The sequence below is a fragment of the Marmota monax genome, unplaced genomic scaffold (assembly GCF_021218885.2).
Source record: "Marmota monax isolate L192 unplaced genomic scaffold, Marmota_monax_Labrador192_F-V1.1 WCK01_AAM20220418_F8-fsc00016, whole genome shotgun sequence".
NCBI classification, from domain to species: domain Eukaryota; kingdom Metazoa; phylum Chordata; class Mammalia; order Rodentia; family Sciuridae; genus Marmota; species Marmota monax.
The window spans coordinates 482,316-626,494 of NW_026695209.1; the positions used below are offsets into that span (position 1 = coordinate 482,316).

Consider the following 144,179-nt stretch of genomic DNA (forward strand, 5'->3'; position numbering starts at 1 on the left):
TAGATAGAAAATCTCAAGGTTTCTACAAAACAAAAAAACACAAAAAAAACCAAAGGACTTCTAGTAATAAGTAGGCTTAGCAAGATCACCAGGGCCTCACATGTGCTAGGCGAGTGCTTTACCACTGAGCCCCAGCCCCAGCCCATGATGCATTTTAAATAAGGAGAGCAAAGTGTCAGTTACCCTGATTAGATCAGTACACACTGTAAGCATCCATTGAAATATTGCACAATACTCCATTAATACATACGATTGAAACATTAATAAAAAATTTTAAAAATAATTGATTAAAAATATACTGGGATTTATTTTTTGATTTTACATATTTTGAAAAAACAGATTCAGGAAAATATGCATCTCACTCAAAATAAAAAATGAGCTTATGGAACGAAGCCTACTATTCTAGCATATGGTCCAAGATGCCTAAGGCAGGTGCTACTTAGTGAGCAGTGATTACTTTCTCAAATAATACCTTGTTAAAAATCATTTTGAATAGTCCTTTGTAACTAGAATGGACAGGAAAATAAGTGATTGGATGTCCTCCCCTACATCTGGCAGCTCCAATCTGCTGTACTTTTTTTTTTTTTCCTAGAGAGATAATAACTGTGAATCATACCAGCTCCTGCTTTGAAAGCAGTCCACAGACACTGGGAGCAGATGGGCTTTTTGGCAGCAATACACCTCTTTCCTGTCTGCCACAGGTGAGCAACAGTCCACCTTCTTAAATAAGCCATAATGGCTAATTCAGGGAAAAGCAGATCACAAACTTCATAATCAACTTGGGAACACACGCCCTACATATTTAAAGGAAGCTGGCAGTCCTTGGGCTCTACTTAAAGGAGTGTTCACAAATCAGAAAATGGTAGCCAATCCAAGCATCATAAACCATGCCAGTTTTCATCCTTGCTTATTATCAGAGAACCTTTCTTTCAGTTATGCAAAGATGACAAATGAGACTTGTCAGATTTTCAAGAATGTTGGTAGCAGAAAACAGTATGGTACAACAAAGGGAAGAATTAGAGACATGAGAAAACACTGAATCAAAGAGATAATAGGCCAGGTGTGTATGAAACTATAATCCACATGTAAGGAACCATGGATCTCCTAACATTGAACCTCACTGACAGATCCACAATTATAGCTATAGCCAATATGATGTGTGCACACCATGGGCTGGGGACAAGGTAGAAGGAAAGCAGGAGTCTTCCTCCTGGGACCTTATAAAGGCTAGTGGAAATGTTGAGTGGTTCAGACACTGTTTCTCAGTTTCCTATATAGTTAAACCTATACTTACCAACAATTCCACTCTAAGCATTTACTCAAGAGAAGTGAGTACTTCTGTGTGAATGAAAATGTTCATAGAAAAAAATTACTCATACTCATCCAAATCTGGAAGAACCCACATGGTAGATGAATAAACAAAATTTGGTACATTCATACAATGGAATACCACTCAGCAGTAAAAGGAATGAATTATCAATACATGGTAAAAACATGGATGATCCTCAAAAATATGCTAAGTGGGCTGGGGATGTGGCTCAAGCGGTAACGCGCTCGCCTGGCATGCGCGGGGCACTGGGTTGGATCCTCAGCACCACATAAAAATAAAAAAGATGTTGTATCCACCGAAAACTAAAAAATAAATATTTTAAAAATTCTCTCTCTCTCTTTTTCTCTCTCTCTCTTAAAAAAATATGCTAAGTAAAAGAAGTCAGATACAAATGATTACATATAATATTGACTCAACTTATATGAACTTTCCAGTAAGAACAAAATTATAGAGGCAGAAAGCCGACCAGTGGTTGCCCAGGGCTAGGAATGGGGGTGGCAATTAATGTAAATGGGGAGCAGGGAATTTTTTGTTGTTTGAGAAAAGTGAAGAGGTTGTGAATTTTTAACTGATATATAATAATTGTATCTATGGAGTTCAGTGTGATAATTCAACACATATACTCAATGTCTAATGATCAAATTGGGGTCACTAACATTTACCTATCCTTAAACATTTACCATTTCATCATGTTGGGAAGCTTCAAACTTCCTTCTTTTAGTAAGAAAATGTCTTAAGTATCCCAATTTTAACAAAATGTTACTAATCCTACCAAGAACTAGGAAGACCTCCACCAGAATGGAAAAGGCAATCAGTAGATGGGAAAACGGGTGACCAAGTCTGAAAGAATGACTTAAAATTTCCCCTATTGCTTTATTTATTTTTTTAGGATAAATTTAATAGAATAGTGGTTTTGAGAATTTAGAAATTACAAAATCACTTTGTATATAAACTTCATGAATATCAAGTTTTCTTTTCTTTTCTTTTCTTTTTTTTTGTCACTCAGCCAAGACAGAGTAGTACTGATATAAGAAAAGACATATTCAACACTTCCTTATTTATGCAAGAGAAATTTAAACATAAGTCCACAAAATACGTGCAGATAAATGTTCATAACAGCTGTATTTATAATGGCCAAAAATGAGAAAGCATGAAGTTTTCATGAATAGGTGGGTTAAAAAAAATTGTGGTAAATCCATACAACAGGACACTACTTCACAATGAAAGGGAACACACTAGTGATACATGCAATGCCATGAATGGATCTAAGAAACATTTTGCTGAGCAAAAGAAGGTGGATATAAAGGAAAACACTCGATGTGACCCTCTTTATGTGAAAGTCCAGGAAAAAGAATCTAAATGATAGGAGGATGTCAGTAGTTGCCTGGAGCCTGCAAGACAGGGAGCTGGTTATACAGAGACTGGAAGACACATTCCAGTGGGAGGGAAATGCTCTACTACTTGACTGCTGGGATGGTCGTGTTGCCTATTCTGTGACTAGGCCCAGGCTACCTGGTTTGTGTCTTAGCTCTGTGACTTTCTTCATTCAGCAGGTAGTTAACCTGTAGGTGCCTGGGGTATCTGTAAAATGCACATCAGAACACCTATTCCATAAAGCAAATGCCATTGTTTAAACATGAGTTGGTAAATATGAAGATGTTATATTGCCTAAGATATAGACATTTCCATGTCATAGACATCATGGTTGTTGACCAAAGATTAAGTTATATATGTGATGTAGGTCGTTGATGAGGTCTTTAAAAAACTGGCTTGCATAAGAATGAAAGAATTAAACTATGGCATTTGCCGGAGGACTATCATGCTAAATGAAATAAGCCAGTCCTCCTCAAAACAGAAAAGGCTGAATGTTCTCACTGAAATGCAGAAGCTAACATACAGTAAGGGGGGTGGGCATAGAAGTTCACTGGATAAGACAAAGGGGAATAAAGGGAAGGGATGGGACTAGGAAAGACAGTAGAATGAATCAGAACATAACTCTCCTATGTTCATATATGTATACACAACCAGTGAAACTCTGCATCATGTATAACCACAAGAATGGGATTCTTATTAGAATAAGTTATACTCCATGTAAGTAAATATGTCAAAATATACTCTGCTGTCATGTATATCTAAAAAGAACAAATAAAATTAAAAACTGGCTTGCACAGAAATGCAATCTATGATGCTTTCACCTGGCAGAATATTATGCAGTCAGTAATTGCACTAATGAACATAGTATAATTTGTGGTATAATAGTTTGCATGAAAAAAATCAGTTAAATATCTCAATAAATACAGAAATGAGTTCACATAAAATATGGCATCCATTCCTGATACAAAGCAAAATAGATCAATTCTTATATTTAAATATATCAAAAGCTAGCACAAAGTTTAATGGAAAACTTTTGATTTCCACTCAAATTTTATAAACAGCAATGATAGTATTGATACTGTGTCATTTATTGTTCTAGAAATAAAATCCATTGCAACCAAATAAGAAAAAATAGGGGGCTGGGGATGTGGCTCAAGTGGTAGCGCGCTCGCCTGGCATGCTCGTGCGGCCCATGTTTGATCCTCAGCACCACATACAAACAAAGATGTTGTATCCGCAGAAAACTAAAAAATAAATATTAAATTCTCTCTCTCTCTCTCTCTCTTTAAAAAATAAATAAATAAATATCTGTTACTAGACTGTTTCTATAAAGAATACAAAATAACCACATTTAAAAAAAAAGAAAAAATAGGTAAGGAATATACATGTTAGAAGGGAAGATACATAAGTGGATAATTTGGGGACCACAAGTTTATATAAAAATATTAAATAAAGTAGCCAATTAGAAAAAATAATTCATAAAAATAAATAGCTCTCCTTTATACAAAGCATAATAAAACAAAAAGCAATTAAACAAACTCACAATAGCTTTAAAAAATTAGAAATAATTTTAGTGAATATCCAAGTCAAATTAGAAAATATTATAACTTTACTGAGGAGATATGAAAGGAGAATTGAATAAATGCCCTGATATATAAAACTTAGAAACTCTAAAACTATCAGTTCAACCTTCAAATATACAATTTAAAAAGCTACAGGACTTGAGGAGATATGTGACAATATTATATTAAATTCACCAGGAAGGTTAAATGTACCAGAATATCCAGACAAAAAATCTTGAGAACATACAGTCAGAAGGTCTAATTTTGCTAAATATTAAAACATATTATAAAACTACACAGGAACTAGCCAGGTGCAGTGGCTCATGCCTGTAATCCCAGTGGCTTGGAAGACTGAGGCAGGAGGATCAAGAGTTCAAAGCCAGCCTGCCTCAGCAAAAGTGAGGCACTAAGCAACTCAGAAAGACCCTGTCTCTAAATAAAATAGAGCTGGGGATGTGGCTCAGTGGTTAAACAACCCTGGGTTCAATTCCCAGTACCCAAAACAAAACTAAAACATTTTGGGACAAGACTATGAAATATTTTGTTGTCTGTTGCTGCATAACAAATTTTCCCAAAATATATTGGCTTGAAACAATATATACTATTTTCCCCAAACACACATCTATGTCCTGAACTCATATATTGTCTCAGGACACATTGGCTTAAAACACACAGTTTCTCTGAGGAATTGGATGTGACTTAGCTGGGTTCTCTGACTCAGGGTGTCTCACAAGGTGCAATCAAGGCATCTACTGGGCTACAATCTGCTCAAGGCTCAACTAGGGAAGGACCTTCTTAGGAGCTCATCCTATAGGTTGTCAGAAGGTTTCGATTTCTTGCAGGCTGTTGGACTGATGGCCTCGGTCATTCCCAAGCTGCTGGCTAGCAATCTCCTTCATTCCTCACCACATGGGCCTCTCCCTGGGGCAACTCACAAGTGGCAGATGGCTCCATTAGCACAGGCAAGAGGATGAGAGAGAAAGAGGGTACTAGTAAGAAGGAGGTCATAGTTTTTGTAATATAAGTGACATCCCATCACTTTGCATATTCTATGGATTAGAAGTATGTCATTAGGTTCAGCCCACACGCATGGGGAGGAGTTAACACAGAGGCTTAAATTCAGGAGGCAAGGATCAACAGAGCCATTTTACATATCTGCCGTCCACAGCTGGAGAGTACAGAAATGGACACCAATTCCTTGAAGAATTTCAAACACAATAATATAGCATTCCATATTAATGATGAAATGTTGTATTAATTTTCATGTCATTGACAAACTAAATCATCTCTAAATCATAGCTCCAAATAATATGCTAGTCATCTGAAAAAACATTTGGATACCTACCTTTCTCATACAGAAATAAAATTCCTAATAGGTCAAAACTGTACATCTAGTAGAGGTAGACTTTGGATTTTTTTTAACAATTATTATCTTGCAGTGTGAAAGACTTTTCTTAACCTGATACACCATGAAAAAAGATATGATATTATTTGCCCATACAAAACTTTTAAACACTCATAGAGAATAAAAAATCTGGAAAAAAAAGTTGCTATACATACTACAAAGCACCTGTTTCCTTAATGAAAAAATAGGACTTATAAATAAGTAAGTGAAATTAAAACAGTAGAAAAATAGAAGAATATGTAAATATCAAGAAATATATGAAAAAACACTGAGCTGAACTCATAATTAAAGAAAAAAAAAGTCAAAAAGAAAAATGTGATACCATTTCTACCTATCAAAATGCAGGCCGGACACGGTAGTGCATGCCTGTAATTCCAGGCTCAGGAGGTGGAGGCAGGAGGATCTTAGGTTCAAAGCCAGCCTAGGCAAAAGTGAGGCACTAAGCAACTCAGTCAGACCCCTTTATCTAAATAAAATGCAAAATAGGGATGGGGATGTGGCTCAGTGGTCAAGTGCCCCTGGTTCAATCCCCACACAGACACAAAACAAAAAAAAAATGCAAACATTTTAAAGTTTTATAATCTACAGTTGGCAAAAGCGCAGGGAGAGTGTAAATTGATGTTATCTTTTTGGATAGTCATTTAGAGGACTCTTTTTAAGTTAAAAAAGTTTATAACTTTTAACCCTACAATTCCATTGCTAGTGACTTAACCTACAAAATTCACAGAAGCACACAAACCACACACACACACACACACACACACGCAAATATCATTTTGGTTGTGATCCAGTATTTGTCTTGCACAGGACAGATGCCATGACAAGGTTGCAGGGAATTTGGGGGAGGAGCTGATCAGGGTAGGCAGAAATGAATTACAGTACAAGTTCAGAACATTGAACTCAGCATCCTGGTATGGTGCTCTGTCAGGAGGAAGATGTTATCAGATAGGGTCTAACCAGAAAATTTACGGCACATTCCAATTGGGTGGGTCACCTGAGCAGAGCTTGATAAAGTAGTCTAATTACAAAGGTTGAGCAAGGTATAGAAACTTGAGATAATGCAGTAATCTAGAGCTAAAAAGCCAAGAAGGGAGGCAGGTCTGAGAAGAGGCAGACCTAAATTAGGGAGAGAAAGAGAGAGAGATAAAGAGAGAGAGAGAGAGAGAGAGAGAGAGAGAGCGCACTTGAGGGAGGAAGCCAGCAGAGTTGAGCAGGGAGGAAGAGACATGGGCAATTAACACATTGGCCTCTCCTTACTCTCTTCCAGTTTCCTGCATCTCCTACCATTGGCTGAACCCAACCCAAGCCTAGTGAGACCTACATTAAGGTGGTTCACTGGTGAAGTGGAGACTAGATCCACAGACCAAAGCATAGATCCTGCCTAAATGAGTGTCATTTCTCACCTAAACTAACGCACCACAACATTGGCAGCTACCTTGGTGTCTGCATTTTTTACTTGCACGAAAACAGAAATCGTGTAAATGCTCATTATTAGGGGACCACATACCAAGTTAATGTGTATGATACAACAGAATGCTAATGAGCTATTAAAGCCACTGAGGAAATTTTTATATGCATGGATGTGAAAAAGAAACCACTAAGACATTAAGTTAAATAAAGAAAATATAAATTATTATCTCCAAGTATTGTGCACACACAATAGGTAGATAACATAGCGTGTAGAAAATGTTACTTTATAAAAAAATATACTTTTATATGCTGAGAATTTCTGGAAGGATATTGGAGACTTGTAAAAATGGTTATCTCTAGGGAGTTAATAGAAGTGGGGGGGGGGTTGTCAGGAAAAGCAGAGCAAAGGAGACTTCATATTTTAATATTATTCTTATAATAATAAACAAAAACAAAAGTTATTTGGCAAAAATGACTTTTAATGTTGCTTACCAAAGATGTAATACAACTATGAAAAATATATAGGATACATTAGGGTATGACAACATTACATGTGTGATATAATTTTATGTTTTTAAAACGTGTACAAAAGACAATTTTTAAAAAAGACATATCAGACATTACCAGTGGTTGTATATAAGTCGTATTATTGGCATGTCTTAACTCTTTTGCATGTTTTAAATGTTTTTAATAAGAATGCAGCACTTTTATAATGGAAAAAAAGAAAGTTTTCTAAGGCATGAATTCAAACTTTGAAAGAAGTGAGCATCATTTTCAAAGGAATTCTTATGCAGCACCCTAACCATAAAGAAGACATTCAAATATTTCCTGAGTGAATTTTGAATATATAAAGTTAAAATTATCTGAAAACACCCAATAAAGTAAGATGTGAAAATATCTTTAACCTCATGATATAAAAACTAAAGAAGATGGATATTGTTATTAGTCATCACTGAATTTTTTAAAGTACATATAACAATTTAGTGCTTTTTAAAAACAAGTTCTGATTTCTTAGTTTTATTCTTCACTAGACAAAGAACCAAATTGGAGGAAAACTTTGAAAGCTGGAAATGTTGACTTTAAACATGAAAATAAAACTATGAGTCCTCACTTAAGCTGAACAAGGAGTCTAGTCCTAAAAATCTATGCATACATACGGCCTATCACAGAGGAGAGAGTCACAGAAGTTACACAACCTCCAGAGCTGGGAGGGAACCCAGGTTTCTAGAATGTGGAACAGGAGAAGGACAAAGGAGTGTTTGTCTTTTCTAAATGCAATGCTGACTCCCACCCACATGGCTCTCTGTGGAGAATGAAAGCTGTGTTGTAATAAATTCTGTTTCTCATTTGTGACTAAAGGAAGCAGCAAAATGCTTGCTGAACAATATAGCTTTTAAAGGAAGGTTAGCCAACTTTCTTCTTGGAAGAAGAAATGAAATCTTCCCAAAAAAGCACTTTGGGAATCATGATGGAAATGGGGAAATGATCTCTTCTTCTTGTGAATAAAGATTCAGTGTTACAATATCTAACAGTGCAGAAACTGAAAGTAGGAAATGTTTAATGGGGTGCTCAATGTCTGCTCATCAAAGAGATTCATTAAATAGAATATTCACTATCTGAATAGAATATTTAATAAAATAGAATATTTGGTAAATATTCTATTTATTTATTAATATTTATTTAATAACTATTCTATTTCTCTAAATATTCTAAATAGCATATTTAATATTTGAATATTATCTGAATATTCAGACTAGAAGTTTTTGTGACGAAGCCAGGCTTGGTGGTATATACCTATAATCCCAGTAACTGGGATGGTGGACCACGTAGGAAGATTATAAATTCTAGGCCAGTTGTAGCAGTTTAGTGAGACCCAGTCAAAAAATAAAAAGGGCTTGGGATATAGCTCAGTGGTAGAGTGTCCCAGGTTCAATCCCCAGTAATAAAAAAAAAATCAGGCTACCAAAAGATAAAAATTCTATTAGGAAAAATATGGCAATGTGTGTTCTATTTCTGCTGACTAATTTCTATATATGAACAAGAATCATTATATAAAGGAGATGGAAAGGTGCTGCATAAAATAACATAACATTGGGAAATTTTCATTTTTAGTTATTTCAAGAAATATAGAGTTACAAGGAATTGAGATATAGGGCATAGACCAGTTTCGCCATTTGGGAAATGGGAAACTCTACATTCTTATCAGAGGTCAAATCAAAGTGTATTACCAATGTGTCCTCACCTTCTTCATCCTAAGGTTTTTGCAGCATGAGGAATCTTCATGTGGACATCCTTAAGACAAAAGAAGAAACATTTCCCAATGTTCACCTTGTACAACCAAGTTTCAGTATGAATTTTAAACGTCAAATGTGAATGTGATGATAATTTCTTGTATTATTTCTTAACAGGAAATATTCCTCAGAAGTATATTCAGTTTTTTTTTTCTGTAGAAGCATAGTCTTAAGAGTGGACAACCTCAAATTAATTTTTCTACATAAATTTTTCAAAGCTGCCAGGTGAAGGAATTTTTCCTGTAAGAGAACCTGGGATTTTTCTGGAGGCAGCAAATGGCTTGCCATCTAAAACCCGGGTTCTGACTTGACTCATGCTTAGAAGCTTTAAGCAAGGCATAACTGCAGATGCTTCAACTGTATACTAACAACAGGTGCCAAAGGACCACCACATCTTGGGGTTCCCCCTGGGATCATTTTGGAAGCACATGTAGCAAATCCAAGTTCAAGAGAAGATTTAAAACTCTCTCCTCTCAATGTCATTTTAGCTCACTCAAGATAATATTCTTTAATAAATCATTGTTTATTTCTCTCATAATCAAGCATTCTAATGAACAGATCCCCTTTAGCTCCAAAGTAGCTTGTACATGGGTAGTTCTTAATATGTATCCTTGAGTGCATTCTGAAGTATAATCTGTTCATTCCTCTCCTTGATTTTTATTTTTTTAGCTATGAAAAAAAAAATCAAATGACAATGTAAGGTCTATTTTTCTTTCTTAAATTATTTCTTAAGCATACAAATATGAAATCATGAATCTTAGACATATTCATGGAACATTCCTCAAAATCACTTACATGTCACATCATTATATCATTATAGCATATTACAGATAATAATAGTAATATGCCTATCATTCATAAGGCTTAAGAAAATTATTATCTATAAGACTGGTCAAATCCTGAGTTGAAAATAAAGCATGTAGAAATATATTATTTTTGTACTTGGTGCTATCATTTGATTGATGTTATAGTGGGAAAAGAGTATAATATTCATAAGCCAGTTCTATGTAAACGTAACTTTAGGCCATTGATTTTAACCTTGGCTTTCTGCTCTACAAAATAGCCATCATTCTCACTTATTTATATACCTCTTAGTTTCATGTGTGGATAGTGGGAAAAATACACACAACTCCCACTTGACAACTTGAATACAGAGGTAATGGTTCCCAGAGCTTGGTTCAATTGTTCTAGGTAGCTTGCTGGCTCAGAGAGATAATTGGGAAAAGCATGGCACTGCTGAAATTTGTCCTGTTGTTATGGTGGTTGGGTGGTTGTGGTTTTGGTGGTTGAGTTTGCAGAGAGTGGGAAGGGAGCTAGAAGTTCACTAAAATTTATCTGACCAAGATCTACTGTAAAGTGAAAGTGCGTAACTTTGAGGAGTTGCAAAAAGAAGAAATTTGCAATCACTACATAGTTGGACATGTTCTATGCATATAATAGTGGATCTTTCATTTGTCTCAGATACATGTTTACAGAAACATACACCTGAAGTGAGTTCACCCTCTTTAGCTTTTAGGATTAATGCCCCTGTGGAGCAGGTCTGAGCTGTTTTTAGGGGCATGGCATAGACAAGCTGTTGAGAAACGTGGCCTAGAGTGCATAGGATTCCCGGCATAGGTAATTAGAGCTGATGGTCCTGTTTCCAGAACAACCCAAAATTACAGAGGAGGCTCCTGTGGGGTCTGGGCTTGCCCTGCTCTGTCATCATTGCTTCCTGTCTCCCTGGTAAAGGGCCTGAGAATTGGCTTGCCAAGATGAGCACGTGGACAACCAACTTACTTTCATATTTGGCAGATTGGAAACAGAAACTTAGTTGCCTGAATCTTAATCTAGTATTTCCCAACCACACTTGAGGAGAGTAAATAAACTATTGCTATTTTAATCATTTGACTATGAAAATAATATTTTCGGCTTTCCAGCTGGATAGACTAAGCATCAAAACAGCACCCTTGGCCATATGCTCTGGTCCATGCACAGTCTGTGAGCACAGATTTATTTTAGGGGCTCCAAATTTGGCTTCTTCTGATCTACAAGACACCTACACAAAGCCTCCTGAGAAACAATGTGTTAAAATACTTTTTAAAAAGTCTAAGCCCACCTTTTTAATCTTTAATGCACCACCTCTAAAAAAATTGCTTAATATTTTTCTACAGTGAAATATTTTCTACAGTGGTAGTGAGTTTTGGAAACCATCTTCTTGGAACTGCTTCTTCTTTTTTTTTTGAGTAATTAAAATATTTAAAAATAAATACATGCCATAAAATCCTACATAAAAAGTACTGATATACTGCCTTTTTCTCTCCACAACTAAGTTCAGAAGAATGCATATGGGGTAGAACCACATGCAGTCAGCACAGGAAGGAACTTCAGAAGCCATCCATCCCCAACTCTTGTTTTACACAGGAGGATGCCAACGGAAATATGTTGGAACCCAGATAGATCTGCTCCTTTCCATGAAACCATACCTCCATTGCTTAAATCCAGGCAAGTCAGTGGTGTTCTAAAAGAACTTCTGCATTCATTCCATCCCACCTTTTTATTACTAGCCTCCCATCTTAGCCTGTTTTACAACATAGAAAGAATAGAGGGAAAGTAAAATTCCTTATTGCCTTGAGTATCGAGATAAAATACAGAGACATAGGTAACACTCATTTTTCAATAGTATTTCAGTTGTATTGTGAAACAACATAACTCCACCTCCAGGTTGGTGATTATGCCAATTATTTTAAATCTAGAGAAAATCTACTTCATATTACTTAAAAATTTAACTTATACATGGTTTTGGAGCTTTTCCTATTTTCTGACTTTGAAGATGCCTAATACAACAGGGACTGGAAGACACAGGAAGAAAGTATTTGTCAAGAAATGCAGTTGATTGTAGGATAACCTGGAAGAGACCAGGGCCCAAGACTTTTGAAAGATGCTTACTATAGAAATCCACACCTGATAATTCTGAACTATTTAACCTTAAAAACCATGAAGTTCATTTTTCAGAACAGGTTTGAAGATCCATATGTATGCTCCCTAAGAGCAGAGGTACATGTTGGAATAGTTAGTTGGTACTCCCAGTTTTCAGAAATGCGTCCAGCATATGAAAGAATTCAATGAATATTCTTAAGTGAATGCTGCCATACCCAGAAAGAAGATTAATTTGATTTGCTAGCTAAATAACGAGGAACTCATCTGAACATGACTGGTTGGACAGATTCCCTGTGCCTCTGGCTCAAGGATGGTTACATAAGAAGACTCTGACCATGTAAATTATCTGGTAATTATATCAAAAATGTCAGCTTAACAGACACCTCCGTGAGTTATCTTGGGAATCCCATCACCTTTTGTGTGATTAAGGAAATGCAGCACATTTTTGACAGAAATCCACAATTTATGATTTCCTGACATAATTACAACACTTAAAATGCATTTACCTTGCTTTGAGATAGATCTTGCCATGCATACTTTTTGAAAGAGGACAGAAGAGGGACAAACACATACATCATAATTACAAAAGTATGTTACCATAGTTCTTTTTAAAGAAACACACCCTCATTTCTAAGTATCTCATTGTCAATTTATATTTATATTGTAAGACCTTAATTCTAAGAGACTACTCCTTTCATTGTCGGGATGGAAGCAAAGGGAACTAAGTGATTCATAGAGAAAGTGAGAAAGTGGAAAATATTGGGAAATACGACAAGCCAAACCAGCCAAACTTTGGGTTTCCATGGAACCAATAACCACTACTGTGCAATTAGAAGTGGAAAATACACCTGCCTTACATACTTTTTGGAAAAGCCTATGTTGGAGAGGGGAGGGAGGTGAGGAAGATGCTAGAAAAAAATTAAAGAGAGCTGTATTCATTTTGAAACAAAGGAGTATATAGATGGTGGAAGAGCTACTGCCAGAGGCACAGGCAGAAACTCAGCAACTTGACTGTAAAAGGCCTACCCAACAAGGGCTGAATGGCTACTCATTGACTCTTAAGAGAAGGGAATATTATGCTGAATCTCTTTGCTGCTTAACCAGAATTATTTCATGTCAACTAGATGCTTCTCAAAGCCTGGGCTATGGAATCCAATAGTCGTTTCTCTCACTACAGCTTCATCACTAAGCAGCTGTGGGATGTTGGACCAGTAGTAACTCTCTCCAAGCCTCAGTTCCACATCCAACATGGAGAGAATAGTCCCTGTTCCCAGGTATGTAGAAACCTTTGCACAGGACTTGACATACAGGACAATGTCAATAAGTGGGAGCTGTTATTTTTCATCTCTTGAATGGGAGGTATGAATTGCTTTTCGTTTCTTTTTATGTTTTCTCTTGGTAGTTTAGTCAAGTTAGTTTTCAGATAGTGGGTTCTAAACAAGAGTGCTAATATGGAGTAAGCAAATATGATATTCTCATTCAATGGACTTGGGAGACAGCAGCAAGTGCTGGGAGTCAGCTCAGTTGCTGCAGGAAATGGGGTAACTCTGCAGAAAAGGGAGAAATGCTAAGGAAAAAAGCTTGCAACCCTGGGGCAGTCATTCCTCTCTCTATTGCCTTGTCTGTTTTAGATGCTCTTTTCTTTTCTGGAAGGAGACTATGTATTTTGTTCATTCATTAGACTAGTTATCCATTTCATCCTCTACAAATGTGAGGCCTCGTGCACAATGTGTGGGGAGAGGACGGAAAATAGCTTGGATCACAAACTTTTTCAAATCCTAAGTTCCATAGAGGGACAAAGAAACTGACAGATGCAATACTGATGGTGGAGGGAAGAGTCCAAGGACATGGAGGTTCGCATGCAATTTCATTTCCAGTAAAAGATGATACTGGTTTGGGTGCCAATAAGCATGCTGATAGGGACAGTAAAATATTTCTAATGACATTATGTATTCTAATACTAGCTTATTGTCTTATAAATGGACCAATAAAAGGACATAATTATAGAAGGATTTATTTTACTTCTTTAAGAGGTTTTGCAGACATTGAAAGTAATTTGATTGCTGAAAAGAGAAGCAGCGTTCCTGATTACTCTGCACTAAAATCAGATTTTCTTTCTATTTTTAAGTTATAAAAATTTGTTGTTTTTACAAGTCAGAAACATGTATCCTCTTTTAGACTTTAAAGAAAGCATAAAAGTCAAAAACAAAACAAAACAGTTTCACCCTCTAAGCTATTGTGTTCCATGAAAGAACTCACTGATAAAACAGTAAGATAGTCCAAAAATAATTCACCTACTAAAAAGTGAGCAAAAATGTTAACCATAGAATCCCTCTAAAATCAGGGACATCTATGCATCTGTTCCTAGATCTAGCTCTTCTTTGTCATCCCATACTTCTTGAACTTCTCTTGAGGCTAAAAAGCCCAGGTCTCTGGCTATCACCTTTCCTGCATCTTCTGGCTTGACTCCAAACCACAATGATTTTGCATCTGCAAGAGCACTATTTCAGAGCCAGCCTAAAGAAGAACAAAGTATGCATTTACAAATGCCAAATCCATCGAATGCATTCAAAAGATGAAGCCAAAAAAAAAAAAAAAGAAAGAAACTTACAGAAAAAAAGATCTGGTCTAAGAGGAATAAGCAAATTTCAAGGGAGTTAGGTCTGAGCCAGGCTTCATCTCATAAAAGAAACCTTGGCACAGATTCCCAAGCATAAGAACCAAAGAGCTATTCTTCCCTGTCTTCTTTTTATGACAGCACTCAAGGTTAGGAAATGCAGATTTATAGATCAGAGGCTTCTGTCCAGAGCCTCGCCTCTCTCATGAAGTTACATGTCTAACATGTCATCCTGACATGATGGATGGTACGGATGTTGCCCACATTGACTCTCTTCCCTGTAAGGTGATTATACATCCCAGTCCATTTCAACACCATGTAGTCTCTCTCTATAGATGGAGTAAACATCTCTGCCACATTGTCAGGCTTGGCCATAGGACATATCTGGGTAATGAAATGTGAGCAGAGAAGACAGAGCACCAGTCCCAAGCAAATACTTTGAAGCATCACATTTTTCAGTGAATTTTCCCTGTTTTACTTCCTGCTGCAAAAATACCATACCACAATTATATGCTGCAAATTTGCTAGTTCCTGGAAAGAGAAGACATTTAGAGTAAACTTGGAGCAACCAATGTGCAACAATCATTGTGTAATACAAGTTGGAAATGTAGAGCTGGGGATGTAGTTCAGTGGCAGAACATTTTTTTTACCTAACGTGCATGAGGCCCAGGTTCCATCTCCAGCATGGTAAAAGAGGAATGAAGGAACAAAAGGGAAAGAGGAGTGATTTGTTGGTGTGAGCCCTTGAGCTTTGGGGACTGTGTGTTACTGCAGCAACTAATACATCTAATATACCAAAGCAGTAACACAACTGCCTTGAAATAAGCAAATTTATTCTCCATGCTAGGAATCCACAGAATAAATGTACATACTCAGGGCTACAAGAGCCACTAAACAGAAAATGCTTCCTTTAGTTCCTAGTTGTGCAAATGCTTTTTGACCCCACCTCTTCCTTTTAATTTATTTATTTATGAGATCTCTGACAACTTTACTGCTAAGCCAGTGGCCTTAGGGTATAATTATAAATACTCTAAAACTCAGAGTTAGCATTTTTTTTGAATCAATTAAATGCACTTAAAATATCCAAAGAAGCCAAGAACAACCAAAGTCCTAACCACCTGGACAGGCCCACAGCAACTCAACTGGGCCTGACAAACTGTCCTGCTAGAAATCATGAGAATCAGAGAATGAGTTGAGGGGCAGGAAAGCAGAGCTGAGCAGAGGTGTTTGTTTCTAAAATGCTGCCATTTAATCCAAAAAGGATAAATAGAACTGGGAAGCTGACTTCAAGCAAAGTTATAGAACAGCATGCCTCCTTGACAAGCTTATGAGCCCAGGCCTCATAAGTTCAGCTAGCAATACACAGAGTATACACACATTCAGACATGATTTCTACTGTCTCTGGAGTGAGTTATTCTTCAGAATGCTAACAGGTAGACCATATTGAGGGGATAACTCATCCTCCAGGTCTTACAGAGTCTGGGAAAGGATGAGCAGAAGGAACTCACTGGCAAGAAAACCTAGTGATACCAAAAGCAAGGATTTTCCAATGAGGATGTCGGATCACCAAGCAGCCACAAGCTGGAAAGGACATTGGAGGTCCTGGCAAAACAGATCCCTACTTATACAGATGAAAACAGCCCAGAGAGGCAAAAGACCCCAAGGCCACACCGGCAGCAAGAATATGGCAGAAGGCCAGGTATGGTGGTGTACACCTGTAATCCCAGCAGCTCAGGAGGCTGAGGTAGGAAGATCACAAATTCAAAGCCAGCCTCAGCAATAGTGAGGCACTAAACAACTTAATGAGACTCTGTCTCTAAATAAAATACAAAATAGGGCTGGGGATGTGGCTTAGTGGTCAAGTACTGCTGAGTTCAATCACAGGTAACAAAAAAAAAAAGAGGAATATGGCAGAAGCAGGGCTGGGGGCTAAATTTTATGACTGCTGATGAGAGTTCTTTCTTGTCTCTATAATGGCCTATTCTGAAGCTTCTAGAAGTCAGCTAGGCCATTCAGATCAACAGATACAGAAGATGTTAATACAACAGGAAGGGCTTATGAATCTGAACAGAAGTTGTTAATACAACAGAAAGGGCTTATGAATCTGAAACTCTGTTGACACTGACAATCGATCAGCCCAAGAAACTGACTTTTCCTCTCAAAGACTCCAGATCTAGTAAGGGCATGAGATGCTGTTGTATAGATATTACCTGCATGTGGGGGAAAAAAATCCACCATGGCATTGTTCAACCATGTGATATATAAATCATTGAAACTTCCTATTTGAGAATGCTACAGGTCAACCACCAGTGGGAGGACCCTTCCTAATGAGATCTTCTTAAAGCATAAGTAAAATGCATTATACCCTACAAGGGGCTGGAGATAGGGAGGCAGGGAAGTGGAGCGGAAGGCCCAGAGAGGAAGGAAGATGAGGGAAGTGCTTAACAAAACACATACTGACAAATAATGAAAACAAAGAACTTGACTGGGGTGGGTGCAGCTAAATTAAGTTTTCATATGAGAAAGAGAGCAAAAGGCTCATTGAAAATGTTTGTAAGTAGGCTGAAAGTTGTATTAAAACACTGGATTGACATACAGATCTTCAGAAATATATAGAAAATGCAACCGTCTGTAGATCTCCTTTACCACTACCAGTGGGCTTGCTTTCATTTCCTCCAAATCAGATTCTAATTTATCCATTCATCAAGATGTGATACATGAGCTCATAAGCAGATATCTTCAACTACCATTAAAGCAACTAAACTTCATTGTACAAATATTATCAGACCTCAGTGGACGATGTGTTTTCCTTCATGACTTAGTTGCAGCTGGGCTTCATACAATGAACTTCTCAGGAGGACTGGGCTCTTGAGCACTTATTGGAGAAGCACTTTTGTGGCCTGCCTCTATTTTCGTGCCTATTATTGCTACTTGGGGAAGGCTATGGCCAGTTTCTCTTTGCACAAACCACAAAATAATCATGACCTAGAATAGTCTTCGGGGCTTCCTGACTGTGACAACATTTGAACAACTTTGTGAGCATCTGGACGCTCCTAAAAATGATTCAATCACCTGGCTACCTCAAAAGACCAGAACAAATTTGAATATTGAGTAGAAAATATGATTCTTGTAGCTTCCTCTGCAGCTCAAGATAAAGCAGACACAAGAGGGCACTTGAGTTCATATCCATTTTAGAAGCAAGGTCTCATAACTCCCTCCATCTTCCACCCTCCACCTGGGAGCCCCATTCCAGACGATGAACCTGATCCTTTAATATATTAAAAACCACTTTTACAAAAGGAAAAAATATTAAATTGATTGATTTAAAACTTCACATATCCTACATTATGTGTCAGGCAACACTGGTTTTCAGGTTAGTTTTAGAATGGAAATTTAGTTTTTTGCCAAAGTAGTGACTTTATAGCCAACTCTTGATAATAGACATGATAGAGGTTACAGAGAGAAAGCATGGCTCACACACAACCCACAACCCACAACCCAAGGGCTTTTGCTAGACTGTAGTTCCAAATTGGGTGATCGGAGCCAGTGGCAGAGAAACTCAATTGGCCAGTTTGAGATTCATTTCCTTCTACTCAAGAAGTAATGATGAAACACCACAAAAATGCTGCTTTAAACACTGCCTGAATTCCCCAGGTTCTTTCAGATTACCTCATGGGAAAATAACGAAGTAGACAAATGTAAAACTTTACTAGTTTGGGGTTTTGATTTGTTTTACCAATTAAGACCTCAGAGAGGTATATGATATGAGCTGAACTGTGTCCCCACAGCTTCACCCAGATGATTATGTTGAAATCCCAGAACCTTGGAATGTTACTTTAAAAAAAAAATAATAAAGTCTTTTAAGTGGCAATTAAGGTGAAACGAGGCCATTAGGGTAGGCCCTAATCCAACCTGACTGATGGCCTTATAAGAAGATTAGGACACAGATGCCCACAGAGGGAAGATGTCCATCTATAAGCCAAGGAAAGAGGCTGCAGAAGAATTAACCCTGCTGACACCTGGATTTTGGAGTTCAGTCTCCAGAAGTGTGAGAAAATAAATTTCTGTAGTTTAATCCACCTGGTTTGCTGCAGCCCTTGCAAACTAATGTGGCACGCTAACTTTTTCAGAATTTAAGTACATACCACAGTGCAGACATTAGTAAATTAAAAATCCACTGCTGGGAAGTCACTTAAAAACCAAGTAAAATCTGTCCCTTACAAAAATTACTGCTTTGTTAATGTCCACATTTCATTGGAGTCATGTCCAAATAACTGAAATATAGTATGACCAGCCTGGAGGTTTGGGCCATCAGACTTACAGCATGTGATGCAATTCTGTGGACATGAACATTTACAGTTTGTTGCTACCATCTCCATTTTTACAAATATGGGGGACTAAAAATGCTATACAACTTGTTTAAGATGTGCAAATGGAAAAGGGAAAGGCAAGGATGCGAATTTAGGCAGCTGAAGTGAGAAATTGTACTCCTAAGAATTGTAGGACACTCCCCCTCCCAGCAGGGAGAAGGGACTCTGACATGTTCTGAGCCTTCATGGCTGAGGGAATGGTTGTACCACTGGCACAAAGTTCTGTTTTATGGGGGGGGAATGACAAGTTGGATGTTGGACCTGTTAACTCCAATGAAGAGCTCTACAAAGAGCTGGAGTGGTAGGATGGGCTATTGGCAGGAAGCGGCTCCTCTACACAAGACAAGATCTTTCAGAAGAAACTGTAGGGAAGACTTCATTTGGATGGGGCAACATTAAGATGAGAATGAGAGAAAAGGAGCATGAAGAAGCCAGAGGGGCAGAGTCTAACCAGAAAACACAGTGTTCAGGAAATCAAAGAAAAATAATATTAGGGGCACAACATGCAGAACAGCAAATGGCTGATGTGTACTGTTTGTGAATTGAAATAAGTATTAACTTTGAAGTATGTGAGGACAGACAATTGGTTGAATGCAAACTTACTCTATTTTTCATTATTGAGATATGCTAGACACTATATAATAAGAAACTAACATTAAAAAATCGTTTAAGCTGGGCACAATGATGCACACCTGTAATCCCAGTGACTTTGGAGGCTGAGACAGAAGGACTACAAGTTCAAGGATAGTCTCAATAGTTTAGTGAGACCCTGTTAAAAAAAAATCGAAAGGGTCAGGGAAGTAGTGATAAATTGCCCCTGGATTAAATTCTCAGTATCCCCCCAACAAAATAAAAAGTAAAAAACTTTCAACCTTCAGTATTCACTTCAATTTGGAAAAAAAAAAAGCGAAATACATAGGAAAAAATAGTGTGGTCTTTGCAAATAATCACAACAATCTGAATACAAAAGCATGCTCTAAAAGTGTTTCTAACATTCAGAAAACAATATATTTAAGGGCTCAAAAAGAAAACAGAGAGATAGCTACATTTTGACAAAATAATGGGTATTAAAAATGCATATATCTAGTAATCTCTACCTTGTGACAAGTTGAAGAAAATAAAATAGTGATCTATTAAGAAACAGGTAGAAACTGTTGCTTGGCTTAATTGGTGAAAAGAAAAGGTCTTTTAGTGAAGTGTCATGGTTTGTGGAAAAGTACACACATCCCATATTTTGGTCATCATTTTAAAAAAATTAGAGAAACTCTTCTACTTAATATAGAACCTCTGTGATGGAAAAGCCATCCAAGTTAAATTAATCACCACACACCCATACAGACAGGAATTCCCCTGCATTGTGCCCGACAGATGGCCATGCAATTGCCCACATCATTGTCTCTATTAATTATAGAATGCTCATCTTAATAATGAGTTTACAACCATCTCCCCCCTAACATCCATAGCCATCTTCTCTTGAGACAGGACAAAAGCTGTCTGAGCCAAAATAATAGCCCATTTCTCATTAATCTTTGCACACACCTAATTCTTCCACTGAACTAGCATATATTCTGACCTTCCTGTTGAGCCATCTTTATGTGCAGAAACACAACCACAGAAACAACAGCAGAAACTATCTGTAAAGGAAACACAGGGCTCAGAGAGCGTGGCCTGTAGCACCAAATTATGTGCAAAAGGTCACGAGAAGCAGAATCCTTATCCCCTTAGAAGACTCTCATGTGCCTGTGCACTTTCCTAGGAATAATGGAATAATTTAGAATGTGTCAAAGTATATGTGTGTGTGTGTGTGTGTGTGTATATATATACACACTACATAAGTATATTAGAGGTTGCTATAAATGAAAGGTAAGTTTTCATGAACTTTGGCTTAAGATAATTATTTTTGAATGCTAAAAACATTTATTGGCCAAATTCTTTATTATTATGATGAACTCACATAAGTGACAAATTGTATCTTCTCCAGTAAACAGTGCACAAAACATGTTTAATGGCGACACATAGCATAGCTGAAGTAAGCAATTGGCATTTGCCTGAGCCAGTTTTTGTGCCATTTTAGTTCTTTGCCGCTAAACAGATCGCTAAACAGAGAATGGAGCAAGACCCAGAAAGTTTTTTGATTTTATAGGCATTATCATTTATTTTTCAGCCTTCAATTTTACTGAGAGGATGTGACAATGCTCTGTATGAGGACATTTTTTATTTTTTTTAAGATCTGACATTGTAAACAGTTTTGAGACTGGTCCTTACTGGCTGTCAACTGTTGTTACCTTAACTTCTTTCATGTAGATTTTGACCCAATGAAGGAAGCTGGGAGTCCCAGGTTGAATAAGTATACTCTCTGTCGGCTATATGTACAGGATGCTTTGTGAGTACACAGGGAACTAAGTTGACAAAGGTCCAGAAGCCACCAGAAGAGTTTACTCTTTCTTTTCTTTTTCTTTCTTTTTTTTTAAATATTTTTAGTTGTAGATGGACATAATAATTTTATTTATTTATTTATTTATTTATTTATTTATTTATTTATGTGGTGCTGAGGAGCAAACGCAGTGCCTCACACATGCTAGGCAAGCAATCTACCACTGAGCCACAACCCCATCCCCAAGTTTACTCTTAAATTGAGTCTTTCAAGCAAGCCTGGCCAGGAAAGGACAGGTGACAAGGATAGTACTTCAAGCCCAAAAAGAAATTCGTGCAAAGACACAGACGTGTATAAAGGCTTGGTGAAAAAAAATAACCACAGTGAGTCAGCATGTATGGAGTTCAAGGACAGGAGAACAGCAAGATGTTAATATGGACAAAGAAAATCCAACAGTATATGAACAGAATAATGGACCATGACCAAGAAATGCAAGTTTGGGTCAATCAATGTAATTCACCATATTGGCAACCCGAAGGGGAAAACCACATGACCATGTCAATTGCTGTAGAAGTCATTTGACCAATTTCAACATCATTCTTGATTAAAAAAAAAATCTCTTTTCAAAACTTCTTGCTTTTAAAAAATAGAAGCAAACTTTCTAAACATAATAAAGAACATTCCCCAACATACTTAAGATAACTTCATATTTCATTGTAAAAGACTGATTCCCACCTCAAATAAGGAATAGACCAAGAATGTCCACTCTTATCACTTCTAGTCAACAGGATATCCACCTCCTAAAATCATCACATTGAGGGTTAGAATTTCAACATATTAAATGTAGGGAGTGACACAAACATGAAATTCAAACAATATTATATCCCTATTCAAAAATTTTTCAGATATCCAAGTGAGTGTGTGTATGCATGTACACACACATACAGTGCTTGAGGACAGGATATTTCTGTTTAAGGTAAAGAGCAAAGCTATCTTATTACACCATTCTTCTAATATCTAACAAAATGTTGAATGTCTATTTATTTATTTATTTATTTATTTATTTTTGGTACCTGTGATTGAACTCAGGGACACTTAACCACTGAGACACATCCCCAGTCTTTTTTTTTTTTTTAAATTTAGATAGGGTCTTGCTAAATTGCTCAGGGCCTTGATAAGCTACTTCGGGCCTTGCTAAGTTGCTGAGGCCACTTGCCATCCTCCTGCCTTGGCCTCTGGAGTCGCTGGAGTTACAGGTGTGTATGCCTGGCATGTTAACTATTTTTGAAACTTCAAAATAAAATTACCAGAAGATTACAGTGAAAGTAAGAGACACAATCCAGGGTCAGTAATGTTAACAGAAAGAAATAAAGGACATTAAAGTTTGTGTACCACCGCAGAAGCTCTTAATCTCACTCCTGATCCCAAGTGTTATTGGTTCACCAGTAAAAGCTCAAGAATTCCCACTAATGCACTCTCTAACATACGTGTGAAAAGAAGTAAGGAGTGTATTTTATTTTCTTTTCCCTCTTCTGACAGGGAAGGGTGAAAATAAGTAATCATTAAAAGTAGGAGGTCCAGGGCTGGGAATACAGCTCAGTTGAAAGAGTGCTTGTCTTGCATGCATAAGGCCCTGGATTCAATCCCCAGCACCACAAAAAAAAAAAAAAATGTAGGAGATCCAAACAACGTGGCTGATTCTGTGCGAGAGAAAAAGTCCCTGAGATGTTATGAACTGAAGGTGTGTGCAAACCCAGAGTCTAGAAAGGAAATACACTCCAACAAGAGAGACAGAGAATCCACGTACCTTACAATCAAGAGAACCTTGAAAGTGAAAGCAGATCCCAGACACGTACTTACACACACGTGTGGATAAACACACTCACCCATGCCCATAGACTACTGGACACTGAACTAACACAAAACACTACCAACCACCTCTTGGCCGTGGTGGATAGAGTACTGAACTGCAGCCAGGCTGGATGGGCAGACAGCAAGTCTGGGAGTGGTCTACATGCCGGTGAGGATGACCAGTCAGGTTTTGCTTAAGTTACCTTCACTTGTTTCTCAATCAAATCAGGAAACAGGGCAAAAAAGACCAAGCTTTCAGGGGATGGAGGTGGATCCCAGTGCCCCTCTCTGCACCTCAGAGAGAATCACCCAACGTTCAGTGCTATCAGTGCTTACAGAAAATGAATAATCTGCTGGTTGGAGGAGCAAAGAGCCATGCCCAACAATGAGAGTAAAGATAGGAGAAACTATAAACAAATAGAAGAAAATACTATAATATAAAAATAAAGAATCTAAACTGGAGGGGAAAAAATCAAACATGAAACAAAGGATAACTTTCAGCAAAGCCTTGAGTAGTACGTAACCATTTGAATTTGACAAAATAAGAGCAAAAAATCAGTATGAAGAACAAAGATTAGAATAAAGAAAAGGGAAAACCCGTTCTTAAAACACAAAACGAGAACAAAAATGATGTCATGAAAAATAAGCAAACTAAAAACAAGTTAAAAAGAAACATGATAATAAGAAAAAAAAATGAATTTACTTACAGTTAGAAAAAGATTTTGATAATGACAGTAGTACGAATGGACACAAGATGCTTAAAGAATCATGGAGAAACTAGTAAGAACAAAGGACAAAAACAGGCAACCCAAAAGTACATAATTGGTGTAATGTAAGGGGGAAAAGCCTCAATAAGTAGAACAAGAAAAAATATTACAAAGATGCAGCTTCTTACAAAAATAATATCCCTCAAGTACGATTTCAAGGAGCACAATGAATGAGCATGAAAATTAGGTATAGAGCTCTTCACATTGTTATGCTCTTGTTAAGTTATTAAATTTCAAGAACAAAGACATTATTCAGGCATCAGAGAACAAATCACCTAAATGGATTAAAAAAAACTTCTGCATATCAACATGTGATGCTCAAATATAATGAGAACTGTCTACAGTGTGTTATCCAATATGGTAGCATTGCTATATGTGTGTCATCCAATATCATAATACTGGCTATATGTGTGCTTTCCAATATGGTAGCACTGACTGTACATATGCTATTCAATAAGATGACGTTGGCTATATGTATGCTATCTAATATGATAACACTGACAACAATAATCTACAAAGTTTTCAAGGAAGACTCTCATAGCTCTCCAAGATGTGTTAAAGTAAATGTATATTCAACTTGAATATAAGGAAATTCAGCCTTATAAAGCTTTGTCAAAGAAACTACTTGATGAAATCTAGAAAAGAAGAAAAATAAAGGACTTGCCATTGAAGGAACTAAGGTAAAAAGGGATAGTAGTTAGTTAAATACACTGGTGCCAAAAAATTGGGAATTTATAGAATGAAAGTGCTATAAATAGTAATGATATTAAGGGAGGGTCAGCAAACTTTTTCTGCAAAGGTCCATATAATAAATATCTTAAGCTTGTGGGCCATATGGGCTTGTCAAGGCTATTTAATTTCACAGTCATAACTCAAAAGCAAGAATAGATCATACAAAAACAAAAGAGCCCGGCCGTGTACACTAAAATGTATTTACAAACCCAGTGCCACACTGCTATTTTCAAAACTGCTCAGTTTCACTATTATAATTCAAAATCAGGATGGCAATACATAAGCAAATGGACATAGGAAAGTCACAATAAAACTTTATTCACAAAACATTGGCCTGCGGATTCTGGTTTGTTAAACTTATAACAGGGGAGGAGAAAGAAATATGGTGTGATAAAATCCCCATCTTCGTAGGGTTTATATACAAAAAGTACTCTCTAGAAATTGAAATATATGGATTTTTAAAACACAAAAATCAACTTTAACATTTAATATATTTTCCTCTAAAGAAGGCATTTTACCAAAAAAAAAATACATACATATATATATATATATATATATATATATATATATATATATATATCTTTGGGGACTAAGAAACTTTAGTATGACATTCAGTTATTTCTTTAGTTGTACATGAGCATGTTTTCTATAAGTTAAATTTTAAAAATTGAAATTTTACTTCAAAGAAATAAGCAATAGATTCTTTTCTATGCCCTTATATTGATAGTATTCCTTGTGCTGTTTTTTTAAGTTTATGTTCAAATGCCCCAAAATATATATGATTGCCTTTTTTTTCAAATAGTGATTTGAAAAAATAACCCACTGAGACTTCACTTGGAATGGAAAAATGGGAATAAAATAAGCAACTGTGTTACAATTATAATCTGCCATATTCAGCTCAATCTTACAAATTTGACCCTCCATCCATGCCCTCTCTGGCCTCTGAGTTCCCAGCTGCTTTTCTCTATCACATTAGTTATTTTTTAAAATAACCTGTTGCTGTTTTTGTTTTTCCAGCTTAGCCACTTTGGTCAACTCAGGTCAACTATCCTGATACTGTGTGGTCCCCTCTCATATCATCTGACCCTAAAAATAAACCCCTCCAAAGTCAAAGAAGGAGCTTTTCTTTCTGAGTCACTTTGACAGGTATCTGACTCTTAAACTAAAGAATTACAACTGTTGGGATTTCAGGCATAAAGAATGCTGGGGTGAGAAAATCCTTTCGTTGGGTCCCTGTGTTTACTGCCATTTCTGCTTCAGTTTTTCTTCTATAAAATTAGAAAAAGATCTAGTCTTTGGGGGTGGAGTGCTGTCCACAGAACACAACTAAAATCAAAAGGGACTTCCCAGGTCCCTAAGAAAAGCAACAAGTGGAGCTTTATAAGAAAGTGCCAGTAACTCATAAACAGCTCAGATATCGTTTCCTAGGAAGATTAAGTTCTAAAAACAATAAACCTGTTGCCTGACTTGAATTGTGTATCAGATACTGTCTTTTGGTATAACTACATTTTTAATATTTAAAATTTTGTACTACAATTTCATGCATGGCTTGGAAACTGTAAGCAAGGTTGTCAAACATTAATTAAATGCCAACCATCTAAATTTTAATACTTAAAGCTTATATGATATATTTGAACATTGATCTAAATATACAAGTTGAAAAAAAATTTTTTTCACTCAAATAATTCACATTGTCCCTTGCAAGTAATCTCACCTCAATAACCATCCATTTTCGGAAATTCACTATCACTGTAATAGCTCCAGATTATTACAAGAATGAAAAAGGAAACTGAAGTCCCCTGTATTCTGCCAGTCAATCCATTTTCTTCTGATTTTGGCATGGCCCTAGACTGTATCATCTTCATGGTAAATTGTTGGATAATTTTTATGATAGATAAGTTTTACTCATAGTCCATTCAAGCATTTAAAAATAAATTTCTCTGGAAGAGAAAAATCTATTCTAGACTGCAGATAGGATAATTCTTCAGTGGTCCTTAAATAGTAAGGTGCGTCATCAAACCTAACATGCCACACGCTCAGGGTCCCTACAGAAATAGTTATTTTGTTTGTTCAGCTGCACAAAACCCCACATATCTCAGTCCCATGTCTTCTTGGCATATTTAGTAGCTGCTCAAGTTGCTTATCTTTCTTTAGCATATTTTTTAATAATCCTAAGTAAGGAACCTCTACTGCTTTAAGAATTTGTTCCCACTTTGCTGTAGTCAATGAGTCTTGTTTGAGATCCTTTAGCCCACTCTTAGACTTAGGAGATTATTGCTTCTCCGCAAATTGCCACCAAAGGAGTTTAGATACCAGATGAGATCATGTTAGCAATGTAGGGGTCACAGACGCCTGCATTCACAAGTGCAGGCCTAGCACAGTGCTAACTACTCCGAAGCAGTAGAGTCAGGATGGTTGGGTGACAGAGCCTGCTGCTTCACTTGGGTATGTCTTGATTTTCACTTCTTAGTCAATGGTGAGGGAACGAGTGAGGGCCTTGGTGAATTGGTAAAAGTTTATCCAAAATATTGCTAACCCACCTTCTGGATTCCAAAGAAAAAGGATGTACTACTAACTGCCTTCTGAAAATCAAGTCTCAGCTTACATTTTTAGGAAGACAAAGAAGAGGTTGCTGCTTTTGTTCCTTTTTCTTTTTCTTTTTCCTATGAATAAGGAAGGAAAATAAAAAGGCAGGCAGGTGCTTCAACAGCTACATCTGAGATCTGGATTTAATTCTGAAAGGATTTTTAGACCTATCAGTTAAATATCAAGATGTTTTACTGGGTGAAATTGTTATCTTCTCACATGGCAGCATTTTAAGAAAAGCCTGAGTAAATCATTAGAAAAAAAAACTACTTAATTTTAATTTACAAATGCATATTTTTTTAAAAATTATGGATCCAGCTCTGTATGTGTATTATGAATTGAAATGCATTCTGCTGTTATGTATGACAAATTATAATAAATAAATAAATTTAAATTTTAAAAAAAAGTAATCCAGAAGATTCCTTCTATCTCCTTCACTGGTATTGAGAAATTGTCTAATGTTTTGGTTATAAGCACAGACTCAACCCTTTGGGACTCAGTTTCCTCATCTGTAGAAGAGATAATCATTGTATCCACTTCACAAGATTTCTGTAAAAACTAAATGTGTTAATTTAACATACCTGGTGGGTATATGGCACATGGGGGGTACTACATGTGATTGCTGCTGTTACTTTAAATGCACACCTCACATTTCTTTACACAGGATAAGACAAATAGGATAAAATAAATTCGACTTTCTTAACATCTTTATAGACATGACCTTCTATGGAAACCTGGCATAAAGGCAGAGACAGAGGAACTATTGAATTTTAGAATTCTTTATTACCCCACTTCATGTGTTCATTCATTAATTGGGTGCCTGAAGACACGAAAGTAAATAAACGAGAATCTTCAGGAAGAAGTAAAGGGTCATGTACATAATCCAAGCACATCAATGCAAGATGCTTAGGCTGAGGCCTGCAAGCTGAGCAAGGCTCCCATGGGGTCTGGGATATTCTGAGGACGCAACATTATACATAAAGGAGGACATGAGTGTGACACAGCAGGTAGCACGGAGGCCCTCCAGCAACCTAATAGTGGACAATCTGACAAATCTCACGTGTCTTATAAAGCAGCCCAGAAAAAACAGCCAAGCCTGAAAGGAAGAGGAAACCAGCAAGACGTTCAAGAAATGAAGAGGAAAATTTCAATACAGAGTAGTAAATGGAACTGGTTTAGCAATCTCCCAAGAGGTCATCAGCCCTTCTTAGCAATAGGACTGAGACTTAACGTGCAGGCAGTAGAGGATAAGGATGCTGGTCTAGGCGAGGTGGAAAGCTACAGCTGAGACCTCTGTACCTAACTGGGCCCACCTGTGAGAAGGAGACCGGAAACGCTCCCCCATACTACCCAGAGAAGTAACAGAGAAGCTTGTAATGTGCCTGGGTTGAGGGTGGGGCAAAATCTGAAAACCCCAAACCAAAAGCACGCATGCATGTGAGGACCTAATTCATATTATGCCCATGATATCAAGATCCCCAGTTAAGACATTGGCATAGAGCTTCTCTAACCCATGAAGCCATAAAAACCTGCAAAACTGGGACTTCTACTACCCAGGGTGCTACCCTCATGGCCCAGAGGGAAGGGAATCAACCCCTGCTGAAGATAATTCTCACAAGGAAAAACATACACACACACACACACACACACACACCAAACTATGACCATGAGAAAGAGAGAGTAAATATAAAAAATGGAAAATTCACATCACAAATACTAGATTTAATAGGTCTCAGCACGACTATAAAATAAGAATGGTATGAATAATCAAGGAGATAAAAGAGAGAGAAGAAGCAATAGTAAAAATGATGATTGAAAAAAAAGGCAGACCAGAGCTCAGCACAGCAAGGTCCATTCCGGTCATCACCCGTAGCTGAAGATCTGTAAAGTGGGCAGGTGGGCAGGGAGAGCAGGGGTACAGGGATGTGTGTCGATGGGGGATGAAGGAAGAATGGAGAAGATGCATGAAGAGAGAAGCTGTGAAAGGGAGACTCCTTAGCAAGGGGAAGTTTTGGAGGAGTTTTTCCTAAGAAAGCAAACACATGGATTTGTTTTAGAATGTTCTCTTTGGGAGGAATTGGAGAATGATTGAAAAGAAAGAGGAGGAACAAGAGAATGAAGATCACGTCTTTAGTTCCTAGCAGAAATTACAGGTCTGAGAAACATTCAAATAAACTTATCAGAATTCTAAACTTTGATTTCCCTGTGAACACCAGCAGGACTCCAAAACTGCAGGACCACTCCCAACTTTACATGCACAGAGCATTTATGCCACAGACACTGGACATATAGACACAAATAAACAAGGGTGTTTTCTTTCCTCCAAGTGCTCACAGACTAGCAGGACATATAAATAAATAATCATTACATAATATAATATGTATAAAGGAGTTATAAATGGAACACATGGGAAGGTGGGCATAGAGGGTGATGCCACTCTCATATAAGTCATGGTGTGATGTAAGAGAAGAACAAAACAATGCTCAGTGTTAAGGTTTGGTGAAAGTTTGGACATGAAATGATTGGGCTACAAGAGCTTTAGCCTAATCAGTGCATTACGCTGATATGGATTAACTGGGTGGTAACTACATGCAGGTAGGGTGTGGCTGGAAGAGGTGGGTCACTGGGGGCGTGCTGTTGGGGTTTATACTTTGTCCCTGGTACAGGGAGCTCTCTATGTTTCCTGTTTGCCATGTTCTGAGCTCCATTCCTCTGCCACACTCTTCTGCCATGATGTTCTGCCTCACCTTAGAGGTGAGCAATGGAGTCCGCCATCCATGGACCAAGACCTCTGCAACCACGAGCCAAATAAATTTTTCCTCTTTTTATTGTTCTTGTTGAATCTTTCGGTCACAGCAATGAAAAAGCTGACTCAAACACTCAGGGAGCTTTTAATGCAATGATCCTTTATTGTGGATGCTGTAACTCAGAATAACTTTACAAGCATTATTCACATTCTTTTTTCCCCACAATGACTGTGCAAAGCTTGTCTCATTCTACCCATTTTTGATGATAAAATTTATTAATAGCAAAGTACTTAAAATCAATCTAACTCACAAACGATAACGAACATTAGAGGCCACGCAGTGTGTGTAATGGTGATACAGCCACAGTTGTTCCATCTCACGGAGAAATTTCCAACTGTTCTGATCAGTTCCACTTAGGCCAGGATGATTCTGTGTTTCTCTCATGTTTCCTTCCCTGACAAAGTAACAAAAAAAAAAAAAAAAAAAAAAAACCTCACCTTCTTAGTAGTTTGTCCGTGGGCAATGAGTTACTGAGGGCTAAGTTGACACTGCTCCTTCCTTCTGAGTTCCTCTGTGAAAACTCTGTCGCCTCCACCACTTCCTCTCATGTCCCAGTCTCCCTTCTGCTGTCTTCTGCTCCTGGTTTCAGCCTCAGATTTAACATAGTCATCCCAAGCAAATGTCTGAAAATGCACAGGTAGGTGTTGATTACGTTCATGGGGAGCCTCTGGGTCCAAGTGAAAGTAAGACATAGAAGGAAAAGGAAATGTTCAGAAATCAAATTTAATAACCAAGATCATCCCACGGGGCATGGTGGCACAGTCTTGTAATCCCAGGGACAAGGGAGGAGAGGCAGGAAGACTTCGAGCTCAAGGCCAGTTTCAGAAATTTAGCAAGACCCTGTCTCAAAATTTTCTAAAAGGACTGGGGATGCAGCTCAGAGTAAAGTGCCCCTGGGTTTTATCCCCAGAGCTGCAAATAACAACAAAACATTCTGCCGAATATACGGTGGCCTGAAGTGGCTATTGGAAGTTGAAGAAGGAATAGAGAATTTAAACTGAAATGTTCCCAGACCAGGCTGGACAGGGATAGAAAAGACGCATTTGGAGAGAAGAAAAGGGCTTATAAATTTGAGGACTGGTTGGGACCTTAGAGATCTTGGAATCTGTCCTTCCACCACCCCCACATTCTGGGGGAAGAACCGTATAAGGAAAGATCCAGCTTGGATCTTCCAGTGACCAGACTGGCCTTCCAGAGGAAGTCAGTATTGTCAAGAAATAGTTCGGAAATAGGCATTAATTTAAAAGAATGCAGATGAATATAAATCTATGAATAATGAGCACTTCCTTTGTGTAAGCCAGTATTAAATTTTTATTAAGCACATAATTCATGTCCATTAAAGCATCCATGTCCTTATTAACCCAAAAGACCTAAGAGGAACAGATTGTTCTTAGGAAAGTACTATCTTGTTGAGCAGCTAATATTAATTGTATCTTCCCGCTCACAAGAACATCCCAGTGATGGGGATCTCTGTTACGTTCTTAGTGAGGAGCCATCTCTTGGTAGTCGATTACACATCTTTGAATGAACATCAGATCCTCAAGCCACTAGCAAACTATTAAGATGCTTACTCTTCCACCATAATGTACTGTCATTTAAGTATGAAAAATACTTTGAGTTCTGTCATATACAAACAAATCTAGGTGAGGAATTAGGTCAAGTCAGTAAACCACGCTAATTTTAGTACAAGAACTAATTAGAACCCTGTGAGTATCTGCATGTCATCTGTTTTTGTGAATAAAGTTTTTTTTTTAACATAACCATGCCCCCCATTGTTTGCCTATTTGGATGGCTGCTATACCACTACAACAGCAGAGTTGAGAAGGCATTAAAGAGACCAGACGCCAACAAACCATTAAATATTTACTCTCCTGCTCTTTAGTGAAATAGCTTGCCCATTCCTGATTAATCTTAGTTCTCTTATCTGAAGTGATTAGGAATATGTCTTGATCTTTCCTGTTTCCCTCTGTTCAATGAACATTTATTGAGCACCTGCCAAGTGGTAGGTACTGAAATAGGCATTTTGGGGAGGGATATAAAGGTGAATAAGACATATATCCTGCCAAGAATATTATGAGGGCTGAGAAGGAGTAAAAAGGATAATTTCAAGATGTAGGTTAAATACTGTGATACAGGTATGTGTTGACACAGTGAAGGCATGACAGGAGGAGAATGTCCCAGAAACTGTAGAAGACATTCTGGAGAAAGGAGACCAGAGCCATGTGATAAAGGATGAGTAGTATGCTTAAGTCAGAATAATCTAACAATAATGTATTGTGTATTTAAAATTTTGTTATGAGAATAGATTTTTATGTTAAGGATTTGTATCACCAAAAATAATAATAATTAGAAGAAGAATATAGAAGAGAAAGAAAGTAGGAGGAAACTTTTGAAGATGATGAACAAGTTTTTTGGAGTTTATGAATTCTGGGTGATGGTTTCACAGGTATATACCTATCCCCAAAAGTCATCAGGTTGTATACATAATGTGCTTCTTTTTGTGTGTCCATCATATCTATATAAAGTAGTTCAAAAATAAGTAGGAGTTAACCAATAAACGTGCTAAAAGGAAACTGGAAGGATTTAAGAGCTTATTTTGGCAACCAGCAGTCAAAAATTGACTCCTGTCTGCATTTCTGCTGTAATAATTCTTGCTGAGATCACAGTGCCTTAGGCTGGAGGGGGCAGAGGAGCGTCTTGTGCTTTACATGGTTTACTTCAGAGTGAGAACTCCATTCCTGAAGGCTAATGAAGAGGAAAGAAAGAAGGGAAAGTTTAATATGAAACTCACAGAAAATGAAGCTTTCATCTCCATGAAATTCAAGTCATTTTTAAAAAGTCACTTGAAATCTACTGATAAATCAATCTACTTGCAAAGTGTAGAAGCATCACGCAGTTGTTTTTTTTTTTAAATGTCTAAAAATCTGGACAATTTCAACTATGTAACAGTATATAAAATAAAACTTTTTATCTTGTCTATTTTCGGTTGAGCCTCCAAAACCTGTTGATTCATTAGGTGTCCACCTCCGAGAAAGGGTTTGCAAATTTGTCTTCATGATATGAATTGAAGAGAAAAAAGTCCTTAGCTCCAGAAGTTAATTGCCATCGTGCCTTAAATTCCAGTGAGTTAAAGGCACTCCTAGGGATTATTTCAGTGAATTTTCAAAGGCCGTTTACCTGTCAGGAGTGTGCATTTGGACCTGATGGATACCACACATGAATGTGGTTCCTTCCACCATGAATCCTAGTGGGAATGACTTTTTCTGTGAGTTGAATAGAAAGTAAAGCCCAAGACCCCACAACAAAAGACACACAAATTAGGCCACAGTTTAAAAGACAGGAAAGATCCAAAGCATGAGCACGGCACTGGAAGATTTGGGTGGATTATATGTTACACAATGAGCACCAGGGAACACACAGGAAGCATAAAGAACAGAGCTAGTTTTCCTATATTTAGGGTCTGTAAGTGGGTGTTAGTGTAGGTGTGTGCACACCTGTGTCTGTTTGGTAGGTGCAAGGGATGCAGAGTAGCCAAAGGAAGGGAGTGGGATTTTACCAAAAAGAGGAAAGCATGAGTGGATAGTCTCAGAGATCAGCTTTCCTACCTTCTAGTTTCTGCTTACCCATTTTTATAATTTTTCTACATGACAGAAGAATGCACTTTGATTCATCATATATAATGGAGCATAATTTCTCATTCTTCTGGTTGTACGTGATGTGGAATCACACTGGTGGTGTAGTCATACATGTACATAGGGTAATAATGTCTGATTCATCCTATTGTCCTTCCTACCCCCTTATCCCCTCCCCTCCCTTCACTCCTCTCTACCTAAAGTAACTCTATTCTTCTCTAGCCCCACCCCACATTGTGAATCAGTATCTGCATATCAGAGAAAACATTTGGCTTTTGGTTTTTTGGGATTGGCTTATTTCATTTAACATGATATTCTCCAGCTCCATCCATTTACCAGCAAATGCTGTAATTTCATTCTTCTTTAAGGCTGAGTAATATTTCATCATATTTTTTAAATAACATTTACTCTATTATTTAAGTAATATTAAACATACTTATTTTCAAATATATTAATTCAGAATAAAGTCTTAAAAATCCATCTAAAGTCCAACTTGTGACATTCCAATATTCATATTTAGTATTTGGGTGCCAGCAAATCAATCTGCTTCCCTGCATCCATCGTATTTTTAAATAATTTTACTTCTATATAGTTAAAGTGTAAATATACCTAAACTCTGTGAGAGTATTTCCTCAATGTTAGAGTACAACATGGACTACTCCAAGGTGATCCATGTTTAATAGAAGATGAATATTGGTATATTTTCATTTTAATATCTCCCCTGAATATTAAGAAAAGTATTTTAAGTATATTTTTATTCTTTTAAAATCGTATGTCTTATAATTTTAAGACTGCTTCAATAAGACCCGAATTAATTCTACCAGTGGGGAGGGTGTTACCACAGTGCACCATGTTTCAGGTCCTATAGAGAAGTATTAGTGCATCTGTGCATGATTTGCTGAAAGACTACTCAAAGCTCATGTATCCCACCTTCCTTCAGCTTCACACCAGAGGAGTAAGGAGATCTATAAGGATTTCTTTGTAGGTTCGCCCAATCTTTCCCTGAGTAGGAGGGGTGCTTCTCTTCCATTCTCAGGTTGTTACAGTCCACTTGGGCTGTTATAATAAAATTACCATAGAGTAGATGGTTTGTATAAAAAAATTTCTCACAGCTCTGGGGTCTGAGAAGTCCAAGGTCAAACTGTCAGCTGAATCAGTTCCTGGTGCACATGACATGGAGGAAGGGCAAGATAGGTCTCTAGGGTCTCTTCTTATAAGAGCACTAATTCTGGATTTAAAAAATGTGGCATTTATACACAATGGAATATTACTCAGCACTAAAAAATGACAAAATCATGGAATTTGCAGGGAAATGGATGGCACTGGAGCAGATTATGCTAAGTGAAGCTAGCCAATCCCTAAAAAACAAATGCCAAAGTCATCTTTGATATAAGGAGAGCAACTAAGAACAGAATAGGGAGGAAGAGCATGAGAAGAAGATCACCATTAAACAGGGTCCAGAGGTGGGAGGGAAAGAGAGAGAGAAGGGAAATTGCATGGAAATGGAAGGAGACCCTCATTGTTATACAAAATTACATATAAGAGGAAGTGAGGGGAAAGGGGGAAAAAAACAAGAGAGAGAAATGAATTACAGTAGATGGGGTAGAGAGAGAAGGTGGGAGGGGAGGGGAGGGGAGGGGAGGGGGATAGTAGAGGATAGGAAGGGCAGCAGAATACAACAGACACTGGTATGGCAGTATGTAAAAAAGTGGATGTGTAACCGATGTGAATCTGCAATATGAATACGGGGTAAAAATGGGAGTTTATAATCTGCTTGAATCAAATGTATGAAATATGATATGTCAAGAGCTTTGTAATGTTTTGAACAACTAATAATTTAAAAAAAGAATAAAAAAAAAGAGCACTAATTCTACCACAAGGGCTTCACCTCCTAATCGCCTCCCAAGCACCTCACCTCCTTAACCTCACATTGGTGATGTGAGGTTCAGTTCATGAATTTTAGAGGGACATAAACATCATCCAGGCCATAGCACATGCCAACCGAGAGTGTTCAGAACTAGCTGTAGAAACTCGGGTTCTAGCAAGAGGGAAGCATGACAGCTCATCACTACTACTCCCTCCCCCTTCCCCCCCACCCCTCGCCAGCCAGACGCCAGCCAAGTTGGGCCCCAGTGATGACATGGACCCTGAGTGGAGGGGCTTGTAGAAACTGGAGTAGAATTTCCTAGTTCTGTGTGAACCAAGAACAGGTTCCTGACTCTCGTCTGGAAATGTCTAATGTGATGTTGGCTAGAGATCCCTCCTAAGCAGAATGAAGAGAGATGGCTTATACTTTCGACTCTGTCTGAAGCCAGGTGTTGAGTGTGCTTTGGGGAAAATGAACACTAGGGAAGGTAGCCATCCTGGGAAGTCTTGAAAAGACCCTGTGCAAGGGGTCTCCTGACAGGGCAACGGAACCCCTACAGAAAAGGCTGGGGGTTGGTTTTCTATGACACAAGAGGGTTGCAAAGCAGGGATCATTGTCATCTAGGGACACGCAACTTACTTCGCAACAGAAGATATTTGATACTCTGAAGCCAGACAATGAGGCAGGGTGAGAGCCCTTTGGCCATTCTCACAAACCACTGGTGAGAAAAAGTATGGAATGTGCCTTTGGACATCTATTTCCTGGAGGGCTGGAAACTCCCAGTTACAACAGTGACAGTCAACTTGGACTTTGCCACCCAACCAATCCTCCTGCATCCTACCCTGAAGACACAAGACGAACAGGCAGCTGATGAAGAGAAGGTGGTGGGGAAGAGCAAAGAAGTTGACCAAAACACCTTTTCCCCTCTGTAGGATCTCAAGCTCAACAGACCTGAGCCTTAGAAGATGGGATCAGGTTGGGGGAGTGATTGAAAGTTTGCTTTTACTTGGTGTTAGGGTTTGATCTTAAATGTTCCTCCAAAGGCCCATATGCTGAATGTAGGCTTGGTTGTCAGTCTATGGTGCTATTGGAATTCTGGTGGTAGAACTTTTAGAATGTGGGGCCTAGAGGAAGGAAGGTAATTGGGGGCATGCTATTGAGGGGAATATAATATTGGGACCCTTGCCCTTTTCTGTCTTTTTTCTGATCTGGGGCTGCCCTGAGGTGAGCAGACCGCTTTTACTTTGTGCTCCCACCATAAAGTGCTGTGCCACCACACACCCAAAGTGATAAGGCCAAGTGATCCTTCACTGAAACCATAAACCAAAATTGACTTTCTTCCTTTTGAGTTTATTGTCTCAGGTATTTTGTCACAGTGACAAAAAGCTGACTAACACACTCTATAGTAACTGAAAACAGATCCTATAAGACAGATATAAATTAGAATCAAGAAAGGGAGATCTGACAGGGAGTTTGAAAGAATGAGATATATTAAAAACATGATTATCAAATAATGAAACTGGTTTCCTTACGCGGTATATAAATGTTTTAGTTGACTTTTTCACTGCTGTGAACAAAAGACCTGAAAAGAACCATTAGAGGAGGAAAAGTTTATTTGGAGGCTCATGGTTTCAGAACTCTCAGTCCATAGATGGAGAACTCCATTCCTCAGAGCCTGAAGTGAAGCAGAACATCAGAGCAGAAGTGGATGGTGGAGGGAAGCAGCTGGGAACATGTCAACATGAAGCAGAGAGAGACATTCCATTCACCAGGGACACAATACATACTCCAAGGGCACCCCCATGACCTACCCCCTCCAGCCATACCCTACTGCCTACCATTAATCCCTATCAGGAGATCAATGCTCTGATTGGTTTAAGGCTCTTATAACCCAATCATTTTACCTCTAAACTTTGCATTTTCTCACGCATGAGCTATTGGTGGACACCTCACATCTAAACCATAACAACCGACCAAACTTAAACAAAATTACCTGAGAAAAAGAAATGAGGTCTCAAGAAACATTGTTATCAATACATTGAAAATAAGGAAAGAACTTGAAGGGGTCTTCCTTCTAGTTCATTCTCTGAATGCTTGGCCTGTGGTATGCTACAGGCAGTCAGGTTCCACTTCTAAAAAATGGGTCTCCTTATTTAGTCTTATCTCAAAATTTAAACCACAACCAGAAGAAGGTAAAATAGGTAATCCTTGCCTGGGGTTGTGGCTCAGCAGTAGAGTGCTGGTCTAGCACATGCGAGGCCCTGGGTTCGATCCTCAACACCACATAAAAAAATAAATAAAATAAGAGTGTCCAACTACTTCTAAAAAAATTAATTAAAAAAATTTTTAAAATATGGGGGCTGGGGATGTGGCTCAAGCGGTAGCGCACTGGCCTGGCATGCGTGAGGCCCGGGTTCGATCCTCAGCACCACATACAAAAACAAAGATGTTGTGTCAGCCGAAAACTAAAAAATAAATATTAAAAAATTCTTTAAAAAAATTTAAAAATATGTAATTCTTTTTTTATTACAAAATAAATTAAAGGTTTCACTCAAACAAATATAAATCACACTAGAAGGAAACAGAATATGGTAGATCTATGGTACCAGCAATGATTCTACCTCCTTCACTGTGCTCATGTTTTCCCCAATCCTCTTTCTATATAGGAGACAAGCCTTCCCCACAGACCACATGTGTGAGGTACTTTGGACTTTGTGTCAAGCATTTCTATGACTTATATAACATCATCTAATAGAGCATTTATATTATTATTTTCAGGAAAACAACTCCATGGAATAGCACAAAAATATATAAAAGTTTATTCTTTCTATATATGTAAACTAGAAAATAACTTATGTAATAAAAATATTGCTCTAAATTTTATGTTAACAATGGAAACAAAATATTCCTAGTGTTATATTGCCCAGTACTATAGCCACTGGCCAGACTTAACTATTGAAATTTAAATTCTGATTAGTTAAAATATTTTAAAAGTTAAACATTCATTTGGTAGAGGCTATCATATTGGGCAGCAGATACACAGAACATTTTTATCATTATAGAAAAGTTTTATTGGACAATCGCCATCCCAGGGTTTTAGAAACAATCATTTTTGGAACTGAGAACAAAACTCTTTTTTTTTCTTTGCATGACTAAGTTCTTAATATTTTAATCCTCAGTGAATTTGAGCTTTTGGTAAAGTAAGGAGGTCTGTGATATCAGAAGCTTGACACAGCAGAATATAATTTCTCATTTTAGAGAGAGACTGAGTTCCCTTGATACTTTATTTTTAAATGGCCTTTTAGGGCCAAAAGACAAGCAGAAATCCAGAGTTGCAAAACTTCTTCCTAGAAGCCTGAGCACTATTCAGAAATCTGGCAAACCATGAAAATTCAGCCCTGGGGGATTTAGAGTGTTGAGTTAGTCATCTCATGCATTTAGTTTTTTTGTTTTGTTTTGTTTTTTTTTTTCTCAGAAGTTTTCATGGTTTCTCTACTAAATACATAAAGCACTTCTTTGTATGACATTCTTTTCCCATTTTAGACATTTTCACTTCCCTTTTGTATGATTCATATTTTTTTAAAGCTACATTATTTACTGACATGGATAGATGTTAATGTGAGCTTTGAAGACAGAACTTTCAGTAATATTTCTGGAATTCTGTCACCGTAGAGGCTGATAAAACCTAGAGACTTGTTATTTACTTGGAACAAGGAAAATTATGAGTTTTGAATATTTGAGATTTCACTATATAGCTCTTCTTCCCCGCCAAAGGACCAACTCAATGAATCTTTGTCGGAATTTAAATTTGTCCCTAACTGCTTCATCCAGAAAGATGTAGAGGCTTAGATCATCAAAAACCACTTTCATTGTATAGTGAAGATGTGTCCATCTCAGAACTTTGTTCTCATCTCTAGTAAGAATATGTTATTCAATCTTCCTACAGTGGAAAGCCATCTGTGTTTAATGTGTAAATTCTTGTTATGACTGTATTTTTAACTTTCAGTTGGTTGTAAGGAGACTGAAAGGACAAAGTCCTTTTACAAGCAATGTGGCCACTACCAGAGCAACACTTTGTCCCCATCCCAGAACAGGGAGGACAATAAGGAAGCAACCTTGCTAAAGACTTCTAAATACGCTCTTCAGGATGTTTCTTGTGGCTACCACTTTAAGGTTCCGACAGTCAGACTTCTGAAATTAAACTATTGCAATGAAGAATTTTATTTTTCCCTGTTTGGAGAACTTACATTTTTATTTCTTAGAGACCTTTATTAAATGGGAAGGGATCATTGGTATACCGACAATCCCAGCTCCTTCCTACAATTGAAGAAAGGCTTAGAAAGACTGACGCTGAAAAACTGATTGACAGTGTTCAATGATTTAGGAAATTAAAAAAAAAAAAATCTAAACTTTTACTATTGTCCTTCTAAAATTTTCCCAGAGCCAGCCATAGTATTGACATAAAAGAAATCACCTATGACATTAGAATTCAGAGAAGGGAAGAAGGAACAAAAGTTTGGAATGAAATGAAGTGTAACGATTTTTGATTTCCAGGAAGAGCATTGCAAGGAATTCCAGAGGGAGTAAGCAGTTTGAGAAACAAGGTGACAGGAACACGCCTAAGACCTGTCAGGAGGATAAAAACGACATGCTGTCTCAGTGATTTCCGGACTTTCACATGCATAGGAATTAATCTTGCCACAGTGAAGCAATAAGAAGTTTGGATTAGGACCTGAGAGTCTGCATTTCTAACAGGCACCTAAGTAATGTCCCTGCTGTGCTTCTATGAGTTGCCTTTTGAGTAACAAGGCTGTAGCAAACTCAGTCACCAGGACTGGTCCTCACCTATTTTACTTCATTTGATCATTGTGAGATATCTGGTTTTATTTTAATTATGCTATGGAAACATGCTTAAGGAGGCTTGAGGGACTCCACATCACACCACAGTCTTGGTTTTTTTTTTAAGGGATTCTTCATTATCAAATTCTGAAGATCACCTCAAATCTATACTTGCCCTTCCCAGATTAGATGCAATCAGATACATCAGTGATAAAAAAAATTCTCCAAGCTTAAAGAAGTTTGAGAGTATTGACTTAAAAACAGTTTCTTCAATATAATATTTCTCAGTGTTTAACACGAAGGTATATTAGGAATGTCAGAGGGAAAACTATAAAATTCAGCCAGGCCATGGTAGCACATGCCTGTAACCTCAGCAACTCAGGAGGCTGAGGCAGGAGGATCATAAGTTTGAGGCCAGGCTCAGGAAATTATCAGAATTTATCAGGAGTTTGTCTCCAAATTAAAAAAAAAAAAAATTTAAAGAGGACTGGTGGTAAAGGACTGCTCAGTGGTAAACCAACTCTGGGTTTAATCCCCAATACCAAAAAGAAAGCAAAATAATTTTAAACTATAAAACTCTGAGAAGAAAATGTAAGAGTAAATTGTCATGACATTGGATTAGGCAAGTGTTTCTTAGATATTTCACAACAAAAATGAGTAGATGAATTAGATTTCACAGAAACGAAACACTTCTGTTTCTGAAGACACAATCAAGAAAGTGAGAAGACAAAGAATGAGAGAAAGAATTTACAAATCATATATCTGAAAGGGATGTGACTACAGAATTTATCAAGAACTCTTGCAATTCAAAAATAAAGAAAATCCAATTAAGGTGGAAAGAATTTCACAGATATTTCTTCAGGGACACCCAAATAGCCAATAAGCACATGAAAAAAATGTTCATCATTAGTCATTAGAAAAATGCAAATAAAAGTCACAGTGTGATACCACTTTACATCCACTAGACGGCTATATTACTTATGTATATATATGACTGCATGGCCAATGTGATTCTACAACATGTACACTCAGAAAAATGAGAAACTATATCCCATCTATGTATGATATATCAAAGTGCATAAATGCATTCTACTATTATGCATAACTAATTAAATAAAAATTAAAAAATTTACAAAGAAAAAAAAAAAGAAATAAATACTAGGGAGGATGTAAAGATAGAACCCGCAAACACAGTGGGAAGTAAAACTATGAAGCTACTTTGAGTTCCTCAATAATTTAAATATGTTTAAAAAGTTAAATATCAAGTTATTAAGTGATCCAACAATTCCTAGGTACCTAACAATTCCTACCCCCACCCAAGAGACATAAAAACATATATCTACACAAACACTTGTAGATGAATGTTAATAACAGCATTTGTCATGGTCTCTAAAAAGTAAAAACAACTCAAATGTCCACTGGCTGTTAGAGGAATAAATGAAATGTCATATATCCATACAAGGGATTATTATTCAGCCATAAAAATGAATTACTGATATATACTATCATACGATGAGTCTTAAAAACATTTTGTTAAGTGAAAGAAGTCAGAACCCAAAGGCTACCTATTGTATGATTCTGTTTATAAAAAATACCCCAGAGTAGGCAATTCCATTGAAACTGAAAGTAGGTTCGTGATTGGCAGGGGACAGAGCAAAGCAGGAATAGAAAGTGCTAATGCACAGAGTTTTCTTCTCGGGAGAATGAAATTGTTCTGAAATTAAATATTGGTGATCATTGCACAACTCTGAATATACTGAAAAAAAATCTCTGCATTGGATACTTTAAAGGAGTGAATACTATGGTATATGAAGTTCTATATAAATTTATGTTTTAAAAACTATAATGATGCAAATTTCAAGTTCCTCCACTGCAGTCATCTGCTTGGTCATTTGGAGTTGAATTTTCATTCTGGGATAGCCAATGGATGGCAATTAAACGTATATATACACACATATTTAACAAAAAGTCAGCTATACCTGATTCAGAATCACTAAAAAGCTGAAGGAAACTTCAAGGTCATAATCCTAATCACCCTCCCCCACCTCTATATTATAAGTTTGTAAGCTAAGGACTTCCCAGGTCAAGTGAGTGTCTCAAAAGTCACCATTATTTATTTAGACCAAAATCAATCCAAGATTCCCTCCATGACATCAAGATACGTGAATCAAAATAAAATTAATCACTGTCAACCTAAGCTGGGGGTAGGGCACAAAGAGCTTCCTGGGGAAGGACCCGCACTTTCTTACCTCTTTCTGAAGATTCAACATAGATTTCCTGGACAATAGAACTTCTAGAACACCCTTCACTCTGTTCCTCACCAGGACCACCCCTGCCCATCGTCCCACATTTCTTCCTGCCTTTCCCCTTTTCCCTCTTCTTAGTGACAGCAATGGCCTGGTCAGGTGCTTCAGATTGCCTTCTCTCCTCCACCTCAGGAATCAGCCTCTTCCTGTCCCCTTCTCGGATTGTCTGGAAGCCCATTTTCCATTACTCAGCATTGGATTAGAGGGCGTCCTCCCACCAGCTTTTAACACCTGGGGGAAGGATGGGAAAATGTTCCTAGAAACCAAACTGGAAAGTTGAATATAACTTCCCCACAGAAACAAGATGCCTGGCACGCTTCGGGCACTGTGGCGTAGGACATGCTTGAGTAGGCTAGTCGAGAAGAGCTTCCCAACAACCAAAAAGGGTCCGTTCATTAAAAAATGGAAACTACATCCCCACTGCTAAACAACCACCAGCTCACGAACAGAACCTTTCTTCTAGATTTTTAAAAATCTGGTCTCATTCTATTTTGTTGCTGCATTCCTACAGAAAACCCCAGAATGTAGGCACTGAGAACTTAGCTCCTGTGCAGGTCACATAGGCCTGGTGGAAAAAGCTGCCTGGCACAAGAGGAAGATGGAGCAGGGGTTTTCCTGAGGGTGTGGCCATGGCAATGACTCAGGCCGCTTCCTTGTTCTAAGCCTTTCCATGGGTAGGGTGGAGAAAGCTCACAGGCTGGGGGAGGATGTCTGTCTGTCTTTAGAGGCTGCCCGTAGTGTGGTGATTGCTTTTTGTTTTCCTTTTGGAAATATGCAAAGCAAGGACATAAAAATGCAGAGCAAGATAAGGAGAGTTCAGAACTGTAACTGTGTGGTGATGGGGCTCAGTAAAGGATGCCCCAAAATACAGTGTGTGGGCATGCTGAGGACCTTGAACTAAAGGGCATTGCAAGGCTTCAGAGGCAGCCCAGAACCAGGGTTTCTCTGACCTTATCTGCCTTCTTGCTTCTCACCCTTCACTCTTACCTGAAGCCAGTTACAGACACCAGAATTCCTCTTCCCCATGGTGAGTTACAGAAACCAGAACCCCTTTTCCTCAACGCAAGCTATAAAGCTTAAAAATATTACTACATTCTCCCCTTCTACCTTTCTGTGTCATAGCTGGTCATAAAGACATTCTCTGACCTACCTGACCTATCAAACAGAAGATCAGAAGAACTTCCTGCCAAGAAGGAGTCCTGCCCTCTACCGAGGAGGTGGGAATGCCACACAGACAGGCCAAGAAGAATCCTAACATGCTTGCTGGGTCTCCCTGCTCACTCTATTACCATGAGGTCCCACCCTTTTGTCCAATCACATTCTACCTAGCTGTCCATGCTTTATTAAATCTAAGTATAAAAGTGACAGGACATTTTCCCTGGTTCTTTAGGTCTGCACTCTGAAGGCCCCCAAGTCACATAAAACTTGGATTCAATAAATGTGCTATGTTTTTCACTTGTTGACTTACCTTTTCCTATAGAAGTTTCAGCCATGACCCTTTTGAAGGTAAGGGAAGCTATTCCACCTTTCCACCCCTGCGGGGTCAACAAGAAAGATTCGTCTATAAAATAAATGCAACATATACTAAAATGAATATTCCTTGGTGTGTGCAGAAATGAAGGTCACACTCGGCATCTTTCTTTTTGTATCGTCAGGCACTCAATGACTCTCCAAGCATACAATGCAGATAAAAAGAGCAGAAGGAAAAGGAGAACGAGGAGAGCAAAGGAGAGAGGGAGTGTGAACATCAGCTGGCTTTCCAGAGTGCCTAGTGGAGATAGTATCTCAGTTCCCCAAACAGTCTTTGTTTTGAATTGCACTGCATGCCTCTTTCCCATGTTTTCTCTCTGAGCGGCTAGAAGTCAACAGGGCTAGACGCTGAATCTGTGAAAGCAAAGCACTCAAGCCCTCTTCAAGTCTCTCCACTCACAAAAAAAGAGAAATAATTGAGGTTTTTGTATCTCAAGAGATGTTCAAGGCATTGCACAGAGATGAAACATCAGCAAGCAATACAAAGCCATCCATAACTTACAACCGAAGGAAAAGAATCCAACGATTGAGGAAATGAGAGCCAAAAAAAGGGGGGGTGGGGTGGGGAGTTGTTTAGTCCACAGAATGCTGCTGCTTTTGAAATACTGTAATTCCAATCATTCAATAAAATTTACTTGCTTAAAATCTCTTCTTCTTTATTGAAAAGAGGAGCTGAGAGTAAGGAAGCCAGAGATTGCTATTCCATAAAGTAGGCATAATTATATCCACTCTGTGTAGTATTATGAAAATTAAATGTAAAATGTTTAGGTAAAATACCTAGTAGAGTGTCTGGCACATGTAATTAGATCAACACCACTTTTGTATCTTAGTTATTATTATTATTATCATTATTATTATTATTGCCATTACTAGTGTTGTTATTATCATTGTTATTATTACAGAGGTGGATCTGTAAATTTTAAGGAGATTTCTGGTAATTGTATAACACATCCAAATTATTCTGAAGGCTTGTTGTAGTTCATGGACCAGGTATAGAAAATAGAATAACATTTTCGTTTCTGTGTCAAATTATAATTAGTTAACACTAAATCCTCCAATTATTGATTTTTAGTTATCAAAATGAATCTCCACCCCAAATTCCTGAATATATTTTCAACCTGTAGGAATTCCTGAGTATATATTTGACTTGTAGGGGACCAGATTATGCCCCATAGAACATGGATCTTTAGCATGAGGAATATTTTGAGAAGCTCTGAAAGAAGTAAAAGTTCTCCTTTGGTAAGGAAAACTCATGCCTTTAAAGGAAATTTTCATTTTTCAGAGTGTCTCCCTCTCCATACCAGGAAGAGAAGGACAACTAACCACCAGAAACTCGTATCAAAGTGAGACGACACCAATTTAAACCATAGTTGACCTTCCCTGCATTCATCTTTCTTTGCATCAGTAGAAGTTAGCACTTAGGCTCAGTTCAAAGCTCCCTCTTTGATATTTGCCACCTCTTTGAGTTTCCCTTATTATCTCCCCTGTATACATAAGACATCCATGTTATTAAAGTTCTGTTTGTTTTTCTCTTGTTAATTTATCTTTTGTTATAGGGGTCTGTTCCAGCTAAGAGCTATGAAGGGGGAAGAGAAAATTAGTTGCATTTTTTCCCTATATGCCCCAATGACTAATTTTATTCCCGAATTAATTTCTGTATCTTGATTCACTTAACCATTCAAAGATGTCAGATGCACCAAAATCACTTTATAAAGAAGGAATACAGCCAGGCACAGTGGCACACACCTGTAATCCCATCGGCTTGGGAGGCTGAGGTAGGAAGATTTTGAGTTCAGAGCCAGCCTCAGCAAAAGCAAGACACTAGGCAACTCAGTGAGACCCTGTCTCTAAATAAAATACAGAATAGTGCTAGGGATGTGGCTTAGTGGTAGAATCCCTTTGACTTCAATCCTTAGTACCAAAAAAAAAAAAAAAAAAAAACAGGAATACATAAGAAACAATGAGAAACATTTTCAAATTTACTAAGTGTCCTAACTCATCCAGCTGAGTTTCCTATACCTGTGTTTGCTTCTGTGACTAGGCTATTTTACTACTTTTTAAACAGAAATTGAAGAAAAGTGATCATGTTACAAATAATTCCTGTGCATAAAAATGCAAATTGGGTTTATATGAATATTGACCAGTTTGGGGTTTATTTGTAAATTCACTTTACATTGCTTGTCTGACTAAAAATGTTGGTTCCCTTTTGAATTGGGAATATTTATCATTAATTCCTGAGTGAAGTTCTCTGATATAAAGTTCATTTCATATTGCATAAAAAACATCATTTTATCCTTACTTAAAATATATCCTTCGATGAGTATAAACATTAAGCTTACATGATTCTCTAAGGCATATATTACTTTTAGTTTCTTTGTTAAATTTGCCTCCAAGGCCAGCATCACACCCTTCTTTCTGGGGCTGCCACAGTGGCTGATGGTTGCTCACAGGTACCTAGTGAAGAGCAGTGTGCCCTAGTGTTTTTGAATAGCTTTTTCTGTATAAGAAAAATTTGCATTGCTTCTAAGGGAACACATGGATAAATTTCTGGGGAAAATAGGTGAGTATTAACCAAAGGGAGAAAACAGGAACTCTTGGAAGGAGGATTTGGAAGCCAGACATGATTAAAAAGAGGACAGTAAACTAGGTGCTAGCACTTGCATATAATCTCAGCTACTTGGGAGGCTGAGGCAGGAAGATCTCAAGTTCAAAGCCAGCCTGTGCAATTTAGGGAGACCCTAAGCAACTCAGTGAGACCCTGTCTCAAAATAAAAAATAAAATGGATTGAATGCATAGCTCAGTGGTAGCTAAGCTCAATCTCCAGCACCAAAAAAATAAATAAAGATAAGAGGACAATAATAGTAGTTCCTCTCACAGAAGTATATTCAAAACGAACTCTTTGGTCTTTTTAATTGAAATTTGGTCAACACTTTTTGAGGGAGCAAAGTATTGAAAAACATTTTGCTTCATATATAATAATTGTAGTTTTAAAAATTATAGAAATAATAATTCAGCAGCTTCTCTCTAGGAAATATGCTGCTAAAATTTCAGGCCTTTCTTTACACTGACTTTAATCCCATGTAATTGCAGAATTGGATATTTTATAGCTACAATACCATTGTAGTTAGTAAGTAATTGAAATAATTATATGGCAAGAATTTAGTTAACTCAAATATACAACAATGCATATAGGTTACAGAATTATAAAGAAATTTAAAACATTTTTCTATGTGAACATGTAGTACTGCTGGAAAAAAATAGCACTGAACTATAATCATATAAAGAGATGAAGATTATAACTAATGATTATTTAATGAATGTGACTAATGATGCTGGTGGGCGTTTAGTAGAAAGGAAAGCAAGTACAGTATTTTGTGTCTTCAGTGTGGAACATTTAGTAAAACATTGCACAAACCTAGAGATGGCTAATTAGAATGAAAAGCCACATTTGATTGTAAAACTATTCATATTTCTTTGACTTGTATCTTTCATACATGACCTCCTATTAACCAGATTGATGGTGAGATCATTTTGTCAATCACTATTCAAGCATTTCCTCCCTGTAAAGCCATCCTTGATGTCCCCAAGACAGAACTAGATGTTCCCTCTTTTTTTAATCCCACAGTGTTACCTGCCACAGGTGCTCAGTAATTAGCATTTACCTGGGAGCGCCTATTTGTAAGTGTGGAATCATAGAAACAATATAGATGTTGGAGCCAAACCAAATTTGAATTTCAAAATAACCAATTGCTACTTGAGTGACCAGAAATGAGCAAAAGAACATTGTGAAACTCGGCAAGATGCACATTAAATTGTCATAGTATCATTGTATTAACTTATGCATGCAATAGTATTATAGCATTGCTGTGAAGCTCAAGGGCAATAACATGCTGTAAAGGTTAGTAACAACCATTACTAAGTACTCAGAAAAGGTTACATACAAACACTTCCACTTCTTTCCTAGATCATCAATAAGCTCTGAGTATCTGTTTCATTATTCATTGATGCCATAGCTTTAAACTGATGTTGTAACAAAAAATGGGGAAAGACTAAGATTACAAATGCCATAGAAGGTAATAATATTTCTCACACCATCACATCTTTGGTAAGTCATCATTAATGTTCTTTTTCCTCAACTTTGCTAAAGATGCTGTTTTGACATCAACATTTGGGAAAAAAATGCAAACATTGAGCAATGTATGACCCTTGTAAAATGTTCCTGGTTTATTTCTTCAATATTTGTTAAGGAAGACTAATATCTAAGTCTAATTAACCGGATGAAACATCTGCCCAGACAGAAAGATTTAGTTCTGCCTGTTGGCAAGTATGGCCAAGATGCAGAGAGCAGGGTGCCCAGCAGACTGAGCCTTGAGTATATGCAGCATCACCAGACCCTGCCCAGCCATCTGTCTGGGATTTCTGCATGAGTTGAATCAGATTTCATAAGATACAGTGGATTTGGACTGGACACCATCACTGAGTCCAATAGGCCAAACAAATATGGAGTTTAAATTGCTGTTACTGAACTTTATTTGGTCATAAGAGATCCTGTAACCCATTAATTATTTAAGCTATAAATAATTAACTGGTAAAGATGTAACCATTTGAGTGGTTGGTTGACTATAGTCAATTAAGTTGTTTTCTATATCTCACTGCTACTTTTCTACAGATGCTATCAGATCTTCCACGTGGAGACCTCTCAGAACACGCTCTGGTTCTGGGAGCCTCCCAATTTGCAAGTTGATTTAGTTTCATTTTGCTCAAATAAACTTCCTAAATTTAATTTTCCCTAAGAAATTTTATATTAACATGTGAAACTAGACGTTGTAAATGTTATATAGAGTTTGCAACAACAGATTATCTATGATGATTTATTTCATGTGTCACATTGGCAGGGCATGGAGGCCCCAAATATTTGGTCAAACATTATTATGTGGGGGAGACACTGGCGTAGACACTTTACTCAGGTAGACTGAGTAAAGCAGATTGTCCTACCTAGTTTAGGTGGGTCTCATCCAATCATTTGAGGCCCTCATAGAACAAAAAAACTGGCTGTCCCCTGAGTAGGGAGAATTCTTCCTGCCTACTTCCTGTACACAGAGCCATTAGCTCCTCTTGAGTCCTGAGCATCCTGGCCTTTGGAAGGGAACTACATCATCTGCTCTGCTGGGTTTCAAGCTTGCTGGGTCACCCAGCAGATTTTAGGACTTTCCCACTTTCATAATTGTATGAGCCTATTTCTTTTAATAAATTTCTCTTTCTTATACTCTCATACACACACACACACACACACACACATCTTCTCCAAAAACAAGAATAGAATAGAATAGAATATATATATACATACATATATATACACATATATATAACATTACATATGTAATTACAAATAATATCATATAAATTATATATTTATAGGATATTATATGTGGGTTATACACAGGATCATATAAACACAAAAGTGTGTCAATTGACAAAGTAGCAAATTTTTATCTTTATAAAGATATTTAAACTTAAAATAATCTGTGTAGATACTAAAAATGAAATAATCTGTATGTGATAGATACCTTTCATGAATTTTGATCTGGTAAGACAGGAAGATACTGCTACCCAATGTGATACATGTATATGTGTGTAATATTTGTCTTGTTTCTGGAGAAGCCCCTTATAGTATCACGGGAAATAAGGAAGTCAGAAGCTACTTTGATTAGAGTACATCCTTTTAATTTGCTTGATCATCCTTCATGATCCAGGTAGATCTTTTCTCCTTTTCTGCTATTTCTAGGTCTGTTGTGAAGCAGAACCTCATGGCAAAGGGTGTGTTGGAAGAAAGTTGATCACCTCATGGTGGACAGGAAGGAGAAAGAGGGAGAGAGAGAGAAAGGAAGAGCCCAGGGATGAAATAAACCCTTCTGAGGAAGCCCCCAGTGACACTTCTTCCAAGTAGGCATGACTTGTGAAGTCTCCACTTTCCAACAGCATCACCAGCTGGGACCTAGCCATTAATATGTGAGCTTTGAGGGAAAATTCAAGAACCCAATCATAGTATCATGAGACCCTCTCCTGTTGTGTTATGCAAAAGGAAAAATTGTGGAAGAAATGGAAGATTTGGGGACTCATTGGGGAGGGCTGAGATGAGAGTATTGTAAGGATTTCAATGTCGTCAAGATGCGAACTGTATAACGCCGAACAGAGGCCCCGTCACAGGTGGGCTGCCTGCGCAGTGACACCCACTCCTGCACTTGGAAGGGATCTGGCTTCGATGCTCTGTCACTGTCTTGAGATTCTTAAATATTTTTGAAACAAGGGGCCTGATGTTTTCATGTGGTACAGTGCCCTGAGAGTTCTGTAGTTGGTTCTGATGCGGAGTAAAGCTTTCTTCAGTTCAGTACCAGTGTTAAGTCAAAAGTAAATGTTTATTCAACTTTCCACCTAATGAGTCTGATGGCTTAGTACAACAAGTCAGACTGATGCTTGATATTATTCCTCTTCTCCCATGGATGGAAAGAACCATAAGCAAGAAATACAGAGCAATAACCTTAAGGGTTATATTAAGCAATAACCTTAAGGGGTCTCGTTCAATTGGTTCTTATGTAGCACTTGAGATGCGAATGCCTAGTAGCAATTCTTACAAAAATATAGATAGCTGCTTCTGAAACCAAGATGAAATCTACCCTTAGTGGACTAGCTTCAAAATCCCCTCTCTAGGAAATGAGTAAGTAATTCGGCACTGTGTCAAAACCTTTCTTTGTCATACTTCACCTTTGACAAACTTGGTCTAATGGTAGAAAAAGGAAATGCCAATAATTTAGGAGCTTATTACTTGCTGTACAAAGCTAATCACCCTCACTTCCACTTCTACCATTAGAGAAAACTAAATAACCTGTTTCAGTGTTTTACACACACATGCAACAAGTGTATCAGCTGACAAAGTGAAATATTTTATTTTTATAAAGACATTTGAATTTAAAATACTCTGGATAGATAGTAAAAATGAAGTAATCTGGATCTGATAGATATGCTTCATGAACTTTGGTCTGGTAATACAGGAAGACACTGCTACCCAATGTGATTAAAAGAGACATGAGATGCTGAAGTGTTGGAAGGTAATACTGTCAATTTCCTCCTTAATTTAAAAAAAAAAAAAACCTGTATAGGTAGGTAGGTCGATAGATATTAGTTTATTATAATGAATTGGTTCATGTGATTATAGAGACTTGTTTTAATCAACTTTTTCATTTCTGTGATCAAAAGACCTGACAAGAACAATCTTAGAGGAGGAAAAGTCTATTTAGGGCTCATGATTTCAGAGGTCTCAGTCCACAGATGGCCAACTCTGTTGCTCTGGGCCCACAGTAAGGCAGATCATCATGGTGGAAGGGAATGGAGAAGGAAAGCAACGCAGGACAGGGCCACCAGGAAGCAGAGAGAGACTAAACCTAGCTCACAAGATATATTCCCCAAAGGCACACCCACAATGACCTACCTTCTCTGGCCACACCCTAGCTGACTATAGTTACTACCCAGTTAATCCCTGTGAGATGATAAATGCCCTGATTAGGTTAAATCCCTCATAACCCAATCCTTTCATCTCAACTTTTTTTTCATTGTCTCACACCTGATCTTTTGGAGGACAGCCCATATCTAAACCATAATAGAAAGAGAAGTCCTAAGACCTGTAGCTGGCAAGCTGAAGACCCAGAAGAGCTGACAGCGAAGTTCCCACCCAAAGGCTAGCATGTTCAAGGCCAAGATTTCAATATGAGTCTGAAAGGAAAAAAAAAAAAGAAGAAGAAGAAGAAAGAAGTCATGTCGAGGTGGTCAGGCAGGAAGAGTTTCCTCTTACTCCAAGGTTACTTGAATCAAATCTTCAACTGGTTGGAGACTAACCATATTAAGATGAACAATCTGCTTTACCCAGCCTACCCTCATAGACACATGCACAATACTGAATACTGTTTGACCAAATAGCTGGGAACCTTGGGACCTAGTCAAGTTGACACACAAAATTAACCATGAAAGGGTAGAACTAGAAGCACCTACAGCAGCTTCCAGAACAGCCAGCCCACTCCTTTGGTCCTCCTCTTCTTTGTTCCTTCCTCCACTGCAGCTTGGAACATGGATGCTGCCCACTTGGACCATAACAATGAAAGACACTCATCAAAAATAGCAGAGAAATTGAGGCCCCAAAGACTTTATGCAGCAGAACCTCTATATCAGCCCAGGACCACACATCCCCCATCTTTTACAGGAGAAAACAAATACACTTCTCTCTTGCTTAAGCCTCTGTTACTTGATGGGTTTCTGTCCTTGACAGCTAATTCCAATCCTTACCTTCCTTTTACTCCCATTGCTCAGAAGATAGCATTACAGATTGGACAACAAATTAGAAAAAAAAATACCTATAAGTATCCAGGAAAAAGTAAGAGCTGTGTAGCCCACCAAATCTACAGTGAGGGTAATAGCCGAGCTCCGTCAGCACAGCCTTTCACAACATTACTGCAGAACTTTCCAAAAATAACTGAGAAGCAAAGAAGTCATCTCTTTTTATTCTCATTTTTCTCTCTGAATAATCTAAGATTGTCCCTGCTTAGATGATAATTTGGTTTTAATTGACTCTTTATATTAAACTAAGCAAAACTATTCAGTATCAAGTGGACAATCTAATCTCTTATTAAATGGAATGCTATCTCTTCGCAAACATTTACGGGGAGCTTTGAAGCATCTTTATGAATGTAAATTTAGCCTTAAGGCAAGATTATGAGATAATGATGAAATTCTGCTGTAGTGTGAACATCAAAATGGCTTTGTTAAATTTAAACTGCATTTCAATGGAGACCCATGGTCCCAGTGGAACAGGGACACTGAGCCTGTTATTTGTTCATTGTGATTTTAAAAAAAAGAAAGAAAGAAAGAAGAAAAAGCAAGGAGACATCTTTATTGGTTTCTTTTATTTATTTTTTTAAAGAGAGAGAAGAAAGAGAGAGAGAGAGAGAGAGAGAATTTTTTAATATTTATTTTTCAGTTTTCGAAGGGCACAACATCTTTATTTTATTTGTCTGCGGTGCTGAGGATCGAACCCAGCGCCCCCCGCATGCCAGGCGAGAGTGTTACCGCTTGAGCCACATCCCCAGCCCTTTATTGGTTTATTGATGCATGTTAGTATTAAATGCCAGGAGAAATCTTCAAGCCGTGAGAACTCTTTTTTGTGTGTCTATGTACTGGGGATTGAACCCAGGGGTGATTTACCACTGAGCTACATCCCCATCCTATTGATTGATTGGTTGATTGACAGGGTCACCTTACAAAGTTGCTGAGGCTGGCCTCTCAGTCTTTAGAGTCTCTGAGATTACAGGCATGTGCCACTGCACCTGTGACAACTGATTTTAAGGTTTTATTTGACCTTAAAACCTTTGACCAGTGTTTCTTTTCTTTCTCTTTTGCTTTTTGCTTTTTTCTTTTCTTCTTTCTTTTTTTCTTTCTTCACTGGTGTTGAAGATCATGGTTTCAGAGATGCCTTAACATATTCTACTTCCAGGTCATTTTCTCCTCTAAGCATACATTAATGGACCACCAGGTTGGAGGGGTGAGCTATTACAAGGGTACACTGCCAGAACCTTCTTCAAACCAGCCCCCTAATTAGGGGTGTCTGTATTTACAAACATACAACATGCTCAGTTAAAATTGACTGCCGATGAATGACAATTTTTTTAAAAATGGGTAAGTATAGCCCTTTCAATCTTTGGGACATCCTTATACTAAAAATTATTCCTTGTTTATCTGATTTCTGAAATTCAGTTTTTCAATGGGTATGCTGTATTTTCTTAGGCAACTGTACCTGTGCTCATCCTGAAGGAAGACTCACTGTTTGTCCTTCTGGCTCAGGCTTCCAGACATTTAATGGAGCTGTACTGCTAGGGTGTCACAGGATTAAAACCACAAGACAGGCCAACCTGCTCTCTGCTTGCTAGTGTAGCATGTCCATCTCTTTATCTCATCAGTCTGTGCTGGAGACTTTCCATGTACCCCCGAAGATCCACTGTCCACTCTCTTTCCCTTCCTCTCAGTGCCCCAAGGTCTGGTGGTATGGATCACAGCAACACTCCTGTCGCTCGGATTCTAGTCGACCTTGGAACCACCAGAAGAAGATGAGGGGACAGAAGGAGAGAGTGTGCCAGGCGTTTCTGCTCTTGCTTTCTGGGAAGGCTTGGCCAAGAGAAAGCAAGCTGCTCCCCACCAAAGGGCTGTCCCCAAAGACAGTCAGGGCAGGGGTGGGCTGGGGTCCCTCCCCCATAGTCACAGCCCAGTCCAGGTCCTAATGCTTCTCCTCTTGTGCCTGCCCTTGGCTGTCCTGAGGTGGCCAGCCCCAAGGCCTTCACAGCCCGACTGATTTCCCTTTATTCTGCTCCCAACTTAGTAATCGGCCCCTTTGTTGAGCTCTGAGTCACCCCTTTTTGAGTGTGTTTCTCTTCCCCACCAAGACCCTGACTTTTGTGGGATTAGACTGAGATACATGGTAAATAGAAAGTCCCTGTCCAACACTTAGTCCTAAATCTCATATCTCTGCCTGGTTTTGCCAGAAAGTCCTGCGTCAGGAGCTTCAGCACCTGCCTAACAATAAAGGGATCCTTTGTTCCCCTCCTTCTGGATCAGCTTGCTGGAGATCAACAAATGCTCTAGTGGGCTTGACATAAATTATTGATATCACCCCCACTACTAATTATCATTATCGCCCTACATATCTGCATTTATTTTGAAATAGTTGTGCAACAGCTTGGAGGCAGATGCGAGTCATACTGTCAGTACTCAAAACATAGGACCACATTGAGAACTGCCAGCAGACCACGGTGACTCGCGGGTGGTGAGTCTTTTGTTTTGTTTCTGGCCTGGGATCTGACATTCAACCAGAACATTTATGTCATTAGTTTCCAGAATCAATAAATCCCTAACATTTTGTTGGGCAAACTAGATGTTCTCAGAACACTTAGGTTTAGACACAATGCAATTCAAATGAAAAACAAAACAAACAAAACCACCCCCAACTTACCCATGATCGAGTTCTCCTTTTTTTTTTTCTCCTCAGTTATTTTTAAATAATCAAATCATCATAGTATCTATGGCATTTTGGAGATTGCAGGGTTTGTGAGTCATATCCTTATTTACAGGAATGATGGGGGAAGTCAGCTTATTCAGCACTTACTACATTTATGAGAAATGAGTGGGCCTCAGGAGCTGAGGGGGCTGTCTCACATGTAACTTCACCCTGTCCTACAACTGCTTTATCTCTCCCTCCTCAGGACTCTGACCTGAGAAAACAGCCCCTGCCTAGACATGTTCCGTGACAGATAAAACAGACTCTAGTCATTGACAGTCGCAAATTCCTTCTTTCTTGGCTGTGGAAAAACAACTTTTCCTTCACACACACTGACTCAGTCTTGATGCTCACAATGCTGCTCAACTCCTTAGTCTATAAACAGCCAATAAAAAGATTTTAAAAGCCCAACTCCTTAGAGGGAAAAAAGAAAGAAAGAAAGAAAGAAAGAAAGTTTGTTTTCCAGCTTGTGTGACTCAGCCCATCCCATCACCTCAAGGTCATTATCACAGCCTCAATAGTTCACGCTTGTAAAAGCCTCTCCTTTTCATCTCTCTGCCTCCAGAGCTGCCTGGGAAGTGTGTTTGTGTGTGTGCCCAACACAGACGCTTGCAGTTTCAGAGAGCAAAATAGATGGATATGATTGTGACACGATGTCTGAAAACTCTCAAAAGTATAATAAGTTTTTCTTCCAGGGAGAATTTGATTGTAAGTATGAGAAATAGAAGACCACAATGCCAGTTAGTGAAAACAGAATGTTGGAACTGGAGTGTATTCAGAGAATCTAAAGGATGATGCTCTCGGCTCTGTGAGTTATTTAATCTATTTACCTTTATAAATTTCTGTACTTGCATTTGATGTGATTTGCATTCCCAGCTCTGATTACTTTCGCTCTTTTATTTATTTATTTTTTATTTATTATTATTATTAGTTTTTGGCTCTCATTTTTTTAAACTAGCAGTGATGGTATGTACACATATATCACAATGAACCCACTATGATGTATAATGCATCAATAAAAAATGATGCATAATGCATCAATAAAAAATAAAGTGAAAAACAGTGAAAGGGAAAATGTTGTTTTAAATAATTAAGTTCTAACTGTTTAAGAATGCTCTGAGCTTGGCACCTTTGAAACATGAGCTAAGGATTAGAAAACAGGCGATTATAGAAATCTTTCATAAACAGCTGGATTATTGGTGTCACCAAATTAAATATATTAATAGTAAGAACAGAGACCGACTCTGCTTTTTATTCTGCCAGGCTACTTTATAGCCTGGGATTATTTGTTCTCTAAAGAGAAAAATATTCACTATGACTCTACATAAGGTACATAATAACCCTATCTGTCCATATATCCACCCATCTAAAAATGTGTAGTATAAACCTGATATAGCACTCTAAGCAACTTAAAATGAGGCATCTTACAAAAGAAAATTCTTAAAACATATTAGCAAATAAATTGTTATCCCTATAACATGTTTAAAATTCTCTTGTCTTTGCTTTTAGGATTAAGGCCACAGATCTTCACGTGATCTTCAAGTTTCTGCCTTACTTTACAACTTCATCATGTACCATATTCTTCCCACCTCTTCATGCTCAGATATACTGGCCTACCTTCAAGTCTGACTGTGTCACAGGGCCTTTGCACCTGATTCCATAGTCTAGACCCCTTTCCTCCACCTCCTTCTTTGTGTCTGTAGCTCTTACTTATCCATTGAATCTTATCTCATTAGTCACTACATTATGAAAGCCATCTCAGACTCCTCCTTTCAGATTCCCTTTTTTGTGTGCATTCATAAACTATAGTTTGTTGTTGTTTTTCCTGTTTGGCACTTACCCCATTTATTTGGCATATTTATTATCTATGGCTACATTAAAAATCACACCAAAACTTAATGGCATAAAACAGCAGACATTTATTGTCTCAAAGTTCCTGAGAATCAGGAACCAAGGGCAATTTAGCAGGGTGGTTCTGTCTCAGAATTTTCCATTAGGTTCCACTCCAGATGTCGGCCAGCCTACAGCCACTCAAAGTCTCACCTGGGGCTGGAGGATCTGTTTCCAAGTTCACTTACATGACTGTGGGCCAAAGGCATCTGTTCCTTACCCATGGGCCTCTCCATGGCCTCACTTGAGTCTCTTCCCAACACGGCACCTGGCTCACCCCAGAGCACGGATCCAAGAGAGCAGCTGAGAAGGAAGCTCCAATGTCTTTGATGACCTACTCTTACCAGGCTCTTCTGTCAGGCTCTTCTGTTTGACTCCATTTTCTTGAAACACATCCTTAAGTCTGATTCACACTAAAGGGAAGAGAAATTAGTCTCCAACTTTTCAGAGAATTTTTGGGTATATTTTAAAACTACCTATGTAAGTATTTAGGTAAACGTCCACCTTCCTTACTAGGAATAGGATCCCTGTTTTTACTGTTTTCTTTTGTGTCTCTTGTCCCTTCCAGGAAGCTTAGGAGGGCATGAGCATTCAGCAAGTATTGGAGGAATGAATGAATGAACGAACTAACCAGCCAACCAACCAATCAACAAACCTTTGTGTTTGAATCCCAGAGCTGGGGACTTTGTACCAATTATAACCTCAGTTCCTTGTTTGGGGGCGGGGGTGTAATTACAGCCACCTGGTGGGTTGTTATAAGAATTAAACGATACATTCATATATAGCACCTGGTCTAGAGGGGCAAAGATGGGGGTTCATTTTAAATGTTATGTTTCTTCATCTTCCAATTCATTACAATGCAATTCATTACAAGCCAGGTGGATTCTAATTCATCTTAACTATTTCCCATTCCTTTTAGTCTGTTAGTCCATTTTAATTGCTACCACTCCAAGACTCTTACACATGCTCCTACTAGCCTCCTATAATCCTCAAAGGGTCTATTCCCTATTTAGTACAATCTATCCCAAACACTGTAGCTAGACTGGTTATCTTCAAGTCTTTATGTCATTCATTTTTGCAACCTCTATTGCTATTGCTCTGCCCTGTCCTTGATAAGTATATAATATTTTTTTGTGTGTGAATTGAATTTGAATTCCAGGTCCCTTTCAGTTGCTTATTTGTACTGAATTACTAATACATCCAAGTCCTGCTAAAGGAGTGACATAAAGAAACATGCTCTGCCAATGCCAATGCTTACAGTTTGACTCTTTGCCTCACATAATGACATTCTTTTCAGGTCCTCACAAATAGCAGATTCTTTAGTAAATCAATTGCAGAATACAAGTTAAGTGTTTGCCTATAATTCTAGCACTAAAGCAAGTGCCTTCACTTAATACTGCTAGGAACTCTGTGCTGATTTTTTTTTTTTTTTTGCATTGCAATTCTTATTACACATATGTACCACAATTTTTCATATCTCTGTGTGTATATAAAGTATGTTGACACCCAATTCGTGTCTTCATACATGTACTTTGGATATTTATGTGTGTTGATTTTTAACGCTCTATATACATTATCATTACTGTTCATACCAAAAAATATTGTAAATATGTTTGCCAATAATTTTTTTTATTTTTATTTTTTGGCAGTGCTGGGGATCAGACCCAGGGTCTTGTGATGCTAGGCAAGTAGCTCTACTGAGCTACAGCCCCATCCCTAAAGATGGAAAAAGCTTAAATGATCTGTGTTATATAGATAATGTGCAGTGGTAAATAAAATTGCTGGAAACTCATCAAATCAATGAAATGATGAGACTGATAATATAAGAAATTCTGCCTTTGGATTTCTCTGACTTGCCATAAAATGCATGATGTTCAGGGTTTTAGTGGATAAAAACCTGCTGGAAACACATGCACTCAGGGGAATGCTTGCTTTTGAGTGACAAATGTCTTTTGGAAACATGTAAAACCTCAGGCGGGGGACAGGCAAAGATATAAAAACTATTTACTTGATGATTCCTCAGTATAATATCAGTGGAATTCCAATACTTCCACCCTATTAAATTATTTTCATTGTGGAAGACGAAAGAGATTTTGGAACTACATTTCTCTACCCCCTAATTCTACAGAAGGCTGTACTGTAGCTGTGTGCATTCTACAAATATATGCAATGCTCTTTGGATGAGCAGTGACCAAAAACGAATCCCTATATTTGAAAATATAAGTTACTCTACTTCGTGTCATTTCATTAACCCAGGATTTTTATAAACTTAGTGAACAACATCTTCTTTATGTTATATATAAAGCCACAGAGTCACTCAAAGAAGAGAAGGTTCTGCTAGGATCACAGGGATTCTCACCTGTGGTCAAACGTTAAAGCGTCATAAAGGTAAATAGATTCACATGGCATTAAAACTTTGAGATCTGCCGAAAAGTTTCATTTTACAAATAAGGAAAATTAGGATAAAGAAGCTTAAAGTCTTCAGAGACTATTTCAGTCAGTTTTGCATCACATTGACCAAAAGACCTAACAAGAACAAATTAAAGAAGAGAAAGTTTATTTGGGGTTCATGGTTTCAGAGGTCTTAGTCCATAGACGACTGAGCTATTGCTCTGAGCTCAAGATGAAGCAGCACATCATAGTGGAGGGACACTGTTTCCCTCATGGCAACAGGAAGCAGAAAGAATGAGAAACGGGGAGGGACCACAGGGAAGAGGCACCCTTCCAGGGCACACCCCCAGTGACTTACCTCCTCCAGCCACACCCCACCTGCCTACAGTTACCTCCCAATCAGTCCATGCAAACTAGGAAGGACTGATTGGGTTACAGCTTCACAATCCAATCATTTCATCTCGGAACATTTTTGCATGAACACAGGAATTGTGGGGAGACACTTCATATCCAAACTGTTGGGTGCAGAGCAGGCTGAACTGTGTTGTCTCCAGGGCAGGCTGAACAGATGTTGGCTGCAAGATAGCCCATGCACTCAAACCCCCCTCTATCTGGTCCTTTATCACCTGTTTGCCTCAAGTCTGAATATTCAACCCTGCTTAAGACTGAACACTTAACCCCCCCTTGGGCCAACAAGGCAGCTTGCAGACCCAGAGGCCCCATTAGATTTGGGCTATAAAAACTCCCTCCTGCCAGGCCCCCCTCTCTCTTGCTCTCTCTCTCTTGCTCTTTATCTTTCTGTCTCTCTCTTGTCTTGCTCTCTCCCTGTTCATCTCTTCTCTTTTCTCTCTCTCTCTTTCCTTCTTTCCTTTCTTTTTGTTGCACTGCTGCAATAAAGATCTTTTGGTTGCTCTGAGTGTTGTGGTCACTTTCCTTTCACAAACCATAACAGAGACTCCGCATACCAAGGGAAGAAACCTTGCAATATGCTTCCCCCTTAGCATTACCCAAAATTCCCAGTGATTAGTCTGCCCCTGGGTGCATCAATCTTGGTGCTATTGACATGTTGGGCCACACTATTCTTTGTACCTTGTTAGGGTGTTTAGCTGCACTCTTGATCTCTAGCTTCCAGGGCTCCCTCTCATCTGTGGCAACAACAAAAGAAAATGTCTCCAGACATTCCAAATGTCCCTTGGGGGCATTCCCAGGTGAGAACCACTGATCTATCCAAGGTCATTTTATTATTTAAATAAACTATTCTTTATGTTTTGTGGGCAAATACCTCAAGACACAAGTACATCATAATCAGTTTTGGAGCTGAGTTATTTGCATGAAAAACCACAGGTTTTCCAAGAAAGGGTACTTTACATCTTTTTTTTTAGCATATACAGCCAAAAATAAATTCTAACCAGCGTTAGGCAATCCTAATTTTCAGCATAAAGGGGATTAAGAAATGAGCAAAAGACAATGTGACAGTTTTGTTCCATGTTTAATTAAAAAGAAGTTACATGAATAGAAATGGACATATAACAAAGATATCAATTTGGGAAAACATGGTGATAGCTAGAACAAGGGGAAAATCATTTTTATTCTGAATTTACTCACATATTCCTATTAGTTTTTACTGGTCTAAAACATATCCTTAAATCCAAAGTAATAGTCATAATTTCACTGATGTTTTCATGGAAACTCACCAAAGCAAAGTCTGAAGCATATCTTTTCACTCCCCAATTCCCTCCCTCAAGCCCCCCCACCAACACACACACAAGCAGAGGCTGAGCTGTTTACCAGGTGTTAATGCAGAGTAAAGAAAATACAGCCTTTTCTGTTTCTTTACTACAACAGCAAGTCAGCACTGGCAAATGAGCACCTGGCCCAGACCTGATTTCTGCTAATATTTTCATGAGAAAGCTTTTAGGATATGTAACCATTTATTCTTAGGACAATTAATCACTGAAGGATTACATCTGACTCTGTTGAACATAAATATATGCAGAGAAGTGTCTGTCGGTTTAAATGTGAGCAGACTTGAACCAGTAAAAGCATGAAATTTAAAAATGCACAGATGTGGAACTACAGTGAGTATTTTACTGATTTGTTTCATGGCTCATGATTCTGAGTAGGGTCAGTCAATATTCTAGTTTTATCACTTTCTATCCTGGTGTACAGTAGTATCTTATCTTCCTAAATAAGAAAAAAATATATATTTGTATATATATATATATATGTATTTATATATCTTTGGGAAAGAATTCTGATCTCTGAAAATATATACTGGTAATAGCTTTGCATTAATGATCTCACTTAAAATATCCCTTCTTTCAAGCTAGAAGCTGGCAAGCATGAAACACATTCTGGATATTCTCCATGTTGATAATAGAGAAGCAATAGATTTTACTCCCAACCTCTTTAAAATAAAAATCTTTCGGCGGGTACATAGCGATCAGTAACCACTGATGCTCACATTTAATAACTTTAGGTTAGGATGACCCCTGCCTCTTCTGATACTGTATTCTAAGTTTTTCCAGTTGTTCCACACACTGCGACTGGGCCAACTTCAGTGTCCGATTCTCCTCCGTCAAAGCTTCAAATTCCCGAACCAGCTGAGCAGCATCCACCTTCTCCTTTTCTGCCTGGTCCAGCTTGGCAATGAGCTCCTTTCTGAAGATTCAGGGTACAAGACCATGAGAAGCATGGAATTCAATGCAAAGAAATCAAATTATCCCATAATAGTCCAATGGAAGTTGGCATGTTCCACTCTGCTCTTCTAAATTTTTACCCATCTGCCTCCAATGACTTATTTTTCTAGCTTCAAAATTTCATTTCCTATTTTTTTCAACTCTACTGGACCTATCCTATATATTAAACATATACAAAAGGCCCCACAGGTCCTTCAATGGCCCAAAGCACTCATCTTCTCAAGAGTATAACAAATTGTCAAAATTATAAGTAACTTAGAAAAAAATCAGTTTATAATTTTTATAAATTAAGTTTCTGTCTGTTGTCTTGTAGGGAGAAGAACTAGTTTGCCTCTTACTGAGTCTTTGTCCTCCAAATTCATTCATTATCTTCCTTTATTTCCCTGGCCTTCTTTGAACTAAAAAAAATCCCAATTCCTTTCTTGCAGATATTACTTTCATGCCTTTTGCTGGTCCTTAAAATATACAGTTATCCATCAGTATCTTTGGGGGACTGGTTCCAGAACACCCAGGGACACCAAAATCTGCTGATTCTCAAGTGCCTTACATAAAATGGTGTCCTATTTGCATATAATCTACACACACATCCTCCTGTATACATTAAATAATCCTTAGATTACTCACGATAATACAAAAATATGCTATATAAATATTGTTGTATTGTACTTATAATATAGCATAACAGAATAATAATGACAATGGTGATGCATGCCTGAAATCTCAGCTACTCTGGAGGTTGAGACAGTAGGATTCCAAGTTAAAGGTCAGCCTCAACAACTTAATGTGACTCTATCTACAAATTTATTTATTTATTTTTATTTTATTTATTTATTTTGGTGGTACTGGGGGTTGAATCCAGGGCCTTGTGCATGCAATGGCAAGCACTCTGAACTATAGCCCCAGCTCACAAAATTTAAAAAAAAAAAATTAATGTAGTTCAATAGTATAGTGCCCTTGGGTTCAATCCCCAATACAAGGGGCAGGGGAGGGGGGAGGGAAAAATAGAGAGAGAGAAACAGAATAATAGCAAGAAAAACACACACCATAACTACATAGCATAGTTCCACAGTTGAATCCATTAATATGGAACCATGGATAGGAAGGGTCACTGTACCAAATTAACCAAAGAGCATTTTCTACAGTTCTAATGCTGGCCTGACTTAAGAATTGAGGAAGCAGGCAAGAGTACTGGAGGGAACTTAGTAGTTCAAATTCTATTCTCAGTAAATATCTATAAATAATTCATTGATGTAAACACACCTAATGAGATGCTAACACAGTCTATGTCTAGATTTAATGATCATGAGAACCCTAAAGGATACTAGCTCCACTCCCCATATGGAGTCAGGTAATCCTATCCTAGACTAGCTCTTAACCTAGACTGAATCTAACTGAATTCTTTGCCTCACATTTCTTCCTCCTTGTGTAAGTGTGCAAATTTGTATTGTCATCACCACTGTTGACCACATTTCTAAAAGCTTCTCTTCCTTCTTCTTGCATTGTCAGACACTGATCTGATACTACATCGTCTAAGGGAAGAATAAAGGAACTGATATATTACTGACAAACAATAATATTCAAATTTATATGGAAAATAAGCCCAGGGCCACTGGGAGATAGGGAGATTTCCTGATCAAAAATTCAACCGGAAATGTTCCAATAATCCATAGCTAGAAAATAATCTGACTATCTTATTTATTCAGGTCTCCAAACATTTATTATGTAAGACTGTTAGTCAAAAAAGAGAAAAACTGTACACCTGACTATTTCAATGTGTGTACATTCATTCATAAATAATATGTGTGATAATATATTATAAAGCATAACCAAATATAGATATGTAACAGAATAAGATTGAGTGCTAAAACTAGTGGGTAAAAGTCTGACAAGGAACAAGACATTAACATATTCTCAAAATGTTTCCCCACAAATCACTTTTTAATTGCAAAAGAAAATAAAAAGGAGGAGGCACCTAGAAGACCACTTTAACCAAGTGACCAAAGTTCACATCCCCACTGAGGAGATAAATAGATATCATGAAAAAAAAAATAGATGCCATTTTCACGTGAAGGACACAGCATCCATTCTACAGCATTTTTGTCACAAATGATTCACCTATGTCTAGTCATGAGGAACACCAGACAACATCAAAGTGAAGGAAATTCTACAAAATTGCCAGCCTGTATCCTGAAAAATGCTGTGAGCTGCCCCATATTTTAAAGAAACCAAAGAGAACTGACAACTAAATTCAATGTGCTATTCTGGAAAAAAATATCTCTGCAGGATGTTAATGGAAAATTGTTGCAGTTTGAATATGGACCATGAATTATATAATAGCTCTGTATAAATGCTAGCTTTCTTGATTTTAATAATTATACAATGGTTAAATTAGGACGGCCTTCTTATTATAAAATACTAATGTATTTAGGGAAATGGAGCATGATGATGTGTGCATGTATGTATATGTATACATATACATAAAACATATATATACACATATTTAGATGCATGTGTGTATATACAAATATAAATATAGTATTAGATATTAATGAATGAGAAAGAAAATCTCTGTCATGTTGAGGGAGGAAAATAATGTTGAGCTAGGGAAATTCAGAAATTTTTAATAATTGGTAAATCTAATAAAGGATATATTTTTGTTACCTTTTTTTGTTTTGGTTTGGTTTTTTCCTTTATTTTTTTTTCAAGGCTGAGGACCAAACCCACGGCCTCACACGTGGCAGGCAGGCATTCTGCCACTCCTCAGTCCCTGAAACTTTTTTCTAAGTTTGAAATCATTAAAATAAAGTTATCTCAGAAAAAGTGCAAAGAGTAAATTGGAATAGAAGTTTTAGCATTTTCTTTCTATACCAGTAGACTGCCTTGTGCATCAAATCTAGTGCCCACTGAACAAAACCAGGCTTTGGGAAAAAAAAAGCACCCAGTCAAGGGCCAGTGGAAGACACCCTGGGGCATCTATGTATATATACACAAACTTGCTTGGCTCTTGCTGACTTTTGACCTTTGACCTTTGACCTTCATGATGTTTGGAATAGAACAGCCTTCCAATAAACAATTGTTGAATAAATAGTTTAAGAAAAATGTAGCTCATAGGAAGATTAATTTATATTTTAAAGGGCAGGAAACAAAACCCAAAATGCTCCATTAACTTAAAAAGCCACAGAGCTAATAAGAAAAAGGGAGAAATCAAGCCTATCTTTCTGATTAAATGGTTAGAGCTCTGTACCTCTGAGCAGGGTTTAAAGCAGTCAATATCAATAATTATTGATTAGAAAAGGTCTTTAACTATCTTAAATAAATTAATGAGTAAAAACCTATATAAGTAGAGAGAGACACATGCTATAAATCCTCTGCCAATCAGATAATCTATTTTTGTTCTATTTCCCCCCTTTCAAATTACCATTGCATACAAATAATTTAGGTAGAAATAGAGTTTTGCTTTCAAATCCTGGTCTGGCAGTTGGTAATCCTGGGTCTAACCATGACTATTTTCCTGAGTCTTTATCTGACTTCATTTATAACTCCTGAAGTCATCTGTTAAAAGTTTTGACTAGTGGATACAATAAATCACAAAATCACCAATTTTATAACTACAAAGAATTATCAAGATTGTCTCATTCTATCTTCCTGCATTGAAGAAAGTCAATAATAATTTCTACTTCACTAGAATCAAAAAGAGTCAATTCATAGGTTTCTAAATTAGTTTCATGTACTTGATAAGCAATTATATAGATATCCAATGAAAACTGTCAAAATATCTCTTGTCTCCTGTCCAGGAGCTATTTCTATAGACATATTTATGCTCATCCATTAGCGATTCATAATTAAACCCTGGCACATCAAGCTATGGAGACTATCTTATAAATAGATAATCTGAAGAACAAATCGATATATAAAATTGGCTAGAATATGGTCCTGCCTCTGAGTTCTTGGTTAGAGTTACAGGAATCTTATTTCTGAAGCTAAGAACCTGTAATTTGGCTTTCCAAATGATGTAGCTCAATGGTATAAAATCCATAACCTTGGGGTCTACCGTAGATTATCTTCCACCCCCATCCTAAGCCAGCCACATGCCTGGAAAAGGTTTTTGTAGCCAAGACAAATGGGGGAAGGGAAAGCCCAAGTGTGTTAACAAAGAAAAGTTTAAAACTTTATGGAAATGAATTTCAAAATTAAGGAAGTTCTTTATGCTGTAGGAGAGTGAAGCATGATTTCATCACTGGGACAAATATTTCTGCATTCTGGAAGGACCACTTCCTTGGCATTGGCACTTTCAAAGTTAACTATGGACTTTCATTAGAAAAAGTGAAATGTTAGACCAATTGACCCCAAATTGACCCCAATGAACTGGAGAGTGTGGGGTAATAATAAAATAATACCTTCTTCACAGGGCAATTTTTATCTTAAAACGTGGATTTAGACTACATGCACTGATGGTGGCTCTTGAGAGATGTATGTCCAAGTACAAATATTTATAAATAAGAGAAAGAGTAGATGCCTCAAGATGACAAAAAAGATCGAAAGTCCACCTTAATTGTATGCAGATTGCGTTAAGCTGAGGTTCCTAAAGCTCAGTGTAGACTCCAGTGTTGAAGCCCTGCATATGAATAATGCATGACCAAATCCACGAATATCTTTTGGGAGCCAAAGGACAGCCTTCCACTCTTGGAGGAGGAAGGGAGACTCCCCAAAGCAGAACTTGTCCGTGTTGGCACAACTGACATCATGGGTCTTGTTTGTTTTAGGGGTGGCGCTATGCAGCAGCTTTATTGGACATTGAGCAGCATCTGTGACTCCTACTCATGAGATGCCAATAGCAAATACCCCTCTAACTCATTACAATCAAAAATGACTCTAGATATTACCGGTGTCATGGGGGCAGGGAAGGAGAGCAGAATTGCCCTGTTAGGAACCACTACTCTAAAGAAAATGGAATCGCTTGCCATTCATCACCCTGAAAAGAGTCAGTCCTGGGAGAGCACTGAAATGAAAGGCAAACAGTTTCCTTGCTCTGCTCCCCAGAAAGTGGATAGGAGCCTCCTTCCTTAGTAAGAGAAGGGAGGCACTATCATTAGGGAGATGTAAATATTCTGTCCCTGTTAGTTGGTTTCAGGTATACAATTAGGTGGAGAAATTTAAACTAGAATTAAGATTCCAGTTAAAAGACTGAACAGCATGAGAATATGGTGGCATGAAGGGCCCAAATCATCATGGCTGGGGCATTCAGAGAAAGTATAATCTCACAGCCTGATGAAGTCTGGGATATATAATGAAGTCTCATTCTGAAAATAAAAGTATCCATTTGGCTATTCTCTGCCTCCTTAAGCAAAGCAAAGAACCAAGACAGTTGGTTGTTCTAGTCATTCACCCAACATGTATTTAAGGAGATCCTTTTGCAAACTAGGCCGTGTCTCTACTCTGACTAGCCAAGTGAGTCCTGGGAGCGTCTCTGCGCTGCTAGGAAAGGAACTCACATCCCATACCTTACCCAGAAGGCAGATGCCCACATCAGACAGCAAAGGAAAGAGAGGACACACTTGACCCCACATTTCTATATATCCTGCAAATGCCTGTGGAGAAATAGCTCCACTTACTCTTTCTTTACGACAGTGAAAACCTAATTTCTGGAGGCCAAGTAAATATCTAAGAGAAATATGTTTGGACTATAAAAGCAAAGTTTGGTTCTCAGTGTTTTCAGACTGTGCAGTCTTTTTTCCAAACAAATAATCTTCCAAAATAAAACAGATAAAACTGGAACTCTTCTGGTTGACCCTAATATCATACCCTTTCTGACACCCTCTCCCTTCCTAATAGCTGACACTCTTCCCCAGAACACAGCTTAAAAATCTCTTGTCTCTGGAACATCCTAAAGAAATAAAATGGTTCTATTTGAACATTAAAATCTCCTGTTGACAATTTCAGAAAAAAAATCAAAGACCATAACTAAAAACAATTTTAGGGCTAATTTTAGTCTATGCTCTTATGAAATACATATGGACATTGTTCCCCTAGATGAGGCCTTGCTTCCTCAGTTATTATGTTACATATTTTTTAAAGACATGAGGATATAAATCTCTCAATGATTGTGGGAACCACATATAAAACCACCTTCTAATGTTTTGCCTGAACTCACTGAGATTACATAACCATCTTTAAGCTCAATAATGAAATGATCACTTAACCACTTAAAAGGGGGCAAAGGCTCTGAGCAGACACTTCCCCAGGAAAGCATAGAAATGGCCAACAAGCACACAAAGAGCCGTCGGGAAAATGTGAATCAAAACCACAATGGGACACCATTTCACACTCACTAGATGGCTATGTCAAAAAGGCCCAATGAGTCCTGGAAAAGATGTGAAATTGGAACCCTTATACCCTGCTGGTGAGAACAGAGGATGGAGCAACCCCCTGGAAACAGCAAGGCAGTTTTTCAAAAGGGTTACATGTGGAGTTATCATATGGCCCAACATTTCTACTTCTAGCACAGGAGGGAATTGAAAACATATGCTCTTGTATATGAATGTTTATAACAGCGTGATTCATAATAGCCAAAAAATACAAATGATCCAAATGTCTAGAAAATGATGAAAGGATAAATAAAATGTACATCTATGCAATGAAATATTGTTCGACAGTAAAATGGAATGAAGTATTGATGCATGACACAACATGGGTGAACCTGGAAAACACTGTACGAGTGAAAGAAGCCAATCACTTTTCTAAGAGTCACTCTCTTTATCTGTTATTCTAAGTCAATCTTCTAAACACCAAATACATAGATCAGACAGGTGGTTTCTCCTTTGGACAAGCTAAAAGCCATCAAGTATTTTATATCACTTCAATTAGCTTCCATTACATACACAAAAAGCTATATGTGTTGTGTAAAATGCTTATTGTATGTACTTAAAAAAGCATACTATTTTATGTGTGATTATGTGGAGATATATATTCACATGCAAAAAGGCCTAGAAAGAAGTAGGTTAAAAATGATAGCAGGAGTTCTTTAAAGACATCAGAATTCTTGGTAATGTTTTAATTTTAATAAAGTTCTCATTTTTGTGGGGGTTTTTTTTATAGTAAAAAGAAAAAAAAGTTTGATAAAAGTAGAAATGAGCTTCTCTTGCCTCACTATTCATAAGGAATGATTCTTTAAACTGGATTAATCTAGGGTAAGTGTATGATACTAAAAGTGTTTGACTTCTTTATCCATGCAATAACATGATTAAAAATAATAGTTATAGCAACTTTTCTTATCCACTGCTGCAAATTATCCCAAACTTGATCCAGGGAGACCTCCTCTGGAGATGAGAGAGAAGTTCAGTCTGAAATTTAAACTGCAAGCTGTGTATGAATAACTCCAACGAAGAAAAACTCTCTTTTAAACTACTTTAGTTAGCATCTTTCTTTGGTCTAACCAACCACCGGAGGCAACATAATCAGCCACACTTTATGAAATGATGAGGAAGAAATTCTTATCAATCATCAAAAAAGAAAAAAAAAACTGAAGAGCTAATTACTTGGGTCAAATCCATCTGGCCCATTTCACTTTGTTTGAAAACAAAGACTTGAGGATAAGATTTGCTGTAAAATGAATTTCTGCTTCAGTACAGTGTTAACTGAAAACAACAACTGCTAATAATTCTTGGAGGATGAGGCTCATTTGTTTATAAATATAACCAGACTTCCCTATTTAACAATTTATCTTAGCAACACTTTATTGCTGATATTGACTGTATTTTAAATATAGACTACACAAACTAAAAATAAAGTATGTGCACACAAAGGATTTTACTATAATCTATAATTGGCTACTCCAAATCAACCTTACTCATATTTGACCCTAGGCACACACAGGTCTATGACAGATGACCAGGATACAAAGAGATGCTAAAGGGTATCTATGTCTGCAGGAATTATACACAGTCAGAAAGATAGGAAATAAACAGACAGCCATGGATAATACTGATTCATAAAAAGTACCAAAGAATCATTCTAGTGACTCTTCTTTTGCTCCAGAAAAGTACTGATCATTCTGTGCTGGCTGGGCAGGGATATGGGCTGAACTCTCAGCCACGCTGGGCAGCATTTGGGCAGCCACAGAGGAGGAAAGGGGCCAAGAACATGGTGTGAACAGGCCTCACATGCAGGAGGATCCTCCTCCTACCTGGGAAAAGTGAATAGGCCAATGCCACTGAAGCGAGGGATGTAGACATTCTATGTAGGCAGACTATGGTGGCTCTTGAAATCCAGGCCCCAAACTGGCTGTCACTTTCTAGCAACAAGAAACCATAGGCAGGAACACCAGTTATTGCATCAACCAAGATGGTAGAATTGGGAATGCAGAAAAAGAAATTTGAGAAGCTTTATGTCAAAGAAAGAAAACTAAGAAGAGAAAGGAGGAGGAGAAGGAAGAAGAGGAGGAAGAAGAAAACTAGTGATACATCCATTGTTTAGGGAAAGCATTCAGATAAGAGGTTTGGGGAGGATTTAAGATGAGTTCTGCAGAAGCATACACGGGCATATGATTATCTAAATAAGGGGCTACCCTACTTCTTTATGTTTCTGGAGGGTTGTATAAAGTATTTCTGCTAGTCTGCTAGCCATCTTCTTTCTAGAAGTTGACTATGCCTTTTCTTATTTTAATATTGCAGTGGTACCCACAAGTTATCCTGTTTCCCAACACAAGCAGTAAGGCTATATTTCAAAGACCATATATGACTAACTCTCATGTCATTATTCTATCATTTTTTAAAATATAAATATATAAAAATATAAACTTGCAGAACATATAATTTAGTGGATGATTCTTGTGTTGCTCCCAAAATGCCATACATGGGTTTAATTTAAGTAACAAAGTACTCCAATAAATTCGAACTAAAGCATTTATAAAGAAAGACAAAATTATCTGGGGTTTTTTCTATCATACCACTACAGTTCACATACACAAACACCACACACTCCCCCCCCACACACACACACATACACATTCTACTGATTATGGCAGTCTTCCTTTGAATGCAACATTTGTTACATGACTAATAATCTTTAATTTTTTTATAAAATTGTTTTTAAGAAGCAGACTATATAAATGTGCAACCTGAGTATTCCAGGCAACTTATCAAAACTCATAGACCAAAAGGAACCCTCAGATTTATGAAGAAAATGTTGTATTTCTGATTTTATTTATTAATTTATTTATGTAAGTATTGGGGATTGGACCCATGATAAGCAAGTGCTCTACCACTGATCTATACCTTAACTCCTTTTTAAATTTTTATTTTGAGGCAGGGTCTTACTAAATTGCCCAGGTTCCTGAGTAGCTGGAATTACAGACATGTACCCTGTTCTGATTTCTTAATAACATCTTTTTATCCCATATAACCAAAGTCCAGGTAGAATATTAGATTTGAAGCATGGAAGAGCAAGGAAGTAAGAAAGAGCTAAATGAGGTCTTAGAGTAAGTACAGAAATCTGCTCCCCAAATCCATAATCCATTCTTTACCACCAAGTCATGTTGTCTAACCACTATTCTGGGGATTCTTAAAAGAGTACTAAGAATTTAAGTTTCTATAAACAAAATGCATTTCACTTCCTCTCATTTAAAATGTAGTAATAAATATATATCATGTGTCACTCCAGTAAGTAAGATGGAAAAGAAGAAATAAAAGTTAAGAATTACACTATGTTTGAATTCTGTTTCATGCATTGGACAAGGGTTTTCTTAGCCATTGGGTGTCACATAATTGCCCAGGCTTCCAGAATTTGAAGATGGTCAACATCTAACTTTCCATGATTTTATGGCACTCACCACTTAGTAGTGACTAAAATATTCCTAATAAATGTGTAAGTACTAACTGTTCAATAGTATAAAGTCAAAGAGTCTAAAGCTGTTGCTTTGAAATAAGAAAATGAGGAGTCACTTGGGTAGATGTCAGCAGAATTGAGTGCAGTTAAAAAGGGGGATTCTGAAACAAAAAGTTAGGGGTGAGTAAAATTAGAATACTCTATTTAATAGAACTGAATAATCCCCTATAGCAGAACTGTAATTGTATTAAGAGCCATCAAGACAAAAATTTATTCAGACTATAAAATAGCTGGACAACTAATACATCTGCATTATTCCATTATTCCAAAAACTTATCCCAGTGGCTTCTCCATTTAATGTAGACACTCTACCATTTAAAAATTAATTAAAATCCACTCCAAGCCAAAGCGCTCTAAGGCCTCAGGCACATTTACAGGGTATGACTCTAGGTAGTAATTTGTCAATTTAATTTCCTGAACCAAAATCTTTTATTAAAAAAGTATAATAAGTTTTGAGTAAAAGCACCCCTCTGTTCTTTTTGCTACCCCATGAAGTAAAGCACTCAAGCTACAGCAGGACCATTTATCTAGATTATTCCCACAACCTGCTCCCCTCTCACCCACCTCCAGCCTTTGCAAAATAGAAGGTGCTTGGAGGAGAGTGAGTATTTGTGGGGCGTGGTTAGTACTTACTTTCTTTCCTCAAGCAGAGCAATTTCTTTTTTGACCTCATGGTATTCTTCTGCTATTTGGCAGTGCTGTTTGAACACCTGCATGGATTCCACGGAGTCATGACAAGGTGGCAGAGGCTTTGCAAACAACAAGAAGAGACAATCAGTCCATTTCTTTGCATCAGAATACATTACCAACAATTAGTTCTGCTCCTGTTCTTTAGAGGGAGATTTTTTGCATGAAGCAGCATTGTAAATCAACATTAAACAAAGTCTGGTGAGTTCTATTTGACTGAAAATAGAAAGGTGGACTGATAGTCACCACGTGCATCTTCCAATGACATTCATGGGCATCTCGGGCCTGAACTAGAGCCCTGAAACCCATTACGTTTCAATCACTTGCCATGTGTTGTTGGAAAAATGTCTCCTAATGATTTTGCAGCTCTCTTCCAGAAATCTTAAACAGCTTTAGAAAAGGGCAGTTGTGTGGGGGAATACTTCAGTTGTCTGTTTCAATTACCCCTCACTGTCTGTTCTGGTAGCCCACAGGCATAATTTCATCCTGCAAAATGTAGTAGTCTTACAAAAATGGCTCATCCCTGAGAAACTCATCCAACCTGAAGAAATGATGGTGAGCTGGAAATAACACTTGCAAGCATTAACAATTCCGCATGAAAGACCAGACCTCAAATAAAACCCTGCTGATAACATGAACACAAGAGCGTACATATCATTTCTCCTTTTTTTTCCCATTCATGTCAGAGAGGCCAGCATGGCAACCCTTTCTGAACATACCATGGTAAAACCCTTACTTCTAGAAATTATTTTTAAAGAACTAACTTTCCTAAGTTTATTATTCTAATGTCTATGTTATCTGCATGTGACGGAAAAAACACTCTTTTAAGAATACTAGTTAATTGTCTTTTAAAGAGTTTTTTTGAAATCACCCTTTACAATTATTTATAGAAAAAAGTATATACAATCTGAAAAATATGAGTTCATTGTTAAATAGGCTCTTCAGTCTAATGAATTGTTTACAATAGTCTATATGTGTAAGCCATGTACCTGATGAGGTCCTGTTCTGATTTTATATTAGTAAATTGAGAACTATCGAATTTCTTACTGTTTGCTTCTCTCACATTCTTCAAGGACACATATTTCAAAGGATGAAACACAAATTCAATAAAATTTATCATCTGATTGATTTAAAAAAAATGACCCTCCCTATTTACCATGAGGTCTCTGAGTAAAAATGTTCTAAAGGAAATAAGATTCTAAATAACTATGCACATGTTGAATTATCATACTGAACCCCCCGTTAATAGGAAAAATTAACACATGTCAATCACAAATTAAATTTAAAAAGAGAAAAAGAGTTGGATCAATTTTACTTTCATGTGAAATCTGTCTTGCCTGAGACATAAAAATATATGGTGGCACATGCCTGTAATCCCAGCGGCTTGGGAAGCTGAGACAGGAGGATCTCAAGTTCAAAGCCAGCCTCAGCAGTGCTGAGGTATTAAGCAACTCAGTGAGACCCAGTCTCTAAATAAAATACAAAATAGGACTGGGGATGTGGCTCAGTGAGTGAATGCCCCTGAGTTCAATTCCCAGTACCTCCCCACCATCAAAAATCACACACCCACACACACACACACACACACACATAAAATAACACGGGGCTGGGGTTGTAGCTCAGTGGTTGCCTTGCACTTGTGTCACTGGGTTCAATCTTCAGCATCACATAAAAACAAATAAACAAAATAAAGGTACAACTGAAAAAAATGTTAAAATATATATGTTTATAATAACAATCTTCTGTGTACCATCTTTCCCTGCTGCCCCATGTGCATGCCGGTAGCATAAACTCAGCCTGTTGGAACCATTCTCCCTTTCTATATAGAAATAAATTGAAAAGTAGTGCATAGTAGTACTACAATATAATTCACACCATGAGATGAAGCTGTTGCCAAAGGAATTTAGAACTCCTGGCTCCTCCAGTCTGTGTCCCAGAAATCGCTACCCACTCATCAATTTTCACCTGTTACACTGGCAAATTACCAGGTATAACAGGCAGGGGAATGAAAGCAATGTACCCTGGGCTCACTAGCCAAGCTGTTAAATCATCTGTGCCCTGTTAAAGGATTTGCTTACTGGCAGACATAAAACTACACATCCTATCCTGTCCTGATGACTATCACATAGGCCACACTCAGTTCAAATGAGTTTAGTACATAATTGCCTCCCACAAGTATCCAATCCACAAATGCAGCATAGGAACCTATGTAATAGCCAAAAGATTCGAGAACTCTGTGTAAAGAATCTGCATGCTTAAGAAAATATAGAAGAGAGCAGACATGTAAAGGCAGAAATGTCCTTCACTGCACAAATGAAAAAGGAAAATTGAAAACTAGCCCCCTCACCCTTTGCTTACTACTTTGCAATGCTTTTATTTAAGTGGGAAGTTTAGCTTGTTCATTTTTTTATTGCCACTTTTATTGTAGGGAATCTGAAGATATTATTATATATAAGTAGTGTAATCATGCCGCTAAGGGTACATGAAAATAAGTAGTAAGTATTTCAGGATATTTTCAGTATCCTCATGCACTCTTAGCAGAAATAAGCATGCAACCTATACATAATAATATTTTCAAGATTTACCACAATAAAGTGGCAATTAAAAAGAGCAAGCTATAATTTAATGTGCATTTCCAAGAGCAAAAAGACGGCAGTTATCATTTCAGCCTCTAACCCCTGCAAGCTGTCTTCGCCCAGACCTCCAGACCCTACTATAACTCACCACCACTTTAGGGTTTCCTAATTTTCAAGAAAACATTCAAGAGCAATGTAGATTTCCTTTTTTTTTTTTTTGAGCAAGGAAAGAAATTATATTGCAACACCCACCATAATATTGTAAAATTATCTTACTAGTTTCCAGAGACTGCAGGGGAGGGGAATGAAAAGTTATTGTGTATAGAGTTTCAATTTTACAAGATAAAGTTCTGGAGATTGGTTATATAACAGTGTAAATATACTTAACATTACTGAACTGTCCAACCACAAGAATGGGATCCTAATTAGAATAAGTTATACTCCATGGATATATAATATGTCAAAATACACTCTAGTATCATGTATATCTAAAAAGAACAAATAAAAAAAAGAAATTATGATAATCACAATCACCAAAAAAGTTACTAAAATGATAAATTTTAGTAAATGGGGGGGTACCACAATTTTTTTTTAAATGCAAAAAAAAAAAAATTCTCATCAGATATTTCTGCTGCCCCTGACTCACCTTTGAAGCATTGCTATTTGAAATTCACTGCATCTGTACCCAGACTTTTTCTCTTTCCCAAATTTCTCTCCAGGAAACTTCAAATTCCTCACCCCTTTATATTTATAATCCCAATCCATTCACTGCTAATCAGGAATGTTGATGGCAAATCAAAATGTCCTCTGACCAGCAGAATCTAATGTTTTAGACGATGAGTAACATTGTTAGACATTCATCCTAGCCCAGAAAACTCAACAGAGAATATGTTTCAACACATAGGATGCTGCTGGGCAAGAGGGCCCACCCATGTAATCCCAGCAACTGAGGGTAGGGGGGACACTGAGACAGGAAGAGTGCAAGTTCAAGGCCAGCCTGGGCAATTGAGTGAGCTCCTGTCTCAAAATAAAAAATAAAAAGGGCTGGACAAAATGCCAGGGGCTCAGTGGTAAAATGCCCCTGGATTCAATCCCAGTATTATAAACAAAACAGAAACATGATGTTCTCACCCCAACAGGAATTCTGATGAAAAAAAAAATACTGAGATATTTAGGTTTTATACATAATATAAAAAGTAGAAACAGAATAATGGAAGCGTTATTCTGTGTAACAGCATATTCTCATTGCCTTATGACATAAGGTGTGCATGTGTGTAGTTTCGTTAGGTCCAAGACCACAGTGATTCTCTCTTACCTTCTTATATTGGCTCAGGTTAAGCAACAATGTATGACCAACAGTGTTCATTGAAATAAAGTTTCTGCCTGAGAAAATAGATGCCCAAAAGCATGAGAATTGTGTCTCCAGTTTAAAAATGGAGCTACCAGTTGATTTAAGCAACGTGGCATCTAAAGCAACTGGCATTTGTGAGCTGATGAGCTGTGCATACGTTTGTGTTAAGTTAAAAACTAAAGAATAGGGGTTGGGGATATAGCTCAGTTGGTAGGGTGCTTGCCTTGCACGCACAAGGGCCTGAGTTCAATCCCCAGTACAAAAAAAAAAAAAAAAAGAATAACAAAAGAATGCCCACAGTGACCAGGTGACAAACATTCATTAACTTTAATTTTAATAAAAGTAACACCTTTTCCATTCTCATTGCTTGACTTGGACTATATTTCTTATATTATCGTAGTTAAAATCCCATGCCGACTACGGACAAGCAATAAAGAAACTATTGATGTGATCATTTCTTTTCACAGCAGGAGGAGAAATTTGCCTTGTGAATGAATATTCTCCATTACTATGCTACTTTTTTAAAAAAAAAATTATTTCCCACACTTTGGATACATTTATTCCATACTCTGGTTTAAAAAATGAAATGCTGCCTACCGAACAAGAGGAATCCAAAACATACATATTCAAGACACTGATTGGGGCTTAGATGAGACCAGGCCCCGGGGGGTGGCACTGCCTCTTCACCCTCTTTCTCCCATCTCCGCCTCTCCCCATGGCAGCGTGGGAGGACGATGGAGCTCCAGAAGGGTTTAAATTTCATGGCAGTTTGTGGGAACTGCTACTATCTCTGGTACCCAGCCCAATCACCGGGACCGATTTAACAAGATGAAGTAAGAGAGAAACCGCAGGGTCCTATTCCAAGAATGCCGCCTTGAGCCACACCAGGCATCTCGGCCATCAGTTCACAGCAAGCTCCTCCTGGGTGGATTCCGGCCTTTGGAAAGGGCCCCATGGGAGAGGGCCGGGCCAAGCATCCCTCCGCAAGGGGCAAAGCCGGCTTAAGCGTTTCCGTTTTCTACTTGGCCTCTGCAAATACTACTGGCCCGTCCACTTTAAACATGCAAGAATTTAATTTTCCTATCCCAGCTTCCCACACAGAAGATATATTTAGGAAGCTAAGCATTCTACAGTGGCTGAGCAGACTCTGTGTTTATTTCTTGATTCTCAGGGTTACCTATTTCTGGGGTGAATGGGGGTGTCTGTTTTAAACTTTTTGTATCTTTGGGCTGGGGCTGTAGCTGAGTGGCAGAGTGCTTACCCAGCACTGGGGTCGATCTTTAGCACAGAGTAAGATAAAATAAAATAAAGACATTCTGTCCATCTACAATTACAAAAAAATTTCAAAAATTTTGTTGCATCTAAATGTCTCAAAATTAACAAGCATAGTTTGTTAAAACTAAGAGGAAAAACAGTCCAGGCTAATTCCCATCATAAAAATTCTATTATCTTAGAATTTTAAGTATTTTAAGAACTGATATTTCCATAGTATCTACATTATAATCCAAGTAAGCACTACCACTTATAACTTATGCATTATATTACATTAGAATAAAGTATATTTAAATCCTTTTGGTTGATGTAAGCAATGTAAAAGAGGGCAATAACTCAAGAATGTCTTCATGATTTTTCCAATAAGTTGTATCCTAATATCCTAATAACCACTAACTAGGCTTCCCAAAAATAAATTGAAGTTACTACAGTAATGTTCCAAAGTATCTATATGTGTTTTCTGTGTGGTCATAGCAGCCTAATTATGAGATACTTTTCAACATCTGCACGAGAGAGAAAATGTTCGCTATTGTCAGTGCTTATATGAGCCTTTTAGAATTGCATTTCATGTTGAGAATTCTTCATTGTCTACCGTTTTCATTTCCCGATATTCAGCAATGTGTTGATGCAAGACCTAAAAGAAGTTTCTGGAGAGGCTGCTTGGATAACAAGATATTATGGTTCTCAACTGAAGCTATGAAATTGTTTATTTGTGGAGGTGACATCAGTTTCTGGACTTATCAGACTCTGTCTGAGAAAAGGCAAGTTCAGTGTGTACCACAGAGACACCTGTCACTGTCATCTCCGATCAGATGGGAGGACTATAGAGCGTTTGAAGCTATTGCTCAGTTTAGCAGGAAAAAAAAATCACATTGTTTTCCAAGTACCTTTCCTTGGTGACAAGAAGAGAGCATCAGAAAACTCTGTGCCTGACTTGAAAATCCAAAGGGAAGCTTGTTTTATTTCACTTTGCACAGATAAAGATAAATTACTTGTTTTAAATATTCCACTCAATCAAAAATTTCACCAGGAAAGGAAATTCATCTAAATTGAGCACTTATTTTGCCAGACTGTGCTAGATCTACTCATTACCATATTTAATTCCCACAACAATGTAAGAAAGATACTGTTATCTCCACTTTGCAGTTAGGAAAAGTAAGGGTTGGCAAGAATAAATAGCATGCCCCAAATCACAAATCTTCTGTGGAGCTGAGATCAAACCCACATCAATCTATGCTAATAACCATGTTTTTTAGAATGTTTATTGTAACTTACTTGATGTCATATCCTTTGCCTGATTATAAAACTATATTCCTCATTTCAATATAATTAATACTACATTATAGCATAGCTTTGGGTCATGATAGCATACTTTTGATCTAAGCAAGAGTTTCCAAACATCATAATATTACCAAGGTGTGAAACAGTCTTACTTTTGACCCAAAACCTGGAACTGTTTAAGGATTCTACCATCTTTCAGTGCAGAGAGAGGTCAGTCATTACTTCTTTTCCAAATAGAAGAAAACTGAAATTTGAAGAAAAGTAAGAATTTTTCATTTATCCCTAAAGGGTACATAGAATTGGGCCTTATTTCTACTAACTGTATGATCTAAAGCTCTACCAAAATACTGTCCTGCATAGGCATAGGAAATTTAGAAATCTAGTCCCAAGAAAGGAATCTGCACAAAGTAAGATTAACTTTCCACCTGCCCTTGGGCAGAGGCCCAAGGCCCACAAGTGAATATTATAAAGAGATGCTCGCTTTAACACCTACCTTACCCTGAGAGCTCTTGCCCAACATTTTGCATTAATAGAGACATCAAGAGAAATGTTTGTCACTGCTATTCTTGCACAGGGCTTTTTTTGGCTTTGTGAAAATAGAAGTACCATGAATTACATGCTCAAACATGTCCACATTCTTGGCAAAGCAACAAAAAAATCTTGGGGGTCAAATCAGTGATAAAGTATCTACCAAATGGATATTTTATAGCTACGCTTTATAAATCACCAAGGAATGTGCACTGGATATCAGAAAGTCAGAACAAATTTTACAAGACTGTTCCAGAACTACCATGGCAACCAAATACAAGAAAACCTCCACCTATCAAAGTAATTCGAGCAGCCCATTCATTCCACAAAAAGTATTAAGGAAAAGTGGGGACTAGGAAATTTATTTTAGACCAAAATTTGGCCTCAAGTTTCTCATCTGTAAGTGGACACATAGTAGTTTATGCAATTATTGCAAGGATCAAGTAAGATTGTAATCCCCCCTCCAAATAAAAACAAATGCCGAATGTTTTCTTTGATAAAAAGAGGCTGATTCATAGTGGGGGAGGGAGGGGGAGCATGGGAGGAATAGACAAACTCTAGATAGGTCAGAGGGTTTGAGGGGAAGGGAGGGGGCATGGGTTATTAATGATGGTGGAATGTGATGATCATTATTATCCAAAGTACATGTATGAAGATATGAATTGGTGTGAATATACTGTGTATACAACCAGAGATATGAAAAATTGTGCTCTGTGTGTGTAATAAGAATTGTAATGCATTCTGCTCTCATATATAAATAATTTAAAAATTTTAAATAAAAAAAAATTACAAAGTATATATATATATATATATGATTATTTGTAGGGAAACACCCTTTACTGAGCAGGCACTCATATACTGGGGGAATTTAAGTTTGAGAGATTGCAGAATGTAGGGCACGCAATAATCTCCTGACAACATCCATTTTTTAATAGGCAAGTTTTTAAGGCTTCAACAGAGGCAATCGAGAGACAGTCCATTCTCAAATAGTGACACCCACAAGGTATTTTATATGCCTTTGCAACCCAACTTTTATTCTTCCATAATGGATTGTGGTAGTAAAAAATTCCAAGAACCATAATTGTGCAGTGAAAGCCCTTGAGACTGCCCATAAAGGTGGCCTTCTTCTTGTAATGGGTTATTCCTTTTGTACACAAAGCATTTTCATTGCTTTCAAAACAGACTTCCTGCTGCAGAATGGCTTAAATGCATGTGCTTAACACAGAAGGAAGAATCTGCTTTTAGGTGTCATTTTTCTGTTAGTTGTTAGTTTTTCTGTCTCAGTCCTTGCTGTCTTGCTTTTTTTTTTTTTTTTTTTTTTTTTTACTCATGCCCCAGAGTGTAGAGTAAAGGTTACAGGCAGCAACTCTAGACAAAGACAAATTTAACCAAGTGTACTAATAACTCAGGGAATGTTTGTAACAAATCCAATCACACCCTTCACTCAATAGACATACACTTATTTAAATGTGTTTAGTTGGAAGGCTGAGAAGGTTCTGTCTGCTAAGGAAAACAAATTCTATATTTAAAGGGGAAAAAAATACAAAGACCTCTGAGCTAGAAAGCATCCTGTCAATTCCCTGCCTCATTAAAGACCAATGAAGATGAAATCATCTCATTGGAGTAGAATAATTAAATAGATTTAATTTCCAATACATGTCAGGTAGAATTAAAGCTATAAAATTCGAATGGACTTAGTGATGCTTTAACAGAAATTTTATCTGGATAATTGTCAGGGGTACTGAGAATCCTGTGGAGAATGTTCCACAGACCAGGGGAAATCATTAAAGCTCCCAATGGGGGAAAAAAATGTTTCTTCCAATACAAAAAAAAAGTAAAATTCACAATCCATAATTTGATGTAGGAACAAGATCTTGAATATGCTTTCATTTTTTATTTTCAAAATATGTTTACTTTTATTTTCATCTAATTTCCACGATGATAAAATAGTTTTGTGATAATAATATAAAAGGGAAAAGTAGTAAGTGGGGGGAAAGTGTTATTATTTTACAATCCCAACTGCACCAGCAGCAGCTTACAGACTAAGCAAGCAGCATGGCATGCAGTGTGAGCACAGGGAGGCTGAGGAGCTCTCTATGCTGAAAAGAAGAGGACATATTGGTGGAGGGAGGAAGGGAAATCAGATGTCAGGAACCAGGAGAGCTGGGTCAAAGAAGCGTGGGGGACCAAGGAAGAGGGAGATAAGATGACTGACAGCTAGAGAGGAAATTTTAGGGATTAGGAAGCTGTGTTTTGACAGCTGTGTGGTAATCACTGTAACCCTCCCATCTCCTCTGCAATCATCATTTATTCCCCCATGAGAGTACTCTGTTGAACCAATGGGCCGGTAGTAGATTGCTGCCATGCCCAGAACTGCTGGAGACATGACAATGTGGGCTCCTCCCAGAGCCTGAGTTGCTCTGGGTTGGTTTTTAGAGAGCACCCCAGAAGTTGGGACACCATCTCCTCCAACATAACCTAGTTGCTTCCAAGGCTTTTAATGACCCTGTGCACCTGGCAAGGTGATAAGAACTGAAGCAAACAGAAAAGAACACTGTGTTGGGTAGAATATGGGCCCATTCTTGGTTCTTTCTATCTCCACCAGAGTCTGTCCTGGATCAGAAGTCCCAAGCTCAAATGACTTTAGGACACCAGGCACACCCACAATTGGAAAAAAATACTGAGTATAAGATACAGTTTGAGCATCCCTAACCTGAAAATCCCAATGCTCCAAAACCCAAAACTTCTTGAGTGCAGATATAATGTCACCAGTGAAAAATTCCACACTTCATCTCTGTGATAGGTCACAGTCAAAACACAGGTGCACTAAAAACACTGTACAAAACTATCTATCTGCATAAGGTGTATATGAAACCTCAATGAATTTCATGTTTAGAAACGGGTTCCATCCACAAGTATGTTTGTGTATGTATACACACACATAAGCAAATATTCATATGCATATATATGCAAATGTTTCAAAAATTTTTTTTAAATCCAAAATACTTCTGTTCCCAAGCATTTTGGATAAGGGATACTCATCCTACAGTACAGCATGTCAGGGTCTGTTGGAAGCTAAAGATTACAGATCCCTCCCTAGAGGCTTTTAGAATCTATTATTAGGAGGAAAAGGTGGTGGACAAGCAAAACATCTGTGTGAAGAATTTAAGATCTTTATTAGTTTTGCCTAAATGCTCGATGACCAACACCACATAAAAATAAATAAATAAAGATATTATGTCCAACTACAACTAAAAAATAAATATTAAAAAAAAATTGCAAACTCAGAAGCATCTGAGAAAACCTGACAGAAATATGGCCTCAAATATCCAAGTTAAGTACTCAAAGTTAAGTACTCAAGTGAAGGACTGACCCAAGCTTGGCATCCAGGTATTTTAGGCAGAACCTCTTTCTAAAATCATCTTTGCCAAAAATCACCATATAGCATCCAAAGAAATTTTAAAATGTCATGAATATCTCCTAAAAGAAAAAAAAAACTCTGGTGTATTCAAATGAGAAATCTTTTAAAAGATCATCCGGAAACCATACATACACACAATTTTTTTTTTTGGTACTGGGGATTTAACCCAGGGGTCCTACATCCCCAATCCTATTTATATGTATATATGTATGTATTTTTGAGGCCTCACTAAGTTGCTTAGGATCTCACTAAGTTGCTGTGGCTGGCTTTGAACTTGTGATACTCCTGCCTCAGCCTCTCAAGTAGCTGGGAATACTAGAGGCGTGCGCCACTGTACCTGGCTACAAATTATTTTTCTTGTGGATCAAACCAAGGTTTTCAGAAGGTTTAATTCACAATGATTATATTCCACTAAAAGTTTTCAGAGAACTGGGGAGGGGCAGGCAGTAGAGCAAGAAAGATTATTTCAAAGTCCTGGAAACCATGACAAATTTTCTTTGCAGAGTTTATTGTTGAATATTAGCCTCAAACAGGGCCAAAATCCTAATGGCCCAGAGAAATCTCATAGCAAAGAGGGGCAGGAACCAATCTCTTTTCCAGATTCCAGAACTCCTGAAAATAGGAGTTTGATTATACTATAAGCATTTGATGTCTGGGTACCTAGCCAGGGTACTCCCTGAGGGCTTCAACCTGATTTCAGAACTCCAGCAATGCAAATATTGAGGACTTGGAAGCTCCCATTCTGTGTTCAAGTCAGTCTTTTGCAATTAGGCCATTCCCCTTCTCACTATCATTTGCAAAACTAAGAAGGAAAGCAGAAAGACTTACCTGCAGCTGCTGGTCTAATTCTGGAAAGACCAAAGGAATAGGGTCTTCAGGAGGTGTATCATCTAAAACATGAAAATAAAATGATTCTTCACTAGAGAGCCTTTATCTCTTAAGCGTCACCCTGCTGGGACCAGCCTTGTAGTGCAATAGTTAAAACTGTCACTATCTACTGCTTCAGTTATTTTCATCACTTCAGTGGTGACAGAATGTAAGAGAAATTTTGCTCATTGTATGTACACATAGAAGCATGGAGAGGTTAATTGGACTGACTAAATTAAAAAAAAAAATACACACACACACACACACACACAGGATCCTCCAATATCCTGTCTGGTAACTCTACAATTAATAAGGGCTACTTGTCTTTCAAAATTCCCACATTAGCCAAAACCAAAACATATGATATGCAGGAAAGTGCTTAACAAGGTGTTAATGAGGTGGCCAGAACAACCTCAATGGGGCAGAACACTCCACTGAAAAACAGAAGCATTAGTTGCACTGAAGCGTCACAAACATTGATGGTTGTGCCCTCTGCTCTTACTACAAACCAGCACCAACAGGCAGCTCACCAGGAACTCGCTCTGGGTTACAGCAGGTAGGACAGCAAGCCACCCACACACCAGACAGCCCTCCCCACCTGAGGCAGAATCCACAGACTTGTTTCAGGGCAGCTGGAGCCCAGACAGCTGTGGCAACTGTCCTCAGCTGCCCCATCCTCTTTCTCCAGAAGCACTCACATGGACAGACTGGCAATAGACTAGCTAGATCAAAAAATGCAGTCTCAGGACTGGGGTTGTGGCTCGGCGGTAGAGTGCTCGCCTAGCCCTGGCAAGGCACTGGGTTCCATCACCAACACCACATAAAAATAAATAAATAAAGATATTATGTCCAACTACAACTAAAAAAGAAATATTAAAAAAATGCAATCTCAGAAGCATCTGAGAAAACCTGCAAGAAATATGGCCTCAAATATCCAAGTCACTGGGGGCTGGAGATGTAGCTCAGTTGGTTAGAGTACATGCCTCAGATGCACAAGGCCTGGGTTCAATCCCCAGTACTGCCAAAAAAAAAAAAAACCCAAGTTACCCAAGAATGTCTTCAAGAAGAGCCTACTGATCCCACCCTGTTACTAGAGAAGAGCCCCTTGGTAAACAGCACCTCCATCTCTCCAGGTCGACTCTGGCTCTCAGGGGCCATCGTCCATCCTTCTCCAGTACCTACCCCAGTACATGACTATTGAGAATACCACAAAATACAAACTAAAAGAACAATATTTTTTTAAAAAAGCCATTTTAAATTATGATAAATCAAGGAAAGATAATGGCTCTTTATATTCTCACTAACATAACCAAACTTATTAATAAAAATTGATTGTGTTCTTTTTGAACTAGAGGAAATGATACAGGCTTTATTCAATGAATAAACAAGTACATTTATGTCAAGAGGGATTCATTCCAGGACTTCCCATTATACCAAATCTGAGGACATTCAAGTCCTTTATAGAATGGAGTAGTATTTATGTATAACTTCAGCACATCCTTCCATATACTTTAGATCATCTCTAAGTTACTTCTAATTCTACAATTAATTGCTATGTCAATAATGTATAGCTTCTAGACTGTATTGTTTGGGGAATAATGGTGGGGGGAATATGTACAACTTCAATACAGACAGTTTTTTAAAAAAAAACAACAAAACATTTTCCATTCTCAGTTGAATCTACAGACAAAGAGCTCACAAGTCTAGCAGGCCAATTTTATTCCCTCCCAACTCACTGATAGCACAGCCCAAATAAAATGCAGTACATGAAGTACTCCTAGTTTCTAAGGGAATATGTATCTTTGGAGACCTGGAAGATACTTACCAGAAAGATCATTTAAACAAAGGCAGTATTAACTTCTGCCAGATACCTCAGGAGTCTTGTCACTTTAATAGCATTTGTTCTTTCTTAGTAAAGAGGATAATAATACTCCTGCTTAGAAATGGCTTCGAAGCAAGCAATGCACCACCTCACTTGAATCCATTTTGTACCCACACCTGGGCCAGTCAGTATATGTCCACGGGTTCATTGATGCAACTTAGTTTCACAGAAGACTCAATCCACAGACTCTTGGAATGCTATCTTCCTATCAAGACTAGGAGTGACAAATTCTAGCCAATTTCTGTGGCCTTTTCAATTCACTCCATCACTTGCAGAGAACTGCACAAAAGGCAGAAATATCCACTTGCCACTGCTGACCCATTATGGAAAGAGCCTGCATTATGAAATTTATACTCTGTAAAACCGATTTTGGTCTTAGAGGCATTTAATTTATTTCAGTACAATTTTAAAAACCTAGACATCATGATTATTTTAGCTCATTGGGTCCAAGGCCAGAACAATTTGGCACAGATAATTGAGGACATATTATGTTTTGGCATCCCAACCCTAATAATCACAGACAAGCAGGCACTTGTTGGAAGGAGAAACCACTCTGTAAAGTACAAATGCAGACAGAGAATTCTAGAACTCTAGGAGATATTCAGGAACAGAACTCAGATGCTTCCTGAGACTTAATCCACCTCGCCTTCTGCAATGTCATGCTCCTTCCTGCTTAATTATTAAAAAGGGAGGAAAAATTATTCATTTTTTCTAATGTAGTAACATAGATAGAAAATAACTACTGTGACCCAGGATTAATGAAGTTCAATATTGAATCTAGGAGCTGGGGATGTGGCTCAAGCAGTAGCGCGCTCGCCTGGCATGCGTGCGGCCCGGGTTCGATCCTCAGCACCACATACAGACAAAGATGTTATGTCCACCGAGAATTAAAAAATAAATATTTAAAAAAAAAAAAAAAAAAAAAAAAAAAAAATATTGAATCTATGCCATCATTTATAGTCATACATCAAGGTATATTATATGTGACTGTAAAGATAATTTTCCAGATAAATGAAGGCTTAAGACTGGACTTCTTAAGTTGAAATGAAAGTCTAATTGACTGACATGAAAATAAACATATAATAGATGTTTTGGGAGACAAGCAAAATAAAAACCTTGTGTTAAAGAATGGATCAAGTTGGATTAACCGAAGCAGGAAATGGCAGCGGAAATAAGAAAACCAAAGACAGTTGTAAGGAGACTACCAAGCCTGCAAGCCAACCCTGCATTTCACTGCTCCATGCCATCTGGTTTAGCTGGCATCCCTGCCTGCCAGGAATTTGAGGGCTCGAGAAGCAGCTCACAGAGCTGCCCCAAGTTGATGTGTGGGGTGTTTACTTTTAAACCGTAGCTGTCTTCTTTGACTGGTTTTAAAAATAGGCAAATATTCTAAAAGTGGAATGATGAATCACAGGAATGGGCCAAAAGGAAAGAAGGAAAATGACTCAGTTAGACGAGTAGCACAGCTGTTCCACAAACATTTGGCCGAATCATTGTAAAACATTTTGACAGTGATACTGGATCAGAGTTCCTGGGAGCAGTTAAGTTTGTTTTGACAATTCCAGAAGCACGAAGTAGTCTGTACAGTAGCTATACCGAGAGACCCCCTGGGATGTTTAGCTTAAAAACAACAAGAAAGAAAGAAGGTTGCTAGATGTGTTTATAATAGAACAAATCATAGTGCAAGTATGTTTTTTATTAAAATTTATCTTACTCAAAGGTTATAGAGTGTCTGTTATGTGCAAAGCAGGGACTTAGACTCTATGCTAAAATGGTAAATTACCTTATATTTTTCAATGCATTAAGGAAGCAATTGGAAAGCACCTCATTCAAAACGACATTGTCGGTTTAATGGACCAAGCAAAATGTATCCTAAGGGATTTTTTAGAGGATGAAATATTAAAGAAAGAATTAAAGAGGAATTTTTAAAATAAGCAGATGTCCACTGCTTATTTGGCAAACACTGTGTGACTAAGCCAATGGTCCTTAAGATAGAACTTTCTTGTTGGTATCCCAACCATTATAACATACCATAGTACATTCTATGATGGGCTCGTCTCAGCATCTACCAAGCAGCTGTTGGGTTGCTTCCGTGGTGATTCTGTCTTCAGATTCCCTTAAACTGTCTTCTCTTTGTTTCTCCATGGAATGGATAAAGAGGACACACTGACTCTGTGATCCAAATCCTCACTGCCATGCCATCTGAGTTATTAGAGAATGCCTAAGCCGAGAGGAAGCAAACAATCCTCTGGCCCAGTCCTCTCAAAGCAAAGCTAAGGACAAAGACTCAAAAGGGAAAAGAGCCCCCCAAGACTTCATGATTGGTGGCCATGTGAGATGAAGGGGTATCTCCCCTCCCAGGATTCTTTTTAACATGCTACTCTGCTTTTCTTCACTTTCTGGCCCATGGATTCCCAGGCTTATATTTCATGAACCCCTGAAAATTATCCCCCAGTATTTGGAATCATGCCTCGGAGCATCCAACTTCTTATTTAGCTAGGGAAGATGATTCAAAAACAATTACTGTACATCAATAACATCTCTTTATGAGATAGAACATTTTAATGCCCAAATCATAAGAATCTTGGAAAAAAGGAGCATCCATTCTGGATAAATTGATTGTGGACATGAGCAAACATACCCTAAAACAACCTCACTGTCATGCCCTTTTTATTTTTGTTTTATGAGAGAAGAAAACTTCATCAAAGTCTGACTTGGTCTATAACAAGTGTTTGAGAACCACTGTTCTAAACAATATCTTGATTGGACAATATCTTGATTTAACTTTGGGATTGGTTACCTCCCTCTCCCACTGTGCTCATCAGCATAGACATAATTGGAGTCTCAATTGGGAAATTCCAGTTTAGGTTGACACACAGAAGAGACTGTAACAGGAGAGGGAGAAGCCATGCCCAGAAGACAGACCCCTGACCACTCCACTCCCCAACTAGAATGCAAGAGATGGCCCTGCTCGGGATCCTCTGAAGATGCCTCTATTTCCTGCAGTCAGAGCCAGCTTCATGCACACATGACCGGCAATTACAAAGACCACTTTGCCCACAAGGGACCCCATGCTTGTGTTAATGCTCTGTTATAATGTCTTGAATTTTTGTAATTTTTGAATGAGGAGCCCTGCATTTTCATCTTGCTCTGAGCCCCACAAAGTATGTAACTGGTCTTGCCTGCAGAATGACCTCTGAGTCCTGGTGTTCTTGAGACTGCCCTGCAGGGCACCAGGGACAAACTGTTGATTTAAAGGCAGATAAATGGGGTTCTGAGGCTAACCCTGGGAAGTGTCTGCCAGTGAAGCTCCCAACCACTAAAGACACAGTCAACAGGAACAACATTCAGTAAGTAGGACAGTATTTCGAGTTGGTCACTTTTTAATTGGTGAATGTGAATTGTCAACATAATTTCTTTGAGGTAATTTTGTCCTCCGAAAAATAGGCAGAGTATTTAATTTATCTCAGAGACTTGTTATTGATGTCAATCACTTAGCCTGAAGCCTGGCACCTAGGAAATAATCAGTAATAATAATGGATGCTTCATGAAGTTTATTTTCCATTCCTTGCACCATAAATCCAACCAAAGGTAATGTAAAATTAAGGCAGTTGTGTGTCCATGTGTATGTGTTTGTGGAGGTAGTATTTGGAAGTGTTACTCTTTATCATCTGAATAGTATGAAAAGAACACCTTGGTCAAGACCTCTGATTCTACTTACTTCTCTCTTGACAGTTGGAGATTTCCCTGGTACAGCCATTACCTCGGAGCTTATGGATTTACTCTTTTTATCTAAATCAGAAGTTGAAAAGTTATTTTCCTATCAAAGCAAACACTGTTTTTAGAAAATATTGTAAAAAAATTTAACTAATACATAAAAGGCCTTGAGTACTTTTATTCCAAATCCAAACTGAGATTGATATTTTATTTTTAGAAATAAAAAAAAAGTGATAGACAGCTGTCAACACACATTTCTAATACATCAAAAAACTTCTAAAACTTTTTTTAGATACCTATGTTCTTGATAGATCATCACACAGTTTTGAGCCACATCAAAAGCTTTTTAAAACTTTGCTTTCTACTGATTAGAGATGTGAATTCTTTAATGTACATTGGATTTTCAGGGCCACAAAATGAAAAAAAAATATAGGTATAGAGATGGATATGGATGTGAAAACAGAGATGGATAGAGGTAGAGATTTGGTATGACCCCCCCCCCCAGGAAATTATCAATTCTTTACCATTAATAGACACCATATTACCCTAACCAGTACTTAAAATGATCAGGCAAGCAAGATCATGCATCAGTGGACTCAAAGACATTTTTCTACAATGGAAGACTTGATTGAGTTGAAGAACACATTTTATATTTCTTAGAAACACTCATCTATTCACTATTGTAGCTATCATTTATGAATCTCATTATTTCAGCCTTTTATCAGAATATTTTGACTGACTTAGCTTATACTCCTTCAAAAACATTTGCTTCAAGAAGAGACTCTTGGGAGCTGGGGTTGTGGCTCAGTGGCAGAGCACTCGCCTTGCACGTGCAAGGCCCTGGTTTCGATCCACAGCACCACGTAAAAATAAATAAATAAAATAAAGTTATTGTGTCCAACTACAACTACAAAAAAAAATATTAAAAAAAAAGAAAAGACTCTTGGACATAGAGTCAGCCCTCTGCATTCATAGATTCCACATCTATAGATTCAACCAATTATGGATCAAAAATATTGGAGAAAAAATATTACATCTCTACTGAATGTGTAGAGACTATTTTGCTGGTCATTACTCTCTAATCAATACAGTATAACAGCTGTTTATATAGCATTGACATTGTGTTAGATATTATAAGTTCTCTAAAAATGATTTATAGTATTCAGGTGGATGTACATAGATTATGTGCAAATGTTACATCATTTTACATGAAGGACTTGAGCATCAACAAGGGGGCCTGGAACCAATGCTGTCAGAAACCTCGGGATGACTGTATATGTGTTGTGCATCACACGACTAAGTAAAATTTTACCTCTTTTTCCTCTTTCCTACAGCAGCATACGAGAAGCAACCTTTCTTCACCATCACCCGGGACCACAGGAGAGTTATCTGCTGTCAGGGACACACAGGCTTTTCTTACTATATGGGTAGTGGAGTAAAAGTAGCCCGAGGGTCTGGCTTTGAAATCCTAGTACTATTTATTAACTTCTTGATTTGAGATTACTTAATCCCCCTAGCCAACCTTTGCACATTTATTAAATGCACATGACAACACCTTCCTGCAGGGTTGTTGCCAGGATTAAATTGAGGAGATGACACAAGTAAAAGCACCTGGTGCTCAATCAACACTCTCTTTCTGGCCTTTCTTTACAACCTTAAGCTACAGACGCAAACCAGTAAGTCCCAAAGAATCTTCATTGATAATAATGATCTCCAAATGGCCACATTATACTACTGATTTTGTAAGTTTTCAATAACCTTCTAGTGTGTTTCCCAACTTTGTACTCCCTGCAGGATGCAAACCTAGGAGAAACCCCCTCTCACCCAGCCTTGAGGAACTTTCTTCTGAATTTGGTCACCGGGTTCTGGGGCAGCTTTAAACACAGACTCAGGCTGGCACAGATGAATCGAGAGAGTTCAAAACGTCTGTCCTAACTCCTGACTCCTCTTAATGCCATCCTTATCAAGTTGCTTGGTATCTAGTGGGATTTATCATTTAACTTCCTACTGAATGGGTATGAAAAACAAAGAAAGAACAAAACACGGAGAGAGATAAAAAGGTAAACCTCAATATTTACTTATAGTTTAAGTGTAGATGAGGTTCTCTAGAGTCTTTCCAAAGAAGAAGGATTAAGAATCTGGAGAGAAGAGAGTACCAGAAGTATTTGGGCTCTAAGAATAGGGAAAATCATACCCAAGTTAGGGAAAGTTGAAGAAAGGGGACAATGACCCTCAGTTTTACTAAGAGCCAGTTTCACACATGTATACAAAAAACAACCACACCATTCCCAACTTGTTAAATTATGTTCAAGGTGAATATTTCATCTACTCCACAAAATTCTTACTTCCATCCCCATATTTGCAGAGAAAATTATATTGTCTTAAAAAGATACCAAAGAAATGGGTCCTGAATTTTTTCAACTAAATGACATATGATTAATTTGTGCCCAGACATGAAAAATTCTAATGCTTGAAAGACTTTAAAAAAAAATGTTAGCAGCTATCAGCTTGGGCTGAAACTGGTGTCCTTGACTCTTTCTAAATAAAAACTAAAAACAAAAAAGAAAGAATGCTCCAAAGTCTAATTTTACATGAGAGTGTGCCAGATTTTAGCTCAGCTGGAGAAAAAGAAAATTCTCAAGTAATTAACATGAAATCCTAACGTCTGGATGGACAGCTCTAAACTTTCTTAATTGGAGAAGAGCCCGTGATTCTCTAATAACCCAAGAGGTAGGATTCATACTTCTCTTCTGCATATTTTTATTGAGAAAATTAACTCCATAAAGAATGTAGATTAGAAAGTTAACTCTTTGGGATTCCTCATTTAGAAGTAATAAGGATCTTTTCATTTTCTTATTAAAGACAGGCATCTCTGTTTCCAGGAATTACAATTAGCTAAGTATCTTTTCATGAAGGGCTCTGACGGTAAGATCATAAGATAGATGATAGATAGATAGATTTTTTTTTTAATTTTTACACCAAAACCTTGCTTCCTTTATTTAAACTCCTGGAATTCCATGGTCTATTTGAAGTCTGTGGCTTGTTCTGCTTTCAATGAACAATGATCAACTAACACCCATCCACCAAGGGCAGTCTGTCCATCACCCAGTTCTGTCAACACTTTCTTCAAAACATACTATGAATTCAGTCATCCTGTTCCATTCTTAAATCCAGATTCTCATCACTTGTCTCTCTGTACCATTATACAAGGCCTCTTCCATTCTCTCATCTCTCCACATCCTGAACTATTCCACCAAATTTTTACCATTATCATCATCTCAGTCTTTTGCTTAAGGACTTTTGAAATGCACTTGTTTCTGGTCAAGTACAAACTCTTTTGCTGAACTTTCATTAACTTTAGTCTGTTGCTCAATAATTCCAGTCTATTGCTATTTAAATAACATTCCCCACATTGAGCCACATTGCCTGGCTCAAGACAGGACTAGGTAGGAAGCATGATGTTATTCTACAGTTCAGACTTCTACTCCAATGACTATTCACTATTGTTATTTTCTGGATATACCATGCTCTTCTTGACTTTTAGATTTGGTTCATGCTTTCTATTTGGAGAAGATATGTACCCCCTTTTTTTATACCTGGAATCCAGAAATGACACCTTTCCTGCATTGCCTTTCTATAACTTACTTGCCTTTAAGTCAGGTTTGGTTATTACATTTTCCAAGAAGCTGTTGCCAACATGGACTTTTTTCCAAATATCTTTGCCTTATAAAGCTCATGAGAGGGATCATGCTGTACCCTTCTTTGTGCATCCCATTACCTTTGGCAGAGAGTTGGAAACACAGAAACTAAATAAAGGTCAGTTAATGATCAGAGAAGGAGCAGGACACTCACAATCCACGAACAAAATAACTCGTCCCTAAATAACTACAGCCCATTTGCACTATAAAATCTACCTTGAGGGCTGGGGATGTGGCTCAAGCGGTAGTGTGCTCACCTGGCATGCGTGCGGCCCAGGTTCCATCCTCAGCACCACATACAAACAAAGATGTTGTGCCCGCCAAAAAACTAAAAAATAAAATATTAAAAATTCAAAAAAAAAAAAATCTACCTTGAGCCATGCATGTAATCCCAGTGGCTCAGGAGGTGAGGCAGGAGGATCGCAAGTTCAAAGCCAGCCTCAGCAGCTTAGCAAGGCCCTAAGCAACTTGGCAAGACCCTGACTCAAAAATAAAACACAAAAAGGGCTGGGGTTGTGGTTAAGCATCCCTGGGCTTGGGGTGGGGGAGCTACCCTGACGTCAAGTATGAGATGTAGGTGGGATATACAACTACTTATTCGTTTACATTTGCCTTAACACTACAAAATCAATTATCACAATTATGAAGAAGAGTTGAATGCTTAATTTGCATCAAGTAATTTGCTAAATATTTAACCTATATGGTATCATTTCATTCTTATAATAATCCTGTTACTATTATAAACATCTTATGGAAAACTGAATCCCAGCAAGTTTGAATCCAAGATCACACAAATAATGATGGAGATGGTCTAGAAATTATGAATCTCCAACTCCAAAGCCCTATGTCTTTAACTTCTATAATAAATCATCTCAGGAATACGTGCAAAACAACAACAACAAAAAGACCTAAAATAACTGAAAGGTCAGGTTCATAAGAAAAAAACATCTCAATATTTATAAGCAAAGATGTCTCTTTTTTCTTGAACTCTGTTTATTCATCAATAAATAAATTCAACAATAAGGAATTACCTCCAAAATTCACCTTAGCTTCCCATTTACTATTAAGCTCTTGGATGTTTTTCCCCTAAATGTGTGGTCTGAAAGCCACAAGCACTGGAATTCAAAAGGCACGCACAGCTTGCATGACCACAAGTGTCTGTGTGACACCCTACATGCTCCTTATTCAAGAATTTGAAGGGAGTGTCCCCAAATATCTGCAAAGCATCTTTTTGTACACTCACAACTTATGTGCATGGAAAAGTTCAGAGTTCTGGCCCTTACTAGTCTTTGAAATCTTGCATTTATGGCATGTATAAACACAGGAGGAGACATTTCTTTTTCTTTGTAAAGAAGTAATGAATCTCCTGAATTGGAATATACAAGACCTTTGAACATGCATTTTTAAACTTTTTTTTTGTTCTAATTAGTCATACATGATAGTAGAATGCACTTTGACACAGCATATATAAATGTAATATAACTTCTTATTCTTCTGGTTACACATGATGTAGAATCACACAGGTTGTGTAATCATATATGTATATAGAGTAATAATATCCAATTCATTCTACTGTTCTTCTTACCCCCATACCCCTCCTCTCTGCCTAATCCAGAGTACTTCTATTCTTCCATAGTCCCCACACCCTTATTGTGAATTAGTATCTGCATATCAGAGAAAACATTCAGCTCTCAGATAAACACTTCAGTCGGGCCAGAGTTGAGAAATACTGAGCCTCAGCTCCTGCCTTAGATTTTCTCTGTAGGTGCCCTTCCTAGAGATAAGGAGACATATTAATCATAAAATAAAAAGTTGATTTTTCCATGTTCATCATAAGCCTTCATACACATCTTTTTATGAGGCTCAAGGATAGTCATTACTTACAATAAATTATAACCCCTTTTTGAAACTACCTATTAAAAAATGTGAATTTTAAAAGTGAGCATTCTTAGATAAAGAAATATGAAATATATACATAAGGAAGTTTTATTCAGTCATAAAGAAAAATGAAATTGCATCATTTGCAGGAAAATGAATGGAACTCGTAGACATTACGTTAAGCGAAATAAGCCAAACTCAGAAGGTCAGGGGTCGTTTTCCCTCTTATGTGGAAGCTAGAGAAGAAAAAGGAAAAGAAAAGTAGAGGGGGCAGATCTCATGAAAATCAAAGGGCGATCAGTAAACTAGAGGAAAAGGACAGCAGGGAGGGGGAAGGGAGGGAAAACACTAGAGATTGATGTTGGCCAGATTTTATTGTTACATTATGTGCATGCACAAATATGCAAGAACAAATTATACCATTATGTACAACTATATTGCACAAATTAAAAATAAGAGTAATGGCAAAAAAAATGGGCATTCCTGAGATGTTTAAAAGAAAACACAGAGATTGGAACAAAGCAATTTGAATTCATTGATGAAAATCATGAGAGCTTCCCATCAGGGACCAAAAGAGTTCAAAGACTATGGAAAATAAATTACATTTTGTACTTCAGGAAGATTTCATTCATGCAGCCCAAATATCAAGATTCACTTTATATGGCTCTCTTCTGATTAGTGCATTTATTTTCTGGTCCAAAATGATGATGTAATAACATCAATTGGGATTTAAGCAAGTCTTATATTCTGAAATTTTATTTAAAAGACTATTCATTATGACAGAGCTTCTTCTTTTCATACAGGACATGAGCAGAAGAAAGAAACCATGCAGTTCCTTCCTTTGTGGGTTGTGAATTTGGATGCATCTATCTTGAGAGCTACTCACTTACACACTGACTTTCCCTGAAATCTTGGATTTATGAAATGCGTTTAAAACTGAAAGGATTTTTCTTTTTTCAATTAGAGAAGGAACAGGGAATAATGAAGAATTTGGACATGTGAGTCTAAGGACCTGAATTTAGAATTCTATTACTTTTGAACAGAGTGGTCTCTAGGTCCCAGTCTCCGTTTCTATAAATAATGTTCATACCTTCATCACACGGTTCTTTTAGGAACTGGAAATAATAAAAGTGAATCCAAATACAAAAGAGAAGTGCAACTAATGGCAGCTGTCACTTCTGTATTAGGTTGGATTAATTCACCTACTGGGCGGGTTTCTCTCCACCACTGTTTAATATAGAGTTACCCCAGAGTGGGGACATCCTACAACAGCAAGTCACGGGAAGAATTCTGGAAAAATAGATCACAAAGAGTCAAGGCATTCCCCTCCCCATTCTGCAATTTGCCCTCCATTGCACACCACATGGTCTGGAAACTCCAGGGTAGATGTGTCACTTACATAATCACCTGGTATAGTAACCCCAAGAATGCATTGACTGTGTCACATCAGAATTCACAGAGCCTAGCTCCTTACTTCACATTATTTTGGAAAGATCCTGTCCCTTTTCAATCATTAATTTTTAAAGCATCACACTCACATAGTATTGCAGGGAGAGAAAGAGAGAATCAGTCCTCAAAAGACCCCTAGTTTAAACGGTAATGCTGTTTGAACATGTGTTTTAGCAGGTGGTGTTAAGATAAGAACAATGGCCAATGCCAGTGGAGGAGAGCCAAGCCTTCCTTTCCTCGCCGCTGTGACCTCCCACCACATGAGGTCCCTCGTTCAAAGGTGGTGCAATTCAATATGTGTGTTAAGAGGTCACTGAGGGGAGCCATGACGAAGGGCTCTAAGTATGGCAACCTCACCTCAGACCTTACTATTTCCAGAGGCCCCGCCTCACCTGCCCCATTCATCACTCCTGCTGAGGTCTGTTTGTTTAGCCGGAAGTGTGGGAGCACCAGCAAGAAACCAGTGAGAAACCACTTCAAACTCAGGCTTCAACAAATGTTGCTGGAACCGGGACAGTGATATTTTTACATTACCTAACCAACTGCCAGCTCTTAATCAACATTTCCTCGTGCAGTTTTAACAATGACACACTCTGCTATCCTTAGGAATGGTTTTTATCTCCATGAATCTTACCCTAAAAGAAAGCTAAAAAGGGGAAAGAAAAAAAAAAGAAGAAGAAATGAACTAAGACAACCACATCAATATGGGGAAAGACGTTGCCCCAGCCATTTCTGGAAGCCACAGCCTAACTGCATGATGGAATACCATATACCTTCTCATCATTAAGTCATGCACACATGCAAATTTAAGCATCCTTGTGGAATTAGAGAAGGTGATGGAAAGGAGGGAATGAGGAAGGCACACACCCCGCCCCCAGCAGAGCATACCTGGGGCATCATTGAGGCTGAAGGCGATGCGTACTGGCTTATCCGCAGGTACCCTGGCTGTGCTGATCATGTGGGCACCTGAGGCCCGGCCTTCTCCTGGGTCTTCCAGCTGTGAGGACAAAAGAGAGCCCTTGTCACTTTACCCAATATCACGCCTCTGAACGCCCTTGGAAATTAGAGGGGAAAGTTGGTAAACGTCCTTTTCCTATTTCAAAAGTATCCACTTGCTCCATTAAATTTTTTTCTGGCTTATACAGAAATTACTTTAACAATATACATCTAAAACAAATGAAATGTGGCAAAAATCTCTACCTACATCACTTTTTAAGTATTCCTTCACACTGAAAAGTTCTATTATAGCTGGGCATGGTGACACAAGCCTGCAAACCCAGCTCAGGAGGCTAAGACAGGAGGATCATGAGTTCAAAGCCAGCCTCAGCAAAAAGGGAGGCACTCAGCAACTCAGTGAGACCCTGTTTCTAAATAAATAAATATTTCTGTGCTATAAGAGAATTTAGCCTAAATACACTTTAAACAAAATATTTGATAATTTGGTGTTCAGAGAGACTAAGGAAAGATATTGTTATAAATACACGATATCTTTGTTATTTAGATATTTATATTTAACTTTTCTATTTTTGGTCCTGCTTCCCCTAAACCTTCTACTCTCCTTCTCATGTAGACAGCAAACTAAAAAACCTGAATGATATTTTAAGGAAAATGTCTCTAAAAGTGGCAAAATATAAATATCTCTTTAGCCATCCTAGCAAGATTCTGGGAATTGCTGTAGCCAGACATTTTCTCAAAGCAAGGTTTTTGACTCTTTCCCATAACTTTTCTGTATCTAAAAATAGATTTCGGAACACTGAATTTTGTTTTTACAATTACATATAGGTCCAAAGTAAGTGCATATATGCATGTGTAGTTAGACATCCATGTGTTTGGAATCATCTCATCCAGTATATGCAAAGAGAATGCACTTATATTAAACATCTAGTACAGCTTTGGAGAAAAAAAGAAAAAACAGCATCTATCTATCACCCAGTTAGCATCACATTGGGCCCATTCATTTAACACAGATAGCAATACACAAATAAGCACCCTACCCTCCATGTATTATACTTCTAAGCTACAAAGAAACAGTGGCCTGACGCATTGAAGAAAAGGGCAACATAAAGCTACATTTTCTTGCTCAAGATTCCTTCTGTCTTAACTCTGACACATGTCTCTGTGGTTTCTTCTGCTTAGAGTCAAGTACTTTGCTAGCCACCTGTTCCTGGAGAAACAGCACAGCTATCTCAAGTTTAAAGAAATCATCAAAATCCCCAAAAGTTGTAGTCAAAAGAAAAAGTCTTGCTATTGCACATTGTATAATCCCCAGCCGCCTTATCATAATATCAAAGGACAGAAAGCCGCACTCCTTTTTGGGTAAATCTCCCAACAATGTCGTGCAGCAAGAAATAAAGCACAAGAGATGGATATTTACCTCCAGAATTTTGTAAAGAGATCTCTAGTACAGTTTCCAGCTACAGGAAATGGAATTGATAACACAGCTGATTACAACCCCCTCCCCAGCACAACAGAAAACATCTGTCTGCCTGAGATGGATTCTGAGTTCCACACAGCATCTACCACAAGACCCCCTAAACCAACTTGCCTTTCCATCCCACCGCCTCGGGGAACAGGACACTGTGTCCTACTTTCGGCTGTAGACTGTGACCAAGCTTTGGTTAAGGTGCTGGTGCTCTGAGCAGTTTGTTCGCTTTTCACACCTGTCGCCTTACCTCACTTAGTTGAGTGTCTGCACTTGTGTAATCCAGGACCAGCCACTGCCTTGGCCAGTCGCTGCCTTTGTGGAGTGAAGACTCAGTGAGCAACCCAGTTGCACCTGCTGCATAGCAGCCGCTGACACTCTGAGGAGCAGGGACAGCTGTCAGGGCTGCACGCTGCTACCTGCTCTGTCCCAGACCCCAGCGTCCCACGGGACCTCCCTGTTCCGCTTTCCTCCACAACCCCTCTCTCCTTTCCTTGCCTCTCCAACAGCCAGGATGTTGTCATGTTTCTAGAAAAAGCAAGAGCAAAAGAAAACCCTCCTCCTGTCAGAGGCATTGATAAACAGCAAGTTGTGGAGAGTCCAAATGTTTTAATTCATTAGTCCTGGCAAACCTAAAATACAAACAGACTTGCTTCACAAGACAGGAATGTCTTCAGCGTGACCCAATCGGTGTCTGTGTCTATTCCAGCAAACTGGCAAAGATAGCATGACTCTAGTCAGCAAAAATGTCCGCTGCTCCAATCAGCTCCGCCAGACCAGCCAATTTGGACAGGCCACAGGCCAGCTCTCAGATGATAGCAGCGATGATCCTGGTTAAGAACGTGAGGTTTGAGGTTGAGCCCATGTTGGGCTTGATGACTTGATCCATTGTACAAATGCAACCAACCGCAAAAGGGTCAATGGTAAATAGGAATGGAGCATGAGGATTTTTCAACCTTTTTAACAATTGTAAACTTGGAAACCAAGAGTATTTAAAAATAGTTGGACCATAATGTTAAATAATTTAAAACAAACAATATTAAGAGAATGCAAAGACAAGCCAGAGGCTGAAAAAAATTCTTTGCAAAACACGCACATGTTTTTGATGTCCAAAATAGACAAACAAATCTTCAATTCATCAATAGGAAAATAAACAACCCAATCAAAAAAGTGGACAAAAGATCTGAACAGACAGCTCACCAAAAAAGACATACAGATCACAAGCAAACCTATGAAAAGATGAACAACTTCATATACCATTGGGAAATCACAAATTAAAACAGCACTGGCAACACTACTACGACACCAGCCAAAATCCCAAACAGTGACACCATGAAAAGTTGGTGAGGATGTGAAAAAATAAGAACTTACATTCTCTGATAGTGAGAATGCAAATGGTACAGCCACTTTCAGAAAACAATTTGACAGTTTCTTACAAAACTAAACAAACTCTTACCACACGATCCAGCAATGACATTCCTCAGTATTTACCCAAATGAACTGAAAACTTATGTCCACACAAAAACCCACACACAAATGTTTAGAGAAGGTTTATTCACAATCCTCAAATCTGGGAAACAACCAAGATGTCCTTCAACAGGAAAGTATACATACACACTGGAGCATTCGGACAATGGAATATTACTCAGGGATAAAAAGAAATGAGCTATAAAGTCTACAGATTGTACGACTCCAACTATATGACCTTCCAGAAAAGATGAAACTATGGAAATAATAAAAAGATTAGTGGTTGTCAGAGGTTCAGGAAGAGAGAAGGGAGGGATAAATTGTGAAATACCGAAGATTTTTAAGGCAGTTAAACTACAATTGCATATGATCCACTGCCATGGTAGATACATGTCATTACAGATTTGTCAAAACCCATGGAACCTACAGCACAAAGAACAAACCCTGGTATAAACTGTGGTACTTATGTAATAATAATATATTAACATTGGGCCATAAGTTGTAACAAATGCATCACATTAATGTGAAATGCTAGTTAGTAATAGGGAAATTAGGAGTGAGGAGGATGAGGAAATATATAAGAACTCTGTACTTTTCACTCATTTTTCTTTTTTTGGTAACCTAAAACTACTCAAAAAAAATTAAGTAACACATAAAAGGGCTTAGCAAATGTGTTAGCTTTTCACTGCTGTGACCAAAATACCCGACACAAACATATGAGGAGGAAATTTGTATTTGGGCTCACAGTTTCTAAGGTTTTAATCCTTGGTCAACCAGCTCCATTGCTTTGGGGAGAACATTATGGCAGAAGAACATGGTGGAAGAAAGCTGCTCAGTTCATGGGAGCCAAGAAGCCAAGAAAGAGCTGGGGACAAGATCAGCCCTTCCAGTGCATACCCCAGTGCACATCACTTCCAACTATGCCCTACCACCTAATGATATATTCAAAATTACTAATCCACAGTATGGATTAATCCACTGATGAGTCTAGAGCTCTCGTGATCCCATTATCTCCCTAAAAACCCACTTCTGAACATTGCTGCATTGGAGGCCAAACCTTCAACACATGAACCATCGAAGGACGTTCCAGATCCAAACCAAAATCTCTTTTCTTTGATCAAATGAATGGAAAATTAATTTGTTATGATATAAATAGCTATAAAGTTGTATGGATTCAGACAATTAGAACATTCACACAAAAAACTATTCTTCCAGGAATAATTAGTACTGCTTGAAGGTTATTTTATGGTTAGGAATATCACCTTACATAAAGGATTGTAATTTATCAAATGAATTGTTTGTCCACTATGCTATTTTCATCTTCCAGACAATCCTATGGAATAATCGTGGTCAGTATTGTCACAGATCCTTGACAGATGAGGAAACTGAGACTCAGAAAAGTTCAATAACAAGCTCAAGGACAAATAATCATTGTAATAAAGGACTCAGCTGCCAGTTTTCTAATTTTTAGTTCATGCTCTTTCCACCACACCAGGATGCACTCGATTAAACATTCAACTGACTTTTTAGTTAAGAATAAATCTGACTCCCAGCTTTTGGCTGGAGGAGATGAAGGTATAACTTTCTTCTATGGTCCAGCATTCAGGTTCAGCCAACATCAGTCATCTTTTCACCTAAGTGCAACCCAAGGAAATCAAAGCTGCACATCTTGTGTGTGCCAAGTAGATATGGAAGTGAATATCATATCCGAGTAAGCTCCCGAATCAGTCCCCTGGGTCTGCCTTCAGAAAAGCAGATGATGGCATTGACATTGCCAAGGCAGTCTGTGGCTTCCAATGAAACTGACAGTTCAGAATGGAAAGAGCCAGAATGAGCTAGCACCTCTCTCTTCTGCCCTGATCATCAAAGCTCTTGCCAAATCATCCAGAGATAGAAAGGGACATTTGTACATGAAACACAATGAAAATATCTCCTTCTATGACATTGTCAACAACACCTGACAGAGGCAGCTGCTCTTTATCCCAGAGAAGAGTCCAGAATCATTAAAATTATCCTGGGGATTTCTCAGTGTGTGGGCTACAACATTGATGGCTGTATCCTCATCACATTAAAGATGACCTCAAGATAGGTATGGTAGATGTTACAAAGGAAAACATTTCATTAAAGGACCATTTGACAATGAGAAGGGAACAAAAAATAATACAACTGAAATCATCCAAATGTACTCTTTCCGAGTCTGACAATACAAACTCAAAGTTTTCACAATCATATAATTAATATTTACCAACTGTTCTGTTCTTTTAGGAGCAATGATGTATTTTTTGGGGGGTGGGGGTGCTGGGGATTGAACCCAGGACCTTGTGCATGTGAGGCAAGCATGTGAGCTGTATCTCCAGCCCCAATGATGTATTTCTTGACTCTTTACCCAAACACTTACAAGAGATCAACAAATCCAAAACACAAATAAAATCCCTTCCCACCACTGAAATCCAAAATAACTACATGGTATTTTAAGAATGCAATGGAATTATACTAATTCAATCCAGAAAGGACTCATATGCACATCAAAATATTTGCAGATTAACAATATGTTTCTGAGTGGTACCAGTATGTATAAGGTTTTGATTCTTTTTAGCAATAAAAGCTTTTACTTTGTTAATAGGCCTTCTGTTCCTGTGACAAAATACCTAAATAAACTCATCAATCAACTTAAAGGAGGAAAGGTTTATTTGGGTTCATGGATTCAATCCATGGTCACTTGAACCCACTGCTTTGGGCCTGTGGCAACACAGTACATCGTGGTAGGAGCATATGATGGAGAAGCCTGCTTAATTTATGTCTGCCAGGAAGCAAATTAAGATAAAAGAGAGACAAGTCCTGGAAGATAGCCAAGAAGATATGTATAATCTCATTAGAATAATCAACTAAGGGAAAATTAAATCTTAATTAAATATCAGAAAGAAATCAAAATAATAGGAAATAAAAATCCTCTCTCTATAATAACACTGAATGCAAATGATCTAAACTCTCCAATCAAAATATATAGATTGGCAGAATGGATTAAAAAGCAGAATCAAATCATGTTGTTTGCACGAGATCACCTTACAGAAGAAGACACCCATAGGCTGACGGTGAAAGGATTGAAAAAAGACCCATCGTGCAAATGGAGACCAAGAGCAAAGAAGATTACCTGCTCCTGTATCTGACCAAGTAGACTTCAAGCCAAAATTAATCAGAAGAGACAAAGAAGGTCATTTCAATCTGGCTAAGGGAATCGTCCAACAACCATGTATAATGATCATAAATATTTATGCCTCAAAAATAAAAAGAAATTATTATCAACACTTAAAAATAAATAAACAAATATTTATGCCTTAGACATCAGTGCAACAATGTTGGTGCACCTATGCACATAAAACAAATCCTACTCAATATAAAGAATCAGATAAACCTAAATACTGAGTGATTTCAATATACCTATCTCCATCAATAGATAGGTCATTCAGACACAAACTTAGCAGAGACTCTTAGAACTAAAAAAAAAAAAAAATGCTATGAATCAACTGGGCCTAAGAGACATCTACAGAATATGTACCCGCCAACAACTGAATTCACTTTTTTTCCCCAGATGCCCCCAGAATCTTCTCTAAAATAGATCATATTTTAGATCACAAAGCAAGTCTTAGAAATTACAGAGAGAGAAGAGGTGGGGGATTTCTTGTATCCTAGAAGATTGCAATGGAATGAAATTAGAAATAAATTACAAGATAAAAACAGAAAACATTTTAAAAATGTGGAGACTAAATAATACCCTTTTCAATAAGGTTATAGAAGATTTGAAGAAATAAAAAAATTCTGAGAAATAAAATAAAACATGCCAAAATCTCTGTGACAAATTGGTACACTCACTCTGGAAAGCAGTATGGTGCTTCCTCAGACAACTTGGAATGAAACCACCATTTGACCCAGTTATCCCACTCCTGGGCATATACCCAAAGGATTTAAAATCAGCTTACTACAGTGACACAGCCACATCAATGTTTACAGCAGCTCAATTCACAATATCTAAGCTATGGAACCAAACTTGATGCTTTTTAACAGATGAATGGATTGAGAAAATATGGTATATTTACACACACAATGGAATATTACCCAGCCATAAAGAAGAATAAAATTATGGCATTTGCCAATAAATGGATGGATCTGGAGACTATCATGCTAACTGAAATAAGCTGATCCCCCAAATCCAAAGGCCAAATGTTGCTCTGACATGTGGATGTTGACACACAGTAAGGGGGGAAGGGAGGGAAGACTAGAAGTTCCTGGGATTAGACAGAGGGGAATGAGGGAAGGTAAAGAGGAGGGAAGAGGAAAGACAATAGAATGAATCAGACAAAACTTTCCTATGTTCATGTATAAATAAATGACCAGTGAAATTCCACACCATGTACAACCACAAGAATGGGATCCTAATTAGAATGTTATATTCTTTGTATGTATAATATGTCAAAGTACACTCTACTATTATGTATAGCTAAAAATAAAAACTAAATTTTAAAAAAATCTCTGTGACAGTATGACAGCAGTTCGAAGAGGAATGTTTATAGCATTGAGTGTCTTTATTAAAAAAAAAAGAAAAAGAAAAATCCCAAATAAATAGTCTAATGTTATACCTCAAGGACCTAGATAGCAAGGACAAACTAATTCCAAAATCAATAGAAGACAGAAATTAAGATCAGAGCTGAAATTAATAAAATTGAGAATAAAAAACAAGACAAAGATAGTTCATTGAAAAGATAAACAAGAGTGATAAATCTTTAGTCAAATTAACCAAAAGAAAGAGAGAGAACAACCAAATCAATAAAATTAGAGATGAAAAAGAAGATATTGCCAAAGACACTTCTGAAATCCAAAGAATCATTAGGAAATATTTTGAAAATTTATACTCTATTAAACAGGAAAATCTAGGAAATATTGACAAATTTCTAGACACATACAACCTACTAAAATTGAATCTTGAAGATACAGAAAACCTAATGAGAGCTGGGCGTGGTGGCGCATGTCTGTAATCCCAGTGGCTCAAGAGGATCACGAGTTCAAAGCCAGCCTCAGCAATGGTGAGGCACTAAGCAACTCAGTGAGACCCTGTCTCTAAATAAAACTCAGTAGTTGAGTACCCCTGAGTTCAATCCCCAGTTCAAAAAAAAAAAAAAAAAAACTAATGAGACTAATAAAAAGCAGCTAGATTGAAGCAATAGTTAAAAGCCTTCAAATAAAGAAAAGCCCAGGGCCAAATGGATTCTCAACCAGGTTCTTCCAGACCTTTAAAGAATAACTAATACCAATCTTCTGCAAATTATTCCATGAAATGAAAATGAAGGAAACACTCCCAAATCCATTCTATGAAATCAGTATAACCCTAATACCAAAACCAGACAAAGACACATCAAGGAAAGAAAACTACAGACCAACATCCCTGATGAACACAGATGCAAAAAAATCCTTTAAAAAAATACTAGGGCTGAGGGTGTAGCTCAGTGGTAGAGCCTTTGCCTAGCAAGGTCCTGGGTTTGATCCTCAGTATCACATATGAATAAAATAAAGGCATTGTGTCAAACACCACCTAAAAAATAAATATTTAAAAAAATATAAATTAAAAAATACTAGGAATCCACATTCAAAAACACATCAAGAAGATAATACACCATAATCAAGTGATGCAAGAATGCAAGGTTGGTTCAATATACACAAATTATAATTCACAACATAAATAGAATTAAGGACAAAAACCATATGAACATCTCAATAGATGAAGAAGTGGCCTTTGACTTACTATAACATCCATTCATGTTAAAACTGTTGGAGAAACTAAGCATAGAAGGAACTTACTTCAACATTATAAAGGCTATATAGGACAAAACCAAAACCAAAAATCATACTGAATGGAGAAAAACTAAAAGTGTTTCCTCTAAAATCAGAAACAAGACAAGGATGCCCACTCATACCATTTCTATTCAATATAGTTTTAGAAATTCTAGCCAGAACAATCAGGCAAGAGAAGGAAATTAAAGGGATACAAATAGGAAAACAAGTTAAACTACCCCTGTTTGCTAATGATATGATCCTATACCTAGAAGATCCAAAATACTCCACCAGGAGACTATGAGAGCTAGTAAGTAAATTCAGCAAACAGAACACAAGATCAACATTTCTAAATCCATAGCTTTCCTATATTCTAATAATAATTTTACTGAGAAAGAAATGAGGAAAATCACCCCATTCACAATAATTTAAAAATTTACATATGCTTGCAAATTAATAAAAATTAATAAAACCAAGGAGGTAAAAGATCTCTAGATATGGTTTTGATATGAGATGTCCCCCAAAAGATCACATGTGAGACAATGCAAGAATGTTCAGAGGAGAAATTATTGGGTATTGAGAGTCTTAACCCAATCAGTGAATTAATCCCTTGATAGGGGTTAACTTAGTGGTAACTGAAGGCAGGTAGAACATGGCTGGAGGAGGTGGGAATTGGGGACTTGGCTTTGGGGTATATATTTGTCCCTGGCAAGGGGAGACCTCTCTCTCTGCTTACTGATCATCATTGTGCTGCCTCCCTCTGCCACACTCTTCTGCCATGATGTTCAGCCTCACCTGGAACCCTAAGGAATGGTGCCAGACTTCTATGGATTGAGACCTCTGAAACCATGAGCCCTCAAATAAACCTTTTCTCCTATACAATTGTTCTTGTCAGGTCCTTAAGTCACAGCAGCAAAAAATCTGACTAAAACAGAAATTGATACTGAGAAGTGAGGTTGTTGCTGTGACTAACCTAACCAGGTGGTTCAGAAGTTTTTTGTGCATTTGGGAACTGTTCAAAATGGTGGCAGACCTTGGCATCAACCATGTGGTACTGGTTCTGCAGCAATGCAGGCTACTGGAGTTAGGGGGTCATGGAGGCTTACACCAAGATTTCAAAGGAAAGCCTTGGAAGCCAGGCAAAGTACAGCAGGGTTGGAGTCCCTGTGGGCACTTCCTGAGAAGGGAAGGTGTGGAGATTTGAGGAGGAAGTTGAAATTGCAGTGGAGACACCCAAAATTAAGAAATGTCAGTAACGTGGGACATCATTCTAGGAAAGCTGCAGGAATTGAGCAGAGGCAAGCCAACATAAAGGCCACTTGGACTGCAACCAACAAGGCCTTAGGGTTGGAGCTACACAAGCCCTTTGGATAGGACATCATGCTACGTTCTCCAGATGCCAAACACAGAACGACAGCTCTTGTTTCCCCAGCTGGATTTTAGTCTTGCTTTGGTCCCATCCCTTTTTTTTCTATGCCCCTATTTTTGTGAATGGAAATGTTTACTCTGTTCCTGTATATATTGGATACTTGTAAATTGCTTTTAATTTTATAGGAGCTCACAATGTGATATTGCCTTGAGGCTCAGAGAAAAACTTTGGACTTGAACTTTGAGCAATCTCAGAACTGTTCAAATTATAGGGACTCTTGGAAATGGACAAAATATATTTTGTATTGTTAGATAGTTGTGAGCTTTTAGGGGCTAGGGGTGGAATATTATGGTTTTGATGTGAAGTGTCCCTCAAAAGCTCACATGTGAGACAATACAATAGGGTTTAGAGAAGAAATGATTGGTTATGAGAGTCTTATATCAATCAGTGAATTAATCTCCTGATAGGGGATAACTAAGTGGTAACTGAAGGCAGGTAGGGGGTGTCTGGAGAAGGTGGGAACTGTGGGCATAGCTTTGGGATATATATTTTGTATCTGGTGAGTGGAGTCTCTCTCCCTGCTTTCTGATCATCATGATAGCAGCTTCCCTCTGCCACACTCTTCTGCCATGATGTTCTGCCTCACCTAGAGCCCCAAGACATGGTGCTGAACTTCTATGGACTGAGACCTCTGAAACTGTGAGCCCTTAAATAAACTTTTCCTCCTCTACAATTGTTCTGGTTAGGTCCTTAAGTTATAGTGGCAAAAAAAAACTGACTAAAACATCTCTACAATGAAAATTATAGAAAATTAAAGAAAGAAATGGAAGAACTTAGAAGATGGAAAGACCTACCATGTTTTGGGATAGGCAAAATTAATGTGGATAAAATGGCCATACTACCAAAAGCAATATACAGATCCAATGCTATCATCCCAATCAAATTAACAACATTCTTTCCAGAACTAGAAAAAATACAAATGGCCAATGGACATATAATAAAAAGTTCAAATCTCTGTCAATTGTGGAAATGCAAAGCAAAAACAACAACAAAATTATATTGAGATTCCATCTCATTCCAATCAGAATGACAAACATCAAGAATATAAATAATAATAATAATAAATGCTAGCCAGGCTATGGAAGGAAAGGTATACTCATACTCAAACATTGTTGGTGAGACAGCAAATTAATACAACCACTTTGGAAAACAATATGGAGATTCCTCAATAGAATAAGAAAAGAACTATCATATGACCCAGCTATCCCACTTCAAGGTATTTGTCCAAAAAAACTAAAATCAGCATACCATAGTGATACAGGCACATCAATGTTTATAGCAGGATAATTCACAACAAGCAAGTTATGGAATTATCCCTGGTGCCTGTCAACAGATGAATGGGTTAAGCAAATGTGGTATATATATACACAATGGAGATTTACTTAACCATAAAAAGAATAAAATTGTGGTGTTTGTCAGTAATCGGATGGCACTGAAGAACATCCTGCTAAGTGAAATAAGTCAAAGACTAAGAATATCAGGAGTCCAATATTCTCTTTCATATGTAGAAGCTAGAGCAAAGTAAGGAATAAAACATGGGGGTGAGGGAGAATCCCTTGAAAATAGAAAGGAGGTCAGTGGAGTAGAGGAAGGGGAACGAGCTAGAGGAGAAGGGACAGGAGGGACTGTGGAATGAAATCGAACAAATTATGTTATGTACATAACTGAATATACTATATGAATTTGACCTTTAAAAAAAATCACAAATTTAAAAAATAACAAATAAATAGACAGAAGACCAGGAGAGTAGAGAAAGGCAAATGGGGGAGGGAAGAGGGGAAGGAAAGAGGAAATAATAGGGACTGAAATGGAGCAAATTATATTCCATGCATGTATGGTATGTCGAAATGAATCCCACTATTATGTATAACTACAATGCACCGATAAATATTTATTTATTTATTTATTTATTTATTTATTTATTTATTATTTTTTGGTACTGGGAATTAACCCAGTGGTGCTTAACCACTGAGCCACAACCCTACCCCATTTTATTTTTTTATTTGAGACATTTTATTTTTTTATTTGAGTCCCACTAAGTTGCTTAGGGCCTCGCTAAATTGCTGAAACTGGCCTCAAACTTGCAATCCTCACGCTTCAGCTTCCCAAGTCATTGGGATTACAGGCATACACCACCATGCCCCGCGAAACATTTTTTTTTTAAAAAAGAGAGAGGAAGAGACTAGGTCCCTAGTACCCCTTCAAGGGTATGCCCCCAAAGACCTAATTTCCCACTGTTATGTGGGATATTATTTTTAAGAGTAGGGGCCTTTCACATAATATGCTTGCTTCTGAATTATGACATGTGATACACTCATGGTTTAAGTCACAATTTTGTGATATATATTTCTCAATACAGTTCAATAAGCATTTTGTGAAGAGTTGGTATTTTCCAGGCTAGTGTTTCTGGGACTAAATTGAATGTAGGATACAAGTGCCTCATAGGGAAAGCACTCACTGAAACCAGTGACACAAGGAGAAAAGTCTAGAGACACCAGTTTACTTTGCCAATATCTATGATTTCATACTCAGATCCAAATTGCCCTTTTAACTTTAGATCCATTTTTGTGAGGAATCAGTATCCCCAAAGTCACAGGTCTGGCCAAATGAATTGAGACACACATGCCATCAATAAGAACATGTTTGAAGAACATACATGCTGTTTACCACAAGCCATTGATTTATAGAGGGACATATATTCTTCAGACCTAAGTTGAGTGGCTGGGACAGTTTTAAAATCTGTGTGAGGGAGAGTAGTAAAGAAGGAGGACCAGGCAGAGAAGAGGTAAAACATGAATTGCCAAAAGAGGATGTCCAAATGGACAGGTTAAGTTTTCCTCTGCGGTCGGTGATGAGATCTTCCCAGGGTCTCATAAAGCATTCAGTAAAAGCCACATTCTCTACCAACACTTCTGGAGTTATGTATTTTGTGGATGCAAAGAAGTGGTGAGTCTGAAATCCAAATTGGTGGTGGGGTGACAACAGAGGCTACCCAAAGAGTGCAATCACCTTTATATGTGACACTATTCCTGAATAGTGTCACAAATACCATCGACAGAGGGAGTTGCAGCAGGCATCCAAATGAGCAGCTACTGACTGAGAGCACTTTGTTGGTGGAGGCGGGATTTTCTTATCAAGGTTAAAGTCAAACTTTTCCATTTGATCAACTGAGATACATTTGATGTTTGCAGAGGAAAAGACAAAAGTAAAATTGCATGGGGTATAGTGGGAAGTGGGCCACACCTTAGCCATTCACCACTGAGCAGAACATCATTAACACAAAGGTTAGAAAAAAGACTCCAGTCTCATAAATGGCATCTAACTGTTGTAGTGTCCTTTCATCTCGGTTGTCTCTAATCCATTTAGCTGGGTTGAGATTGTCAGGCAGTATCTCTGGAACTCAGTTTCCTCCTCTAGAAGAGAGACATTTAAAATCAGTGCTCTCTAAAATTTCCTACAATTCCACATTCTTTAATTTTGGGAGATGGAGCCAGCTCCTAAATTTAAAGTAAAATCATTCTAGAGTTCCTTCCCTGGTTTTGATTCAGTAAAGAGTCAACTGGTTTGTAATGAACTAAAAATACATTTTACAGCAATCATCAAGAAAAGAACAGAATGAAGATAATCCCTCTTCTTTTTCCTTTGGAAGCCAGTTACCAACGCAACCTCCAATTTTACTGCCAAACCCACTTAGTCATCAGATATTTGGTACCCAAGCAGAATCCATTCAGTCCCTGATTATAGCGTGAAACCTGAGGCCATGCAGAAAAGTGGGAAGGAAGAGATCATGTTTTGTTCATCAAAACACTTTTCAAATTAAGCCATCACATCCTAAAATAGTGGCTTAGAATCACCCATCAGGGCTTCTTCCTGAAAGCATGTAAATGCACAGTCCTTGTTTAGAAGCGGAGTGTCAATTACTGTGCAGATACTAAAATGACTAACAGAACGGCCTAATAAGACACCTGTCCATTTCCCTTTTTTTAGCTTAGCAACTCTCCATGCACAGGAGTTGCCTGTCACAAACAGCATTTTGCTGACAGTTCTGGGTGTGCTTGAGCAGTGATAGCATTCAAACTAAAATGGAGTTTCAGATATTTCCATCCTCTTCTTAAAAATACACTTGAAGAATTACAGTATTAACCACAAATGAATGGCTGCCCAGCCTCTCAAATGAGATACAAAAATAGCATTGTTAAGTCCATCAGAAAAGGAAAGCTGCCCATCACCACTCCAGTTAGATGGAATGAAGAAGATTTCCTAGAAGAGTCCCTAAATAGAAACTGACATTTTTCTGGAAAGAAAGATTCCAGTGAAGGTCAGAAGATTATCTCCTTTGGAGATTCTAGAATCTCAAATCTTATAATTTATGTTTATGTTAATTGTTGTATTAAATGGAAGATAACACATCCATAGCTAGGACAGGTTTTACAGCTGCTCTTGTGTCTGTGATACAAGCATGCATCATTAGACAGCAAAAAGCATTATTCAAGAGGAACATGCCAAATTAATCCAACAATTTAAATTAAACAAGTCTGTACTGTCCTTTACTTGTGAGTTCTCTGAAAAAGGAAGTGACTTATACGTCAGAAAATCATTCCTGAATACAACAAAAGTATATTGCTTTAGAAAGCCTTCTGGGCTTTAGCTAATTCACACCCTGAATGGTAAAATTATTTATATATTCAAATTTTTAAAAAGAGCTCTCTGCAGAGTCTAATTAGCATGCTTTTAGAAGCCTCTCTCCAAATTTAGAACCTGAAATTCACAATGAACAAGAATGATATTCCCTTTTTAACCAGAAAAAGTAAATGAAGATGAATCCAAATAGAGACAGGATAGTATTTTATAGTCCCTTTGGGTTCTTTAAATGGAGATTTTAAGAAAATTTTATCAGCCATTGATCCAAGATATTTTTAAGAGTTCTCTTTAAGGACATATTAAAAACATAAGAAAATAACCATTTGTAAATAGGTCTTCCCACTTGTATCTATATGGGCAGTAGGGAAAAACTGAGCACCTGTTATTATATTACTAATGTTGGAGCTAGAAGAGTTCTTTTAGATCATCTAAATCACCCCCTGCTTTAACATATGAGAAAACTCACCCATAATTTCCATTTACTTTTATATTTTTAAAATATTTACACCTATAAGTTTTCTTCATATTTTGATGCCAAGATCCTGATGTCATTTACTTGATTCTTAAATTCATGTGACTTATTAAGGTAAGAATCTCATGGCTTGTTTAATGAAAGAGCTAGTATATCTTGAGACCTATTCTAGCACATCCTCACGCAGTAAAGAAAACAATAATCATGAGTTACATATTCTCATTGTCTACTGTTTGTACATGAAATATAGAAAGCAGTAAGAAATGACAACTGAATGAATCAGTATCACTCAAGGAAGCAGGACAGTATCTGTAGATAAATTCTGCAGGGAGCCATAGGGTAGAGGCTTAGCCACCAATTCACTGCATTACCCTGAGCTAACCACAATCTCTCTGATTTCCAGATTACTCGACTGTCATTTTTTAGGTTTAACTAACATTTAGATAGATCACAGATGCACCAGACACTACTTGAAGGATTCTAAACAAATAATTCTAAACAAATAATTCACTTCATTCTCACAATAACTTATGAGCAGGGCCAGCTTCCTGGGCAGTAGTACACAGAGTCTCATGTTCAGAAGGGTCCCACATTTGGTTTAATTTTCAGCTGCTGCCATCCTGAAAATTGAATAAGGGATCCAGCATGTTCATTTCATTGAAATCTGAACAAGGGGCTCTGTAAATTATGTAGCTAATCCTGTCAATAAGGTAAGAACCATTATCACCCACATTTTATAGATGGGGAAACTAAGGTGAAGAAAGATTAAGTAACTTGTCCCAAAGCTGGCTATTATTGGAGCCAGGTTGCATGCCATGACCATCCACTGCAATTAAGAGAGACATCGGAAGCCATTAATGCTAAATTCCCTGACACTTCTACTATTCCATTAAAGTCCTTTAATAAAAAAGAATGTTGATTCATTCTTTGCTCCTTCCATCAATGCTTTTTATAGGTGCAGAATTGCAGTGGATAAAGAAAAAGAGATGCATTCATAAACAAGCCAAATTTGAAAAAAGAACTGCTTAGCTAAATGAAAGGTGAGAGGGTTTTAAATGGTGTGGCAGGGGCTTAGCTATTTAAATGACAAACTAAACAGGATACCTTTTGGCTATTTCAGACTCTGATCCTCAAATTAGAGCTTTTAAGAGTGGGATCCAGAGCCCTACATGGGAAAGACCAAGTTAGCCAGGAATGGTGAGGCCATAGCAGAGGCAGGACACATCAAAGGAAGTCCTCTGTACTTCCTTTTATAGATGTGAAAACAGCCCAACCACCTGGTTGTCCAATGGGCAAACATAAATAAAAAACTTGCATCAGCTGTGGATCAAATAGTAAGGAAAAGAGGGCTCTGAGTCAAAGGTCAAATCCCTTGTGGAGAGAAGCATCTGGTCTCCTGGGTTCCCAGAAGTCCTCTTCTACCCTTTCCATACCCACCTTCTACCTACAGTAACCTTGAGTGTTCCACTTTGACTAAAATCTACCAGCTCAGAGCAATGAAATATGGACCTTCCTCATTAAACCAGGACCTGATCTACACCACATAAGTTCTGAGAGGTTTATTATTATTATTATTATTATTATTATTATTACTGTTATTAATTATTTGTCATGTTTCCATCTTCACTTTACTTTTTTAAATAAAACTTTTGTTTTATTTCTTACAAAATTAACTTCCAAATATAGGCCAAGGTTAAAAAAAAAAAAAAAAAACACCTAATTTGATCTAAAATGACGCTTCCAAAGAGAACCAAGAAAATTACTATTCTAAATTAAGCAGTCTTCATTACCAAAACTTTACCCAGTGCAGACCAGAACCATGTGAGTAAGTCTGAACAGACTTAGTAACTGATAGTGAAATAAGCATTATATGAAAATGAATGGTTTTAAAGACTCAAGAGTTCTCTGACAAAATGCCCATTTTCTGATTGAATTAAGTAGAGCCAATGAGTTCTCACAGTGCTTTTGACTATTGTGATTTTCTAATTGACTAATAAAGGTCTCTATGCCTGCTAATATTTAATCAATTAGACAACCATAGTGCCTTCAGGGGGTTCTCCCAACTATCACCCTGCTCAGAATTACCTAAAGAGCTTTTCCTGATCCCAAATCCTTTCTGCATTTGTATGTCATGGGACACCCTGTCCCTCCAATCTGGTCTGGAATTCCCTTCAATGACTTTACTGTTCTGTGTGTAACAAAAAGTCAGAAAACACTAACTTAAAAAGAACAAGGTAGAAAATGCTCAGGTGGAGGTGATGGTTGGCAACCAGGGAACACAGAAAACTGTCTTGCTTTGATTCTTGAACCTTCCGCAGCTGCACAGCTCACCATCTACTGGCATCACTTTACTATTCTAGGAAACTCTTTTTTTTTTTTTTTTAGTTGTTGATGGATATTTATTTATTTATTTATTTATTTATTTAGTAGTCAGTGCTGAGAATCAAACCCAGTGCCTCACACATTCTAAGCAAGTGCTCTACCACTGAGCTACAATCTCAGCCCCTCTGGGAAATTCTTGATGAGGAAGATGTAGTTTCAAATAACTTGGGTGTTTCAGAAAATTTCTACAAATTCACTTATCTAAATATGAGGATACTCACTGGTGTTCAATAAAGAAAAAACAAAACTTCTCAGAACAACAGATCCCTTGACCAGGCTTATCAAATGATTCTTGGTACTTCTTGACTGGTTTCACAAATCTTACTATGCCCCAAATTCTGAACCATCATATAACAAGCTTTGACCAACCTAAACCAAGCCCCACCACATTGAAAGACGCGTCTTAAACCAGACCCAGAAGCATACTACCTTTATTTTCCTGGCCCCAAGAAGCCACTTGAAAACTACTTTGCTTTATCAACATTTTTTAAATCTAGGGATCTTTAAAGGGAGTCAGTAATCAGTACTCCTTTCTCCTCTGCTACTGACTCCAACAATTTGGTCTTCTCCAGCCAAGCAACAAGCTACTGGCAAGAAGGCCTAGGAGTCTGTGGGAGTTGCGGAGAGAAATGGTGCAAGGTTTCTCCCCAGTGAGTCAGGAGAGGACCTGGAGACTAGCAGTGGAGAACTGAACCAAACCTGCATGGGTCTATAGAACTCTGGGGAAATGGTCTCCCTGTCCTTCAAAAGGTGAACTGAGTCCTCCCTGACCTTGAGGCTGGGAAAGCATAAGAGAAGAGGAAAATAATTTTTCCTTCAGATGTCTCAGCAATAGGCTATACTGCCTATATCTCTTCTGCCTGCCCATGAGACTTGGCTCCCATTTGGAGACCTGAACAAGCAGAATTATACCACAGTGAATGGACAAAGAAAAACAGACCCACATAGAAGAAGACTCAGCAGTCAGAGAGAGAGAGAGAATCAGTCAGACTGTTCAGATTTAGCACACACAAACAGAAATAGAAATGGAAGAAAGTACCTTGGGGAAAACAATGAAGGAAGTCCAAATTCAGGTCCAAAAACAGTTTGAAGCTAAAAATTATAATTTTCCATCTAACATTGCATGAGATGAGTTGGAAGAAAGAAAGATCATATTGAGAACCAAAATAGTGGTGGAAAATATCTAATGGAATAAATAGCTTGAAGCACAAAGCAAAAATATAAATAGATATAAATCACAAAGGAAAACAATTTTGAGAGGAAAATGGCTATGGTCCATAAATTCTACATCCAAATCAGCTACTATATAAACAATAACGAAGCTTCCAAGGCACAGAGGAAGATGAAAAGAGAAAAAAAATGAGGGATAGATAGAGATAGATGCTATGTGTGTGCGTATATATATACGCACACACATAGTTTGATAATATATGTGTAAATGAATAATGGCATAATATTTGGAAACACAAATAAAATTATTAATAAGTTAATACTTATGAAATTATAGAACAGTTTCTATAGTTTGATAGACATCCCCATGAGGATGGTACTAGTATTAAGCCCTTTTCACCAAGGAAGAAACCAAGGCACAAAGTGATTAAGTAACTGATACATAGACACAAAATCAGGAAGTAGCAGAGCCAGCATTCAAACCCAAACAATTTTGCTCCAAACATTTTATACACAAGGTCTCCAGTGACTCTTTTATATTTTATTTTATTGTAACCTGTCATTTAAGGGAATACTAGTGTTTTCTTCTAAATAGGATGTAAAATTTGTTCCAAATACTCTTCCTCAGTGCTGCCTGTCAAGAAATCAAATGTAACTGTGATATAGCAACCCTTCCCAGGTATATTGACAAGTATGTGTGTGATCTCAGAATGCACAGGTGACATAGATATGATAGGACAACTGGTAATGGTGGATTCATTTACATTGTTCACACTTCTATGTTCAGTGACTTCTAAAGAAGAAACATGCAATGAGGAGAAATTCTAACATTTGTATAGACTCAGAAGTTCTCAAATATTTCACCCAGTATTGGAATTGAGAGTTGAAGTTGTGGAAGGGGAGACTGGAGAGTAGAAGGGCCTCTACCTCATCTAGGCAGAGGGGGAGTAAATGTATTCTGTATGAGTCTTCTCATCAAGGTGGCAGTGAAGCATGGTGAGTAAGGCATGTTGGTAAGGGAAATAATTGCTATCTTGTCTTCAAAAATGGTAAGGAAATATACAAATATATATATATGAGAACCAAAAAGTATGAACAAAATGGAAAAACATAATAACCATCAATGGAAAAACAATGAATTGCAACTTGATCAAACATACCAAAAAAAAGGAAAAAGAGAAAATAATAGTCTAAAGTAAATAACAAGGACACTGGGGATGTAGTTTAGTATTAGAATGCTTGCCTGGCATGTGTGAGGCCCAGAGTTCAATTCCAAATTTAAAAAGAAAACTGAATAAATAATAACAGATAAAATATAAGGAATTAAAGTCTATGTGTTAGTCTTTCTGCACTGTGGCAAATCCTGAGAAACACGACTTAGAGGAGGAAAGGTTTATTTTGACTCACGGTTACAGAGGTTTCAGTCCACGGTTGGCTGGTTCCAGTGATTTGGGTCTTAGGTGCTTTTGAGTCGTATCATGGCAGCAGGAGGGTGGCAGAAGAAGCTGCTTAGCTTATAACAACCAGAAAGCAGAGAAAGGTCAGGTGCTGAGGAAGGGGCTGGGGAGCAAATAAACCCTTCCAGGGCATGCCCCTAGTGACCTACTTCCTCCAACTACCTTCCATCACTCAGTAGTCTATTCATCTGCCATCAAATGGATTAATCTATTGAGAAGGTCAGAGCCCTCCTGATCCAATCATTGCCTAAAAGCCCCACCTCTGAACCTTGCTGCATTGGAGATCAAGCTTTCAATATGAAACTTTGGAGGACATTTCAGATCTAAACCCTAACAGTCTAATAGATCAATCATTAAACAACTGGGCTAAAAGCCAAATCCTAGCAATACACCAGTCCTCTCTTAACTCTGGGGAACACATTCCAAGATACCCAGCAGATACTGGAAACTGTAGACACTCTGAGCCCTGAATATACTACGCTTTTTCCTATATGTAGATCACCAGGAGAAAGTTTAACTTAAAAATTAGACTCAGTAAGAGAATAACAACAATAACCAATAAAAAATAGAATAAATATAGCAACATTCTATAGTAAAAGTTATGTGAATGACATCCCTCTCTCTTCCAAAGTGGGAGATGGTGCAATGCCTGTGTGCTGAGATGAAGTAGAATGAAAGATGGCCTCAGAATGGTAGGCAATATAAAATATACAAGTTATTTCTTTCCAGAATTTTCCACTTAATATTTTCAAGTGGAGTTGAAACTGTGGGTAACTTACCAAGGGGCTATATGAACAACATCTAAAACAATGTGATAAAGAAATATTTCCCTCTGTAAGGATAGAGGAGTGCGTCCAATTTTATTCCTTCTAAGAACTGCAGACACAGAGACTTAGGAGAGTTAGAGAAGAGACAACACAGTTTGGGTTTGAGAAGCAGGTTGTAAGAATGAAACACAGTTTAGTGCACCAGAGGGTTTAAGCTATCAGTGGTTAAGGAGAAGAGCCAACTTCATCTGCAGTGCAGAATCCTCAAGTGGCTCAGGAATTGATGGCACCAGGTACCTCTGGCAGGGGCCAGAGATGGGGGGTGGATGAATTGGAATCTGTCCAACACACAGTCAGACCTTTCCTTCCCTTTCAACTCTGAGCTTCTTTCCCACCCCGGGAGAAAATGGTGCTTTATCCTCTGGAAAAAGGGAAAGAACAGCAGTCTGTATACACCAGTCTAGAAAGTGGGGGATTCTTCAATCCCCTTGTCCTCTACATCCACAGTGCTTTTGGGCAGGAGAATGAAGATGGTTGTCAGAGGAATCAGACAGGGAGGATCTAGGCATGTTGAGGTGGGGGATAGGTTGGGGGAGGGGTGTGAGGATCTGAATGTGTCCCCAAATCTGTGTATTGGAGCCTTAATCCCCAGTGCAGCAATGGTGGGAGATGGAAGCTTTAGGTCATGAGGGCTCTGCTTTCTCAAAAGGATTGATGCTGTTAGCACAGAAGTGGTTTCATTATTGTGAAAGTAGTGTCCCTGTAGAGACATTACGAGTTTCTCTCTCTGTTACAACACTTGTAACATACTTGGACCTCCCAGCTTCCAGAACCATAAGCCTATACATTTCTGTTCTTTTTGAATTACCCAGTCGCAGGAATTCTGTCACAACATCACACAACACACTTAGCTGGAAGGGGAGGGAGGCAAAGTTCCCAATAAATCTGGACCCCACAGACTGCAAATTTACCACTCAGAAGGGCCTGCCAGAGTCTGACTCTTCACTCTTGAAGAAGAGCAAACACACGAGGAATGTTTCTCACACGGGAAACAAAGAGGAGATATTTAAGAAGACCGCTGACAGTGAAAAATACTTTTAAAGTGGACACATTCAGCTAGGTGTGGTGGCACCCGGTAATTCCCGTAACTCAGAAGCCTGAGGCAAGAGGGTCACAGGTTCAAAGCCAGCCTAAGCAAGTTAGTGAAACCCTGTCTCAAAAAAAATAAATAAATAAAAAGGACTGGGGATGTATCTCAGTCATAAGAGTGCCCCTGGTTCAATCCCCAGTACCAAAAAAAAAAAATAAATAAATCAAAATTAATATTGATATATATATATTGATCTATATATGTACTTATATACATATATATATATACACACACCTATATATGTCCACATGTATATTTAAGAAAAGATATTGTATCCAAGAAATCCAAGAAACAAGAACAGAAAACAAGAAATGGATTTCAGTAGCATAGGATACCTATGGAACTACCAAAATCCATTCTTTTACCTATGTCAACAAATGTTGACAGAAAGACAGAAAGATCAATTGAATAGTGTGAGATACGGTTTTACCACAAGTCTTACACTTATGAAATTCTTAGCGCCTCCTATACAAGCAATTTTCTAAAGCTATCTCTGATTTTCAAGGAAAATTAAAGTCTATTTTTCTATTATTAAACAAAATTAATTACTATATGCAACGGTAATAATAGCATTAATTAATGGCCATAAAATTAGCATTACACAAATGTTCAGTCTGTACATAATGGAAGCCCTTCATTCTTGGGACTCACAGCACTTAGCACTCACCCTCCCTATCCCACACCCTGAGCTTTTACTAGGAAAGGGCTGGGGAACAGAGGGGAGAAGAAGAAACAAGCATCCCCACTCAGGTTGGACAGTTATCCTAATTTGGAAAGGTAATGAAGACTGCCTTGGAATGATGATCATTTCTCACAGGAGCTAGGGAAATCTCAAATGCCAAGTTTATGGACTCTTTGCTAGAGCTGCTCTTCTAGAATCAGAAAATTGCTTGGGCCCTGGCTAAATGGAATTTGGACTCATGTTGAACTTTGGAACTCAAATGAAAGCATTCACACATTTCTCATTTTGATTCATTTTCAGACTATTTGAGTTAACTGAACTCTGCGCAGTTACTCAATTTCGCCTAGCCTCCTAGATAGTCTGCAGTCTGATATGCTAAAACAATCATATGAATAACACCAACACTTACACTTTACTTTAATGGTTTGCAAAATGTCTTCTCATCCTTTCTCTCTGTGGCTCTTTCAGTCATCCTGTGAGTTGGCACCAGCGAGACAGGGATCATTATGATGATGCTAATTTGACAAATGAGGACGATGAGACTCAGGGGAGAGTCGTGTGTCCAATTATACCCATTATACTGAGAGTTAAACTGCAATTCAAATTCAGTTCTTGCAAGGTCACATTCATATTAGTATATAAACAGGGAAATGTGCATGTTTTTATGACACTGGTAGGTGTGCCAATTGGTGTGATGTTTCTGGCAGTAAGAATCAAAAACTTTCAAATAGGGCTAGGAGTGTTGCTTAGGGGGAGAGCTCTTGTTTAGCAAGTACAAGCCTTAAAAACTCTGTTTTAGTCAGCTCAGGCCATGATAACAAACAGACTACAGGGAAGAAAGGTTCATTAACAGAAATTTATTTCTTGCAGTTCTGAGCTGAGAAGTCCAAGGTCAAGGTGATTCTGCTTTTGCTGCTCTCTGCCTTGCAGAAGGCCACCTGCTTGCTCTTTCCTCACATGACCTTCTCCTTGTCTGTGCAGGGAGAAAGCGAGCTCTCTGCTATCTCTTCTGTAAGGACTCTAATCTAATCAGATAGGTGCCCCACCCTCTGATCTCACTTAACAACTTCTTTAAAGGGCCTCTCTCCAAATAGAGTCACATTGAGAGGACCTCAACATTTTAATCTTAGGGGCCACAAACATTTAGAATATAACAATATGCACCCCTTTTGAGCTGGTGATTCCCCTGCTAGGAGATTAACTAAAAAAACAATTCAGTGCATTTACCAAAATATATTACCAAGGATGTTTCTTGAAAGCAATATTGTTGGACATAATACTTTTCATTTCTGAACTTTGGTTTACTCATACCCAAAAAGAGAGATAACAGCAATACATACTGCAGGGAGCTATGTATATAATGAAAGTCTGACACAGTACCTAGAATATACAGCTTCCACATCAGTTAAAATATTTCCATTAGCCATGAACAGAATACTCAACAAAATCATTCCAGAAATGACATTGGTTAATTTCGCAATTCAATAGTCAGGGCTTTGCTTTAGCTTCACCTGTTGTTTTCATAACTTTACTTCCTCATGGTCTCAAGACAGCTGCTACAGCTCTACCTTTCACAACTTCCAAAGGCAGGTCAAGTGGCAGGATAAGGAAATTTTCTCAGAAGCTCTCAGCAGGCTCTCCCAGAATTGTGTTACTTGCCTACCCTAAGTCACTCCAAAAAGAGACAGAGTTATCATAGTTAACTTAAACTAGTTATATAGCTAAAAATAATTTAAAATGGGGATACACGTGGAAAATCACTTTCGGGTAGGCTACTAGCCATGTCTCCACTGTTTCCTTCTATTCCTGAGATTTCTTCTTCTGTCTCAGACCAAACCTCTTTCTAATTCAGAGTTTGATACACCTCAGGCTTTAAATGCTAACACCTTCGTCCTCTTAGCAATCAGTCCTACGGCTCTGAATTCTCTTTTCTCTAATCAAGCCACAGCTTGGGTAAGACTGGTCAAAGCAACTCTGAAATAGCAGGGCAGGATCTAAAAGGCCTGGCAGTGTTGACAAGTCCTCAGGAGGGAGCTCTGGGACAGACAGCAAGGCAGAGGCCTGCTCCAACAGATTGGCTACACTAGAGGGTCTGGGTCCCAAGAGCTCAGTGGCCAGAACCAGCCAAAGGTAGGAACGTCTGGAACACAGAGCCAAACAAAGTGCACTGAACAGGGCTTGAACATCCTGCCAGAGGAACCAGTAGCAGCAGTGTTCCATTCTAAACTTCACACACTGGACTTCAGCCTGATCCTCTAGCCAGAGGTTGTGCCACAGGGTTGCCACACATGGAGGGCAGATACTAACAATGCAGGGGACCCAAAGGAGCACATGGGACGAAAACGCACTCAGCAGTGCTCTCTCAGCCATGATCCCCTTGCCAGGCCCCATCTACCTGGGAAAGGGGACACATTTTTCTGAATATTAATTCCATTTGGTGCTTATGAAAGTCTCTGAGCCTCACCAACCTCTGGGCCACCCAGAAGAAGGAGGCTTTTCCTTTTTTATGAAGGACCTTTGGGTTACCTGCACCCCTGGCTGGCTTGATCCTAGAGCCTAGAAATGAGAAGTCAGGGAAGTTCAAGAGACCCCAGCTCTGAGAAAAGCAAAAAAGGCCGGGAACTGGTCAAGCTAAGACTCTCAGTGGTATTTGAAGAAGAGGAACGCACAGAGAGAAGGATTTGTTTCTGTCTTGTCTTGCACTAAAATGGAGTCTCCTGTAACTCTCTTCTACCCAACTTCTCTCCAGATAAACAGGTCTCCCTCTAGAGGATCCCGTAACATTTAAATGTCCTTGGGATTATTAATCATGCCTTGCACGTTCTGGAGTATTTATTCCTTCTATTAAAATGTTATGTTTCTCAAAAAAAAAAAAAATCACTGACCACATATTACTTGGATTAGTGTGTACAGAGAAACTCCTTCTTGACCTTGTCTTTTCAGTTTTCAGCTCAGAGATGGAGGAAGCTCAGTGGACAGTGACAGGAGAAATGAAGGGCCGATCTGATTTGCTGAAGGTTAATCCTCAGCATGGCATGGGGGACAGGGACCGGGGATGGAAGAGGTGAATATCTGCAGTAGAAAGATCAGGGGAAAAAATCCTTCCTTATAGATAAAATTCCCTGGGGCAAGCTTTGCTTCCCGTGTTGGAGCTGTAAAAAGCACAGGACAGGATCAGCCTGGACGTGATCAGTCATTGGGTCCTACTGGTGCTGGAGAGGTGGGTGCAAATCCAACGGCTCCTGGTGGGATAGATACTTCCAATGACACTCTCTTCCCTTCTCAGCAGACATGCTTCTCAGGATGAGCAAATCCTATCTGTGGCTCCCCAATCTCCTGTATAGGAACCTTTAAGTGGACCCAGAGTTTTTTTTGGGTCCCCAGACATTTTTGAACTGGTTATTCACAAAGTAACTATGAAATCTATCCAGTATAAACCTGGGCCCCTGGCCAGTGAGTTGCCAAGGCATGAAAAGATTTCAGGAAGGATGCTGTTTGGAAAAGACGGTACATGCAGAAAGAGAATCTCCACCTCTGTTACAGAGGATTAGTTGGAGGACATGCTGCATTTCATAGCAGACGTACCTTTGTGCTGATGCTTCCTGGAGTGCCGTAATTAGACGCCAAGCACACATTCTGCCCTTAGGCAGCTCAACAAGTACCCAGCCCTTTCCTGTGTTTGATTCCAAATACTTCCAGCTTGGGACAGTATCGAATTTCTACACAGGACTTCTCTAATCCAGACAGCCTTTCCCTGCTTCTGCAAAGAATGTTCTCAAGTTCAAGGTTGGTGGAGAAGGATGGTCAGGGCAGAATTGAAAACAGCAAAGCTTGCCTCCAGGTGGAGGGTTTACTTGTTGTTCTGTCCACCATGAAACTGGAAATGAAATGACTGCTGTGTTCACAACCAGCATAGACCACAGAGGATGGGATGGGAAGAAGTGTCAGTAGCTTAGAATTGTGGAACAGGGTTTTCAACCGTGTTGTAAACCATAGCTCTTGCTTAGAGGAGAAGTGGAAGATAATTCTGAAAGGAGAACAGAAAGAACTTCACGGAAGGAAAAAAAGTAACATTTTGTTTTAAAAGGGTTGCCTACAGTGGCACTGACACTGCTGGCCAGCCCAAGGACCACTCTTTGAGGGCAGGTCCTTGAAGGACCCAAGCCTGAGACTGGTGTATAGGAAAATGTGTATTAAGAAGAAGGAAAAAAGGGCTGGAGTTGTGGCTCAGTGGTAGAGCACTTGCCTTGCATGTGTGAGGCACTGGGTTCAATTCTCAGAATCACATACAAATAAATGAATAAAATAAAGGTCCAACAACAACTTAAAAAAGAAGAAGGACGAGGAAAAAGACAGGCATGGCAGTCATACCTGTAATCCCAGGAACTTGGAGGGTTGAGGGAGAGGACCTCAAGTTTGAGGTAAACCTAGGCAACTTAGCCAGACCTTGTCTCAAAATAAAAAATAAAAAGGGCTGGGTATTGGGGCTCTGACTGTGGCTCAGTGGTGCAGTGCTCACCTAGCACGTGTGAGGCACTGGGTTCAATCCTCAGCACCACATAAAAATTTAAAAAAATAAATAAAATAAAGGTATTGTGTCCATCTACAACATACACACACACACACACACACACACACATATATATATTTTTTAAAGGGCCGGGTATTGTAAGTCAGTGGTAGAGCACCCCTGGGTTCAATCTCCATTACTGAAGGAGGATGGGGGAGAGGGAGAGGAAGGAGAGAAGGAAGAAAACAATATCACTGTCAAGGATGGAGTTTGTGATGAGGACTCTCAAATTAAAACCACTGGATGGGTTGGAAAGCTATAAAGGATGGAAAGTGATGGCCCTTTTGTTACACAGCCATAGACACCTAATACAGGGAAATTGGGCAAAGATTCCTAAAAGAGATCAGTGGAACTATCCTCTTAACCTTGAATTTGTTATATCTACTATGACCCCGCCTACATCTCAGAGTCAGTTTCCAAGACAGAAATCAAAAGAGGCAAGAGAAAGAATATTTGATCTGTTTTGTGACAAAAACTTGACAGAGTAATGAAGAGAGAAAATGCAAAATACAAAGTCCATGCCTCATCTGGTCAATGCCAGCCTAAAGGTGGGAGTGAGCCCAGCAACCAGCTTAGGCCTGCGGCCTACTCCTTAGGCCCTTCATAGACACGGTGTGGACAGTTTTCAAGGTCATGGTGAAGACATCAGACGTGCCACCAGCAATCACGTGCATTCTTTGGACCCTTTCGCCTCCTGGGAGTTTTCAATTTATTGTGGGTGTTCTTAGAAATCTAGTGCAGCCCAACTCACAAGTTTTGGCCTTTTCCTATGAACACTGGTGCCCATTTGGAGGGGAAGAGGTGGGAAGTGGAAAGTAATTTTAAAGTGGTATCAGTAAGAGATTATGCTATAAAACCCCCCAAAAGTACCAAGTTCCATTCACATGTTCCCCAATTCCCTTGACAAATTAATATGTTTGGGGGAGGAGTCGATTTTCTTTTGTTTGCAGGGATACTTTGTTCAAGTTGAGAGTTGAATAATTAACACAATGTTAGCTGCAAGTAATCAAATCCCCAACTCAACGAACAACAGTAAGGAATTTAACTATATTGAGAACCGGGGTATTGCAAAGGGAGGGCAGCCTCAGGATGGATAATCCAGTGGCTTGATGACTTCATCACAGACCCAAGTCCCTTGCTTCTTTAAGCTTTGTTATCTTTACTGTTAACTCTATCCTCATTCTGATTTCTCTCATGGTCACAAGGCTGCAATAAGGGGTCATGGCTAGATATGACAAAATTCAACATGAAGAATTAAGTGTCTATTCTTGTATGTTTTTTCTTGGAACCTTAACCAGATCCCTCTGTATTAGGTGCTATGTAAAGATGTATATATAGATAGGAAGATATAGACATAGATACATAAACATACACACACACACATACACACACACACTCCAAAAGTTGGACAATTAAAGGAAGAATTGGCAAACTTTCTTTCTGTAAGACAGGATCAAATAGTAAACATCTTCAACTCTATGGGTCATGTGATCTCTATCATGATTACTAAACTCTGGAAAAGCAGCCACAGACAATATATAAATCAATAGACATGGTTGTGTTCCAATGAAACTACATTAACAAAACAGACAGCAGACTGACTATATTTGGCTTTGGAGCCATCCTTTGCCAGTCCCTGTCTTAAAACAGCCACCAAATCTTACCTTCTGCAACTTCTGTGGGTCAGGGAGCTGGGAGCAACTTAGCAAGGTGGTCTGGCTCAGAGTCTCTCATGAGGCTGCAGTTATCCAAAGGTTCGACCAAGGTTTGAGGCTCTGCCTTCAAGATGGCCTGTTTCTGTGGCTGTTAGCAAGAGGCCCTGCTAGTCCATGTCATGGACCTCTCCAGAGGGCTGCTGGAGAGTCCTAAGAACATGATGGCTTGCTGTCCCCAGAATGTGCAATCCAAGAGAGGAGGAGGGAAGAAGCCATGATGCATTCTGTGATCTAATCAGGCATATTCTGCTCTATGCTTGATTTTAGAATTAAGCCATTTATCTAGCCTGCACTGAAGAAGGGAGGAATTAGTCTCCCCTTCTGAAGGGTGAAAAGATGGTGATAGCATTAAGTCAATTTTCATGTCTTGGCCAAGTGTGTGATCCATTTCTAAAAACTGAAATTTAGCCTTTTCTTTGAGGTCTATGTCCCACCATGTATTTAATGTCCCTGATCTTGGGTCTTAATTTAAGTCAATTGACCCAAAACTACCAAGAATCTTTGGTTACTGTGAAGCCACAGGTCTGCCATGAAATGTGGTACAGTTTGTGTACTGTGCAAGAAGAGGCACAGACAAGGAATGAATTCTAGCCTGCACTCAGCTCATTAAGTCTTATTTCCAAAGGAGGAAGATAACTTTGTGTTTCTTCTGTCCAGAGGAGGTAACTGTGTAAGGATCCATGCAAGGTAATTTATATGCTAGCAATGATCCTGAGATGTTATTTACATGATTTGCTTCCTATCTTGGTGTATTGTTTGGATCCTGACTCTGATATCCACCACATTCTAAGTCACTTTTTCTGCCAGTTTGTTGCTCCCACCCATAGAGACGGTCCTTTGAGGTTCAGGTAAAAAAGTAATTAAACTCCTATTTGTAATTTTTTAATTGAAAGCAACAAAGAAATTAATTACTACTAGATAATAGATTAACACCATCAAATGTTTATAATTTATAAACATGCATGAAATCAAACATGTTTTTACAGATGCATCATCAAGAAGAATTAAAGACTATTGTTTTATATTATCAGTCTAAGTTATTGATAAAATTTTGTAATGAGAACAGAGCCTTTGGGTGAACAGTAATCAAATAATCTATCTAGGTACCTCTACAACTTGACCCAACATCTAATTCAAATAAATAAATATATAGCAGACACTCTGTGGTAGGCAGCCTGAAAGACAGCCCCCAAAGATTGTGCTTCTTGCTTTTCACACCCATATAAATGACATTTTGCATGGTATATCATGTAGCTTTGCCTAGATAGATACTGAGTTGGAGGTATCCAGCTAAACTGCATCCACAGAAACTGAAATTAAAAAAAAAATGTTTGCTGTTACTCAGAAAGTCAAGGGTCAAATGTTTTCTCATATGTGGAAGTTAGGAAGGAATAAAAATAAAGATGATCTCACAGAAATAGAAGAGAAACCAAGAGTAGATGAAGGAGATTGAGAAGAAGGGAGAAGGGGAGGGCATGGGGAAGTACTAGTTACAAAATATGTCAAATTATGCTATACAATGTGCAAGTATGTCACAATGAGTCCTACTTATATATGCAATTACAGTGCACTAATTGGAATAATAATAATAGGATATCAGTAAAGAAGGAGAATCAGAGAGAGCGAGAGGAGGGAAAGGGGATATACTAGGGAATGAGATTGATGAAGTTACATTTTGTGCATGTACAAATACGGCGTAATGAACCCCACTAATGTGTATAATTATAATGCACTGACAAGAAAAGTTTTTAACGTATTTGCTGTTTTAAGCTGCTAAATTTTGAAGTTATTTGTAGTGCAGTGATAGACACCTAATACATTCTTGTAGGCAATATGTATTAGCCTCAAACTTGCAACAAGCAACAACTCTGCTACCTAGCTAATGTCATCCTCATACTAATGAAGAGACAGAATGTTTAAATGACTTTCCCAAGTTCAAACCCCACAAGTAAATGACAGGATTGGAAACTTTAAATCCAGTTTGACTCCAAATTATCCCACTCATAATAGATTATTTCCCTTACTAGCTATATGTTACCCATACCTAGCTATATGACCTTAGGTAAGTTATTCCAACCTCTTAGTAATCAATTTCTATTTGAATTATATTTATATCAAAGAACGTTGAGAGCGGGGACGAGGAATTGAAGGTCACTTAATTTAGCTGAAGACATGCAGTCAGGTCCAAAAACACCAAGATTTGTGTATTTCCACTGTGTGTGCAGCTGAGGCCAATAGCCTCCTATAGGGCTGCCACTCAAAGTGTAGAGTGGGAGACCTGTTTCTAAGAGGAAAGGAAAAAGAGGCTCCTTTTTATTTATTCTTTTTAGTAATATATGACAGTAGAGTCCATTTTGATATAATTATGCATAGAATATACCTTATCCTAATTAGAACCCCCTTCTTCTGGATGTACACAATGGTGGAGTTCACTATAGTGCATTCATATATATACATAGGAAAATTATGTCAAATTCATTCCAGTATCTTTCCTATTCCCATCTCCCCTCCCTACCCTTATTCTCTTTTGTCTACTCCAATGAACTTCTATTCTTCTCCTCCCTCCCCTTTTTGTGGTTTAGCATCCACATACCAGAGTGAACATTAGACCTTTGGCTTTGGGGGATTGACTTATTTCACCTAACATAATAGTCTCCAGATCCATCCATTTACTGGCAACTATCATAAAGTCATTGGAAGAAGAGGCTTCAAACCTGCTCTGACCCACTGCCATGTCACAGCATCTTCACAGAGATCCTCCCAGCTGTAACGAATGTAATCAAAGTAACCAAACCTACTTTTGCTAGGACTCAGTGTCCATACCCTTAATACAGAGGGAGCCTGACACATTGGAACAATGGAGGGAAAGATGGCAATGTAGTGTCAAAGAGGTCAAGAGTGTGATAATTAGGAAGGGAATGAAGGGAGAGGGAAAGGACAGAAACTGGGGAATGAAATTCACCAAATTATGGTATGTACATGTATGAATGTATAGTGACAAATCCCAATATTATCTATAATTATAATGCACCAATTAAATTTTTTAATTGTGGCTGTATTCACGAATTCTGAGATATTGCTTTCCTTTATTATTACAGTCATTTTAATTTATTATTATTAAAGTCAGTTACCACTTTGGTATGTGAGCTGTTTTGAATCTTTCAACTCCTTTAATGGTGCTTTAAAAAATACAGTGTTTTAAGCTGCATCTCAAGCTAAAAAGAGAGAGAATTACTGCCCTAAATCTTGGAACAATAGCCTGTGGGGGTGGGAGGATTCCTTTCCATATGAGCTATGTCAAGATACCTGCCATTTGGGCATCTTTGGGAGATGAATGAACAGGACCTTGAACTCTGGCTGCTGAGAAGCTATGTGCAGAAGCAAGGATGCCAAGTGCACATGAGTGAGCAGACAGAGGTAAGTAAGGAAAGAGGCCCAACAACACAGCCCCATAGGGCTTCATGACTCTTGGCAAGGCTGTCTGGGTAACAACACGTGGTCTTGGCCACTTGTCATCCACTCACTTTTTAGACAGCTCTGCCACTTACTGGGTAGGTGAACACAGTCAAGTTATTTGCCTTCTCTGGGACTTCATTTTCACCTGTGAAAAATAAGGAAGACATTATAAAACCTCCTTCATGTATTACTGCGAAGATAAAAGAAGATCACTTATTTGAAAGGACTATGCAAGGTGGACCAATAGTGGGAATTCAATACATACACAGTTTTCTCCTTTTCTATTCATTTTATTTTCCTCAAGAAATTTAAATCTAGTATATTTTCTTTAAATCGCTCCAGCTGCTCATAGAGAATACTGTTCCTCTGCCTAATTTATGAGAAATCCATTGCTTTGGTAAATACTTATCACATTACTTGCCCATAATGCTTATAGAAGAAATTATTATTTTCAAAAGAATGCAGAAGGAAGGCCATGATTTGGACAACTGGTAACAAATCTGGCTTGTCTACTGGTGAAAGAACTGAGTTGTCATCTCAGCTCAGGTGCTTAGCAAGTGTCTCAAGGGCAATTGCAGCAACAATAGTATCATTGAAAATGAATTTTTGTTTTACTCTGTCCTTATACTTTGTGCACAGTAATATTTTTAATTCACAAACATTCTTTTCTGTTTTCTTCCTTTCTTCTCATTTTCCTGAGACAGCCTGCAAATATCTATCTGCCACCACATAGTTCATAGACATCCCATCAATGTATTCAATACCAAACTTAACATCTAAACAGCAGTTAGGAAAAAGTCCAAGGTCTTATCACAGCATGCATGATCCCTCCAAATTTGTACTACATACTTTGAATGGATATTTTTAAATTCCATCATCCTTTCTTTTTTTTCCCCCTGATAATTGCAATCCCTTCTCCCTAAGTTAGGTCCCTCCCTCCTACATGTGATTTTGGTGGGACATCCCCTCCCAGTGCTCCTCTCCTCTCCCAGCCACAGACATTGGCCTAGGGCTGTACGCAATGCTCATCCAAGGGCCAGAGTTCTCATCCTGGGATTTTATATGAATTCTGGAAGAAAAGAGACCTCACTTTTCTTTGCAGTAGTGAAACTGGGATGCTGTAAACCTTGAGGTATCTGTAATCATAATCTGTCATTCCCCAACTACACAGAGGAAGCACTTCTTAAATGAGGGACACGAAGACCAGCATGTAGAGGGAAGTAGGGGAGAGGAAGAGAGCAAAAAGACAGTTGTGATTATTTCATTTCACTATACCTGAGGCGACCTCCGCCCATGGACTTCTCAGTTCTGTCAGTCAACTATTTCCCTTTTAAGCTCCTATGAGTGGGTCTCTGCCATCTGGAACCAAAAGTGTCCTATTGAATATGGACACATATTCTCCAAACTCATATGGAGCTATGCTCCCCCTCACTCTCATGCCTGGCCACACTTAAACATTCTCTGGCCATGGTGATTTTCAACACTGGATCTTAAATACATCAACCCTCTTCCTGGAGCCCTTGCCTTCAGATCTCAGCTTAAACATCAATTTCTTAAGGGGGTCCCACCCAACTCTCAGCTAACGATCACCCTTGGTATAAGCTCCCATAATGCCCTGTGTTTCTGCTTTCATAAACCCCACCCTACTTATTACTTGCTGTTTGGCTTCACCAGTGGACTCCAAGCTGCATGAGGCCAGGAACTGTATCCCTCTTATTCACTGACATTTTCCCTCCACCTAGACTAGTGCTTGGCCCAAAGTAAGCATCTAATGAACATTTTGAATAAACAAACAAATGTGGTTTTCTTTTTATTTTCTCATTTGAAGTTGACAAGAAATATATGCTTTATCATTATATTTTCAAAGCATATTTTATGTCTTCAACCCTACTTCTTAATACAATCAAGTACATATTAATTTCTCTGTGTTCCCACAGAGAACTCCCATTGAGAATTCAACTCTCAATCCAGCTCATTTCCCACTTGCTTCCAAAAAAAATACTTTTCCATATAAAAATGAGAGGCTCCACAGGTCAACCAGGGGTAAGTATCATTGTTCTAAAGTCACTTTACTTATTCCTCTAAGGAACAGCAGATACCACCAAGTGGCTTCTCTCTACTTATTTTATAGGTGCTTTTTAACTAATTCTAATGACCTCAATGAAATCGTTCCTTGAAACTTTTAGTCTTGCTACTCAAAGTGTGATCCCTGGGCCAGCAGAACCAGCATCACCTTGGAACGTCTCAAAAGTGCAGAATCTCAAACCCCATCCCAGACCTATATAGAACAAGAAACTGCATTCTAACTAGAACTTCAGAAAATGTCTAGTCACTACTCCAGAATAGCCACATCAGATGTTTTGTACCATAACATTTGTATTCAAACCACATGGGTTGAGGGCAGACTGTAGGTAATAGAAAATAAAACTGGCGTTGAACCATCGAGCGTTGAGGTGATAGATTAAGACAATGAGACAAACTGAGAGTAACAATCGGACCTCTGTTCACTTATACAAAGGTGCAAGCAATAGACATAAGAGAAAGGTGCCATTTCCCCCAGGCCCCATGTGTCCCCAGAGAACAGAGTCAGTTGAGGATTAGATGGCCTGTAACACAGAGAACTGATTCACACATAGAAATAACCCCCTAAAACATGTCTACCTTTTTATAGACCCCTAGGCTGGGAGAAGAAAAGAGGAGAGGATGGGAGCAAAAAGATGTGGAGTCAAAGTAGAGCAAAGCTCCTGAGCCAACATTCCCAGTAAAGAGGCCTGGGAGGGAGGCACCTGGGCGGGGAGTACTCATACGTGTATGGGGGAATGTGGGAACTGTGTCCCTGTAGGCCACTTTCTCCAGAAAACTAATGCACTAGCCAGCACCAAGCCTGGTGTGGGAAGAGCAGTTTCCCTCCCTGAGGCCTGCCAGGCAAAGCCTTGCTAGTGCCTGAAATCACAGGAAGGATTTTGTCCTGGAGCCAAACTCCTTGCCCAGCTGATGCAAATGTTGCACCATTTAACAAGAGACTACGTTGCTCCATTGGCTAAGCAAAGCAATCTGTGAATCAACCAATACATATCAATGCATTGGTCTCTGGCAATAGCTCTCAAAGTGTGGTTCCAGGACCAGCAACATCAGCATCACCTGAGAACTACTTAGAAATTCAATTTCTTGGACCCCACCCTAGATCTCCTAAGTCAGAAAATATGGGGATGAGATCAAGTTGTTTGTGATTCAACAAGCCCCCTATAGTGACTCTAACAGCAAAATACCTCAGACTCAGCACTTTTGACATGGGTGCCAGAAAATTCTTTGTTATAAGGGACTATTCTATGCATTGCAGGATGTCTAGACAAGCCATGGCCTGTAGGCAATAGATACTAGTACTAGCCTCCTTGATGTGACACCCCAAAATATCTTCAGCCATTGTCAAACATCATCTGGAGGAACAAAATTGTCCCCAATTGAGAACCACTGCCCTAGAGTATTAAATATGCCCTAGATTGGTCTAAGCCTCAATCATGGCATATAACACACACAAAAAAGTTATATATATGCACTTAAGTATTTAGAGATACATGACAATTTGACATAAACTATCATTTGAATAATTTAGAGTTTACAAAGTGTTTTCACATATTGATCATTTGTAATTCTGCAGGAGTGGTAATTATCCTTATTCCAGTATTAGTGGTAAGGAAACTGAGATTCATACCAGTTACTGGTTGTGACCAACATCACAGTGACAGAATTGGAATTCAAACACAGGTCTTTGTCTTTCATAGGTAAAGATAATTATTTCATTAAACGAGTAAGGAGGAATATTTTTAGCCTTTAACCGTATTAGTACTTTCATAAAAAATTCAACATTAGCTGAAAAATAATAGCTATAGGAATACTTGGATTGTTCAATATGAAAAGTGTGTTGTGTATCCAAGATTAGGTAAGCCTATCCGTTGATATTGGCATGAGGTATAACATGAGCTAACTCTTGGAAATATGTCTCATGATAGTCATTGTGAGCCTTAGAGATATCAGGAGATTTGTACTCAAGTCAGAGAAGTAAAAAATAGCACAATTAAACAAATTCAGGAATAGTCGTGCTCCTTCAAATCACACCCCTCTGGTGAGAATGAAATCAGAATCCCAGTGTGTCCACGGGATTAGAGAGGAGAACACCCAGAACTCCAAAGCCATTGTCCTGCTCTGACCCACATCCCAGCAGAAGAAAGTTCTGCCCAACCAGACGTGGGCTCCCACAGAGCCATGAGTAAAAAACCTTCAAAGTCCATGACTTTCATAAAATGGATGGACACTCCTCCAGAGGTGAGCTGGGGATTTCCATCTGCACAGTAATAGACTTTGGCTTCTGAGTGTCCAATCGCCAGTAGCCAACTTGCTGACCTTTGGATGGTCCTCCGACATGGCCGAACTTGTTGCAGAACATAAAACTGAAATGCTAAATAAAGAGCAAGGCCGAATCAAAGTCATGAGGAGACAAATGACCCCACACAAACCTTTTGATGTCAGTTCTTTTTTGCCCTGAGAAGAATTTATAACCCCTTGCCTCCTCTTTAGAAAGAGCTGTTAATGATCCTATAAACTGGAGTTTAAATCTGGAAACATTTCTAATCAAGGGAGTGAGCACTGAATTTGGAGTCCAAAGCCTGGGTTCCTGTCAGGAATGTTCAACAAACAAACCACTCAGCCTTCCTCAGCCTCTGGGTTGGGTTTTTGTTTTTTTTTTTTTTATAAAACGAAGATCTGATTAGGGAATTTCAGAAGCTATAGGATTTCTGCCACTTCTAGAATTCTCCCCCCCCCCTTTTTTTTCAGTACTGTAGATTGAAATCAGGGGTGTTCTATCACTGAGTTACATCCCCAGCTATTTTGTTTGTTTGTTTGTTTGTTTGTTTTAAGACAAAGTGTCACTAAGTTGCCCAGGCTGCCCTTGAACTTTCAATCCTCCTGCTCCTGCCACCAGAGTAGCTGGGATTACAGGTGTACCCCACCATGCCCAGTTCTTGCATTATTACACTGTTGTGTGGTATTATAAACAAAACTTGCAGTTAGAATACCCATTACTTTGGGGACAGTATGCATAAAGCTACAGAAGCCAGGATTTGGAGTCATTCAGATCCAGCTTGAGATCTTGGTTCTGCAGTATTCTAGCTGGATAGGTTAGACAGCAACTCTAACCTTCCTCTGTTTCCTCATCTTCAAAATAGAGGTGATAATAACAGTACCCAACTCAAAGGGCTATTGTGAATACTAAATGAAATTATATGAGATAGCCCCAGCACATGGGAAGTATTCAACAGATGGTAGCTGGTGTTATACATTTGCAAATGGATACTCAGGAGAATAAAAGTGAAAAAAGTTTTATTAAAATCTATACCTCATATTGTGACTAAGAGAATTAGCACTGCCAATCTCTACAAAACAAATGCCAAATGTCATCTTTGATATAAGGAGAGCAACTAAGAACAGAATAGGGGGGAAGAGCATGAGAAGAAGATCACCATTAAACAGGGACGAGACGGGGGAGGGAAAGAGAGAGAGAAGGGAAATTGCATGGTAAAGGAAGGAGACCCTCATTGTTATACAAAATTACATATAAGAGGAATTGAGGGGAAAGGGGAAAAAAACAAGAGAGAGAAATGAAGTACAGTAGATGGGGTAGAGAGAGAAGATGGGAGGGGAGGGGAGGGGAGGGGAGGGGGGATAGTAGAGATTAGGAAGGGCAGCAGAATACAACAGACAATAGTATGGCAGTATGTAAAAAAGTGGATGTGTAACCGATGTGAATCTGCAATATGTATACGGGGTAAAAATGGGAGTTCATAATCTGCTTGAATCAAATGTATGAAATATGATATGTCAAGAGCTTTGTAATGTTTTGAACAACTAATAATAATAATAAAAAAAAGAGAATTAGCACTGAAAAAAATTCACTGGCTACAATATGTTTTCATTCTATAAAAAAAGATCTCAGAACTAGTAAATGACAGTCTCTCAACAGGCCAAGCCACATGTTTCCTGCATGATTCAAATTGGTATATAACAGACGTAAAAGGTCCCTGCATACATAGCACCATTTTGTAATACACTGTTTTCTGCTAGCTTAGTTGGGCTGGAGCAATTATAAATGTGGAAAGGAAAGTGTAGATATGTGCTGTCCAATACAGTAGCCACTAGTCCCATGTGCCTTTTGAGCTATTAAGTATGGCCAGTCCAAACTGAGATGTATTGTAAGTGTAAAATATATACCAGATTTCAGAGACTCAGAAAAAGGAATGTAAAATCTTGGTTAATACTTTTTTATGTCAGAAATATAAAAATTAGATAAATTAGTATAAATAAAATAAATGTCAAATATACTATCACCTGTTTCTTTTTATTTTTTCAATATGACTAAAATTTTAAATTATAAATGCAGCTTGTGTTATATACGTGTTGGACCACACTATATAGAAAGAGAGAAAGAAAACAAGCACATACACAAGAAGAGGAAAAAAGGAAGCCCTGGGGATGCAGAAGTTTGAATTTAAAAAAAAAAAAAACAGTTCTAAGGGATAGTCTTGATGACTATCCAAGTAGAGGAAATCACGAAAACTAATTTTTCTGTTAGCAAAAAAGCTAAAAGTTACACTTAGGCATTTTACATATTCATTCTTCAGCATTTGGTAGAGGAAAGAAAAGAGTTAAATCTTCTCTTCCTTGGAGAGTATTTTTAATTTTATAAAACATCTTGTTTTCTTTCAATGATGGGGAAGATGTAAAAATAGGGAGAGTGCACCCTCTGCAGGCAACTTGGTAATATTTTTTTTTAATTGGTTGTTCAAAACATTACAAAGCTCATGACATATCATCTTCCATACATTTGATTCAAGTGGGTTATGAACTCCCATTTTTTACCCTAAATACAAGTTGCAGAATCACATCGGTTACACATCCACATTTTTACATAATACCATATTAATGACTGTTGGTAATATTTTTAAAGAAAAGAAGGCACATTGAAGCTCTACAAATATAATGTAGAATGAATAAACGAATGTCTGAGGTACATTTGACATGATTGCACCTATTGTTTTCACCATCAACTCAATAATGATGCTAATCAAGGTCAGGTAACAAGTTTGATAGTGTGGAAATTGTAAGTGGATCATGTCAACCCCTTTTTTCTTTCCTTCTCCACTACCCTATTTCCTGGCTTCTCCATTTCCTTTCTTCTTTCCTTCCTTTCTCCCTCCCTCCCTCCCTTCCTTCCAACTAATTTTTTTTTTTCACTTTTCAAATAGCTGGTGAACAGTTATATATTTTTTTCCCAAAATATAGAAGGTACAAGGTCAAGATCAGCTTAGATGTTTACATTGCTTGTGTCTATGCAGATTCTTTTTGCAATTAACACTTCAGAAGTAAGCCCATCCTTATTTCTGAGAGCATGAGCAGCCTTTCCCAGCTCCTGGACTTAGAGATGGGCTGTTCTCTTGGGAGTCCATACAGATACCCCCAGTATCTGTATCTTGTTAGCTCTCTATGTTGCAAAAAAGACACTAACTCACTGAGTGTCAAACTAAAGAGCAAAGCAAAGTTTATATCATTTGGGGATCAGAGAAAGGAAGATCACAAAAGGTGAATTCTCTGTACCTTCTTCAAAACACATGCATATACATGTGTGTGCGCACACACACACACACACACACACACACACCTTTTCCCTGTATAACTAAAACTCACTTCATAAATTAGTCAATTGTATCCTGACTGCCTTTATTGAGAATAATAACTGGGCTTTAATAGCCTCCAAAAAAATTCAGCATTACTGTTATAGACTATATTTCCTCTTAGCATTTTTATTATTTGTAAGCACAATTTATTTTAAAAGCCATTTCATTTCTTTTAACCTACTAAATAAAATTAGCATAGCTAAATTAAACTTTGTAATAGGTGGAATAACTTAAAATAGCTGTTGAGAGAAAGTCTGGAAAAACTCAGGAGGTATATTTTTGCCTTAAAACATGATGAAGGTCTGTTCATGTGTGCCAACTACAAATTGACACTAAAGGAAATGTTTGTGGAAAACAATAGAAAGGGATAGCATTTATTATTTATTATTTGCTTTCTCTTTGGCTTATATTTAAAATTTTTCATCAAGAATATTTGCAATAGGCTAAATTGTATCTATTTAAGCGTCTCACCATAAAACGGCTGAAAACAATCTAAAGCATTCATCTTGATGAGAGTTATTGGAAAGTAAGTGAAATGTTTTGCAGCTTTTCTCTCTCCTGAGTGCAGAGGTGAAATTCAGCACTTTGGGGAAATATAACCACCATCTAATCTATAGTGCTCCAATGGAGAATCCTGCAAGCACACAGTTTACTTAGTAAATTAAAACAAAACCACAATTCCTGTCTTGGTCATCTAAGTTTAGTTTTCAGTGTAAATTTCCCATAATTCCAGGTGTTATATACAGAGCTTTAGTAATCTCTGACCTATAGTCTGGTGGCTAGGACAAAGAGTTAAACCTGAGTATATCCTGCATAAGCCATTCGGTAGGTATATAGTCTGAGACAGATATCCTAGCCACTCTGTGCTTCAGCTTCTTCATCCAAACCTTGGTTGCAAGATCCCCGTGGATACCAAAACCTGCAGATGCTCAAAACTTGGGATTCATTCATTTACTGACTACCTACCATGTGTCAAGCACTGTTCTAAGACCTGGGAATGGTTTGGTCTAAATTATCAATAAGATTACATCCCAATTGGTGGAGATAGAATTTTAAAAGTTAACATAAAAATTCACTGGTATTACAGTTGGTCCTCCATATTTGTGAGTTTTCCAGACTGAATTCAAACAATCATGGAGTGAAAAATATTTATTTATTTATCTTTTAAAATGTCTATACCAAGCATGGAATATATCTTATTCTAATTAGGATCTCAGTCTTGTGGATGTGCACAATACTGTAGTGTATTCATGTATGTGCATAGGAAATTTGTGTCAGATTCATTCCACTGTCAAATTTAGTTCTTATAAATACATTTTTGTTGAATTTTTTTTAAAAAACTGTACTAAACATGTACAATTTTTTTAATTATTCCATAAATGCTACAGCATGACAACTACTCACATAGTATTTACATTGTATTAGGTTTTATAAGTAATCTAAAGATGATATAAAGCCTACAGAAGGATATGTGTATGTTACAGTAAATACTGTTATTTTATATAAAGGACTTGAGCACCTGCAGATTTGGGTATCTTTGGAACCAGTCCCCTGCAGATGCTGAGAGATGACTATCTTAGGTTTTAAAAGAAAAATAAGGGCTGGGGATGTGGCTCAAGCGGTACCGCGCTCGCCTGGCATGCGTGCGGCCCGGGGTCCGATCCTCAGCACCACATACAAACAAAGATGTTGTGTCTGCCAAAAACTAAAAAATAAATATTAAAATTCTCTCTCTCTCTCTTAAAAAAAAAAAAGAAAAGAAAGGGATGTGAGAGAGAGATTGAGGATATTCCTTAGTCTGGTTGTCAAGGAAACTCTCTTTGGGATGATGAGATTCAGTCTGGGACCTGAATGACGAGAAGGAATCATCACCATGCTAAGGACTGGAAGAGGGTCATTCAGGCAGAAGGTACAGCTGTGAAATAGCCCTACAGAGGGAAGGCATTTGGGCTGGGGATATAGCTCAGTGTGTAGAGTGCTTGCTGTGCATGCACAAAGCCCTTGGTTTGATCCCTCGCACCAAACAAAGAAACAAACAAAAAAGAGGGAATGCATTTGGCATGTTTCAGAACAGAAAGAAAGCAGTGTGGCTGAGGAAGAGTGACCAGAAAAGTAGGAAGATGTCAGGGGCTAGATGGTGCTAGACCTTAGAGGCTCTGGTACAGAGTTAGTGCAATGCCATGGCATTAGAGAGCTTTTGTCTCAGTGGATGTAAAACTAAATGATATGACATGCACGAAGCACTCAGAAGAAGGTGCAGAGCAAAGTCTCAGCAGGAGTGATACCATCATTGTCACTGTCATTATAAAATAAAATCCTGACATATATAATACCATAAAGTCCAAAAAATATTTCTTCTTATGAAATTCAGAGTCAAATTATTGCAAGATTAATGAAGTGAGAAACTGAGCAGAGGATAGGAGTAATTGCCAATCACCATATGGCCAAATGTTCATTGCCAGGGAAATGCTTCATTCTATTACATTTTTATTATCATTGTCATTTTCACAATCAATATTATCATCAAAGAAACTGAAGTCAATCTTGGGCCCACAGTGTTTTAAGTGAAATCGGGGCATGCCTGTGGCTTAATGTATTTGAAGATCAGTCCAAACTGCTGTGGTCACCAAGAAATGACTTCAATATTACCCTGGAGCTTCTTCAGTTAAGAGGACCTTCTGTGTTCCAAGATTGGTAAGGATCCTTCCACCATTCCCCAGAGATGACAAACACTATGGGATGTGAACACTGAGAAGTCCATTTCAAGCTAGAACCCACGTGGGTGTGCCAAAGATTTTTCCTGGCCACACTCTATCATCTGTGCCTTCCCTGTTCTGTAAGAATACCATATAAAGATGTCCTCACCCCATGGATCATTTAGTTTACTAAATCATGGTTTATTTTTTCCTCAGGATATCACATGCTATTTTAGAGTCTGTTTTCAAAAGGTCTTAAATGACTTGGCTCAAAATTGGTTTTGTATTAAGGGAAAGAACCGGTGTCCCAGAGTTTCAATCAGCACCTTAGCAAACAGGCTATGACCTCCCACAATCACCCAGAGATTGCCCAAAATAATAGTTAAGAGACTTGTAAGGTTCATTTCTTCCTGCTGTTTTTTTCTACATTTTTCTTATCCTGTTTTCACCGAAGACAGAATTACAGTTGATAATCTTATGGGAAGGGATTGGAGAAGGGCGATGGGCAAATGGTAAGATCTGCTGCTTCATCCCGTATTATCTTTACAGCAACAATCAGCTAAACCACTCAGCTGCTTTGCATGGCACTAATTTGGCTACTCAAGTTGCCTTTCATTGAGCAAGATAAAAAGTTGATTCTGCATCAAACCCATCACAACATTAATTCAAATACTAACCATGCTATTGGCCTTCCATTACTGTTAAGTATGGTAATATTTTATTTATATATATTATCCAGGAGGATGACATTTTCCATATAAATGAATTTTACAGACTAGCAAAGTTCATCCCATCAAGAACCAACAGATTTTTAAAAGACTGAATCATTTTGATAGAATTTAAATGTATTTGTATGTTCAATGACTACTTAAACAAGGTATATGGATCTTTATTTTGTTTATAGCCAATGATCACTTTAACTGAACACCCTGACACATGCAATGGCTTCACTAAATGGCCTCAATTGTGTCACTAGTTCTTTAGGTCTCCTTTATTGTATGATAGGTCCTTGTCTGGTTGGTGATTAGGTATCACTTTTTTTTAAATTTTTTTATTAGTTGCTCAAAACATTACAATGATCTTGACATATCATACATTTGATTCAAATGAGGTGTGAATTCTTATTTTTCCACGTGTACAGATTGCAGTATCACATTGGTTTTACAGCCACGTTTATACATACAGCCATACTAGTGTCTATTGTATTCTGCTACCCTTCCTGTCTCCCCTCCCCTAGCCTCCCCTCCTATCACCTCTCTCTACCCACTCTATTGTGACACTTTTCTCTCTCTCTCTCTCTCTCTCTCTCTCTCTCTCTCTCTCTCTCTCTCTTTTCTTCCCCCTCACACCATCTTATATGTAATTTTGCATAACAATGAGGGTCTCCTTCCATCTTCCGTGGGATTCCCCTTCTCTCTCCCATTCCCACGCACCTCTCGAACCTCTTGTCCCTGTTTGATGGTAACCTTCTTCTCATGATCTTCCTCCCTGCTCTTTTTTGAGTCGCCCCCCTTATATCAAAGAAGACATTCGGCATTTGCTCCTTAGGGGCTGGCTAGTTTCTATCAGTAAGCCTGACTGATCTTAGCTTCTGTGTTCCCATTCCTGTTCTCATTTGCTCTGTGTGAAAAACAAGACCATGAAGCTTATGGGAAATAATGGTATTATTTTATAACAACTCTTGGGTCCAAAAGAACCTGATTAAGGGCATAAGATTAATTTCATATCTTAAATGAGAGAAAATATTTAGGCTTAAAGAAAGGCATTTTTCTTGCTAACTTTGTATTCCTTTATCCTTTCTGATTATTGCCAATGTTCAAAAGTCATCTTGAGATAAATGTGCATTAACATATTTTCTAAATATAGTCAACTGTACCTCTCATTTCTTGCTTCCAATTTCTAAGTAAAAGTTCTTATTAGCTCACAAAGTTCATTTCTGAATTCTGTTAGACTATATTTTCCTAAATTGTCACAAACCACTGAATGATGATAGAAAAATCTTTGGAAGGGGTTCTTGATAGCCATTACCCTTCTTCTGAATCCAGATTCTTGGTGAGATTTAGCTGTCACTTCAGTGGGTGCGGTTTGGCATTGGGTCAGAAGAGTGCATATCTGTTAAGGAACAGGAAATGGTCCATCAAATAGCAATGAGAAAATGTAATAGCTTCAGCAGACTGCTACATAAATAGACACAGAGATCCTTTCTTGAATCTGTTCCCCTGAGACTAATGACTGACCCTAATGAAAACTCTGGTGGAAATCTTTGTATTAAAAATAGCCAAAACACTAAGAATAAGGCAAGTGAGAATGACGATGGCTAATAAGCATTTGAGCCATCAAACATTCTTACTAATCTAACCACAAAAATAAGTACTGACCCATGGGCTAAGTACCTAAAAGAAATCATAAACCATTTTATATGAATCAATTAGTGTGTGAATCTTAAGGGGAAAAAATTCTACAATGATCCTTAGTTCCCCTTATTGTTTTTAATGGAATCTATGTATAGTAAGAAACTCTCGAGCTTGTTCTATGCTTTGTTCTGTGTTACTTATGGTGTGGTTGTGTTTCTAGTTCAAGCAACAAATTGTAAATACTTCCCTTATGTTGTTAAAAAATTCTGTTTAATTCCTAATAATTTCTGTAGAAATTATTAAAAGCTCCAACTTTTTTAATCATTCCCAATCTACAAATTTATACACTATCACTTTAAAAAATGTATTTCTACCTCATCTAGTTCCATATGGATTTGATATAGCTTATAAAAACAAATAATATCAGTAAAGTTATTTTTAAAGTTGAGATAGTCTGGGCAAAAAGAGAACAAGCAAGAAAATAATAAAACCAAATGCTAAAAGTAGTATACACAAATTTTGCACCATAACCATATAGTCAGTAAAGGTGGACTACGCATTTGGCTCTAAAACAATAAAGTTGCAAGATTCATAGAGCCCACAAAATAAGAATAGTGGCTGACTGAGATAAAATTTCCCCTTGGATCATATGAAAAGGACGCTAT

The 144,179-nt window shown here is 38.1% G+C and overlaps 1 protein-coding gene across 2 annotated transcripts; it reads right to left on the reverse strand.

Annotated features, from left to right (window-relative positions):
- Positions 1–61,413: 61,413 nt before the first annotated feature.
- Map3k7cl (MAP3K7 C-terminal like) lies at positions 61,414–119,000 on the reverse strand. 2 transcript variants are annotated; one of them, XM_046430524.2, is made up of 5 exons: positions 118,345–119,000; positions 98,020–98,128; positions 84,469–84,530; positions 73,158–73,273; positions 61,414–62,604 (listed from the first exon to the last, which is right to left on the reverse strand). In XM_046430524.2, exons 2-5 carry the CDS (start codon positions 98,087–98,089, stop codon positions 62,424–62,426), a joined length of 429 nt encoding a protein of 142 aa, XP_046286480.1. In that variant the 5' UTR covers positions 98,090–98,128; positions 118,345–119,000; the 3' UTR covers positions 61,414–62,423. The 2 variants fall into 2 exon arrangements, with proteins under 2 accessions (XP_046286480.1, XP_046286481.1); XM_046430525.1 differs by lacking the exon at positions 118,345–119,000 and adding an exon at positions 99,804–100,051.
- Positions 119,001–144,179: the final 25,179 nt, after the last annotated feature.

What these genes read in the sequence shown, in the direction of transcription:
- Map3k7cl (XM_046430524.2), bottom strand. Translation starts at nt 98,089, where the DNA reads ATGATCAGCACAGCCAGGGTACCTGCGGATAAGCCAGTACGCATCGCC. An exon ending in AATTAGACCAGCAGCTGCAG is followed by an intron (nt 73,274 to 84,468) that starts GTAAGTCTTTCT and finishes TTGTTTGCAAAG; the next exon opens with CCTCTGCCACCTTGTCATGA. An exon ending in GCTCTGCTTGAGGAAAGAAA is followed by an intron (nt 62,605 to 73,157) that starts GTAAGTACTAAC and finishes CTGAATCTTCAG; the next exon opens with AAAGGAGCTCATTGCCAAGC.